General features: G+C 42.9%; 5 protein-coding genes and 1 long non-coding RNA gene across 9 annotated transcripts; 2 read left to right on the forward strand and 4 right to left on the reverse strand.

Moving 5' to 3' along the window:
- Positions 1-2,120: 2,120 nt before the first annotated feature.
- Positions 2,121-72,437, reverse strand: LOC110507083 (sortilin-related receptor). Of its 2 annotated transcripts, XM_036965740.1 has the most exons (48): positions 72,059-72,431; positions 65,804-65,920; positions 64,217-64,351; positions 55,621-55,782; positions 54,931-54,998; positions 51,340-51,520; positions 39,236-39,337; positions 38,481-38,650; positions 36,809-37,001; positions 31,778-31,895; positions 29,667-29,740; positions 28,948-29,036; positions 27,883-28,061; positions 27,439-27,625; positions 26,921-27,049; positions 24,699-24,784; positions 21,405-21,577; positions 21,067-21,198; positions 19,019-19,110; positions 18,542-18,788; positions 17,552-17,690; positions 17,167-17,340; positions 16,236-16,349; positions 15,782-15,904; positions 15,473-15,592; positions 15,255-15,380; positions 14,959-15,069; positions 14,542-14,673; positions 14,079-14,210; positions 13,838-13,972; positions 13,580-13,732; positions 12,790-12,978; positions 12,293-12,421; positions 11,804-11,930; positions 11,092-11,261; positions 10,140-10,252; positions 9,809-9,910; positions 9,615-9,681; positions 8,762-8,844; positions 8,576-8,666; positions 8,214-8,404; positions 7,646-7,765; positions 7,250-7,414; positions 6,566-6,740; positions 6,221-6,327; positions 5,896-6,088; positions 5,384-5,596; positions 2,121-4,907 (listed from the first exon to the last, which is right to left on the reverse strand). In XM_036965740.1, the coding sequence occupies exons 1-48, from the start codon at positions 72,359-72,361 to the stop codon at positions 4,840-4,842; spliced, it is 6,699 nt and encodes a 2,232-aa protein (XP_036821635.1). In that variant the 5' UTR covers positions 72,362-72,431; the 3' UTR covers positions 2,121-4,839. The 2 variants fall into 2 exon arrangements, 1 of the variants encoding a protein (XP_036821635.1); XR_005040090.1 differs by lacking the exons at positions 2,121-4,907; positions 5,384-5,596; positions 5,896-6,088; ... (3 more) ...; positions 7,646-7,765; positions 8,214-8,404 and adding an exon at positions 9,476-9,527 and having other exon boundaries at positions 72,059-72,437.
- A 5,832-nt stretch (positions 72,438-78,269) lies between these two features.
- Positions 78,270-80,224, forward strand: LOC110507185. The gene is made up of 5 exons (XR_002471090.2): positions 78,270-78,458; positions 78,821-78,929; positions 79,141-79,252; positions 79,549-79,600; positions 79,848-80,224. It is a non-coding gene; the product is annotated as an uncharacterized LOC110507185 (long non-coding RNA).
- A 470-nt stretch (positions 80,225-80,694) lies between these two features.
- On the reverse strand, positions 80,695-86,487 carry LOC110507165 (beta,beta-carotene 9',10'-oxygenase). Its single transcript, XM_021587046.2, has 12 exons — positions 85,416-86,487; positions 84,961-85,150; positions 84,610-84,821; positions 84,378-84,493; positions 84,091-84,193; positions 83,813-83,950; positions 83,410-83,570; positions 83,070-83,237; positions 81,670-81,807; positions 81,329-81,511; positions 81,058-81,168; positions 80,695-80,952 (listed from the first exon to the last, which is right to left on the reverse strand). The coding sequence occupies exons 1-12, from the start codon at positions 85,435-85,437 to the stop codon at positions 80,788-80,790; spliced, it is 1,707 nt and encodes a 568-aa protein (XP_021442721.2). The 5' UTR covers positions 85,438-86,487; the 3' UTR covers positions 80,695-80,787.
- Positions 86,488-95,104: 8,617 nt separating this feature from the next.
- Positions 95,105-98,933, forward strand: il-18 (interleukin 18). 3 transcript variants are annotated; one of them, XM_021586899.2, is made up of 6 exons: positions 95,105-95,298; positions 96,307-96,351; positions 96,590-96,601; positions 97,412-97,549; positions 97,969-98,123; positions 98,468-98,932. In XM_021586899.2, exons 2-6 carry the CDS (start codon positions 96,333-96,335, stop codon positions 98,690-98,692), a joined length of 549 nt encoding a protein of 182 aa, XP_021442574.1. In that variant the 5' UTR covers positions 95,105-95,298; positions 96,307-96,332; the 3' UTR covers positions 98,693-98,932.
- A 127-nt stretch (positions 98,934-99,060) lies between these two features.
- LOC110507178 (succinate dehydrogenase [ubiquinone] cytochrome b small subunit B, mitochondrial) lies at positions 99,061-107,204 on the reverse strand. The gene is made up of 4 exons (XM_021587076.2): positions 107,086-107,204; positions 106,039-106,149; positions 103,889-104,039; positions 99,061-100,736 (listed from the first exon to the last, which is right to left on the reverse strand). Exons 1-4 carry the CDS (start codon positions 107,132-107,134, stop codon positions 100,571-100,573), a joined length of 477 nt encoding a protein of 158 aa, XP_021442751.1. The 5' UTR covers positions 107,135-107,204; the 3' UTR covers positions 99,061-100,570.
- Positions 107,205-109,865: 2,661 nt separating this feature from the next.
- On the reverse strand, positions 109,866-114,142 carry LOC110507168 (L-amino-acid oxidase). The gene is made up of 7 exons (XM_021587058.2): positions 113,759-114,142; positions 113,025-113,239; positions 112,721-112,833; positions 112,308-112,509; positions 111,665-111,733; positions 111,364-111,500; positions 109,866-111,261 (listed from the first exon to the last, which is right to left on the reverse strand). The coding sequence occupies exons 1-7, from the start codon at positions 113,787-113,789 to the stop codon at positions 110,496-110,498; spliced, it is 1,533 nt and encodes a 510-aa protein (XP_021442733.2). The 5' UTR covers positions 113,790-114,142; the 3' UTR covers positions 109,866-110,495.
- Between the last annotated feature and the right edge of the window lie 5,476 nt (positions 114,143-119,618).

Here is a 119,618-nt window from a genome sequence, read left to right on the forward strand (position 1 = left end):
AGCCTTGAGCATGACAAAGGAAGAAGAGCTTGTCTGGATTCCAAATGGTGCCCTATACTCTAAAAAGGCAAACAAAAAAAGCCAAGGGCACTGGCATGGTGGCACAGTTACTGTGAACAGTTAAGTGAGCCGCAGAGGGAGCCTTTCTGACTGCAGAAAACATGACACTCCGTGGTGTCACTGCTCTGTCTGAGCTGCCCTCAGAATTTGACGGACAGATGAGAATGGAGAGGTGTATGGCAGCTCACTTTAGAACGTCTTAGCTACTTATGAGAGGAGCAGACTTTCTTTTTAGAGCAGAGCGAGTGAAAGAGCGCGAGAGAAAGAAAGAGAGCAGTCTGTTACAGTGCATCGTCACTGGGCGCTGTTTTAAAATAGCTTTTAAAAGCATCTGTAGCCTACGCAACAAATATACTTGGATTCATCCAAGCACAGCATGTCTGGGTCCGCTGTCTGTGGTTGACCAGGACGAGTCAGATCTGAAAATAAACACAACCAGACGAGTTTAGTCAGAGAAATAAGAGACAGGAGACAGAGCAAACACTTCTAACAGCGCTTCCCGACAGGGTATTTTTGTTGAGGGAGACAGGCCTGTTGGTTACTCTTTGGGCAATATATGATAATGTCCCTGTCAGGATTTAATGCCCTGTACTATATATCAGTGTTGTTTGAAGTCCCAAGATTATTAACTGTTTTGGGGCATTTATTTTGGCAAGGTCAGAGGGTTCTTTTCAGGTGAAACACACAAAAAAGATCTGGTGCAAAGGAATGAAAGAGATTAAAGATGAGGCCAGAACTTTTGCCTCTGGGGGCGCTCTTGAGCCAAAAGGGGTCGCCTAAGTGGACAAAATCATTTCTCTAGAAATACCTCATTGGACAGAAAGGAGCACACCTTCTTATGATATAAATATTATGTATGTGATAATGTGCTGTATATGAACCATACAGCCAACAGTCAAGTCAACATTTAACAAACAATTAGGGAAAAGGAATACCTAGTCAGTTGCACAACTGAATGCATTCAACCGAAATGTGTCTCCTGCATTTAACCCAACCCCTCGTAATCAGAGAGGAATTCAACTTCCAGTGTCTTTAAGTCTTAAAATATTTCTGAAGTTTGACCTGCTGTTGATATACTGAAAGCATGACATATAGAAGTGTCAAGAGCCTCTTGCTAATGACCTTGTTAAAATAAACTTAGTAAAATCATGAACAGCACTATTTAAGTATACAATTACTTTCCCCCCCTAAATCAATCTGTACACTTGATTAAGGTGGCACTTAAACTTGGATTAAAAACACAAAGACATTACTCTCTTTCGCTCTGCTTATCGTGTTGTTGTTTTATATTTCATGGACATCTATTCCATTGATTACTGTACTTAGTACCTTCAAAACGTCCAGCTTGACAGGCTACTCTTCTGAGAAGCACACCTGCCTCTACTTAATCATAGAGCTGTCTGGGGAATTCTGCAGCCTGCATAAAAGTTGCAATGACCTCACTGATTGTTTCTCCCCCTCTGTCTCTTTCCCAGAAGTTCCCCTAAGAGTGTGGACAATGCCCTTCACTCAACAGTGATAAAACCCTATGAGCGTCAGTGGAGCTGTGGTCGTTCTGCATGACTGGAGGAAGGAGGGAGGATGAAAAGGCCAGGAGATTTTGGCCGGCCCCAGAATGTTTTGGGTGCAAAGAGGAGACGCGAGTCAAAAACCACAGTGAGAGTGGCCTGATTAAAGACTGATCCCAGTTCATCTCCAGGACATCCGTACTCTAAAGCCTCTACAGACACACCCTTCACCTCACTGTTTACATGCACTCCTTCCTGTCTCGCGCTGCCAAATACTGTAGGACTTACTCATAGCATTATGTGGTTAACCAAGGCCATGAGTTTGCCTTCACTTTGTTAAGGGCCTTTGAGGAGACTCTGTGCCACTGTGTGTGATCGATGGGAGATTTGTTTATTTCTATCAAAAACATTTGTAAGTTGGAAGGACATTGACTAAAGACAGCAAAGTAAACTACAAATAATTCAATAAACATTTTAGAAAGCAGAGATCTTCAGTGTTGTTGCTTTTGTCTATCCATCCTCTCTGTGAAAGAAGAGAAAAATGAGGCTTTGCCATTTCCAGTGAGTTTATTTCAGTAGAAGTGGTTTTAAAAACACTTCACACTGTACCTCAAACATCTCACGTCCTTGAGACCCCCATAAGCAAGATCAACATTTTCAAATATGGCGGTGTCCAACATTATATTCTGTGCAAAAACTTTAAGCATACTATTTTACAGAAGAAAACAAACAAAAAAGTCTACATTGGGAGGGGGTAGGGGTTGAAACGGTCACACAATAATCAAGAATTATATTTTGCACAATTGTCAAAAGTTGGGACTACATGAGATAAAGTCCATCAGGTGGCTTTAGATATGTGCCTTGTTTAAACAGCCAATGCAGACAGGAGTAGTGACCTGTATAGAAAAACAACAAACGACTTCTACTGCGCTCTCTTCAGCACAGATCATTCTCTTTAGCATTGTGTAAGGGTATTGTGAGTGTGTGTGTGCACTTGTGTCGTCATAAATACAGTACATACATACAAACTCAACGTGTTTTCTAATAAGGCATATGTGGCAAATCGAAGTCCACCGAAAAGAAACAGTATCAACACTATTTAAGGCCTGGAAAGCAGAAAAGGGGGAGATAGAATCACAAGTACCTTACGGAGAAGAACGTCAAAACAATGGAGTGAAAGCAGCCTTACAGTGACTGGGAAGGAAGTGGGGGGGGGGGGCTGCTGTGACATCACCCCCACAGTGGGCCAGGGGAATGGAGGTGGGAACGTGGTCCTGGTGCCTGGGGGCACGATGTCTGCCCTGAACCAGTCTACAGTCAGACACTATCAAAAACCCATTTTATAGGGTATAGGGGTAAACCACAGTTTTTGGCTTTACAAAGTGAGAGGACTGTGAATGTATCCATTTCACACGAGGGGTGGGAGGTATAAGGGGGGGAGGGACTAGTAACGTGACCGGTTTCCACATCGCCTCAAAGCCATAAAATCACAGATATAAAATACATTCATGAACAAATGTACAAATAAACCAAAAAACAGGTCAATGAATACAAGCATCATACCTTACATCAACTTGAAATGGCTCTTTAGCAGAGACGAAAATACATGTTTCATGACTACACAATAGGATGGGAAAGGGAAAAATAAAATAACATATTCTTAAGCTTGTCACATCCTATTGACGTGAAGCATTTGGCTACACAGTGAGACAGAGCTGGACACAGTCCCCCTCACTGTGACCTAAACATCATACTGCTATCCCAGCAAGCAAAAGTAGTTTCCATTACATCATTATAATGTCTTTAAATGACATTATCACCAGGTTGTAGATTAGAAGTATACATTTTTTGTTAAAGAATTACAGCAACCACAACAACCAAAATGTGACGTCTTTCCCATGACATCTTGCTCTCGTCATGAAAAATACATTGTTTTCTTGTTGTAACAGAGATAAATCTGGTTTTGTAACTTCTTCTCAACCAGAAAACCAGTTTACAACCATAAAATGACATCATTACAACATCATGCTCATCATTGCCCCTAGGGTTACTATAGTACCTCAGTGAGGGTTCCCGAGTGTTGGAGAAAGACTCAGATGGTACCACGCCAGTGTCAGACCAGACAAAGACCCAGTTCCCTGAGAACATCAGAGACAAACGTTCCAAACACAAACTAATGGCAGCTAATTGGGCGTAATAATATTTTAATAACAATAATATTTACAACGTGGTGGTCCTGATAAAACCAATTCAAATCAAACTATATTCCTATAGATCCACCTACAGCATTATCGATGCAGCATTGCAAGTAGAGAAACAACAGAATGATCGAGCTGACGTTTTGGAGTTAATAGCATGGTAAACGGGAATAACTTTTCGGTTCTATTGTCACTGCTGAGTTGACTACAGCCACTCCTGTGCTGGTGATAGGAGGAACATGGATCTATAAGACACAGCATGGTGCCATCGATTGCATCTAATCGCTACTCGTTGGATGGCTACTCGTTGTGCCAATTGTTGTGTTTCGGCTAATGGACAGTTTCAAACCAAATATCAACAGATTCAAGTGATCTCATTCCAACAGAGAGCAACATATTCAGATCGATTTCAGTACGGACACTGAACAACGTACCATGAATAAATACCATGAAGAATAAGTTCATTCATGCTGTATGGAGAGCTTGAGTTCCTAACTCTTTTTATGAAGGATTTCTTTGTAAAACATATATATATATTTTTTTGTCTTATACAGTATTAGGTGTATATTTTCTTTCTTTACGTGTGTTTATTCTGCATTGGATGTTTTTTGCCAGGTGCTTATTTTGGCTTCAAGCAATGAACAGTTCTTTATGGAGTGAGTTTGTAATTCAAAAGGGGATTTTCTCGAACACGCGACTCGCCTGACAAACTCACAATCCTTCACAGTTAGCATCAGTTCCCGCTCAACAAAGTCCTTTGAATGATATATATATATATATTATGTATAAAAAAATAAGTTATTGCGCATCCAAAAAAAAGTGCATCGTATTTTTCTTTTTAAAAATATCTCTCGTTGCGCTTCACTTTTTCTTCCTTTGATCCTGAATTCAACATTACTTTTTTTCTCGGAGTGGGATGGTTGACGAAAGTGTTGGCGCACCTTCTTTCTTGACCTTTTGTCATATACCACGTGGGCACCGGCGTGTAGGTGACGGGTTGGGACAGGCAGGGCAGAGTGTGTAGTAGAGTGATAGGGAGGAAAAGAAGAAGACGACGTGAAGGGGTGGTCCCACTACGCAATCACCATGGGAACGTCGTCTGAGAAGCCGCTGATCATGGGGGCGTCTTCATCATCGTCACCTTTAAGGAGGACGGGGAAAGGAGAGATGAACGGAGGAGGGAAGAAGGACATGATAGTTGCATCAGAAGGGATCATGCAAAAATGTGGTTTGTGAGTGGGGCCAGGAGTTTCTCCGGACGATGGGACCTGACAAGGACAAAATATGGTCCCTAGTAGCACAGCCTTTAACTGGGGCCCAGAGCTTTTATGGTCAGGTCACACGGTCAGGAGAAACTCCAGGCCCTAGAAATGTTTGATCAAAAGCTGTGCCAATCAGTTGGACATAGAGAGGGATGATCTATGGGTGTCAGATCAACAAATAAAGACAGCGTGGTTCAAGTTCAACACAGTGTAGACTGATAACATCAACCTCCATTACAACCGTCACAGTCAACAGTAACAACAAGCGCCCTGCACAGGAGCACAAAACAAGGGAGCAACGCAACTACGGACGTGTGGGGCTACTTCGATATAGAACTTAACCAAAGACTCTTACCCAGCTCGTCCCCAGAGGAGAAGATGGCCGAGCCCAGGCGGGAGTTGTAGTGGCTGTTGGCAAAGGCGGTGAAGTTGTTCTGCAGGCGGCGGTGCCTCAGGTACAGGACCACCAGGCCCCCACACAGCCCCAGCAGCAGCAGGAACAGCACCGGCACCACCACTACCGCCATGTCCCCTGACTGACCCGAGCTCCGCACTGCCTCGCTGGGACCTGCAGGGAGAGGGGGGGGTATACCTGGTGAGTGACATTCACTGACTGACATTGTGCATACAGTACATGAGGGAGCCATTATGAGAGATTCTTTATATACTTTTATCTCACAAAGTTGATTAATGAAGTAAGATTCACCCGGAAAACTATCACCATATTGAGAGTGATAACTCATATCCTTCTGTTGTATGAATGTCACCACACATTGTTACTGAAACCGACATTTACGATTTATGCATAATCTTAGTAAATCTGTCCCGTAACTTCCTATCCTCCCCAGTGCTTCCTCCCCCTCTCACCTTGTCCCAGCTGGTCGTAGAGCAGCAGGGCGGACTTGCCACACAGCTGTCCGTTGAGCAGGCAGCGGGCCTGGACAGAGAAGGTGTAGTTGTGGCCCGCCAGCAGGCTGCTGATCCGGAAGAAGGTCTCCGTGGTGTTTCCCAGGAGCACGGAGGAGTTGGACAGGCTGTCGTACACGTGCACCTCGTAGCCCTGCGGAGAGACACCGAGCACGGACGTACAGACAGACAGACATACATACATTGATGGTGAATATCAGAGGAACTAAAAGACAGTGGGGTTGATCTGTCATCACAGGGAGAGACAGCTGTGTGTGTCCCTCACCCTGCTCTCATTGAAGCTCCTCTCCTTCACGGCCAAACTCTTCCAGAAGAGGAACACGTGGTCTTTCTCCGTCAGGATCTTCAGAGCCTCTGGAGCAGGCAAGGGCACTATGTCCACGCAAAGAAGAAGGAAACAACTTTGACATCATACATTCATACAATTATGTTCATGTTAAAACAATCCCCATTGGGTTTTGAATGTGGTCTCCCCAGATCTGTTGGCGCTCTACCTTTAACTCCTTTAATATACAAGAAGCCCTGACTAGTCCCCAGCCACCATATAACAGATGGTTATTGTGGGAAAGAAAACTGATCGTCGACTACAATAAAGAGGACCTGGCCGTACTTGTGTTGAGCGTGTAGCTGGCCTCCTTGCTCATGTTGCGCAGGCGGACGGAGACGCTGTAGTGTCCGCCGGGCTCCAGGCCCTTGAGGCAGTACTCCACCGTGTTGTTCTGGGTGGTCAGCTTGTAGCTGCTCTCGGTCTTACGCACCACGTCCTTCAGGTGCACCGCGTACGTCTGCACGGGACGGACACATCCAAATCAAACTTTATTGACAGTGCATTTAACAATCTCAACACAGTTTACAGTAAAATAACACAACAAAAGAACAATAAACGACAGCCGTGTTGGCATCCAAAATGGCACCCTAATGACCAGAGCCCTGGTCAAAAGTAGTGCACTTAGAAGGGAATAGGGTGTCATTTGAGATCCAGACATGGACACACATGTTCATGGTTTGTGTGGGACAACTGTTCATGTTACTATATCAGGTGTACTGTATATTACCTGGTCAGTCAGGTTTTTAGAGGCTTTATTTAAGAGATAGTTCACTCAATTTTCAAACAAAGTTTCCTTACACTGAAAGAAGTCTATGGACAAGGAGAGAGTGCAATCCACACTGGGTCTGTTTTGAAGTTTAAGCTTCAACTCGCTTTTAAAAAAAGGTAACTATCACTTTAACCCAGGAACCAGACAAAATGCATCGGGAAGGGCTGACGCTCGAGGGTGTGTGAGGATGACCTTACCAGAGGGGCGCTGGGGGAGTCGTAGGGAGGCTGCCACTTCAACATCGCCTGGGTCTTCTCAACGCGCACCTTGTGCAGGTTACGAGGAGGAAGCCGCTCGTTGGGAATCATCTTAACCACCGCATACTCCGAGGGAGGGCCCAGGTAGGGAGAGATGGCCCGCACCTGTCACACACAAGTGAACACACGCACACACAGAGATATTATTCTTTAGAAACCAAAAATGCACACATGGGTTAACTGTGAGCAGATTTTCTGAAGTCGATCATTTTACAGTTCAGTACAGTTTAAAACCAAAATGGAATCTTGGGTAAGATGTCAATAAAGTTTTCTGATTCTGTATCTGAGGCACTGAGAGAGGAATCAGGGTGAAGAGGAATAAGGGTGTGAACTCACGAGGAACAGGTACTGCTCATCACTGTCCACAGTGACGGTCCGGCTGCTATCGCTGGTGTTCACACTGTGAGGGCTGCGGTACAGGTCCAAGAAGGAGGTGGCAAAGAAGATGCCATACACCTGTACAGACAGACAACAACCACACAGTACATCACTAGCTGCACAGGGAGCTGTCCTACTCCAGCCGCGCGCTTCACAGTAGCAATGGAAAGAGCTTTGAGCATCTGGACAATCGCTTTATACATCCCATCAATTATGACTCATCTATGAAATTCCTTATTATATTTTGCTTGTGGGGACTCGCTTAATTGATCTTGCCTGGAACCAATGGAAGAGCGCAAACCCCACCCATCAGGCACTCAAGACAGGCTCAATCAAATGCCTGAAGCATTTGAAAGTATACAACAGATACTACTTAAACCATTAGGCACCAAATAGAAGAAAACGGATAGGATAGACTACCTGAAATTTTCGGTCCCAAAAAGTTGAATGATGTTTTCTGTTGTGTGCCCTAATGAACATGAGTCATGTCTGTAATACAGTAGCTGTCATGCTGTGCCGGTGTTACCTGTGCAGGGGATCCGGTTACAGTCCAGCTGCAGTCCACAGAGCTCTGGTTAAGGGCCCGGGCCTTGAGGAGGGGAGGCTCCGGTTGGGTGCCTTTGGTCTGCTGGCGGGACAGGGCTGTGGGGCTGTCTCCTACACCGGTCTGGGCCCACACAGCCACCTCGTAGATGGTCCCTGTGGTCAGGTTGGCAGCTGCAAGTGTACAGGCAGATACAGAGACAGACAGACCGACCGACAGAGTTGGGCTAGGATATTGAAAACACAGAAGTGTGTGTATGTGATGCATATGACAAAGTTATGTGTTTGAAAAACACTTGCTGTTTAATTGTCCGAAAATGTGTGAACACTAGAGGCAGACAATACCTTTCAGTATGCTACCTCGCACAGTGTAGTTCCTGCTCTCCTTCACGTGAGCATCAAACACCCAGGACAGCACCACCACATACTGCCTCACCTGCACACACCCACGGAACAAAGGCAGAATTATAGGGCAAGTTAGAACACATAAGCACCAACTCACACATACACACACACACGCCACCAACTGACCTCATATTGGGAGTTAAAGCTGAAAGATAGGCTCATCGAGTCTTCTGTGATGCTATCGGTGATAACTGAGGGGGGTGGTAGAGCTGAGAGAGAGAGACACAATAAGCATCAGCTCCAATACATAAGACAACTACATAATGACGGCCAGCAGAGGGCGATAGAACACTGTAAATCTCCACAATGCAAACAGTAGAGGAAGCGCAATGAAGGATTAGGGAAAGGGAAAGGGGGATACCTAGTCAGTTGTACAACTGAATGCTTTCAAATTAAAATGTGTCTTCCGCATTTAACCCAACTCCTCTGATTCAGAAAGGTGTGTCTTCCTCATTTAACCCAACCCCTCTGATTCAGAAAGGTGTGTCTTCCTCATTTAACCCAACCCCTCTGATTCAGAAAGGTGTGTCTTCCTCATTTAACCCAACTCCTCTGAATCAGAGAGGTGCGGGGGGGCTGCTTTCAATGACATCCACGTCTTCAGCGCCAGGGGAACAGTGGGTTAACTGCCTTGCTCAGGGTCAGAACGACAGATTTTTATCTTGTCAGCAGCTTGTCACCTTTCGGTTACTGGCCCAACGCTCTAACCACTAAGCTTCCTGCCGCAGCTCGAGACCAAAATAAGAAATCTACCATCCTCCGGTGACCCAAATCTCTACAACCCAAACGAAAAAGAAATAGCGTGTGATTTTAGAAGAATTCTTATAACTTGCGACCCACCTCTCACATGCCCAGGGCCCACTTTTGGTCTTGACCCATAGTTTAAGAAACCCTGGATTAGAGAATTTGTCAAATGTATCAAACTATCATCATGCCATATTATAAATTGTCAGGCAATGATCATGAGAGACTGTCATACCTTTCTTGGGGATGATGGATTTAACCTCAGTCCAGTTCCCCATACCTCGACCCGTCACTGCTGCCACCTGAAAACACACAGGTTTACAACTCATCAGCCAGGCTCACGACTCAACAATTCTAAGAGCTCACGTTACCTTCATGTCATGAGGTCAAATGTCACTATGAAGCTGCTCTGAAAGACAGGTCTCTTACTCTAAACTTGTACAGAGTGCTGGGCTGTAGGTTCTTGACCTCCACACCGTTGCCGGTGCTTCGCTGAGAGAACCACTCCACACCTTTTTCACTGTACTCCACCTGTCACACACACACACACACACACACATAGAGAGAAACAAAACAGGTTTCTTTCATATTTTGCTGATGAACATTAACTTTGATATCCAGCACCCGCTCAAAGCCATTGGATGGTCATATGTTTCCATCTCTTCTTACAGCCCTACTGCTCAGGACATGACACTAAGAATGCAGAGGCGGTTATTAAGTTTACCAGAGGAAACAACAGTGTCTGGGCAGGCTAACTCACAATGTACTCCCGGATCAGTCCGTGGGCTTTGTCCGGAGCGCTCCACGAGGCCTCCACCATGCCGTCCTCTCCGTTGTCACATGACAGCTGCAGGTTTCTGGGGGGGTCGGGCACTGCAACAACCATTACATTACCGAACTGTCAATCCACCATAATATTCAATTCATAGCTTAAAACACTATTGCAGGCAGGCCACAAACTTCAAGAGTGAGATAAAAGTGACAATGGGTATTTCCAAGACCCTCTCGATAGAGATCCTCCATTGAGCATGCCTTTCAGTCCAGGGGTAGGCTTCATCTGGGTACTGGATAATTATCCTAAATCTACATCATTCCTTTTGTTACTCCTTTTGCCCGTCAGTTAGCCGAGCAACTAACAGGCAGTGCATTCAACTCGGGTGTGAAAAACAACCACACTAAAACACATGGATAATGTGTGAAATCACGCCTTCGACAAGTCCTCTGCTGTGAACAGACACAGTGAAACGATGGTGTGTCTTGCTCCCTCTACCTTTCCCTCGCTCTCTCCCTTCTCTTTCTCCCCTCCCCAACACCCACCCCCCTCTCATCTCTCCCCTCCTCCTCCATTTAAAGAACGGTGATCAGCGATAGCCAATGAGAGCTTGCCACAAGCAACGTTGTTCAATTCAAAATGTATCGAGTCGGTATTTCAACTCTGTGTGGCAAGCACGAATGTCTGACTGAAAATGGTACTTGAGGCTGCTTTGCGCCACAGCTTGTTCTAGCTACATTAACAATCTAACCACATCATTGTTTTCGCGAGACAGCGTGGTACCGAGAATCATCGCGACCAAGAGAAGAATCTCGTAGTGTGTGATCCTCCGTCTGTGTCAGCAAGACAAGAAACTACAGGACAAACGGCTGTTTGACTTGAGAGGCTCAGTGGTGTTGGGATTTGGAAAGTCGTGTGGTGTACACAGGACAGTACTCACGTCCCTCGGGCGTTCGCAGGGTCAACACATCGTTGGTCTTGTGCTGCTTGCTGAGACACTGGGTCAGAACCTTCACCTGGTAGGTGGTGTCTGGCTTCAGCACCGACAGGGTGTAGCTGCTCTTGTTGCTGTGTGTGTCCATAGAGGTCCACTGTTGGGTGCCCACCAGCCTAGCACACAGAGACAGATAAACACACACACACAGTCAGACATGCAGACAGTCACACAATTAGACACATAGGTGCATAAGCGACATAAGCGGTCGCTTAGGGGCCACCGGCCAAACTTGTAGTAATCCTGGCCTAATATTGACAGGGCACGTGCCCAGGGCCCTGACCTCCAGGGGGCCCCCATTGATTTTGTTAGTCATTCTGACGCAGATATCATATTAATGTCAAAGTCATGGTGAAATGTGTAATATAGCGGGGAATTAGCTTTAAAACTGCATCTCCGCCTCATGGAAAACTGAGTAGAATTGCAATACAATTACAGAAAACTTGATTTAAAACTGCAACATTTTCTCTATGCCCCATGGCACTGCAGGAAATTAACTTTAAAACTTAAATTCTTTTCTGCCGTCAAGAGGGGGGGACCTTAAAATGTTTTGCCGCAATGTTGGGGGGGGGGGGGCAACCAAATCTTACTTAGGGCCCCTAAAAGGCTAGAGCTGGCCCTGGACACACACACAAAACACACAGACTGACTGGCTGACCTGTAGTAGATGAGGAAGTAGCAGGAAGCCAGGGGCAGGTTCTTAGGCCTGGACCAGGTGAGGGTGATGGCGCCAGAGAAGTCTGCCGTCCACCGCAGGTTCTGGATCTTGTAGACCAGAGAGTCGGCTACAGAGAGACAGGTCAGAAACACACCCCCAGTACAAACGTTAGAGAGGAGATATACAAGCGAAAAGATGAGTGAAGACTTCGCTTATGTAAATTGAATTGGGGGCGTGACATAATTTTCATTAAAAGTATATGACATCGTAATACACAGCAGAGCCACTTCCTGCTTACAGAAATAAAAAACAATAACATTGTAATTGGCCAGGACTGCCACTATACTAGCTCTGTTTCAAGAGCCAATAGAGGCAGTCTTCCTTGGGCAGATTTGAAGTCTGTTTTTGTTGACGTCTGTAAAGCAGGATGATGTCATATTCCCGAGTCTCCCTTTAAGTGCGGAAGAAGCCTGGCTACTGAAGACTCACAGGTGCAGTTGTCCTCGTCACTGTGGTCGGAGCAGTCCATGAAGCCGTCACACTTCTCACCGTCCAGCAGACAGGCTTCCCCGTCAGCGCAGTGCGTGCCGTTAACACATGTCAGAGGCCCTCGTGTAGCTATCAGAGAGAGAGTGTGAGGGGGTGGGGGGGGGGGTGGGGGGGGGGGGGGGGTTGGGTTGGAAAGACGGGGAGGAAGGGAAAGAGAGAAAAGGGGAAGAGAAACAAGTGTGAGAACCACATCTCCTTTTCGAAGGTTTCCTTTGCACGCCGAGTGGAACGTCAACGTTCAAGTGTCTTAGTCTTGCTGTGGATCTGTGTTTCTTACAACATTTTGTGCATTTTATGAATAACCACCGTTACTGGGTTGGCTACGTGTTTCACCCTTTTGGCCAGTTTGAAAGTCCCCACTCACGTCTGTGTATTGACTGACTGACATAGGCCCCATGAGGAGCATAGGTCATCCACACACTGTGTGTAACACTTACGACAGTGGGCTTCGTCCGAACCGTCCAGGCAGTGCTGGTGGCCGTCGCAGAGCTGCCAGTCAGGGATGCATGTGGGGGGCTTCCGGCAGAGGAACTGGCTCTTACTGCAGCGTCCAGGGGGCAGGGGAGGGGCGTGGGTGGGCCACGGGGCCTGTGTCGCAGTGCCGTTGGCTGTGCCGTTGGCTGTGCCTAGGAAACAAAACATAACCACAGGGCCAGTGCCAGAACAAATCAGTTGGACGGGCATCTGAATTTTTTGATAAGGGGGCACGCTTTTATTTTTTTTCATGGGACTTCCTACGTCTATTTTTTTAAATAGATTTTAAAGTAAAGACATGTAATTTAACTGCAAAAAATGTATTACATTTTTATGTCGCACGAACACAACCAGTTCAACAAGATATTTTCATTGGATTATCAAAAGAATCCCTTCACGTTCGTCCAAACTAATTCCAGCATCCGAACAGTGCACTGTGCACCCGTCAACTTTCCTTCAATTCGTGTCTGAAACTCTCTCACCGGAGAAAGCATCCGAGCGAGCCAATCAGCGCCCCTCTGTCTTACTAGTCTAATGACGAATTTCCACCATATTGTTTTCACCTGTCAAGTATTTTCCAATCACTGCAGATGAATGAAAGGAGACAAAAAGCTCCAAAGTGTTTTCTAGTCAAGTCACATGGTCAGTAATAACCACCCTGGCCCTACCTAGCTACATACAGCTGTATAACTAGTCTTGAGCTGTGTAGCCAAGGTGGCAAGCCCTTTGGTGTAGATGGAGACGGTGGTTCACCTGTGGGACAGCCCAATTCATCACTGCCATCGGGACAGTCAGCGTAGCCGTCACACACCCAGGAGTTGACTATACAGGCTCCCGAGCCACAGTGGAAGCGGTTAGGGGCGCAGGACGACGGGCCTGGGGCAGGGGTGTGGGGCGTGACTCCTCCTAAGAAAACAAGAGAGAGGAAGAGGTTCAAATACACATAACACTTCAAATGGTTTGGTCATAGAGATCTGGCAGGAATAACAGAGTGAGTGAGTGAGTGTTTACCAGTGCACTGAGCCTCATCAGACCAGTCTCCGCAGTCATTCTCTCCGTCACACTTCCACCAGGAGGGCACACAGCGCCCGTTACGACACTCATACTGGAAGTCCCGTGTGCAGCCTGGCCCCTCAGTGGGGGAGCCTGAAACATATACACACTCAGGAATAATCTCATTTCTAGATACATTCATTTATAAAGTGCTGCAGTGTACATAGCTGACACGTGCACACACATTGTGTGTACTCACCACAGTTGGCCTCATCAGAGTAGTCCCCGCAGTCGTTCATACCGTCACACTTCCACCCCAGGCTCACACACACTCCGTTGGCACACTGGAAGTTGTAGGCGTCACACGTCTTCTCAAACTCAGGGTGAGTGGCTAGAGAGACGGGTGGCAATCAGTACAACAAACGACAACAACTTACTTCAATGCCTTTCTAGTATCGATGCATTCATTTTGTTTTTCCTGAGCCAACCAAACATGTTCCTGGGTCATGGAGAAAACAGGGAGTGAAAGCAGATAAGGAATGCGTGTTCCTTTTCCGTTGCACAGTGTTTTGAAACGGATTTCATGTGAACACGACCCAGGTCCGGTCACATGCACAGGAAGAAAAACCCTGGGCTTTGTAACAGCAAAATGTATTTAGTGACTGTTGCAGCTGTAGTGTTCTCTGCGATAGTAGTGGTGGGGTTAGTGGAGAAGGACTCACAGCAGCCGGCGTAGGCCACGTCCTCATCGGATCCGTCCTCGCAGTGTTTGGTGCCGTCACACACCAGAGACTGGAACAGGCACTGGGCTCGGTTCTGACACACAAAATCCATGTAGCGCGTACACAGGGGATCTGCAAGGAGGACACACACACACACACACACACACAGCACTACTATATTACAATGGGATATACGGCTGAGATATTCTCAACCAACCTCAGGTGAACGTATTGATGACAAAAACCAGTCCATGACAAAAGCCCTCAAAACGTTTCCGTGTTTCGAAAGACCAAAGTGCATCTGGGGGCGAAAAACAAACTGTCTGCAGCATAGAAAGAGATCCTATTCCCCCGGAGATACGATGTCTATAGTTTGCAGTCTAGTTTCAGGGTTAAGACTTTCCGTTGGTCACTCACCACAGTGTTGCTCGTCGGCGCCCCCTGGGCAGTCCTGTACTCCGTTGCAGTGTGCGCTGGCAGGCAGACAGGTGCCGTTGGAACACAGGAAGCCATTACAGCGATCCCCCACTGTCAACAACAACACAGCCATTCTAGCGAAGACCGTGCAACAGAAATCTGGGTAACACTTTGCTTGAACTGTCCATAAAAGGCGACCGAACACTGTCGTAACAATGACATAGCATCATGGGTGTCAAGCAGAGAGAGAGCTGTGTCTATGCGCGTGCGCGCGTGTTGGGTGTGTGTGTCCTCACCGCAATGCGCTTGCTCCTCGTCAGAGCTGTCCTGACAGTCGTCATCACCGTCACACACCCAGCGCTTAGGGATACAGTGGCCCGTGAGACACTGGAACCTACTGGCCTCACAGGTGTGGTGACCCACTGAGACCAGGAGGGAGGGAGAGAGATGGAGAGACTAAGAGAGAGACGGAGGTTGTGCAACGTTCTCCTTTTGAACATGGCCCTGATCTCACCTGTACAGTTGGCTTCATCCGACCAGTCCCTGCAGTCGTTGTCTCCGTCACATCGCCAGGCCTCGCGGATACACACGCCCCGCGCACACGTGAACTCCCCTGGTCCACACTGGTGACTCTCTGGGATACACACACACACACACACACACACACAGTCAGTAATCAGAGGCAGCATCACATAGGCTATATACAATCTCAAAAGTTATACAGGACAGAGCACACTGTCAGGAAAAAAACATGCTTGGAAGTGTGTGCACACACGCACATAGACACACGCATGCGTGCACGCACACACACTCTTCCTCGTACCACAGTGTTCCTCGTCACTGTTGTCCCCACAGTCGTCCTCGTGGTCACACTTGAAGGCCAGCGGGATGCAGGAGCCGGACACCACACAACGGAACTGGATGGACGGGTCACAGGAGGTGGTGGCTGGAGGGGGAGGGACAGACAGAATGACAGGGTGTTGACACTGAGCCCAGAAGGACAGAGAGAAAGAACAGCAGCAGAGACCCAAAGCAGAGTGTATTGTGACAGTAACAAACTCAAGTCTGGCTCTATTGAACATTATCTGTTGGATCCATTTTAGTCACTATTTACCTTCCCAACCAGGATTCCACACCCAACCATTTTATATTATAATAATAAAACAGAATCATCTGTGAGTGAGTGAGTTGTCCATTGTCTAGCTGTGCGTCTGAAATGGCCTGCCCAAAAGTAGTGCACTATATAGGGAATAGGGTGTAATTTCGCCTCCACTCACGGCACTCCTGCTCGTCGCTCATGTCGCCACAGTCGTTGTCGCTGTCGCACTTCCAGATGCTGCTGATACACTTGCCGTTGGAGCAGCGGTACTGGTTGGGCAGGCACGTGTGTTCTGGGGGAGTTGAATTTCATTCCATTTTGGGTTACAAATAAAACACACATCATCAAGAAGTGTATCTGAATCCTAAAGGATCTCCTCTAGTGGTCCAAGGAGAACAACAAACAGAGTCAGACGGACAGTCAGGGAGAGAGGGAGAGGAGGACAGTGGTTCTCTACATTCACCGAGGCAGGGATCTTCAATACCGATTCCTGCCGATGGACCCAACGCAGGCTGTGCAGGGTTTTGTTTCAGCCTAGTACGAACACGCCTGATTCAACTCATCGCTTGGTGATTAGTTGAACTAGGTGACACGGGTGTTAGTGCTAGGATGGAACAAAAGCCTGCACCATTGTGGATCTGTTGTAGTGTGATAGGGTCGTCTGAAGGACTACGTTGAGAACCTCAATACATTATCATGCATCTGTTTATCATCTATGCATAGTCACTTTACCCCTCCCTACATGTACATATTACCTCAATTACCTCGACTACCCCGTACCCCTGCACATTGACTCGGTACCGGTACCCCCTGTATATAGCCTCATTATTGATATTTTATTGTGTTACTATTTTTCCTTTAGTTTATTTAACACCTTCGTCCTACTTTTTCAAACTCTGAATTGTTGGTTAAGGGCTTGTAAGTAAGAATTTCACTGTAAGGTCTACCTACGCCTGTTGTTTTCGGTGCATGTGACAAATATCATTTGATTTGATCAGTAGTATTTTGTACCCGGCGAGACCATTGGGTGTGTGTGTGTGTGTGTGTTTGTGTGCACGTGGGTCTGTCAGAGAGAGTGTGAACACGTATGTGAGTGTGCCAGGTCTCACCTGTCTTGACGCAGGTGCTGTTGTGGAGCTGGTAGCCGGTGGGACACTGGCACTGGAGCTGTCCGTCGGGTCGGGTGGTGGTGGGCGTGCCGTCGGGGCAGACACAGGTGTGGCGGTGCCCGGGCTGGGGCAGACACAGTAGGCTGCAGGGTTGGTCTGCACAGGCATTATGGCCTGGAGGAGAGTGGACACACACACACAAAGGTTTGTCATGAGCTCTGCTGACGTAGTGGGGGTGTCCAAAAAAAGCTTCCACTATTGTCGCTTCCAGAGTAACATTCTGCCTACACATAATAACTCTTTAACGCTGACCGTCAAAGTTCATGGAAGGCTTACTTAGAATGGGCATTGATTCTTAAATATGGTTTCGCTGCTTGTCTCTCACCTCTGGTCTTGCCCTTGTAGAAGATTTTGAGGTCCATGACCCCGGTCAGTCTACCCACTATCAGCTCATTGTCCTTGGAACCTGCCTTGGAAGCCTTGAAGATGCCTCTCCTTGACCAGTCATCCCAGTACAGGTCATTCTGAAAAACACACACAAGCCAATGAGGATTTGCCCAGTAACTGGGAGATTATATGAAAACAAACAGAGATATACTTCTACAATGGGACTGTGCTCCCCAGTGTTGCACACTCAATAACCTTAAAAAGGTAGAATCTCTGCGATATGACATCATCATACACAGAGGGCCGACTTTTTGCTTCCAGACATCAGTAACATTCTTATTGGACAAGACTGCCTCTATTGGATAACTCCAAAGACACATTAGTACTGACTCTACACACACGCCCACTCACTCTGTTTATCTTATATCCTGTTGCCTAGTCCCCTTACCCCAAACATATCTACCTCCATCACTCCAGTACCCCTCCATGCACATTGTAAATATGATGTTGAAACTGACCAAGTATATAGTATGCTTACTTAATGTGCTATTCATATTTATTCTTATTTCCCATGTGTTTGTTATAGTATTACATTGTAATTAATAACTGCATTGTTGGGTTTTGAGTTTGAAAGAAAGGCATTTCACTGTACTTGTGCACGCGACATTAAATACTTTAACAATGTGGACATGCCTCAAGGGAGGAGACAAATTTGGAAGAGCCAATAGTGACAGTCCTAGGCCATTTTGAGTTCTGCTGTTGATGACATCAGCAAGCAGGAAGTTGATCGGCTGTGCATGAAGAGGTCATATTGCAGAGTCTACCTTTAAAGACGTTAGACAAACAAACTAAGCTTGTAGGCATTTATAAGTGATATTCTTCAAGAATCAATGGGTATACATCATTCATTTAAATGATCGAAAACAGATGTAAATATCACAGAGTGGGCCTTAATACTCCATAAGTGCATCAGCCGTTCTAAAATAACCTTGAAAACAGCAATGGCATAGGGGTGAGGCAGGCCCTCCATGACCACGCTGCGCTGCCCGCCGGCGAAGTCGGCCCGCTCGATGCGATCGCCGTAGGCCTCGGTCCAGTACAGCCATTGGTCGTCTGCCGTGATGCCGTTGGGCCAGCGGACGCCCTCGGACACGATGCATGACACGTTGGAGCCGTCCATGTAGCCGCGGTACACGCCGGCGGCGCGGTCGCCCCAGTCCGTCCAGAACATCAGGCTGGTAGGAGACGAGTCACAGATTAGGCAAGTATATCTGACAGATATTAACACTGATGTTATTTATGTTAAAGGTGCAATCCGCAGTTCAAACAAAGAGCTAAAGTCTAAAATGGCTGTAGCAATCACAGATCGCCCCTTTAACAGTCGGTCATCTGGGAGCCCCTTTTTGTGATTTAAAAGCTTCATAAATGCATTTGGCAGATATTCAAGGTAATTAGACTGTGCTACCTCTCTCCTGGCATGAGGACCAGAGCTCTGGGATGCTCCAGCACTGAGGAGTTGAGCAGAGTGTGACGTAGGTCCCCATCAGGGTTAGACACCTACACAACACAACACGTAGAGTGGGTCTCCATCATCACACACTGTATTGCCTGATACTATACAGTAGCATGTCATCTACCAGGTGAGGATATAAATAGAAATCAAACAAGGCTTCAATAAGATGGAGAAATAAAGATACAGTGCATTCCAAAAGTATTCAGAGCCCTTGACATTTCCCACATTTTGTTAGGTTACAGCCTTATTCTAAAAAATGTATTAAAAATGGTGTTTGTTCCTCATCGAAGAAAACAAATCTACAGACAATAACCCATAATGACAAAGAAATTAGGTTTTTAAATTTTGTTGCCAATGTATAAAAAATTAAAAAATGAAATATCACATTTACACACAGTGGGGCAAAAAAAGTATTTAGTCAGCCACCAATTGGGCAAGTTCTCCCACTTAAAAAGATGAGAGGCCTGTAATTTTAATCATAGGTCCACTAAAATCCAGAAAATCACATTGTAGGATTTTTAATGATTTTATTTGCAAATGATGGTGGAAAATAAGTATTTGGTCAATAACAAAAGTTTCTCAATACTTTTGTTATATACCCTTTGTTGGCAATGACAGAGGTCAAATGCAAATTAATTACTTAAAAATCATACAGTGTGATTTTCTGGATTTTTGTTTTAGATTCAGTCTCTCACAGTTGAAGTGTACCTATGATAAAAAATTACAGACCTCTACATGCTTAGTAAGTAGGAAAACCTGCAAAATCGGCAGTGTATCAAATACTTGTTCTCCCCACTGTAAAAGATCCCAGAAATGTTCCATACACACAAAAAGTTTTATTACTCTAACATTTAGTGCACAAATGTGTTTACATCCCTGTTAAATCAAATCAAATTGTATGTCACATGCACGGAGTACAATGTGTAGACGTTACCATGAAATGCTTACTTATAAGCCCTTAACCAACAATGCAGTTCAAGAAATAGAGTTAAGAAAATATTGACTAAATACACTAAAGTAAAAAACACAATAAAAAGTATCACAAAATTACGTAACAATACCAAGGCTATATACAGGGAGTAATGGGTAATCAAGGTACTTTGTACATGTAGGGAAACCTAGTCAGTTGTCCAACAATGTATTCAACTGAAATGTGTCTTCCCGCATTTAACACTGCCACTCTGAATCAGAGAGGTGTGGGGAGCTGCCTTAATCGACATCCACGTCTTCAGCGCCCGGGGAACAGTTGGTTAACGGTCTTGCTCAGGTGCAGAACGACAGATTTTTACCTTGTCAGCTCAGGGATTTGATCCAGTTACCGGCCCAACGCTCTAACCACTAGGCTACGGGTAAAGTTACTAAAGTGACTACCGGTATGCATAGATAATAAACAGTGAGTAGCAGCAGTTTAAAGACTAAGAGTTGAGGTCAATGTAAATAGTTTGATTAATTGTTCAGCAGTCTTATGGCTTGGGGGCAGAAGCTGTTAAGGCGCCTTTTGGACCTAGACTTGACGCTCCGGTACAGCTTGCCGTGCAGTAGCTGAGAGAACAGTCTACGACTTGGGTGACTGGAGTATTTGACAATATTTTGGGCCTTCATCTGACACCGCCTTTTAAATAGGTCCTGGATGGCAGGAAGCTTTACCTGCGGGATCATCTTAGACCAGCCACCTGGACAGTTGATGAAACTGAGGTGTATTTCTGTCTGTAATAAAGCCCTTTTTGTGGGGAACAACTAATTCTGATTGGCTGTGCCTGCCTTCCTAATGGGTGCAGCCTGGAAGGGCATAGGCCCACCCATTTGGGAGCCAGGCCCACCCATGGCTGCACCCCTGCCCAGTCATGTGAAATCCATAGATTTGGGCCTAATGAATGTGTTAGCTGATTTCCTTATATGAACTGTAACTCAGTAAAATTGTTGAAATTGTTGCATGCTGCATTTATATTTTTGTTCAGTATCTATCAAATATTGGACAAATCCCTGATCCTCATTTTTACCTCAATCCTCTGCGCTCCGGCATCCACCCAGTAAAGCAGCCTGCTGATGGGGTCAAAGGTGAGGGCCTCCACATTCTGCAGGTCTTTCCTCACAATCACTTCCTGTCCCGTACTGCCATTCAGACAAAGCCTCTGGAGGGGGAGGACAGGGAGGGAGTGTGTACATACTTTTCACTAATCACGATACACAATGTACTTTTGGTCTCAGAAGTGTGAACAGGATAGATTTTGTGTCTTAAATGGTACTTTATTCCCTATATAGTATAAAAGCAATATACTTATATAGGGAATAGGGTAAGTCATGGCTACATCGGAGTGCCTTCTGTGAAGGCCCTGACCTGTATGGTGTCCAGCGAGATGTCGGCCCAGTAGAGGCAGTTCCTTTCGTAGTCAAAGTCCAGGGCCACAGCCTCGCGGAGACCAGAGAGGGGCAGGACCTGGTCGGTCCCTGTGGCCAGGTCATAGCGATGGATGGAGTTCCTCACAGCGTACAGGATGAACTCATTACTCTCTGGAGAAGACCAGAGAGGAAAAAAAACACTTAATACAATTCATTCTAATCTATAGCCATGTGAAGAGTAACAACTGGTAAGAAAAACGCAACAAATTGCATTTGATTTTGCATCCAGCTGTGTATACGACAGTATTTATTTTGTATCCAGCTGTGTATACGACAGTATTTATTTTGTATCCAGCTGTGTATACGACAGTATTCATTTTGCATCCAGCTGTGTATACGACAGTATTTATTTTGCATCCAGCTGTGTATACGACAGTATTTATTTTGCATCCAGCTGTGTATACGACAGTATTTATTTTGCATCCAGCTGTGTATACGACAGTATTGATTTTGTATCCAGCTGTGTATACGACAGTATTTATTTTGTATCCAGCTGTGTATACGACAGTATTTATTTTGTATCCAGCTGTGTATACGACAGTATTGATTTTGCATCCAGCTGTGTATACGACAGTATTTATTTTGTATCCAGCTGTGTATACGACAGTATTTATTTTGCATCCAGCTGTGTATACGACAGTATTTATTTTGTATCCAGCTGTGTATACGACAGTATTTATTTTGCATCCAGCTGTGTATACGACAGTATTTATTTTGCATCCAGCTGTGTATACGGCAGTATTGATTTTGTATCCAGCTGTGTATACGACAGTATTTATTTTGTATCCAGCTGTGTATACGACAGTATTTATTTTGTATCCAGCTGTGTATACGACAGTATTGATTTTGCATCCAGCTGTGTATACGACAGTATTTATTTTGCATCCAGCTGTGTATACGACAGTATTGATTTTGTATCCAGCTGTGTATACGACAGTATTGATTTTGTATCCAGCTGTGTATACGACAGTATTGATTTTGTATCCAGCTGTGTATACGACAGTATTGATTTTGTATCCAGCTGTGTATACGACAGTATTGATTTTGCATCCAGCTGTGTATACGACAGTATTTATTTTGTATCCAGCTGTGTATACGACAGTATTGATTTTGCATCCAGCTGTGTATACGACAGTATTTATTTTGCATCCAGCTGTGTATACGGCAGTATTGATTTTGTATCCAGCTGTGTATACGACAGTATTTATTTTGTATCCAGCTGTGTATACGACAGTATTTATTTTGTATCCAGCTGTGTATACGACAGTATTGATTTTGCATCCAGCTGTGTATACGACAGTATTTATTTTGCATCCAGCTGTGTATACGACAGTATTTATTTTGCATCCAGCTGTGTATACGGCAGTATTGATTTTGTATCCAGCTGTGTATACGACAGTATTGATTTTGTATCCAGCTGTGTATACGACAGTATTGATTTTGTATCCAGCTGTGTATACGACAGTATTGATTTTGTATCCAGCTGTGTATACGACAGTATTTATTTTGCATCCAGCTGTGTATACGACAGTATTTATTTTGCATCCAGCTGTGTATACAACAGTATTTATTTTGCATCCAGCTGTGTATACAGCAGTATTTATTTTGCATCCAGCTGTGTATACGGCAGTATTGATTTTGCATCCAGCTGTGTATACGACAGTATTTATTTTGCATCCAGCTGTGTATACGACAGTATTTATTTTGCATCCAGCTGTGTATACGGCAGTATTGATTTTGTATCCAGCTGTGTATACGACAGTATTGATTTTGTATCCAGCTGTGTATACGACAGTATTGATTTTGTATCCAGCTGTGTATACGACAGTATTGATTTTGTATCCAGCTGTGTATACGACAGTATTTATTTTGCATCCAGCTGTGTATACGACAGTATTTATTTTGCATCCAGCTGTGTATACGACAGTATTTATTTTGCATCCAGCTGTGTATACGGCAGTATTTATTTTGCATACAGCAGTAATGCATGTCTAAAACAATTTCCCTTCAGGGAAATTAAAGTTCTTCCAACCATATGCTTTTATGTATAAAATGTGAGTAATTTCACTTTTCATGAATTCAAAATACTTATTTGTTTATTTGCTTTTTGGATCCCTACAACCAATCACAGCAGCTATTGTCCCCGAGGTCTAACCTACGTGTGTTGTTGCTGTAGCCAATGATCTACTGCTGGGACTAACCTTTCTATCTTTAACTAAATTCACCCCATAATATGTAACTAAAAGTATCTTTTGCCTCAAATAAGGTCTAGCAAAAAAGTTAAAACTGTATGGCCCATACCAAATAAAACCGTCATGACCCACGACCCAAAGGTAACATATGGAATTGTTTTAAAATAGTAATTCAATGGATCATTTAGCTATTTGATTATGATTTTTAGGCCATTTAGGTATCCCTCCCCCAAATATTTCAAAATAATTTGATAAAATACTGAATTTGGCCTTTACTACTATAGCCCATAGAAATGCATTGAATAACACATCCATAAAAAGGCAAAAAATAAATCCTAAGGAATAATACTGTTTTGAAGTGTCTGTCCTATATCTAAGAGATATAAGAAATATACATATTTTTTGGACACATTTAACCCCTTGTTTTTGTTGCCACAAAAGGACCTCCATATTTCTATGGGTTACCGTCAGACGAGTCTCATGATACTCGTGGGGGCCGTAGAGCAAAACAGAGAACATCCTCTTGAGAGTCTCCCCTTTCCATAATGGCATTTACAAGGTAAAGTATTTGTGAACCCAGTATATCAAGAATCTCAGAGTATCTCTCATTCATTCAATCATTTAGGTGTCTCTTATTCATTCATTCAGGGGTCTCTTATTCATTCATTAATTCAGGGGTCTCTTATTCATTCATTCATTCATTCAGGGGTCTCTCATTCATTTATTCAGGGGTCTCTTATTCATTTATTCGGAGGTCTCTTATTCATTTATTCGGAGGTCTCTTATTCATTTATTCATTCAGGGGTCTCTTATTCATTCATTCATGGTTCTCTTATTTATTCAGGGGTCTCATTAATTTATTCATTCAGGGGTCTCTTATTCATTAATTCAGGGGTCTCTTATTCATTCATTCAGGGGTCTCTTATTCATTCATTCAGGGGTCGCTTATTCATTCATTCAGGGGTCTCTTATTCATTGTGATCTAAAAGGCTAAATGTTTCTAATAATGGTTTCTTAATTGAAGGAGAGGGGAGGCTTACCTCCTACAGGACAGGGGAGCATCTCTCCATCCAGTCTGGCTTCTACATCGCCTCCACTACAGCTGTCCCCAGACACCTTCCTGTACCTGAGAGAGAGAGACACACACGAACTGGTTAACAACATGGACAGACAAACACCCACCACCCAATATCACAACAAGAGTATGTGTACAACAAATGGTGTAATACAGTGTATCTTATGCATAGTTGTGTAAACGAGGAGAACAAAATGTTTACATGTTGCCCATTACATATACACTGAGTGTACAAAACATTAAGAACACCTGCTCTGACCATGACATAGACTGACCAGTGGAAAGCTATGATCCCTTATTGATGTCCCTTGTTAAATCCACTTCAGAGTAGATGAAGAGGAGGAGACGGGTTAAAGAAGGATTGTTAAGCCTTGAGACATGGATTGTGTCTGTGTGCCAGAGGGTGAGTGGGAAAGACAAAAGATGTAAGGGCCTTTGAAGGGGGTATGGTAGTAGGGGCCTTGAACGGTGTATGGTAGTAGGGGCCTTGAACGGTGTATGGTAGTAGGGGCCTTGAACGGTGTATGGTAGTAGGGGCTTTTGAAGGGGGTATGGTAGTAGGGGCCTTTGAAGGGGGTATGGTAGTAGGGGCCTTTGAAGGGGGTATGGTAGTAGGGGCCTTTGAAGGGGGTATGGTAGTAGGGGCCTTTGAAGGGGGTATGGTAGTAGGGGCCTTTGAAGGGGGTATGGTAGTAGGGGCCTTTGAAGGGGGTATGGTAGTAGGGGCCTTTGAAGGGGGTATGGTAGTAGGGGCCTTTGAAGGGGGTATGGTAGTAGGGACCTTTGAAGGGGGTATGGTAGTAGGGGCCTTTGAAGGGGGTATGGTAGTAGGGGCCTTTGAAGGGGGTATGGTAGTAGGGGCCTTTGAAGGGGGTATGGTAGTAGGAGCTTTTGAAGGGGGTATGGTAGTAGGGGCCTTTGAAGGGGGTATGGTAGTAGGGGCTTTTGAAGGGGGTATGGTAGTAGGGGCCTTTGAAGGGGGTATGGTAGTAGGGGCCTTTGAAGGGGGTATGGTAGTAGGGGCTTTTGAAGGGGGTATGGTAGTAGGGGCCTTTGAAGGGGGTATGGTAGTAGGGGCTTTTGAAGGGGGTATGGTAGTAGGAGCTTTTGAAGGGGGTATGGTAGTAGGGGCTTTTGAAGGGGGTAGTAGGGGCGAAGTAGGGGGTATGGTAGTAGGAGCTTTTGAAGGGGGTATGGTAGTAGGGGCTTTTGAAGGGGGTAGTAGGGGCGAAGTAGGGGGTATGGTAGTAGGAGCTTTTGAAGGGGGTATGGTAGTAGGGGCCTTTGAAGGGGGTATGGTAGTAGGGGCTTTTGAAGGGGGTAGTAGGGGCGAAGTAGGGGGTATGGTAGTAGGGGCGAAGCGCAGCAGTTTGTGTCAAGAACTGCAACGCTACTGGGTTTTTCACGCTCAACAGTTTCCTGTGTGTATCAAAAATGGTCCACCACCCAAAGGACATTCAGCCAACTTTTGACACCTTGTAGAGTCCATGCCCCGACGAATTGAGGCTGTTCTGAGGGCAAAAGGATGGTTGCAACTCAATATCAGGAAGGTGTTCTAAATGATTTGTACACTCAGTGTTTGTCAAGATTTTGCTGGGACATTTCTCTCCTTATGACAATAGGTGGGGCTGTTCTCCATGATAAGCGAGGGCTATATAATAGAATGACGCCACTCCTTTCTCTTCCCAATAGCACAAAAGAAGAACAAAGACAGTTCCCCCTCATGACCACAAAGGATGCCATTTGCATAGTGTGCATATCCTATTCACCATTAATCATGCTGATATTTAATGGTCGTCTCCTTGCGGCAGTAAAAAAAAATAATATAAGATTGAGGTGAAGACTGACACACTAGGTAATGCCATTTCTTTTTATAGGCCATATGTGACTGTCAGTCAAGGACAAGTGTATCTCAACCTTTATGGTTGCGTCCCAAATGGTACCCTGTTCCCTTTGAAGTGCACTAATGTTGACCAGGGCCCATTTGGGACACTATGAAGTCAGCCCGAAACCCCAAAATCCTTCAGCTCAGCTAGGTCATATAATCCTGACCCATCCACATTGCAAGGCCTTGACCCTCAATGTGTGTCACCTTAACAAAAGGAAAAAGCCTACCATTATGAGAAGGGCAAAGCCTGGTTTCTGATGAAGTGACAATATGTTAATACCAAAGGGATATTGACTTACCCCGTACTGCGACGGTAGGTAGTTCCAACGGGGCAGGGCACGGGAGGGGCGTAGAGGTTCCCCGAGAACTCGGGGTCGGGCAGGCACACCTGGAGGGACAGGTCCTCGCTCAGCTTGAAGCCATAGTCACTGAGAGAGATAAAAGGAGAGAGAGGAGGGTGATAGAGAGCGAGGCGGAGAGAGAGCGAGAGAGAGATTAGATGGGGAGAGAGAGAGAGAGACCCAATGTTAGCCTACCTGACTATTAAACTATGAACAGCTAGAGATGACTGGAAAAAGACTGTTGCCTAATTCCAATCAACCCCTAGCCCCTACTCTGAAAGGATAGCAGAGGTGTAAGTAAGGGAGAAACATTCCACCTATTCCTAGCTCAACAGAAGGTGGAGCTGTTACCTTTCAGGATAGCAGCTATCCAATCCTTTCAGATCGATATGAGGTGCTTAGGGGTAGATGGTTTTAGGGGTAGAGGCAAAGGGCGGATATGGGATTGGACACGGGCTTGGAAAGGAGAGTCTCACCACTCGTAGTCCTGGCGTGTGCAGGAGCAGTTGGACACGGTGACGGGCCGGTCGAAGTCTTCCCCGTTGAAGCAGGTGGCGTGGGGCGTGCGTCGCTTGTACACCATCTCACTACCCAGAAGGCAGTCGTTTCCCCGCTCGTCTGACGGGGACCAGCGCTTGTAGTCTCCCTCGGTGCACGGCACGCCTGAAGAGACAAATACACTTTAAATACTTCATTTGGAATTGGATCATATTCTATTACAGTAGCATGGGGACATAAGCAGACACACACACACAAATACACAAACACACACACTCAGTGAGACTCTGGCCTAATAGATGGTGCTTCTTATTGGCATTGTGAAAATGGACGACAGACAAACAGATGTAAAAGCACCCGGGCTGAGGATAATTCAGTCATGACTTCTGCCCAGTGTAGTAATATCGTGAGAGTCCCCTCACCGAGCACGTCGCTGGCGTTGACCTGCAGGATGAGCCAGCTGTGTCTCTGGTCGGCGTAGGAGCCGAAGATGGTAAAGATGGTGCTCTTCTCCCCCGGCTCCGTCAGCAGCTGGTAGACATACACCTCCCTGTCAGAGAAACGGAAGTCTGTCCACGTCTCCCCCTCATTGGTACTGAACCTGAGACACAGAGAGACAGAAGGTAAGTTGCCTTTCATTGTATTTATTTTTTTTAAATTTTTTAATTTTTTGTAACTTTATTTAACTAGGCAAGTCAGTTAAGAACACATTCTTATTTTCAATGACGGCCTAGGAACAATGGATTAACTGCCTGTTCAGGGGCAGAACGACAGATTTGTACCTTGTCAGCTCGGGGGTTTGAAATTTCCGGTTACTAGTCCAACGCTCTAACCACTAGGCTACCCTGCCGCCCCATGACCCTTTATTTAACTAGGCAAGTCAGTTGAGAACAAATTCTTATTTACAATGACGGCCTACCGGGGAACAGTGGGTTAACTGCCTTGTTCAGGGGCAGAATGGCATATTTTTACCTTGTCAGCTCAGGGATTTGATTCAACCTTTCGGTTACTGGCCCAACACTAACCACTAGGCTTTCTGCCGCCTTGTCCGAGTCAGAATGGCAAATCTACTGATTCTGTAGCGTGAGGCAGCAAGTACACAACCTGAACAGGATGCTAGTCTATAGCAGGGCCAACAGAGACAGTATGGAGATCAACATGAGCATGGTTACAATATTTATATGCTTTTTACACAACTGAGCCAAGCCAAGCTGCAGTACATTGGCCTGGTTACATATCCCACTGTACTGTAGTAGCTGGAACCGAGCTGGAAAGGACAAATGTGAAAATAATATTTCTGAGCCAGCACAGTACTGATTGGTTTGGCAGTGACACCGTGGGTTGAAGGTAAGCAGACTGAAAGTCAACGACTCAGGGCAGAGCTGCAGTGGGGGGTAGAGGGGTGTAATGAGGGGGTGATACACAGCACACTGTGTTGTTCTAACATGGGAGATATGGGTGTTATTTAGGACAGTTGTGAGACTCACTTGAGGTGTGTGGTGGAGCCCCCCTGGGCGATGGCCATGAGGATACCGCCGTGGTCACCCCACGTGTAGAAGTGAGGACCGGCCAGCGCCTTGAGAAGGGGAAATGTGAAGAACACTCATTAAAGCCGCAGTCTGTAAGATTGCTGGTCAATTTATATAGCTACCATAATAGACTAGTACAACTGTCAGGCCATATTATTACCAAAAATATTTTGCTCGTCAAGACACTTAAATGAGGTAATAAATACTATGTTCAGATTAAAAGTATGTTTAAAAAAAAGAATCATTAAAAGTCTAATACTGCTCTCGTGGAATGTCACACCATAGGCATCAAGAGCATGTGAAAATGTTCCGGGTGCTTCTGCTCCATTGTTTATGTCTTAGAGGGCTCCCCAGTCTTGGAATTGTACTCACGTCTTACAGACTGTGGCTTTAAATAACTGCAGCACCATGTTTGTGGTTGATGAGTAATATACTGTGGAGGAAAGTGTCCTACGCTGGGCATTCAGCATTGTGGCTAAGATCTCCACAGAAACCCTCTGGTATGAGTGGGTAGCAGAGGCAGGAAACATCCAACAATAACCAATGTCATGATTTATAGCTCATCATGTGCATAGTTACATTTATGGCGCACACACACACACACACACACACACACACATACATACATACACATACACACACACACATACACAAAAACAAAGCACACACACACTGACCTCTCTCCATCTGGCCCCAGCACTGCTGGACACATACACGTTGGGCTTGTTGGCCAGGTTCTTGCCCACAGAACCTGCAGAGGAGACAGACACGGGATGATCAGTGGAACGGCTGTGTGAGAGGAGGTGATGAATTAAACTATTCACACAGAGGGGGATCCAGTAGGAACACTACTGCAGCTTCAGGTGGAATCCAGTCCCAGCAGTATCCCAGGCTTTGTTCCAAATAGCACCCTATTCACTACATAGGGCACTGATTTTGACCAAAAGCCCTATGGGCCTTGGTCAAAAGTAGTGCAGTAGATGCATAGGGAATAAGGTACCGTGCAATGTGGGACACAACCAAGCACAGTGGCCAGCCCAGAGCACACAAAGCCGACAACAGAGCAAAAGTAGCTCACTATACAGGGAACAGGGTGCCATTTGAGGCACAGCCATAGAGAAAGGGGCGACTGTAGCATATAGCTGGGCGGCTCTATATAGGAAGAGAGTCCATCCAGGGTTGTGAAGCAGATGCTTGAGATCAGAAAAGTTCAAACAAACTCTGCCTGCCGCAGCCTACGCTCCAGTATGCTTTAATGTCAACATCAATACTCCTTACCATGTGATGAACCTATAAGAATGGTTCAAATCAAATCATTCTGTAGTCATTCTAGGGGGAAGGCCCCAAGGAGTGTAACGTCACATATCTATTCATCCTATGTGGATGTAGACGGCCATGTTGCACCGAACGGTGTGGCGTTAGGTGTTTTATGTAGTTGTGTACGGCTCTCTCAGTGTGTCTGACACTCATCCTGAGCGCTGGTTAATGAAGCCGCCGCTCTCCTCCCCGGCACCATCACTAACGACTGTTGTTCTTGGAGGCCATATCAACGGTGCTTTTTACAAATGAAGAAATGTCACAGGAACAAGTCACAAAACAAACGCTTCCCCCTGACAGGCCGCGAGGGAATGTTCCCCCTGACAGGCCGCGTGGGAATGTTCCCCCTGACAGGCCGCGTGGGAATGTTCCCCCTGACAGGCCGCGTGGGAATGTTCCCCCTGACAGGCCGCGTGGGAATGTTCCCCCTGACAGGCCGCGTGGGAATGTTCCCCCTGACAGGCCGCGTGGGAATGTTCCCCCTGACAGGCCATGTGGGAATGTTCCCCCAGACAGGCCATGTGGGAATGTTGGTTGTGTGTGGCTGGCTGGGTCCACACAAAGAGAAAGACGGTCTGTGTGTCTGTGTGTGTGTATCCGCTGGGTGAGGCAGTAGTAATTAGCGAATCCGTGTGTAAGCGATAACACGGACGTGAAGGGCACAGTGTCTCCTCAGCTCACCTCTCTCCCTGCACTTCTCCCCGTGGGAGTTATCTCCTAACCATTTCATTAGGTTTAGTCGCTCGCAGGGTGTAGAGGCTTCTTTCTCCTTCCAGACACCGCACAGCTACAAAGAAAATCTATGTACTCCGCGAAGCAGGCAGAGGCGGTAGAGACAGAGAGACACTTTCAGTGGATTAAACACAATGATGTGTCCAACTGGTACTAGTTTAGCCCGGTCAAAAGCTATTGCTCTGACTTGAGTACATGCAGTTACTAACACGCATGCACACATTCCCAAACCATGAACACACGGACTCAGGAAAATTTAAACACGAACGTGCACACACACGCTGTAAATAAGAATTTGCTCTCAACTGAATTGCCTGAATGAATAATGGTTCAAAAAAGAAATAAAACAGACGCCGACAAACGAGCAGGAAGGAGAGACTCTGCAGCTTCTCTAGGCACTCTAATTTCCTGTGTGATTGATTGATGGAGGAAGTGGTCCTCTCCATCAGATGAGGCAATAGCAGACGTTGCACCACCATAAGGGAAGTCATGTGTTCACCACAGAAATAGTAATTCTGTCGCCTGGCGAGTGGTAATGCTGAAGCCCTCTGGCACACGTCCTCAGTACCGGTATGAGTTCCCTTTGATACAACCTTTCTCTTTCTTTCCCCACTGTCATCCTCTCTCTCTCTCCATTCAAAGAAATCAGAAAATATCGGAGAAAAAATATAAAAAATCTATATACTGTTTTTATTTTAAATAAATAGTCGTTGTAGTTGTATGATGCTAGCCTCCCCACCTGTGGCCATGATGAGCCCTGGAGCTGACTCCTTGGACAGTACGGGCATCCTGCGCAGCTGAATGTTGAGAAGCTGGCTCCAGCGCTGGGCCAGGTGGAGGGAGCAGCCCTTGGAAAGCTACAGAGAGAGGGAGAGGATGGGGAAAGAGGGAGAGGATGAGAGGGAGAGGATGAGGGATAGAGGGAGAGGATGAGGGGGAGGGGGAGAGGATGAGGGGGAGGGGGAGAGGATGAGGGACAGAGGGAGAGGATGAGGGATAGAGGGAGAGGATGAGGGATAGAGGGAGAGGATGAAGGAGAGAGGGGGAGAGGATGAGGGATAGAGGGGGAGAGGATGAGGGGGAGAGCGGGAGAGGATGAGGGAGAGGGGGAGAGGATGAGGGAGAGAGGGGGAGAGGATGAGGGAGAGAGGGGGAGAGGATGAGGGAGAGAGGGGGAGAGGATGAGGGAGAGAGGGGGAGAGGATGAGGGAGAGAGGGGGAGAGGATGAGGGAAAGAGAGAGGATGAGGGATAGAGGGAGAGGATGGGGGATAGAGGGAGAGGATGGGGGAGAGAGGGAGAAGATGAGGGATAGAGGGAAAGGATGAGGGATAGAGGGAAAGGATGAGGGATAGAGGGAGAGGATGAGGGACAGAGGGAGAGGATGAGGAATATAGGGAGAGGATGAGGGAGAGAGGGAGGGAGAGGACGAGGGATATAGGGAGAGGATGAGGGATAGAGGGGGAGAGGATGAGGGATAGAGGGGGAGAGGATGAGGGATAGAGGGGGAGAGGATGAGGGATAGAGGGGGAGAGGATGAGGGAGAGGGGGAGAGGATGAGGGAGAGGGGGAGAGGATGAGGGAGAGAGGGGGAGAGGATGAGGGAGAGAGGGGGAGAGGATGAGGGAGAGAGGATGAGGGAGAGGGGGAGAGGATGAGGGAGAGGGGGAGAGGATGAGGGAGAGAGGGGGAGAGGATGAGGGAGAGAGGATGAGGGAGAGAGGGGGAGAGGATGAGGGAGAGAGGGGGAGAGGATGAGGGAGAGAGGGGGAGAGGATGAGGGAAAGAGAGAGAGGATGAGGGAAAGAGAGAGAGGATGGGGGATAGAGGGAGAGGATGAGGGAGAGAGGGAGAGGATGAGGGATAGAGGGAAAGGATGAGGGATAGAGGGAAAGGATGAGGGATAGAGGGAGAGGATGAGGGACAGAGGGAGAGGACGAGGGATATAGGGAGAGGATGAGGGATAGAGGGGGAGAGGATGAGGGATAGAGGGGGAGAGGATGAGGGATAGAGGGGGAGAGGATGAGGGAGAGAGGGGGAGAGGATGAGGGAGAGAGGGGGAGAGGATGAGGGAGAGAGGATGAGGGAGAGGGGGAGAGGATGAGAGAGAGAGGGGGAGAGGATGAGGGAGAGAGGGGGAGAGGATGAGGGAGAGAGGGGGAGAGGATTAAGGAGAGAGGGGGAGAGGATGAAGGAGAGAGGGGGAGAGGATGAGGGAGAAGATGAGGGAGAAAGGGAGAGGATGAGGGATAGAGGGAGAGGATGAGGGAGAGGATGGAGGAGAGAGGGAGAGGATGGAGGGATAGAGGGAGAGGATGGGGGAGAGGGAGAGGATGGGGGAGAGGATGAGGGAGAGAGGGGGAGAGGATGAGGGAGAGAGGGGGAGAGGATGAGGGAGAGAGGGGGAGAGGATGAGGGAGAGAGGATGAGAGAGAGAGGGGGAGAGGATGAGGGAGAGGGGGAGAGGATGAGGGAGAGGGGGAGAGGATGAGGGAGAGAGGATGAGGGAGAGAGGGGGAGAGGATGAGGGAGAGAGGGGGAGAGGATGAGGGAGAGAGGGGGAGAGGATGAGGGAGAGAGGGGGAGAGGATGAGGGAGAGAGGGGGAGAGGATGAGGGAGAGAGGGGGAGAGGATGAGGGAGAGAAGGGGAGAGGATGAGGGAGAGAGGGGGAGAGGATGAGGGAGAGAGGGGGAGAGGATGAGGGAGAGGATGGAGGGATAGAGGGAGAGGATGGAGGGATAAAGGGAGAGGATGGAGGGGGATAGAGAGAGGATGGAGGGGGATAGAGGGAGAGGATGGAGGGGGATAGAGGGAGAGGATGGGGATAGAGGGAGAGGATGGGGATAGAGGGAGAGGATGGGGATAGAGGGAGAGGATGGGGATAGAGGGAGAGGATGGGGATAGAGGGAGAGGATGGGGATAGAGGGAGAGGATGGGGATAGAGGGAGAGGATGGGGATAGAGGGAGAGGATGGGGATAGAGGGAGAGGATGGGGATAGAGGGAGAGGATGGGGATAGAGGGAGAGGATGGGGATAGAGGGAGAGGATGAGGGAGAGGATGAGGGAGAGGATGAGGGAGAGGATGAGGGATAGAGGGAGAGGATGAGGGATAGAGGGAGAGGATGGAGGGAGAGGGGGAGAGGATGAGGGATAGAGGGAGAGGATGAGGGATAGAGGGAGAGGATGAGGGAGAGGGTGAGGGAGAGGATGAGGGAGAGGATGAGGGAGAGGATGGGGGAGAGGATGGGGGAGAGGATGGGGGAGAGAGGGAGAGGATGGGGAGAGAGGGAGAGGATGGGGGAGAGAGGGAGAGGATGGAGGGATAGAGGGAGAGGATGAGGGATAGAGGGAGAGGATGAGGGAGAGGATGAGGGAGAGAGGGAGGGAGAGGATGGGGAAAGAGGGGGGACGAGGACGAGAGGGATATGGGGAGAGGATGAGGGAGAGGGGGAGAGGATGAGGGAGATGGGGAGAGGATGAGGGAGAGGGGGAGAGGATGAGGGAGAGAGGGAGAGAGGATGAGGGAGAGAGGGAGAGAGGATGAGGGAGAGAGGGAGAGAGGGAGAGAGGTTGAGGGAGAGAGGGGGAGAGGATGAGGGATAGAGGGAGAGGATGAGGGATAGAGGGAGAGGATGAGGGATAGAGGGAGAGGATGAGGGATAGAGGGAGAGGATGAAGGAGAGGATGAGGGAGAGAGGACAAGGGATAGAGGGAGAGGATGAGGGGGAGAGGATGCGGGAGAGAGGGGGAGAGGATGAGGGAGAGAGGGGGAGAGGATGAGGGAGAGAGGGGGAGAGGATGAGGGAGAGAGGGGGAGAGGATGAGGGAGAGAGGGGGAGAGGATGAGGGAGAGGATGAGGGAGAGAGGGGGAGAGGATGAGGGAAAGAGGATGAGGGAGAGGATGAGGGAGAGAGGGGGAGAGGATGAGGGAAAGAGGATGAGGGAGAGGATGAGGGAGAGAGGGGGAGAGGATGAGGGAAAGAGGATGAGGGAGAGGATGGAGGGATAGAGGGAGAGGATGGAGGGAGAGAGGGAGAGGATGGGGATAGAGGGACAGGGATAGAGGGAGAGGATGGGGATATAGGGAGAGGACGGGGATATAGGGAGAGGATGAGGGATCGAGGGAGAGGATTGAGGGATAGAGGGAGAGGATGAGGGATAGAGGGAGAGGATGAGGGATAGAGGGAGAGGATGAGGGATAGAGGGAGAGGATGGGGATAGAGGGAGAGGATGGGGATAGAGGGAGAGGATGGGGATAGAGGGAGAGGATGAGGGATAGAGGGAGAGGATGGGGGATAGAGGGAGAGTATGAGGGATAGAGGGAGAGGATGAGGGATATAGGGAGAGGATGGGGATGGGGATAGAGGGAGAGGATGGGGATATAGGGAGAGGATGAGGGATAGAGGGAGAGGATGGGGATAGAGGGAGAGGATGAGGATAGAGGGAGAGGATGGGGATAGAGGGAGAGGATGAGGGATAGAGGGAGAGGATGAGGGATAGAGGGAGAGGATGAGGGATAGAGGGAGAGGATGAGGGATAGAGGGAGAGGATGGGTATAGAGGGAGAGGATGGGTATAGAGGGAGAGTATGAGGGATAGAGGGAGAGTATGAGGGATAGAGGGAGAGGATGAGGGATATAGGGAGAGGATGGGGATATAGGGAGAGCGAGAGAGGCAAAGAAGGAGAGGATGGGGGATAGAGAAATACCCAGGGGGTATATAAGAGCGATGGATGGAGGGAGGATTAGAGAGGAGAGGGGGGATGGAGGGAGGATTAGAGAGGAGAGGGGGGATGGAGGGAGGGAGGGATGGAGAGGCGTTGTGGAGGGAGAGATGGAGTGAGAGAGAGAAGTGTTAGATCAATGGAGACAGCAATCACTCTGACAAAACACTCAATAAATAAATAAAAAATATAATACTATTTTCTAAGAAGTGAAGCTACATTTAAAATATAGTAATTTAGACCTTCTTATCCAGAGCGAATTACAGTCGTGAGTGCATACATTTTCGTGCAAGGGACACGGCCACTTTCTAAAACCAAACAAAACAACTGTTTACACCCAAACCCACTTCCCCTTTAGAATGCAAACACACACTGTGTGGCTGTTGTTCCTAAACCCTAATGTAGGTTCATATTACGCAGCCGCCAATCCCTTCCTCAAAGGAATCAGAGCCTCAGAGACTCAATGACGGCATAAAACACAAAAGGGCAACTTCCTGCTTACAGACATCAACAACAACAGAATTTAATTATGCTAAGACTTCTGCTTTATTGGCTCTTCCCCTCCCTTCAGACATGCCTAAATTAACAAGAGCGAACAGTGGGAATCTTGGGCAGATCTTAATTAGGGCCATGACGATGCCAATATCACGAAACTCGCTAGTACCGCGGAAAGGAAACAAAACACAAAGCACATTTAAATTATTTAGGAAAACAGCCCTAATGTTGGAAACAAACATCATTATGTTGTCATCCAGAGTCACCTGGATTTATTTTCTAAGCTACAGCACCCAATATTTTACATCCAGCAGGTTTTTAAAGGACCAAAGAGTTTGGTCTGCCTCGTGTTTTCATTTTTGCCATGGAACAGCCCTAATCTTAATCCTGTTGTTGATGTCCGTAAGCAGGATGTCACCCCAATGTGTATGATGTCATATTGCTAAAGCTGACAGCAGTATCCTGTATCAGTGTTTAGGAGAAACCCAGGTGGACGTTTTCTCTAACCACTGACACCGGGTCAGATGTTATTGTAACAGCTAGCTAGCTACCTGGCAGTCCAGTGTTCCTCCCAGGCTGTCGGCGGAGGGGGCCTGCAGCAGTTCCCAGGTGCCCCCCTTGTCGAAGGTGATTACAGAGCGCATGTTGTCCTCGCTGAGCGAGCCGTTGATGAGCGTGGCCACGAAGACGCCGCGCAGACCCTCCACGCGGTGCAGGTCAGCAAAGGGCTCGCTGGCAAAGTACCTGGGATGAAAGACACACACAGGTACACACACACAGACAGGCGGAGGTACACACACAGACAGGTGGAGGTACACACACACAGACAGGCGGAGGTACACACACACAGACAGGTGGAGGTACACACACACACAGACAGGCGGAGGTACACACACACACAGACAGGCGGAGGTACACACACACACAGACAGGCGGAGGTACACACACACACAGACAGGCGGAGGTACACACACACACAGACAGGCGGAGGTACACACACACACAGACAGGCGGAGGTACACACACAGACAGGCGGAGGTACACACACACACACACAGACAGGCGGAGGTACACACAGACAGGCGGAGGTACACACACACACAGGCGGAGGTACACACACACACAGACAGGCGGAGGTACACACACACAGACAGGCGGAGGTACACACACACAGACAGATGCGTGCGCGCACACACACAGACACACGATTAGCATAAAAAACAACACAGTATCATGTTCAGTGTCGTGGCTATGTTGGCCAAAGGAAACACGTGATCAGCTTGTGTCGTGAGGTCGCCTCACTATCAAGCTGCTCTCATCACATCTCCTGGCAGCTCGAGACGTGTTGGGAACGCCGTCATTTGAATAATTACAGGCCCTGGATGCACTACGCTACACTGCAGCGCCATGACAACAGGGACTCAAACATCCAGGATCCAGGTCACTGGGATGTAAACACACGCAAAGGCCCTGCTGTTGTTTACCAACACGGAGGAGAAGACAGCCACTCGAGCGGACTCAGCGTGGTCACGAGGAATGCACACCAGGAGGTCCCCCAGCTCTGGAATGATCAGATGTAGCTCTGGTCGAACAGCCTCCTCTCATCTCTCCTTCAAAATGGGTGGGTGCGCTTGATCAAAGTGGCTATACTTGATCAAAGGGCGTGTGTATTTGATCAAGGAAGGTTTGGTTGATCAAAGTGAGTTGTGTTACGTTTGTTCCAAGCAAGACACTACATATCTCTGAAGGCAGCCTACTAATTAGGCTGCCTTAACTGTGAGTCACGTCAACATATTTTAGACTTGGGTTCAAATAGTAAAACAATTTTGTAGACATTTTAAATGCTTTGGCCGATTGATTGTGCCTGCCTGGAGTGTCACATGGGCAGGGTTTGCACTTTTGGGACTTTTATTTTGATTGTGTTGTATTGGTATCTTTCAAATACTATCTGAACCCAGATCTCGCATCCAGAACACTGCCGTTTCCAAATCTATTCCTGGGGGACACACCTAAGGGGTGCACATTTTGGTTCTAGCCCAGCACTAACACGCCACTAACCATGGTGATAAGTCGATTAGAAGAATCTAATGGCTTAGCGCTGGGCTGAAACAAAAATGTGCAACCCATGATTAGTTAATAGATCAAGCAGGTGGGTTAGCGCTGGGCCGGCCTGACACAAAGTTGTGCAATCGAAGATTGGTTGACTAGGAACACCGTGCCAACCTGATCAGGGTGTGGCTGCCCGAACCCTCTGGGCTGTAGTATAACACATTCTCCAGGGACAGGGAGAAGGACAGGCCCTGGGTGTCTGAGATGTACAGGTGGGTGACGTTGTTGACGTGGTTGACGCAAACAAACACCTGGTCCTCCGAAGCGTCAGCGATGTAGTACTCCTGCAGGAGAAGAAGAGAGGCGCAGTTTTCCTTATTTGTGTAGGGCATTATTAAGAACAATAGGGGTGATTCTCTCACAACTAAAAGCTGATGATTAGAATTCAACTTTTATTAGACAAAAACATGTACATTTGTAAGATAAATAGTGTAATGGAATTGACAGTTTTTTACTGTGAGTGGAGTAGCCTAGTGAGGGCGGCAGGGTAGCCTAGTGGTTAGAGCGTTGGACTAGCTGACAAGGTACAAATCTGTCGTTCTGCCCCTGAACAGGCAGTTAACCCACTGTTCCTAGGCCGTCATTGAAAATAAGAATTTGTTCTTAACTGACTTTCCTAGTTAAATAAAGGTAAAATTTTTAAAAATTAAAAAATCTAGGCTTACAGTATTTTCTGTGATTGGTCTTGTGATTTCTGACTCATGTTAAGCTGTCAACGACATATTAGCTACATAGCATAGCATTTCCTTACAAATACATTTCCCCAGTTTCATCAACGATACAGTGACAGGTTTGTTCTCTGGACTAGGAGTCTACTGGGAGCCACAGAGAGGATGTTCTGGTGTGGCGAAGCAGGCCTGGAGACTCACTGTGATTGGGTGGCGGGTCATGAACTGTGCGGCTTTCATTGGCTGACGGTTGTAGGATACCCACAGCTGGACGGACGACGGCTCATGGCTCCCCAACAAAGTCTGGAACCAACAGATGTACAATTAATAAATCAATCAATCAATCAATCAATCAATCAATAAGAGACACAGAGCCATGGAGACGGCTTAATGCCTACCTCATAATTACGAATAATGTGACTCAGTTATTATAGAATTTGCATGTTTAGGTTACACCTTTGTAACCTATTCACGAAGTGGATGTGGGAATTTCCACGTGAAGTTGATAAACATTAGCAAAAAGGGCACTGACCACTGTCAGCGAAGCTAGCTAGCATGCTAACCTTATCTGGCTAGCTAATGTTCTGTTGCCTATTTTCTTTTACGAGGCCTATTCCATATCCAAAAGATTAGCCAGGGGGCGGAGCTAGCATGCTAACCTTATCTGGCTAGCTAATGTTCTGTTGCCTATTTTCTTTTACGAGGCCTATTCCATATTCAAAAGATTAGCCAGGGGGCGGAGCTAGCATGCTAACCTTATCTGGCTAGCTAATGTTCTGTTGCCTATTTTCTTTTAAGAGGCCTATTCCATATTCAAAAGATTAGCCAGGGGGCGGAGCTAGCATGCTAACCTTATCTGGCTAGCTAATGTTCTGTTGCCTATTTTCTTTTACGAGGCCTATTCCATATCCAAAAGATTAGCCGGCTATGGCTGGTTTGGAGCTGGATTTGTCATACGGTGCATTCGGAAAGTATTCCGACCCTTTGACTTTTTCCACATTCTGTTACGTTACAGCCTTATTCTAAATTTGATTAAATAGTTTTTCCCCCCTCATCAATCTACACACAAGATTTGATTTTGAGATTTGATTTGATTTGAATACCCCATAATGACAAAGCAAAAACTTTTTTTTGTTGTAATTTTTTGCAATTTCACAATTTCATAAGTATTCAGACCCTTTACTCAGTACTTTGTTGAAGCACATTTGCCAGTGAAAACAGCCTCGAGTCTTCTTGGCTATGACGCTACAAGATTGGCACACCTGTATTTGAAGATGTTATCCCATTCTTCTCTCCAGATCCTCTCAAGCTCTGTCAGGTTGGACGGGGAGCGTCGCTGCACAGCTATTTTCAGGTCTCTACAGAGATGTTTGATGTCTGGAGGAAATCTGGCACCATCCCTACGATGAAGCATGGTGGTGGCAGCATCATGCTGTGGGGATATTTTTCAGCGGCAGGGACTGGGAGACAAGTCAGGATCGAGGGAAAGAAGAATGGCGCAAAGTAAAGAGAGCTCCTCGATGAAAACCTGCTCCTGTGCGCTCAGAATCTCAGATGGGGGCGAAGGGTTCGCCTTCCAACAGGACAACGACCCTAAGCACACAACCAAGACAACGCAGGAGTGGCTTTGGGACAAATCTCTGAATGTCCTTGAGTGGCCCAGCCAGAGCCCGGACTTGAACCCGATCTAACATTTCTGGAGAGACATGAAAATAGCAGTGCAGCGACGCGCCACATCCAACCTGACAGAGCTTGAGAGGAAGAATGGAAAAAAAATATATATATATAGGTGTGCCAAGCTTGTAAATCCCAAAATCTAATCAAATTTATTTTATTGTCACATACACATGGTTAGCAGATGTTAATGCGGGTGTAGCGAAATGCGTCATACACAAGAAGACTCAAGGCTTTAATCGCTGCCAAAGGTGCTTCAACAAAGTACTGAGTAAAGGGTCTGAATACTTATGTAAATGTTATATTTAATTTTTTTAATTATTACTATAGATTTGCAACAAAAAAATGTTTTACCGGTTTTTGCTTTGTCATTATGGGGTTGTGTGTGTAGATTGATTACAAAAAAAAAGGATGTAATCAAATTTAGGATAAGGCTGTAACGTAACAAAATGTGGAAAATGTCAAGGGGTCTGAATACTTTCTGAATGCACTGTATAAGGGTATACTCTGTATACTCTGACTAACACTATGATTTATTAACTTAAATCGTTATGCAACATTATGGGTGATATTTGGCCATCGCCTTTCAGCTCAAAAAAAGTGGATTTCTTCTGATGTGGACTGTGGGTGTTTAAAGACTCAATGAATTAATCTATATGTACTGTCGGGCAGATTGTAAACTCAGTGGGCCAATGAGAACAATCAATGGCCAAATCTCATTGTTATGACAGAGAGACCACTTTGTTCAAGGAAGGAGAAGAAGGGGGTGTAATCTTTAATGAATTACAAGCAGGAAGACCAAAGTGCCGGGACTCGCCGCCCGTCGTCCTCCGGAACCCCAGAGAGACCTGAGACACTGGCTGCCTCCCAAATGGCTCCCTATTCTCTAGAAACCATTGGAGCCTGGTCAAATGTAGTGCACTATATAGGGAATAGGGTTCCATTTGAGCCGCTGTTGTGATGCGTCTCCTCTTACATGTCAGTCTGGCAACATAGGCACCCTGTGATCTGCCTCCCAGGGATTGGCTAGGCTCACATCAGCAGAATTGGGACGACTGACTGACTGTCTGGCCTTCTCATAACAACTATAATATGAATATTCTCTTCATTAAAAGCTGCAGGCAATAAATGTCAAGCATGTACACTCTTTACTAGATAGGCTGAATACACAGCCTAATATGATTCTATTTGCACACACACACACACACACACACACACACACACACCTTTACCGAGCTGGGGCAAAACAATATCATAGAATATGAGTAAAGGACAGCGTGTACATCAAAGAGCAGCCAACAGTTTTGCGGCAAAAAAGAGATGTGTCACACAGACATGGAAATCCCACAACGATGCTAACAATGAAGAGGACAGATGGCTTCGGTAATGCACTGAAATAATGCTGCTGGGCCACACAGATAACCACCACAGGCACACTAGCGGTGCACAGTTGGAAAGCAGGCAGCCAATAAGAGTGCTAGATCACTACAGGCAGACTCATTCACTTCATAGGATGGCAATCAGGTTTATGGCTTCATCTTGGATTAACTGAGAGCGTCCTCAAGGCAGCCAAGATAATAAATAAAAACAAACAAAACATGCGCACACACACAGCTTGCACAGTTCCCCCACTGATGAATCTAGGCAAGCATTCCTGTCCAGTAGTCTGTCTTTTTCCTGATGACCCAGCAGGCGCAAAACAGTGACTCCCTGTTCCCTGAGACACAATGTGTCTGCCTGCATGTGTGAGTCCGTATGTCCGTCTGCCTCACCTCCCCTGTGAACGCCTGGGTCCTCACAGCACTATTCAACCTATTGATTTATCTAATGCTGCTGTTAACGTTCCGTCTCCGTGACCCAGCGTGCCGTGTTCTGAAAGCCAAGCAGCCACAACAACACAATGTGGGCATGGAGAATACCAAGGGGAGAGAAACTTAGTCTCGGAAAAGACAACTGCTTCAATGCTTCAATGACAGCAGGCCGGGGGGGGTGGTTTCAACCACAGTAGCTTGGCTGGCTTCCATGGCTGAAAAGTAGTCTGATTATCTGTGGAAAGTGGATTCAAAATGAAACTAAACTATCATGAAATGATTATTCATTCATTTTGAAGTGTCATTCCATTCATATAAATACCAGGAACAGCTACTGAGCATCATGAGTAGCATTCTTATTGAATTGATTCACCTGTACATATTCATAGCAAGTATATACCTTCAGCAGTCTAGCTGCTCAGAACAGAGGCACTGTGCTTCCAATGCAAATGATGATATGTGAATACCCCCCCCCCCCCTTTCCATGCTCTATATCTAAACCAATAAACTAGAAGAACAGTTGTGGGGAGCACATGAAACCCTGTCGTCTCCAGTCCCCCTGCAGAGCCTGTGGGAGCTGTCGATGTGGTTCTAATGTTTGTTTATCCAGCCAGAAGGTAGCTGTTAATCTGAGAGACGGAGCCATTTCCCAGACCTCCCATTGCTTTTAAGCGGCACATTTATCTCCTCCTTCCCCCTCTCCCACTGGACACGGGCGAAGTGCCATTTTGTTTGTGTGTGTGTGTGTGTGTGATGCATCACATATTGCAGTGGGAGCTTGGGAAATGTGGGGTTTGGAGTCACACGTTAAGGAAGAGAGTAAAGGACCACTACAGCGTGGAGGGCGTCACAACCAATATGGCTGCTGAGGTGTTGCAACACTTAAATCTCCTTTTATGGGGAAAACAGAGGTCCAAACAGCAGCTTAACTACGCATTGCAATTTCACATTCACTGTTGTTGGTTTGCTCTATGCCGTTACGGTACATGAAACACGTTGGGGGTATTGACGCATCAGGGAAAGCACAGGCAGCCATTCGATAAGGAAGTCCTTGATCTTGTTACCCTCCCCCTCATCTCGTCTCCACTGAGACACCATGCAAATAAGAAGGAAATGTGTCAAAAAGCTCTCTGTTAAGAAACCTCTTATTGACATCCATTTATATTAAGCCAGTTCTTCCGGAGGACTTTGGAGTTAAGAGAAGGAGTAGAGGTCCTCAGTTCTGATTATCAATCATTACCCAGGGATCTATATTGTCAGGCCTGGGATAAAACTTGGTGTTTCTGGGGCTTTAATTAGCCTAAGCAGCTCGGTGCTGTCAAAAGCTTGTGATATTCATTACGGTAATCCTATTAGCTCCAGCCGAAGATATTAGTAGGGGCTGGGTAGTGGGTATGACTAGAGAGAAGGGTGAGAGTGAGTGAGTGACGAGTAAGCGTTGACTGGGCTGCTAATGGTCTGGAGAACTGGGCTGCGTCTTTGAGATCTTCACATGCTCACTGCTCAACCGTATCCCGGGAGGGTGGGCTGCTCTGTGGGTTGGGTCAGGCTGTGGGGGTCACAGACAGGGCAACTGTAGTCGTTTAACAAAATAAACTGAGCATCTCAAGCTAATGCTGCAAGGATATGACAACAGAGGCTCTTAGATAGCCTTATATTTACTATGTTAGTTCCTATTTATTAAATGTAAGGCTCTGGTGACTAATTTAACCACATTTACTGAGTGTACAAAATATTAGGAACACCTGCTCTTTCCATGACAGACTGACCAGGTGAATCCAGGTGAAACTATAAGGGATTATTGATGTCCCTTGTTAAATCCACTTCAAACCATTTAGATGAATGGGAGGAAATAGGTTAAATAATTTTAAAGCCTTGAGACAATTGAGACATGGATTGTGTCTGTGTGCCAGAGGGTGGGTGGGCAAGACAAAATATGTAAGTGCCTTTGAAGGGGGTATGGTAGTAGGGGCCTTTGAAGGGGGTATGGTAGTAGGTGTCAGGTGCACCAGTCTGAGTGCATCAAGAACTGCAACTCTGCTGGGTTTTTCACGCTCAACAGTTTCCTGTGTGTATCAATAATGATCCACCACCCGAAGGACATCCAGCCAACTTGACACAACAAATCATTGGAGTCAACATTGTCAATGTTGTCAACATTGACAATGTTGACTCCAATGGGGCGGTTCCAATGGGGGGGTTCCTCCTGCAGGCAGAGGAGGAGCCATGACAACATGTACCAGCATCCCTGTGGAATGCTTTTGACACCTTGTAGAGTCCATACCCCAACAAATTGAGGCTGTTCTGAGGGCAAAAGGGGGTGCAAGTCAATATTAGGAAGGTGCTCCTAATGTTTTGTACACTCAGTGTAGATTATCCATATCGTTTTTTAAATTAGCCTATTTTTGATTCATGTGAATGGTGTTGATTAACATAAACTACAGTCCAACCATTTGTTTGCGTTTAGCCTCAATACCATTTATAGAAACAATCCAAATCTACAATGAAAGTGGGAATATCACTTTCTACGAGTGGAAGTGTGAAATGATATAGCTTGGAGTAACAATACTAGCCAGAAAGAAAACACACACCGTTCTATCCTTTGGCAATGGAACAGATCAGCCCATTGGGAATAGCAACAGTACTTGAGACGGCTGCACTCGGCAACAGAGTCCTGATGAATGTGTGCCTGAGCGGTTATTGACACCCCTGGGACACCAAGCCACAACTTCATTAACAGCACATAGATCGGTCATTTCTGACCAGCTGCACTCTCTGGCCCTGACCAACAGGTTGGTTGGGTCACCCAGCAGACGATAAAACATAAACCATGTCGCTGTTCTGACAATCTGAGCGACCCACCTCAGGATGGGGCGGCAGCGTAGCCTAGTGGTTACAGTGTTGGACTGAAAGGTTGCAAGATCGAATCCCCGAGCTGACACGGAACAAATCTGTCGTTCTGCCCCTGAACAAGGCAGTTAACACACTGTTCCTAGGCTGTCATTGAAAATAAGAATGTGTTCTTAACTGACTTGCCTATTAAAATATATATTTTGTGGAGACCTTCATAGTGTTGTTCGCCTTGCCCAGAGAGAGTAGGGATGACTTTATGAAGTACGCATGTAGCTGTGAATGTTGAGTCAATTGATTTGTAAGAGACTGATATGAATAAAGATATGGTAGTTACAATGTAGAAACATATTCACAATACACAATGGGCATATTTACAGGGGTTTAAGAATGCATATTTACAGGGGTTTAAGAATGCATATTTACAGGGGTTTAAGAATGCATATTTACAGGGGTTTAAGAATGCATATTTACAGGGGTTTAAGAATGCATATTTACAGGGGTTTAAGAATGCATATTTACAGGGGTTTAAGAATGCATATTTACAGGGGTTTAAGAATGCATATTTACAGGGGTTTAAGAATGCATATTTACAGGGGTTTAAGAATGCATATTTACAGGGGTTTAAGAATGCATATTTACAGGGGTTTAAGAATGCATATTTACAGGGGTTTAAGAATGCATATTTACAGGGGTTTAAGAATGCATATTTACAGGGGTTTAAGAATGCATATTTACAGGGGTTTAAGAATGCATATTTACAGGGGTTTAAGAATGCATATTTACAGGGGTTTAAGAATGCATATTTACAGGGGTTTAAGAATGCATATTTACAGGGGTTTAAGAATGCATATTTACAGGGGTTTAAGAATGCATATTTACAGGGGTTTAAGAATGCATATTTACAGGGGTTTAAGAATGCATATTTACAGGGGTTTAAGAATGCATATTTACAGGGGTTTAAGAATCCATATTTCGTCAACGTTGGACAAGCTAAGCCGTAGCTCAAATTGTTAGAACCTTGCCTCTCCACTGCCCCAACCAGCCCTCTGCCATTTTATTTTCAGTCTCTCCCTTTCCCCATTCCGCTACCATTATTCCATGCTCACTCAAAAGGCAGTCGTGTGTTTGTGTGTGTGTGAGATTGGGCAATAATGCCAGGAATCAGATACGGAAGCATGTGTGTTTGGCCATGCCTGTTTAACAACACAGGGCTGACTGCAGCGAGTCTGTGTGGTCCTTCAGTGAAAAGCCCGAGTTTGCATAAACATAAATCATTAACCGTAATTGGCTCAGAATAGACTAATATTTCAGCCATGTTTTGATGGGATTGGGTGTGTCAGACCACATTAACCCAGTGTTCCACAGTACATGACATGTGGTCTTCAGTCTCCACATTCCTTACACAAAAAAAAGAGATCCCATCTTATCAAGGAGGGGTCAATGGTTTAGTTCCTCTTTCATTGCATAATGCTTTATTGGGCCGCATGTGGCCACGCAAAGCATGCTGGATATTTGTGACACAGATTCACAGCCAAGGAAGGACCGTCCCCATCCGTTTTAAAGCGCAGCAGTTGTACACCTGTGGCTTCCATATGACAAACAATGTGTACGACTGTATCACAACCAGACACTGCTGGGGTCATCTGAGGCCAAACCTTCAGATAGGGATAAGAGATACTCCCTTTAGAACGATTCACCCTCTATGCATGTGGTGGACTTATCCGGTATTTAAGCCAACCACTTGAATATGATGGGTTTGACTAATGACTTATAGTGCCTTCAGAAAGAATTCATACACTTTTTTAAATGGATTTAAAATATATATATATTTAACTAGACAAGTCAGTTAGGAACAAATTCTTATTTACAATGATGGCCTACCAGGGAACAGTGAGTTAACTGCCTTGTTCAGGGCAGTTCAGTTGTTTACTGGCCCAACACTCTAACCACTGCAGCCCCATTAACTAACTCCACATTTTGCTATTACAGCCTGACTTTTTATTTGTTTTCTTTTTTTACACACACAATACCCCATGACAAAGTGAAAACATGTACTTAGAAACTTTTGCAAATGTATTGAAAATGAAATACTGAAATATCTGATTTACATGAGTATTCACACCCCTGAATCAACGTTAGAAGCACCTTTGGCAGTGATTACAGCTGTGAGTCTTTCTGGGTAAGTCTCCAAGAGCTTTGCACACCTGGATTGTACAATATTTTCACATCATTTTTTTTTATTATTCAAGCTCTGTCAAGTTGGTTGTTGATCAATGCTAGACAGACTATTTTCAAACCTTGCCATATATTTTCAAGACAATTTAAGTCAGAACTGTAACTAGGCCACTCAGGAACATTCAGTATTGTCTTGGTAAAGGTTATTTTTTTTAGGTTATTGTCCTGCTGAAAGGTGAATTTGTCTCCCAGAGTCTGTTGGAAAGCAGACGGAACCAGGTTTTCCTCTAGGATTTTGCTTGTGCTTAGCTCTACTCCGTTTCTTTCTATCCTAAAAACATCCCTAGTCCTTGCCGATGACAAGCATACCCGTAACATGATGCAGCCACCATGATGCTTGAAAATATGAAGAGTGGTACTCAGTGATGTGTCGGATTCGCCCCAAATATAACATTTTGTTTTCAGCACAAAGTTAATTTCTTGGTAAATTGTTGGCAGTTTTACTGTAGTGCCTTATTGCATACAGGATGCATGTTTTGATTTTTTAAAATTCTGTACAGGCTTCCCTTTTTTCACTCTGTCAATTAGGTTAGTATAGTGGAGTAACTGCAATGTCGTTGATCCATCCTCAGTTTTCTTCTATCACAGCCATTAAACTCTAACTGTTTGTTTTAAAGTCACCATTGGCCTCATGGTGAAATACCTGAGTGGTTTCCTTCCTCTCCGGCAACTGAGTTAGGAAGGACGCCTGTATCTTTGTAGTGCCTCCGTGTATTGATACACCATCCAAAAGTATAATGAATAACTTCACCATGCTCAAACCTCAAACCCACCATGCTCAAACCTGTTAGATCTCTAGGGGCGCTATTTCATTTTTGGATAAAAAACGTTCCCGTTTTAAGCGCGATATTTTGTCACAAAAAGATGCTCGACTATGCATATTCTTGACAGTTTTGGAAAGAAAACACTCTGAAGTTTCAGAATCTGCAAAGATTTTGTCTGTAAGTGCCCCAGAACTCATTCTACAGGCGAAACCAAGATGATGCATCAACCAGGAATTAGCAGAATTTCTGAAGCTCTGTTTTCCATTGTCTCCTTATATGGCTGTGATTGCGCAAGGAATGAGCCTACACTTTCTGTCGTTCGCCCAAGGTCTTAGCAGCATTGTGACGTATTTGTAGGCATATCATTGGAAGATTGACCATAAGAGACTACATTTTCCAAGTGTCCGCCTGGTGTCCTGCGTGGAATTCGGTGCGCAATTGCCAGCTGCTTGTACTTTACCATTTGATTCAGGGGAGAAACCATGTGTCCAAGAACGATGTATCAATGAAGAGATATGTGAAAAACACCTTGATGATTGATTCTAAACAACGTTTGCCATGTTTTCAGTCGATATTATGGAGTTAATTTGGAAAAAAGTTCGCGTTTTGAGGACTGAATTTTCGGGTTTTTTTTGGTAGCCAAATGTGATGTATAAAACGGAGCTATTTCTAATACACAAATAATCTTTTTGGAAAAACTGAGCATCTGCTATCTAACTGAGAGTATCCTCATTGAAAACATCAGAAGTTCTTCAAAGGTAAATGATTTTATTTGAAGGCTTTTATGTTTTTGTTGAAATGTTGCGTGCTGGATGCTAACGCTAATGCTAACGCTAAATGCTTTGCTAGCTAGCTACTTTTACACAAATTATTGTTTTCCTATGGTTGAGAAGCATATTTTGAAAATCTGAGATGACAGTGTTGTTCATAAAAGGCTAAGCTTGCGAGATGGCATATTTATTTCATTTCATTTGCGATTTTCATGAATAGTTAACGTTGCGTTATGGTAATGAGCTTGAGGCTGTAGTCACGATACCGGATCCGGGTTTGGGAGATCAGAGAGGTTAAATGTCTGCTTTTTTATTTATTTTTACCCATCTACCAATAGGTGCCCTTCGTTGCAAGATTGGAAAACCTACCGGGTCTTTGTGGTTGAATCTGTGGTTGAAATTCACTGCTCAACTGAGGAACCTTTCGGATAATTGTATGCGTGGGGTACAGAAATAAGGTAGTCATTCAAAAAATCAAGTTAAAACACTATTATTACACCCTTTAACCTTTCTGATCTCCCCATCCCGGATCCGGGTTCGTGAATACAGACTCAAGCTCATTACCATAACGCAACGTTAACTATTCATGAAAATCGCAAATGAAATGAAATAAATATGCTAGCTCTCAAGCTTAGCCTTTTGTTAACAACACTGTCATCTCAGATTTTCAAAATATGCTTCTCAACCATTGCAAAACAATCATTTGTGTAACAGTATTGATGGCTAACGTAGCATTTAGCATTAGCATTCAGCTGGCAACATTTACACAAAAAAACAGAAAAGCATTCAAAAAAATCATTTACCTTTGAAGAACTTCAGATGTTTTCATTGAGGAGACTCTCAGATAGCAAATGTTCAGTTTTTCCTGAAAGATTATTTGTTTAGGACAAATCGCTCCGTTTTCTGCGTCACGTTTAGCTATGAAAAAACCCCTGTATCCAGGATTGTGTAAATCTATCAGCAAGCTCATTAGCATAACACAACGTTAACTATTTATGAAAATCGCAAATGAAATGAAATAAATATGCCATCTCTCAAGCTTAGCCTTTTGTAAACAACACTGTCATCTCAGATTTTCAAAATATGCTTCTCAACCATAGGAAAACAATCATTTGTGTAAAAGTAGCTAGCTAGAGTTAGCATTTCGCGTTAGCATTTAGCGTTAGCATTAGCGTTAGCATCCAGCACGCAACATTAACAAAAACATAAAAGCCTTCAAATAAAATCATTTACCTTTGAAGAACTTCTGATGTTTTCAATGAGGATACTCTCAGTTAGATAGCAGATGCTCAGTTTTTCCAAAAAGATTCCTTGTGTATTAGAAATAGCTCCGTTTTATACATCACATTTGGCTACCAAAAAAAATCCATAAATTCAGTCCTCAAAACGCAAACTTTTTTCCAAATTAACTCCATAATATCGACTGAAAACATGGCAAACGTTGTTTAGAATCAATCCTCAAGGTGTTTTTCACATATCTCTTCATTGATACATCGTTCTTGGAAACATGCTTTCTCTCCTGAATCCCAGGAGAAAATGCCTGCACCTGAAGATTACGCACAAATTTAGACAAAGGACACCGGGCGGACCTCTGGAAAATGTAGTCTCTTATGGCCAATCTTCCAATGATATGCCTACAAATACGTCACAATGCTGCTAAGACCTTGGGCGAACGACAGAAAGTGTAGGCTCATTCCTTGCGCAATCACAGCCATATAAGGAGAGAATGGAAAACAGAGCTTCAGAAATTCTGCTAATTCCTGGGTGATGCATCATCTTGGTTTCGCCTGTAGAATGAGTTCTGGGGCACTTACAGACAAAATCTTTGCAGATTCTGAAACTTCAGAGTGTTTTCTTTCCAAAACTGTCAAGAATATGCATAGTCGAGCATCTTTTCGTGACAAAATATCGCGCTTAAAACGGGAACGTTTTTTATCCAAAAATGAAATAGCGCCCCTAGAGCTCTAACTGGTTTTAATCCATTTTCAATTCAGGTTTTAACAACAAAATGTGGGAAAAGTGGGGGTGAATACTTTCTGAAGGCACTGTATTAGAAGATAGTTATGGCTGGATCACCCAATTCGTGTTCAAACAATCAATGTGGGTATCCCTCTCCATAAAACATGAGCATTCTCAACACTGCAAGAGCAACAGATTACCTGACATGTATAATCCCCTTGCAGGTCAACCTCACTTACTGTGGAAGTGGTGGCGAACATGTACTTGTCCCGGAGCTGGAAGTTGTCCACTCTCTCCAGGATGACTCGGCGGTTCTGCCCGCTTTGGAAGAAATCGGTGCTGCTGAGGATGCTGGACACCCCCTGGGGCTCGTGCCTCTGGACCAGCACCGTGGTGGGGGAATCGTACGGCTCCACACCCCTAGAAAGATGCAGAAATTAGCGCCCGTCTGTCAGACATAGGTAGGGCCAAGAGTTTCTCTCTGACCATGTGGCCCGACCAAGACAAACTCCAGGCCCTTGACCGTGAGTTTATATTTATTGACCATGTGAACTGAACAGGAAGGACTTAAGGGCCTTGGAGGTCTTCCCGTTCAGATAACATGGTCTGGGAAAACTCTGGGCCCAACTTAGTCATACCATACAGATGGACATAGAGTTATGGTTACACACACACACTCACTGACAGACTCTGAAAACCCGAGAAATGTTTCACGGATTACTGACAATCCTAGTATCGTGGAACGGCCTACGTGTTCCTGTGAACACATTCGAAACTCAGAATCCATTTACCACACACATTGATGTATTTATAGTTTCCCAACTGCACATTTCCAGTAGAAGTTCTGTGTGTGGCCATTTTAAGCTGTGAACTTACGGTAAGCTCCAGCAGAACTGAAAGAGGTTTACAGTAGTTTATGATCATCTCCCATAAGACATTCCAGATTCACACGGAGTGTTCTCACTAACAATGGAGTCTAGTGTCTAGACTGGCCTATAGCGTGACATTTTAGAGGGGGTCGTGTTTTTATGGGAGCAGGCTGTCCATGTAGAGAGGATAAGAAAGACCCCAGTCAGACAAACTTGGGACCTTGCCTGTCTAACGTTAGTTTGGGGACTTTGCATACAGCCGGGAAACTGCCAATATTAGAGTTTGGGGCAGAGTTTCAGGCCTTGCCGAAATTAGAGTTTGTTGCATTGCTTTTGGGACTTGTCTATATCAACGTTTGGGGACCTTGTCCATCTAGCAGAGTTTGGGGGCCTTGTCCATAGCAGACTTTGAGGGCAGATCTAAGTAGCAGAGTTTGGGGGCCTTGTCCATAGCAGACTTTGAGGGCAGATCTAAGTAGCAGAGTTTGGGGGCCTTGTCCATAGCAGACTTTGAGGGCAGATCTAAGTAGCAGAGTTTGGGGGCCTTGTCCATAGCAGACTTTGAGGGCAGATCTAAGTAGCAGAGTTTGGGGGCCTTGTCCATAGCAGACTTTGAGGGCAGGTCTAAGTAGCAGTTTGGGGTCTGTCTATCTAGCAGAATTTGGGGCCGTTTGGAACTTAGCCCATATAGGCAATCCTTTCAATGTAGCGCTGGCAGGGCAGTGGGATAAAGCTAGCCTATCTAATCCAGTGCGAAACAAGGGCCTCTTTATTCTTTTTATTTATTCTCTCGATCCTCCTACCAAACAGGATCAAATGTTTAGGACAAAGGGGAACAAATACATACAATTTGCTGGTTCGAAATATTTTGACAAATGCTGGTTAAACACGTCCAACAGTGGGATGTGAACCAGACAAAACCCCAGGGTTTACAGCCTTCTTAGCCTGATCTGCAGTGCAGGCCCTTTTCTCTGTGGCCTCCACAAACAGATTAGACATGGAAAGCCCATAATCGGCAAAGAACTGGACACACATGGTTAAAAAGGAAAACTGGCCATAGAGGCCGAGGAGGAAGAAGCACCAGACAAAGATCTCAATGCAGCTGGTGATGCGGAGGCAGTTAGACACAGCGGAGTCAGTAGCTACGTCCAGATTTAAAAAGGAAAATGACTGGTGGAAAAAACATAGCGGAGAAAAAGAAAAAAAAAACTATTTCTAGCCAATGCTTACGCCAATCCAATGCTTACGCCAATCCAATGCTTACGCCAATCCAATGCTTACACCAATCCAATGCTTACACCAATCCAATGCTTACACCAATCCAATGCTTTGAAATATTTGGGGAGGAGTGCAGCAGTACACACTTCTGGAGCTGCTTTCTTCTTCAGAAGTCCGCAAAGACTTTCAAGCTTTGTGCGTATAGTTACTGCTTTGGGATGAAATGGTTTGTTCATGTTCGTTGTTGGGTTGTATGGGTATTTGTAGTCAAAATCTCTGAGGCTCAGAAGTGTGATCTAAGAGGATCTCCAACATCACACTTGGTGGGGGGGAGGGGCGTCATCTCCCAAACACAAGAAAGAGCCCGGGGGGGGGGAGACTGCAGCGGTAGCTGCGATGTTATCTGCAGCGCTGCCTGGTATTACTGACTACATTATGCCACTTGGACAGGCAGAGTTAAGTGGGGCCCTGGCAGACAATCACTTATTCATCAGAAAGAAGGCAGTCTGTTCGACGCCCCTCAAAGTCGCCACATATACGACCACCTCCACCGTCAGAGAACGCAGGAGGGTGAGAAAAATCAAAGGGAGAAGGGCTGTGTGTCTCTCTCTGACACCAGAAGATGTGAGTACAAATAGTCTGGGGAGACTAAAATGTTGTCAATAAGGTGAAAATGTTCCGAACGATACAGATAGAAATACACTGAAAAGAACGGACGTGATTCCTAATACTACTTGACAGGCAAGCTTAACGTTCTACACAATACATTTCAAATCGGAACGCTCTGAAATGTTGCACCCTCCTGAACAGACCCCTGCTGTAGCTGACAAGGAGCTTTACATATTTGCAGTGGAGAATGAGAGCCTCTTGTTGTCACCTATTAAAACGGCAGAGATCCTGCGAGGGAATGAAAGTGATGTCTAACCCGAACTAACCCTCCGCATCCACGCCTTTAAATCATTAACAGATCGGTCAAATCCTTTTATGGATAGGATTTGAAAGTAAAACATATTTTTTTAAGTTTGACTGCGCCACTCTCCTGCCTAGGTCTACATTACGTGGTGAGAGACACATGGCTGATCTCTTTCACAAGGCACTGAATGTGTCGCAATCATCATTAGCGGTATCAGATTGTTTTTGTTATTTTGATCAACTTTGTCTGTGCAAACTCTGCTCATCTGGCACTCCAGCCAGGCTCAAGCAAACGTTCAAAAGTATTTGAAAGATCTCAAACACTATTTGAACCAAGATCTGGTTGATAGGAGGGTTCAAAAATCATTCACACATAGTGAGCCCCAAATAACAATCAGGTAATCAGTGTCTCTCTCCCTCGGGGACCGTAGTGGCATTTTCTTTGCATTGTCATTCAATTACAAGGGCCAATCTAATCTATGTATTTCACTTGGAGAGGCAGGGTCAGGGCAGGGTTAGCTCGCAAGCTGCATGCTTGGTAAGCATACAGCGATCAGAAGACATGTTTAACTCTCCACTGTCTGAGGTCTAGTGAGGGACAGATTGAGGAGGCAAGCAGTCACAGAACACAGAAAAACAGGAAGTAAACAGGAAAAGGACACACACACACACACACACACACACAACCCACCCATCCCTCTCACAGATCGTTGCTTTAATGTTTTGCAGACAGTCTGGCACTCAACAGCGACAATTAATTATACTGATGACTGTACATTCTGCCTCTCCTCACACAATCATCACCTTTGTATACAGAGGCATTGATCTTACCAGAAATATGCCTTCACGTGCTCTTGGATCAACACCCATGTCTCTCCAAAATCGTCAGATTTCCATAGCTGCAAAAATAACAGAGGCGGGGGGTGGGGAGTAAATTAAGGTCACATGTTATCTCCAGGCTGTATATAAAACTGCCAGAATGTTTGAGAGTCGACCATTTTCCATCATTTCAGTTGAGCTGAAATGTGAATAATTAGTCAGGGGAAAATTCCACAAAATGTCCTCCGTATTGTATTTTTCAGAGAGACAGTTCAGTAAACGCAGCTGTGACATTTAACCAGTATTTAAATATGCACCATTCTATTTGCAATTATGCAACTGTCCTACATTCAGAAATATCAGCTTTGTTTCTCTAGAACAGTCACGCTGTAATATATATCAAATGCTGTGGGGCTATGGTACGGTAATCCAGCATATGGAGTAGAGCCATTTGTACACATAGGCATCTAACCCCAAACTGGCAAAGGAGGAGCCTGATGTACTATAGCCCTGATCATTATAATAGACTCCTCCTACACAAAGATCTCCATCATGAAAAGACAGTTGATCTCAAGGGACTTCCCGGTTAAACATTTTTTATTAAAACATGCTTACCTCTGCATGTTGTTAATTGTCTACGTTTCTGTCCGAGACCTTTTTCAAGACAGTGAAGCAGCATTTCTATAGCAATCAGTTGACTACCTGTTTGTTGGGGTGGGAGCCATCATAGCCCAGGACCAGGTTGGCTCTCTTGCTGTGCAGCAGCAGATCTGTGGGCTTGAAGGGGATGGAGAACCCCTGGATGGTCTTGCAGAAGTCAAATGAGTTCCAGAGGTAGCTGTTGGTGCTGTCTGCAAAGAGGTACTGGAACGAGAGAAGGACAAAACAAGCCAAGGTTAGGCTAAATACCCACTGGGGTCTGTTCATGAGTGTTACAGAATGTTAAGCTAGAAATACACTGCTCAAAAAAATAAAGGGAACACTAAAATAACACATCCTAGATCTGAATAAATGAAATATTCTTATTAAATACTTTTTTATTTACATAGTTGAATGTGCTGACAACAAAATCACACAAAAATTATCAATGGAAATCAAATTTATCAACCCATGGAGGTCTGGATTTGGAGTCACACTCCAAATTAAAGTGGAAAACCACACTACAAGTTGATCCAACTTTGATGTAATGTCCTTAAAACAAGCCAAAATGAGGCTCAGTAGTGTGTGTGGCCTCCACGTGCATGTATGACCTCCCTACAACGCCTGGGCATGCTCCTGATGAGGTGGCAGATGGTCTCCTGAGGGATCTCCTCCCAGACCTGGACTAAAGCATCCGCCAACTCCTGGACAGTCTGTGGTGCAACGTGGCGTTGGTGGATGGAGCGAGACATCAAATCAAATCAATTTTATTTATATAGCCCTTCGTACATCAGCTGATATCTCAAAGTGCTGTACAGAAACCCAGCCTAAAACCCCAAACAGCAAGCAATGCAGGTGTAGAAGCACGGTGATGATGTCCCAGATGTGCTCAATTGGATTCAGGTCTGGGGAACGGGCAGGCCAGTCCATAGCATCAATGCCTTCCTCTTGCAGGAACTGCTGACACACTCCAGCCACATGAGGTCTAGCATTGTCTTGCATTAGGAGGAACCCAGGGTCAACAGCACCAGCATATGGTCTCACAAGGGGTCTGAGGATCTCATCTCGGTACCTAATGGCAGTCAGGCTACCTCTGGCGAGCAAAAGGAGGGCTGTGCGGCCCCCCAAAGAAATGCCACCCCACACCATGACTGACCCACCGCCAAACCGGTCATGCTGAAGGATTTTTCAGGCAGCAGAGCGTTCTCCACGGCGTCTCCAGACTGTCACGTCTGTCACATGTGCTCAGTTTGAACCTGCTTTCATCTGTGAAGAGCACAGGGCGCCAGTGGCGAATTTGCCAATCTTGGTGTTCTCTGGAAAATGCCCAAACGTCCTGCACGGTGTTGGGCTGTAAGCACAACCCCCGCCTGTGGACGTTGGGCCCTCATACCACCCTCATTGAGTCTGTTTCTGACCGTTTGAGCAGACACATGCACATTTGTGGCCTGCTGAAGGTCATTTTGCAGGGCTCTGGCAGTGCTCCTCCTGCTCCTCCTTGCGCAAAGGCAGAGGTAGCGGTCCTGCTGCTGGGTTGTTGCCCTCCTACGGCCTCCTCCACATCTCCTGATGTACTGGCCTGTCTCCTGGTAGCGCCTCCATGCTCTGGACACTACGCTGACAGACACAGCAAACCTTCTTGCCACAGCTCGCATTGATGTGCCATCCTCGATGAGCTGCACTACCTGAGCCACTTGTGTGGGTTGTAGACTCCGTCTCATGCTACCACTAGAGTGAAAGCACCGCCAGCATTCAAAAGTGACCAAAACATCAGCCAGGAAGCATAGGAACTGAGAAGTGGTCTGTGGTCACCACCTGCAAAACCACTCCTTTATTGGGGGTGTCTTGCTAATTGCCTATAATTTCAACCTGTTGTCTATACCATTTGCACAACAGCATGTGAAATGTATTGTCAATCAGTGTTGCTTTCTAAGTGGACAGTTTGATTTCACAGAAGTGTGATTGACTTGGGAGTTACATTGTGTTGTTTAAGTGTTCCCTTTATTTTTTTGAGCAGTGTATATTTTGTAGAATAGATAGTAGAACAGGGATTCATTATTGCTCTATACATAACATTTCTATTTGCACCTGCATCTTTCCGAAGTGAATAAACGTCAAGCCTGACTGATTTCAACAAACTAGAATAGCAAGAACTGGCCTAATATCTCAATTCCAGATATCTCTAGTCTCGCTAATTCAAAAGAGTTTGCAAACATCCCTACCCCCAAAATCTAAAAATATTCACAGAACTAGTCAAGAGATATTTAATTTGAAATGCCTAATTAGAAATTCAGATTACGCAATTATACAGAGCTATAAACCCATTTTATCACTCCTTCCTTTCATCTATTTTTTAGCTGCCTTCCCAATAACTCCTCTATTCTCAATGGCTTCCATTTGGAAATGGGACAGAGCCCCTGTGAGAACAAAAGCTCTGTAGCGCAAGGCACCGAGCGGGAGGTAGTGAAATAGATGGACGCTATGAGATGACGATCAAAAGCTGAAATGATATCTCATACTGTAGATGAGTCCCGACTAGGACATAGTAGGTCCCACATGTACAGCACATCACAGAGAGAAACATCAGGGACTTACTCCACTGTTATATCACCAGATCCAGTGCCTTCAGAAAGTATCCACACCTCTTGACATTCTACACATTTTTTGTTGTGTTACAGCCTGAATTTCATATTCACTAAATTGAGATTTTGTGTCACTGCCTACACACAATACAGCATAATGTCAAAGTGGGGGAGGGGGGGGGGGGGGGGGGGGGAGTAGAAACCTGACAAATTAATATTACAAATATATATAATTATTCAACCCCTTTGTTATTGCAAGCCTAAATAAGTTCAGGAGTAAAAATGTGCTTAACAAGTCACATAATAAGTTGCAGGGACTCATTCTGTGTGCAATAATAGTGTTTAACATGATTTTTGAATGACTACCTCATCTCTGTACCTCACACATACAGATAATTGTAAGGTCCCTCAGTCGATTAGCGAATTTCAAACACAGATTTAAACAAAAAGACCAGGGAGGTTTTCCAATGCCTTGCAAAGAAGGACACTTATTGGTAGATGGGTAAAATAAAAGCAGACATTGAATATCCCTTTGAGAATGGTGAAGTTATGAATTGCACTTTGGATGGTGTATCAATACACTCAGTCCCTACAAAGATACAGACATCCTTACTAACTCAGTTGCCAGAGATGAAGGAAACCACTCAGGGATTTCACCATGAGGCCACGGTGACTTTAAACAACAAGAGTTTAATGGCTGTGATAGGAGAAAACTGAGGAAAGATCAACAACATTGTAGCTACTCCACAATACTAACCTAAAAGACAAAGAAGGAAGTCTGTACAGAATAAATGATTCCAAAACATGCATTCTGTTTGCAACAAAGCACTAAAGTAAAACTGCAAAACATGTGGCCTGAATACAACGCGTTTTGTTTGGGGAAAATCTAACACAACACATCACTGAGTACCACTCTTCATATTTTAAGCATGGTGGTGGCTGCATCATGTTACGTGTATGCTTGTCATCAGCAAGGACTAGGGAGTTTTTAGGATAAAAATAAACTGAATAGAGCTAAGCACAGGCAAAATTCTAGAGAAAAACCTGGGAGACAAATTCACCTTTCAGCAGGACAATAACCTGAAAGACAAGGCCAAATATACACTGGAGTTGCTTACCAAGATGAAATTGAATGGTCACGAGTGGCCTAGTTGAAAAAGATATGGCAAGACATGAAAATGTGTTACGTTCGTTGAATGGAGGAGACCAAGGCGCAGCGTGATGTGAATACATTGTTTAGTGTTTCTTCGTTAATAAACAGAACAAACTATACAAAACGAACGTGACGCTATATACAAACAAGTGCAGACACAGGCAACTAACCATAGACAATAACCCACGAAATACCCAAGGAATATGGCTGCCTAAATATGGTTCCCAATCAGAGACAACGATAAACAGCTGCCTCTAATCGAGAACAAATCTAGGCAACCATAGACATACATAACACCTAGACAAGTAAAACACCCATAGACATACAAAACCCCTAGACAGGGACAAAAACACATACATCACCCATGTCACACCCTGACCTAACCAAAATAATAAAGAAAACAAAGAATAATAAGGTCAGGGCGTGACAAAATGGCTGTCTAGCGAAGATCAACAACCAACTTGACAGAGAATAATATTGTGCAAATATTGAACAATCCAGGTGTGCAAAGCTCTTAGAAACTTACACAGAAAGACTCACAGCTGCAATTGCTGCCAGAGGTGATTGTAACATGTATTGACTCAGGGGGTTGAGTACTTGAGTACTATACACATGAAAACATGAAATGACCCCGGGAATAGATAGAACATCGCTCAGACATGCACAACAATTATGTAACATCAAAACGGGTGAATGTTTCTATGAAGATAATGTTATAAATAGGCAGATCCATAACCAGTCAGACTTGGTGTATAAGGATAGGGCCTACATGTAATGTTAGACAGCGGGTTATGCTATAGGCTAACCATTCATTATCTCAGATCCCGCTTCATTCATAAATCACTACCTAAAGTGATCACTGCAATTTAGCTCTCAGACACTTCATCATATGCTTTCTATAAAGGGGAGGCTAGACGGACCCATATTTATCAAGTGTCTAGAGAAGGAGATTTAGGATCAGTTTTTACCTTTTAAATCATAATGAATCCGCTTATTATGGACAGAGATTAATTGATCCTAGATCTGTACTCATACTCTGAAGAGGCTTGCTAAATACGGGCCCGGAATTCACAGCTCAGCGTGCACATGAGAAGAAACCACTAATTTCCCATGGTAATCATCTCCATGATGTTGGGAGCATGTTGCAGACTGAGACGGTGACATCCTCCTGCTGTTATACCAGGCAGCCCTGCCTCTCTCTCTTATCTGCAGACGGATGGCCCCAGCCTGCAGCCCCTACAGAGACTGACAAACTGCGTTTCCCATGCACCTGGAAATAACCTCCACTGGGCTGAGTGCCAGGTGGAATGGGGGCGGGGCCAGGGCTATGACTCACCGGCACACAGTGAGACATAATCGAACACGTCACCGCACCAAACCTCACGGCACTGCATCGAACAATCTCGAGCTCAAGAGTGATAACTACGCATGTACACAAGCACACACCCACAGACACTATATACACCTAAATCAACCCTTAGAAACCACAAGCTCAATAACGTTATGTGCCTTACGCTGGTTTTGAGGAGGTGGGAGAACATATGAAAAAGAGCTATACACTCATACTTTGAAAACATAATAAAACCCCTCTGTAACAGGGCAGTTTGCAATATAGAGACAGGCCTTTTATCATCATACTGCACAGTGGGTGTACAAAACATTAGGAACACCTGCCCTTTCCGTGACATAGACTACCCAGGTGAATCCAGGTGAAAGATAAGATCCATTATTGATCAACATGGCAGCAACACAACATGACAACAACATGGTAGCAACACAACATAGCAGCAGAACAACATGGTAGCAGCACAAAATGGTAACAGCACAAAACAGGTTACAAACATTATTGGGCACAGACAACACCAGAAAGGGCAAGAAGGTAGAGACAACAATACACACAAGTGTCAGTAAGAGTGCCCATGATTGAGTCTTTGAATGAAGAGATTGAGATAAAACTGTCCAGTTTGAGTGTTTGTTGCAGCTCGTTCCAGTCGCTAGCTGCAGCGAACTGAAAAGAAGAGCGACCCAGGGATGTGTGTGCTTTGGGGACCTTTAACAGAATGTGAATGGCAGAACGGGTGTTTGTGGAGGATAACACAAAATCCGGGGAGGTGCCAGCTGAGTAGAAGACTGTATCATCTGCATATACAGTTGAAGTCGGAAGATTACATACACCTTAGCCAAATACATTTAAACTCAGTTTTTCACAATTCCTGACATTTAATCCTAGTAAATATTCCCTGTCTTAGGTCAGTTAGGAACCACTTTATTTTAAGAATGTGAAATGTCAGAATAATAGTAGACAAAATTATTTATTTCAGCTTTTATTTATTCCATCACATTCCCAGTGGGTCAGAAGTTTACAAACACTCAATTAGTATTTGGTAGCATTGCCTTTAAATTGTTTAACTTGGGTCAAACGTTTTAGGTAGCCTTCCACAAGCTTCTCACAAGAAGTTGGGTGAATTTTGGCCCATTCCTCCTGACAGAGCTGGTGTAACTGAGTCAGGTTTCTAGGCCTCCTTGCTCGTATATGCTTTTTCAGTTGTGCCCACAAATGTTCTATAGGATTGAGGTCGGGGCTTTGTGATGGCCACTCCAATACCTTGACTTTGTTGTCCTTAAGCCATTTTGCCACAACTTTGGAAGTATGTTTGGGCTCGTTGTCCATTTGGAAGACCCATTTGCGACAAAGCTTTACCTTCCTGACTGATGTCTTGAGATGTTGCTTCAACATATCCACATATTTTTCTGCCTCATGATGCCATCTATTTTGTGAAGTGCACCAGTCCCTCCTGCAGCAAAGCACCCCCACAACATGATGCTGCCACCCCCGTGCTTCACGGTTGGGTCATTATGGCCAAACAGTTATATTTTTGTTTCATCAGACTAGAGGACATTTCTCCAAAAAGTACAATCTTTGTCCCCATGTGCAGTTGCAAACCGTAGTCTTGCTTTTTTTATGGCGGTTTTAACGTGCAGAAAACCCAGGCTTTTACTAGAGCAGAAATCAGTGCAACAGATAGAGCACAAGTCAGAATTGGGGCTAGCAACAGTAGATGGGCCAGGGTGTACATGCACATTTCCAGATATCATCAACAGTAATACAATCAAGGCACAGCAGAGGACAGGGAGAGCTCTGCAGTGTTGATTTATGACATTTGAATGTGCATTAGATGGCAACAAGATCACATTATACAGCAATTTCATCAGGTAACATGAATACAAAGCCGGAGGGAGGTCAAAAGTCTGTGTAACCAATAGAGTCAGAATCCCGAATGTGGGAACAAGCATAGTCTCCCCCACGGTTGGGTAAACAAGAAAGTTCATAGTCAACAAAGCATGCAGACGTCATGAGGGAAATAGCAAAATGCACAAGAAAAAAATATATAACAACTTGGGGCTAGCCATTGTAAGTTCAGAGTCACTCGCTCCAACAGTGCCTGTATGCTGGAGGTGAGTGAAAGCTCTGGAGAGAGGGGGGAGTGTGGTGGGGGTAACAGTACCCGTGGATGGTCTCTGAACAGCAGGAGTTGGCTTCAAGGCCTCTGGATTTGGGTGGGGTAGCCTGCCATTTGTTGGGCTCAAAGGCTTCGACACCTCTCACTTCACACCTCAGTGCTAAATGAAGTTGTATTCCAGGTTGGATGGTGTATTAATCCTTCCAGGTAATCTTGTCCACAATCAGGTTGTAGATTTTGAGTTTTGATCTGGAGTGAGGGTATCATCCTGTATATGTCCCTGACTAAATCAATTTTTTTGTAAAAACATGCTGAAAAATGCAGGAGCTCATCTGCTCATGACCTCTCTCTCCAGCAGCCAGGGAACATTACCGTATATAAACATTGGGTTGTTATTTTACCTGAAATGCACAAGGTCCTTTACTCCAACAATTAATCCACAGATAAAACGGTAAACCGAATTAGTTTCTCGTCATCTCTCCTCCTTCCTTAAGGCTTATTTTTCTTCTTTGGACTTTATATGGCGGATGGAAACCAACTTCACAGCATTACTACAACCTACCGGAGTGTGGACCTACGTTCATCTTTCAATCACCCACGTGGGTATATGCTTCTTAAAACCAATGAGGAGATTTGAGAGGCAGGACTTGCAACGGGTTGAGCGTCACAAATAGAACCAACTTCTATTTTAGCGCCTGGCCAGGCAGACGCTCGCTGTCATGCGCAAGCAGTGTGGGTGCAATGATGAATAACATGTATTTGTACATTTATTTTGGACGCGAGCAGTTTGGTCAGCATGTAAAGCACTGCATCATAGTGCTACAGGCGTTACTATAGACCCGGGTTCATTCCCGGGCTGTGCCACAACCGGCCGTGGCCGGGAGTCCCGTAGGACAGCGCACAATTGGCCCAGCGTTGTCCGGGTTTGGCCGGGTGGGCTTTACTTGGCTCAGTCGCGCCCTAGCAACTCCTTGTGGCGGGCTGGGTGCCTGCGGGCTGACCTCGGTTGCCAGTTGAATGGTGTTTCCTCCAACATATTGGTGCGGCTGGCTTCCGGGTTAAGCTGACGGGTGTTAAGGAGCGCGGTTAGGCAAGTCATGTTTTGGAGGAAGCATGACTACACCTTTCACCTCTCCCGAGCCCTTTGGGGAGTTTCAACGATGTAACAAGTTCAAAATTGGGGAGAAAAGGGGGGAAAAATATTTTTTTAAATGTGTAATGGTCTATCACCAAAATAATGGTCCATCACCAAAATGACATCCAGCCACCTTGACACAACTGTGGGAAGCATTGGAGTCAACATGGGCCAACATCCCTGCAGAACACTTTAAACACCTTGTAAAGTCCATGCCAAGACAAATTGAGGCTATTCTGAGGGCAAAAGAAGATGCAACTCAATATTAGGAAGGTGTTCCTAATGCTTTGTACACTCTATGGTACCTATATGGTCTTCAGCCACTTACCCTCTTATTGTCAGCGGGGCTGTGGTAGAACTGGGAGATGACCTGCTTGTTCCCCTCTTTCTCCTTCTCCCCACTCAGCTGAAACCTCTCTGAGATGGGGGAGAAGCTGGTTCCATAGTCGGAAGACACGTACACCTACCATGTGACAGAGGAGAGAGGAACGAGGTGAGAACATGGAAGTGATGGCACACGGTAACAAGTGAAATCTGCTATCATAGTACTTTTGGATGTGATGCTTTATGGACAGGAAAAATTAGGCGTTGTCAAGTTCGATTTATTTTATTTCTAGTAGAGGACAAAATGATTTTAGAATGGTGTATTGGGAGGGAGGCCATTAACTGACTCTGTAAAAGGAATCAAAGCATTTAGGCAGTAGCTAGACTTTCCATCTACGGAGAGAAACACAATACTTAGGAAAAAGCTTTGTCTATGCTAACTGACTACAGAGTGGAACTGTAGTTCCTTTAAGAGAGAACTCCAATCCAGAATGTTAAGAGGTGTTCAGTGTTCCATGCTGTTCTGTTCTGTCCTGTAGACTCTACCCGAGACAATACATGAGTGAGGTCAGAGCTCTCAGATTCCCATCAGAGTGCCAGAGACCAAGGAGCTCAGACCACAGAGAACAGCACACAAAGCCCACAACGCCGACTGGAAGTTATGTCGAGGAACGTACTGAACTGGGAGTGAAGAGAGACACAAAACTAACAATTCTTGTTCAAACAAACTGTCCTTCACCAGTGGTATCTCTGCGGTTTAGTATAAACAACTTGTTTTTCAAAGGGCATCACATCTCAAGTTAATTAATAACCCCTTGAGGACAGGAGGTCTTTCATACACTGTGCACAAAAGCAGTGGGGGTTGGGTTACTGTAGGCTGAGCATCAGTATCAGACAGCATAGGGAGCTGATATCATCAAAAGCAGAAAGAGTAGAGAGAGATAGATGTAACAGATGGAGGGATTCATCCATGGCTCAGTGAATCTGATCGAGGAGAGGAGTGGAAGCGCACGGCTGGCAGGCAGGCCATCTCATTAGCACAGTGGAACAGGTCTGGGCCTCGCAGCACTGACATCATGTGGCCTGTCACTGACCAATGGGCTCCCATGTGCACACACAATAACATGCACGCACACAAACACACATGGATACACAAACACTACATTACACAACCAAACTGTGGGTAAACCAGTATTGTCATTTCTGCCATGGTACCTTGAACAAAGGAGTCTTCATTTGAATGGGGGGGGGGGGGGGATCTGAAATGTACAGTCCATAGTAAGATTGAAAAGAGGGCAGTGTGAACTGAGAGGGAAGAAGAAGATTCAAAGCGTCCGAAAACAGCACGGCTGTAAAGCAACATGCAGGCGTTATGCTATGTAGTGGTGGATAGGTTCATGGATATGTTTGTTTCGCGTGATTGTGGATCCCCATCCCGCACACAAGGTGTGTTAATGTACTTACAGGAAATGTAGGCTTCTACATTAGTATACTCACAGGAAGTGTACCCCTGTATTCGCAGGAAGTGTACTACTGTATTCGCAGGAAGTGTACTACTGTATTCGCAGGAAGTGTACTACTGTGTACTCACCGAGCTAGTCTTGGGACCTGTGGCTCCGACACTGTCTCTGGCCAGCGCCACGATGACATTGCTCTTCTCCCCGGCCCAGTGCACCACCATCTGGTTGTGGGAATCGTTCAGGTTGGCCTGCAAAGAAAAGAACAGTCACTCAACTGACCGAATGCATTTTTGTTCTGCTTCATCAAAATGCAGCTCAACACGAGGCCAATGAATTAGGCAACTATCTGATAGATTACAGTCACTTTTATCTCCGATAAACGTCCTTGGACCATAATGGCATTTCATAACAAATTTGATATCAGCTAGACATTGTAATGATTTTGCTGGGTTTCCGGCATCTTCTTAGCTGGTAGAAATCCCTCCGTGAAAGGTTGCGGTACCTTGCCTGGCTGTGTCTGGTGTATTGAACAGAGCTGTCGTGCTTTTCTTTATTCATGATTTTATCTGGGTAAGCTTACTGATGCACGTTACTATGGCAATGCACTTCGTGGCGTTATTGTTATGACCTTGCGAGGAGCACCTTGCTAAAGGCTCCTCTCCCGCTCTTTGTGTGAGTGTGAGTGTGTGTGTGTGTGAGAGAGAGAGAGACAGTGAAAACAAGCAGTGACCAGCTTTACATCACATTGCCCACCGTCAGAGGCCTACACTGTGTCCATTGAAACAACACAATGCTCCTATACTAAGTGCTTGTGGTAGATGTAGTAGTGTAAAAGCAGAAGGCACAGGTCAATTAAAACGCCAACGCTCCATTGGTGCAGCTCTGAAAATAAGTCTGTGAAGTGTGAATCCCCAAAAAGTATGTCATTTTAAATCCCACTGCCTTTACCTCTCATCCAAGCGCTCCCCTCTCTCATACTTCATTTATCATTCTGCAGGGGGCTGTGAGTCTTTAAAAAGCTCAGTTTTCTCCCTATACTACAGTATTTCTTCAGACTTGGACAACACAAAGACTGTCATTTCTGTATAAATGATAAACAAACGTTCCTCTTCTTTCAGTGGTAACTTTACACCAACTATTGGTACTATGGCTAATAGACTTAGTAATGGAATGTGATTTCTGCTGCAAATTGCTACAAAATAGCCTACAAGAATTTGTTGTGTGTATAAGCATGATTTCAGCATGAACATTGTAATAAGGTAACTCATTCCATGTCATTTAACATTCTCATTGCCTGAGAAACAGAGTTGAACACTTCTACTAACTGGACTTGTCTAATACGAAACGCTCATTCAGAAGGTTTTAAAACATTTCGCTATGGTGGGCCCTACTGAACACGTCCCAGGAGGTCAGCTGAGTCAAAGGCAAGGCCGTCTTCGAGGCTGAGATGACTCTGCGGTAAATCTCAGAGCCGTTTAAGCCTCGTTGCCGGCGGACCATGTAAAAGGGTGCCGGTGTGGTCCTCCTGACACCGCTGAATCAGGAGAGTGATGGCACTGGTAAACTGCTGCAAATGGCAGCATGAGACACAATCTATTCCTCCGGCCGAGCTCGACAACAAAATCGGCCATTAACATCAGGTAATGACATGAGCCTCACTCCAACTAGCTCCAGTTCCGTGAAGTTGGCTAGCTAAGCTCATGCGTAGAAACACGTCGTGGGGTCTAACGGTCGTCTCGCGCCGAACTGCGCATGTGCAGGCCGTCAAATCAAAGGCCCTCCTTCGACATAAAGTTATTTTCGTTCCCAGAAGTCTTGCGACGTTGCACCTCTAAGTTAAGAAACTCTGTGATAGAACTGCTCCAATTGAGGCCTTGAAAATGTAAATGCTGGGCCTGAAAATGTGCCTAACGTTGATAATAGCGATAAAGAGTCCTGTTTAGCTCTACCAAACGGTTTTTAGCATAGATAGTCAAGATTCCAGATGTTGAGTCTGCTAGTGTGATAGTTAAAAGTGTCAAAGAAAGAAGTGACTCAGTACATCGGTTTCTTAGGCAGCATGTTGGTCACTGGGGCATTAGGACGGGTGGTCATACAATAGCAACCATCAGTCTTTACCAAGCAAGTGCCAGGGATTCTAACACTACTCATTCCTTTGCACTAGTGCATTGACATAAGCTCTGGAAGCATCTAACAAGCCCCAAATTATTCAACATTATTATCTCTGACAAACCTTGAAACTCACCAGAGAGGAACAGTAAATTAATCTGTCCATAGCTCACGGCTCATGATCCTTTTGCACTATCTGGACAAAGCTAGATTGATGTCAGTTGAAAAACCCTATCAGAATGGAAAAGGAAGCACACAAACCATGCCTTACAAAAAAGCCATTGCCGAGTGTCTGAAGGAGACTGGTCAATGCTGATTCCATCAGTGCAAACTGAAAAGCACACAACTGGGCATATCAGTCACATCAATCTGGACTCTCCTCAAAATTGTTTTCATTGGTAATCCAGGAGACGCTTTTGTGGTGCCCCAAAAATATTTTTTTCTCTTTTTCTCCCCTCGTGTACCCTCCCTTCTTTGAGAAGCATGGGTGTGTTCAGTAGAGAAATTGTTTTGAAACGAGTGAAACAGGGAGGTAGGCTAATACCTGAACTTGTCCAAGAAACACTCATTTTCGTTTCCAGTGGCAAAATGGTTTTGTGTACAACTAAACACAACCTTGGTGCTTCTACGTCAATCTGTTTCCTCAACAACAAGCAAAGAAAAACTCCTGTGAAATAGGGAGAGTATTTACATCTCCCCACCATGTTCTCCTTCATTATTCAAGAGAGCAGAATGAACCACTGCTGAAAGAGTGTCACCGTTGGAGCGGAGCTGAACCGACGATGACATCATCCGCCTGCTGCAGAACTGGCATTCATTACATTTGCATTTTCAATCTACCAGTGTGTATTTTTGGTTGGATTGCAGCCCAATTGCACCACTGTCTGTGATAGTCATGCTGCACAATAGTTATTTTTTCTGTTATATACACTGAATGATGACCAACTAGCTGCGACAGGCCCTGATATCAATGTGTTATAGGCTAGTTTATCTCCCCATGGTGAAGTCTGGGCTCGGCTATGTTATGTAAAGGTCTGCTCTGCTCTGTGGAATCTCTGAAGTAGCCTCCTTGACAGAGACTAGAGTCCTTCTTCACAAGGCTGAATGATAAGTGGGTTAACATGGCAGATCATGCTGAATGTCTCGATGCTGTTGCCAGCTGAAGAGTAGCTAGACAGCAAAACATTAGTGAGTGCCTGGCACATTCTTTTGGGGTCAAATGTGAGAAACAAGCTTGAAGAGAGACTTCAGGTGAGCTTTGTGTGTGTGTGTGTGTGTGTGTACACATTTTACTATACTTGTGAGTACCAGAAGTCCTCACAAGAATAGCAAACCAACAAAAATTCAGAGAAGTGAGGACATTTTGCCAGTCCACAATTTTAGGCTTAGGTTTAAGGTTGGAATAGGGTTAAGGAAAGGTCAGGGAAAATACGATTTTGAACGCAAATCAATTGTCGGTCCCCAAAAAGGCCTAACAAGCATAGTTAGACATACCTCTGTGTGTGTGTGTGTGTGTTCTTCGGGAGGTTAAGTTAGTGCTGCACAAACACATTCATTCATTCAGGTGATTTAGTACGTCTATCATCTGGCCTTGAGAGACGAGTCAGCTGAAATGCAACTCACAAACACACGCACAGCAGTGAAAATACCCGTTTGGACATACCTTTTCCATATCTGCATTGTTCACCTTAGTTACTGCAACTTGCAGTAAATTCAATGCGAAAGAGTAAGTGTGTGTTTGAAGGGTCAAAGACTAGTCTGTAATTGTAGTCCTGAAAGGATCTGTCATAGACTGTGACAGACTGTAGTAAATTATATACAAACACAAAATAAAACAAATTAAATGTTTGAAGGGGACCAAGCTGGTATAACTTGCCAATGCTTGTTCTATCGCTCGCCAGCTCACTCACTCACACACTCACACACCGAAATAAAGATGATCAGGATTCTCATTGATTACCATAGCACCTATTTTTACCCAGCACTCGCTTTGCTGCAGTTAGCAAACAGTATCAGTTGTCCTACTACATTAGGCCTAATATATCGAAACTCAACACAAAACTGTAAACATATGTATCCTTCTTGCTCACACAGGCTCATAGAATTAGGCATCAGAACAAGTCCAGGCACCATAGTAGTATAGTCAAATATATTCATCAAGGCTCCTTACGTGTGACATAATGACAACTATGAACACGAATGAGGAAAATGAGTACAGCCAAGAATTCCCCAAGCCAAACATCACCATGGCACATGACACTTGTATTGTGGTCTTATGCACAAACCCTGTTGGATCTGTTTACATTGGGTCATGTGGCAGGGAACCAGATCCTGCTTGCTACACACCTTTAGAGTGTGCCATGTTATTTCCCTGGATATGTTTGTGAACTGTGGGAAACGGTTGACGGGATAGATTGAGCGACATCAGGGGTGTTTTGAGTAGGGCACGCACTAGCAAAACAATTTGCAAAGCAACACAAAACCACCATTGGACAAGTTCAGGTATGACCTCTGCGTTTCAAGATGTTCTGGTTCTGTCTCTGCTGAACAGGACTGAGGCCTGGCTCTCTTGTTTGTTTTGAGTGAGAATCTCGACTGGCAGATGCTCAAGGCAGGTTTCAGTCACACTCCCTGCTTGAATTTCACAATACAGCCCCCTCCGTGACTGCCTCCACCGAATGACTCAGGGTTTTACAGGAAGTCATGTCTCAGAGTTTGTTTTTTCTACTTATCAGGAAAGATGGCTATATTTTTGGTCAATTAGCTGGAACTCTAAAGCCACATTCCTAGTTCTTAAACTAAGAAATTGATTAACTGTAATCCAGATTTCACACACACTGACAACATCCAATACAGATTTGTACAACAATTCAATTTAAAAAGGGAGAAATATATCTGGATCTATATAGCTCAGTATGGTTAGGGAAAGGGGACTGGAAGCTTACTTGAACTTAAATGCCAAAATAACAGCCCTACAGTTGCTACAAAAAGCCTACCTTATTTATAAACAAAGTATGTACCTTTCTGTGAACTTTCGCTGGAGCACCTTTAGAAACTTCTAGGCTAAATCCCATGGGTGCCCTATCTAATGAAAAAAAAGCCATTTAATCCCTGAAGAAATTGGCTTTCATAGTTAGGGGAATGGGTGTGTGAGGAGACACTGTCAGTGTTTATTTTCTGTTCTGTGCAAAAAATTGCGTGCTATTTGGGGATATTTCTGAAGGGGGGGGGGGGGGGGGGGCTAAACAACAGCTTACTCTCATTCCAAGAAGACATAACCTTGCCTACAGTTAACCTAAATACACATCCGATTCAATGAACACCCTCCAGAACAAAACATGACACCTGACCAGCAGAGGAATTCCAAACTTGATCACATAAGCAACCATTTCTGTTCCAATTTGAGGATGTTTGGAATGCAGTGAATACTGAAGAGCAGACTACCGTGATGAATAAGAAATCACATTATAGAGAAACTCAGCAAGGAGCCTTCGATGTCTTACAAAAATCAACCATGTCACAAATCAAATTTGCAAAGACTGCCACTATTGGCTCTTCACAACATTTGCAGCCTCCACTAAGGCATGCATCTCCACATTGGGAAGACTCGATTGTGTCAGTCTTGGCTAATTAGAATTATATTGTTGTTGATGTCTGTCACCCAGCGATGATGATGTGTGTTACTGCTAAATTTATGTATACTGTCATTTGTATTTTCCAGACAAAACTGTGTGATTGTGGTGACATGCTATGATCACCAGGTTTCAGGAAAAACTGGTCAGATAAAATAAATTACTGGATTGGGTTGGTCAAGAAGATAATTCAAAGACTTCGTGCAATACATGTGTGTCGGTCTGTAGGTAGACTTTAAAACGGAGGGTTTGTTTACTAGATAGAGTAACGTAATTGAATAGGTTATGCCATTGAATAGGTTACATTGGGAAGAAAGAGCTCGCCATGGCATCGTATGCTGAAAGGGGACAGTCTGTTCTAAAAAAGTATAGTATCTACCTAGCTACAGTGGTACTGATAATCACACACTTGGCAAGAAGCTAGACTGACTTCAACAGCTTGACTTTGGTTATTTGCGCTTCGCCTCTCCTCGTCAAGGGTCGCATGAAATGAGAAAGCCATATAGGCTGCTGAGGTCCGTTACTAAACTAGCTAGCTGCTAAACCTAACTAGCTACTGTAGCTAACTTAGGATAGCCTTCCGATCGTGACGTGAGACCTGCTTTCAGTAGAAGTGTAGTTACTACTGGAGAAGTAATGCTTTACCTGTCCATACACCTTTGGCACGGGTGGTTGAACTGCACTCCGCCGATTGCGATGCTGATACATGCCCGAAGCCATGTCTTCCCTTGCACTACGTGCCGCTCGTCGCTTCGCATCCGCGCCTATTCCATGGATAAATTCTTCCTTTGCGTTAACCGTAGAAAAACCCCTGTCCTGCGGTAGCAAGAAACGCTGGTCTCGATGCAGACGAAGGGTGGAAGAAAATGTCCCGGGAGAAAATAAAAATAACAAATATATTGTAAACCTAAGAGGAGACAGCATCTTGAGTGTCTGTCTTGTCGCCATGTTTGTGTATGTTTCGTTTAGGTAACGAGAAGAGCTTATTCGAGTGGCGATTGGAGTAAGCGTAGGAGGCACGTCCCCCATCACCCACCTCCCTAAGCAAATTCTGCTCGTGGCATTGGTCGAGTTCGTTTTGCATGGCCCAGAGCCTCGGGTTGGTGGAGATTTTGGTTAAGGACCAATGGAATGTATAAATAACATTTAACTCCGCTCACACCCGGCACCAGGCAATGGAAAATGAATTTGCCCATTGTTAGCGACTTCTTTGTATCTTGAATGAGTGGATGTACTTGAAAAATATCCAACATGATATACAACCAATGCTGTTTATCTAAATTATGAAAAATAAGTGGGATGCATGCCAGCAAAGCCACTACACAACACTAAACAATACATTAACTGCACAATTCCACTGCTACAAATGGCTATCAGACAGAGTATTGTCTGGCAGCGAAACAGTTAATTCAGCCTCATTTACTGCCTTTAAAAAAACAGCTTATATGGCCGACTTGCTATAACAAAAGTGGTTTCTAATGACAATTGAGATGTACAAACTATGGCATGAGGGGACGACGAGCAGATAAAATGCAATTTCGATTAAGACATTAATGAGCGAGCTAGGATGGACGTAGTCAATATAGCTATTTGTTGAGCACTTTTGAAATGTACCGTTCTTAGATTTTTTTTATAAAGGCACACATAGCTTACATGTCAATGCTTACACAGAAACTATTTAGGTCAAATAGGGGAGAGGCGTTGCGCCGCGAGGTGTTGCTTTATCTGTTATTTGATACCAGATTTGGTGTTTATTTGAGCAATATGAGATAGAAGGAAGTTCCATGCAATAAGGGCTCTATATAATACTGTACGCTTTCTTGAATTTGTTCTGGATTTGGGGACTGTGAAAAGACCCCTGGTGGCATGTCTGGTGGGATAAGTGTGTGTGTCAGAGCTGTGTGTGTGTAAGTTGACTATGCAACAATTCATTTTAATGTTTCTTATAAAAAGAAGAGGTGATGTCAGTCTCTCCTCAACTCTTAGCCAAGATAGACTGGCATGCATAGTATTTATATCAGCCCTCTGATTACAATTAAGAGCAAAACGTTCCGCTCTGTTTTAGGCCAGCTGTAGATTAACTAGGTCTTTCCTTGCAGCACTGGACAACACGACCGGACAATAATCAAGATTAGTCAAAACTAGAGCCTGCAGAATTAGCTTTTTGAGTATGGTGTGAAAAAAGCAGAGCATCTCTTTATTACGGCTAGACATATAGATTCAATGGTTGTAAAGATGGGATCTTTACAACCATTGAATCTATATGTTTTGACCATGACAGTTTACAATCTAAGGTAACTCCAAGTAATTTAGTCTCCTCAACTTGTTCAACAGCCACACCATTCATTACCAGATTCAGCTGAGGTCTAGCACTTAAGGAATGATTTTAACCAAATACAAAGCTCTTAGTTTTAGAGATGTTCAGGACCAGTTTATTACTGGCCTTTGTTATTACTGGCCCTTAACTCGTTGTTAAGGGTTTCAGAGACTTCCTTAGCTGTGGTTGCTGATGCGTATATGGTTGAATCATCAGCATACATATACACACATGCTTTGTTTAATGCCAGTTGCAGGTCATTGGTAATAATAGAAAAGAGTAGAGGGCCTAGAGAGTTGCCCTGCGGTACACCACACTTTACATGTTTGACATTAGAGAAGCGCCCATTAAAGAAAACCCTTTGAGTTCTATTAGATAGATAGCTCTGAATCCACATTATGGCAGAGGTTGAAAAGGCATAGCACATAAGTTGTTTCTATAACAGGTTATGGTCAATAATATCAAAGGCTGCACTGAAATCTAAAAGTACAGCTCCCACAATCTTCTTATTATCTTCTTATTATAATCTTCTTATTATAATAATATCTTATTATTATTTCTTTCAACCAATCATCAGTCATTTGTGTCAGTGCAGTACATGTTGAGTGCCCTTCTCTATAAACATGCTGGAAGTCTATTGTTCATTTGTTTACAGAAAATAGCATTGTATTTGGTCAAACACAATGTTTTCCAACAGTTTGCTAAGAGCTGGCAGCAAACTTATCGGTCTGCTGTTAGAACCAGTAAAGGTTGCTTAACCACTCGTGGGTGGCGGAATTACTTTGGCTTCCCTCCAGGCCTGAGGACAAAGACTTTCCTCTAGGCTCAGATTAAAAATATGGCAAATATAAGTGGCTATGGAGTCAGCTACCATCCTCAGTAGCTTTCCATCTAAATAGTCAACGGCAGGAGGTTTGTCATTAGTGATCGATAACAATGATTTTTCCACCTCTCACACACTAACTTTACAAAATTTGAACTTGCAATGCTTTTCTTTCATTATTTGTTTTTTTATGCATGAATACAATTGCTCACTGTTCATTGTTGGCATTTCCTGCCTAAGTTTGCCCATTTTGCCAATGAAATAATCATTCAAATAATTGGCAACATCAAATGGTTTTGTGATGAGTAAGCCATCTTGATTTGATGAAAGATGGAGTTGAATTTGTCTTTATGCCCATAATATCATTTAAAGTGCTCCAAAGGTTTTTTCCATCATTCTTTATATCATTGATTTTGGCTTCATGATAAAGTTTCTTCTTTTTGTTGAGTTTAGTCACATAATTTCTCAATTTGCAGTAAGTCAGCCAGTCAGATGTGCAGCCAGACTTATTAGGCACTCCTTTTGCCCCATCTCTTTCAACCATACAGTTTTACAATTCCTCATCAATCCATGGAGCCTTGACAGTTCTAACAGTCAGTTTCTTAACAGTTGCATTAATAGTTGCATAAATTCATCAAGTGCAGCGTCTGGATGCTCCTCATTAATCACATCCGACCAACAAATATTTTTAACATCATCCACATAAGAGTCACAGCAAAATCTTTTGTATGATCTCTTATACACTATTTTAAGCCCAGCTGTTGGAACTTTGGCTTTCCTGGATATAGCCACTATATTGTGATCACTGCATCCAATGGGTACAGATACAGCTTTAGAACAAAGTTCTACAGTATTAGTAAAAATGGGATCGATACATGTGGATGATCTTGTTCCTGTCGTGTTTGTAAACACCCTGGTAGGTTGATTAATAACCTGAACCAGATTACAGGCACTGGTTAGAGTAAGAAGCTTCCTCTTGAGCGGACAGCTTGAAGAAAACCAGTCAATATTCAGGTCGCCAAGAAAGTAGATCTCTCTGTTTATATCACATACACTATCAAGCATTTCACACATATTATTTAGATTCTGACTGTTAGCACCTGGTGGCCTATAGATACGCCCCAAAAGAAAAGGCTTTAGATGTGCCAAGTGAACCTGCAACCACAACACTTCAATAACACTTGACATAAGATCTTCTCTAAGCATTACAGGGATATGGCTCTGAATATATACAGCAACACCTCCCCCATAAGCATGTATGTATCGTCTATAATGTTATATCCTTGTATTGCTACTGATGTATCATCAAATGAATTATCTGAGTCTCAGAAATGTCTAATATCTGAATGTTATCTTAGGTTAGAGCAAGTTATTGATTTCATGAACATTATTTCTCAGGCTACATATATTAATATGGGCTACTTTCAGCCCTTTCCTGGGTAGCTTATCAGAGATAGACATAATACTGAAAAGAGCAAACAAAGCAAGATAAAAAAAATATGTATACATTCAGCAGACCATTAATCAATTGGTGTGTGTGTGTGTGCTGCGGGGTTAAAGCTACAAACCCATAGGCTTGGCTCTCTTATCCCTTCCAAGCTTCTGGGAGGGAGGGTGAACAATGAGCGTGTCATAGCGGATGTAAGCAATGTCCCCACGAGCTCTGGCAGTTTTCATGGCTGGGATCAGTTCTTTCCTCTTCTGGCGTACAGCTTCAGGATAGTCCTCGTTGAAGAAGATATACATTCCTCTCAAGTTCTTGGCTCTTTCCAGAACAGCTACCTTGTCCTTGAACCTCAGGAACTTGACCACTATCAACTTGAGCCTATTACCTGGTCCGGCGTTGGGTTTACCAGTCCTGTGGGCGCTCTCCACCTCAATCTTCCTGTGGTCCATCTTCAATTTCTCAGAGATCATTTCCCTCACTTTGTCCTCAGTCTCTGTCCACATCTCATGTGGAGATTATGCAATTCCGCAATGTTGTTCCGCCTTGATTGTCCCTCTAGATAGTCTGATTTATCTGTCATTGTTATCATAGATTCACACACAGAACTGATGTCCTCTCTTAAAGAAAGTAGAATTGTTTCAACTAACGTTACTTGGTAATCTATTTTATTCCTTATACGGTTTCCTCCCTATTGATGAGATGTATTTGAGATGAATTTGGTTTTCATGTTATAATCTTGTGTATATTTTGTTTTTATGTATTTTCAAGACAACCAGAATGGAAATACGTTTTACACGTTTTTGTGTTATCCTCTATGCTTTTAATGGCATTGTACTGTATCCACATGTGTGGTGTTTTGTGTTTAAAGTTGTCAACAAATATAAGCTAAGCAAAGAACATGGGAAATTGCATTCAATTCACAACTGTCTGATTTAATTAGTTTATGGGCAAATAGTTTATGGGCAAAATGCTTAAAAACTACATAGGCTTAAAACAGTGGCTTAGATTATCATGTCCCCAGAAAGCTCAGCTTTTCCTTGTATATGATTCACCATTATCATCATTATCTACAAGGGGAATAGAATAGATCAGAATGGAATAGAGCAGCTATGTTCACACAAACAAGTATCTTAGGTCTCACTCCTACCACTGGACAATAGGCAGACATGACAAATCACACAACATAACCTACTGTACTGAAAATGCACAAAAACACAACCTGCGCTTATATCACATGCAGAGTTAACATGACAGTTGTCTCCAACCGAGTATATTAACAACATAATTTGCTTACTGTTTTTTAGGTATTTTCTTAAGAGCAGTTGGAGGCCACGGAAGGAGTGTTGTATGGCACTGAAGCTTGTTTGTAGGTTTGTTAACACAGTGTCCAAAAAGGGCCAGATGTATACAAAATGGTGTCGTCTGCGAAGAGGTGGATCAAGGAATCACCCGCAGCAAGAGCTATATCATTGATATATACAGAGAAAATAGTCGGCCCGAGAATTGAACCCTGTGGTACCTCCATAGAGACATCCAGAGGTCTGGACAACAGACCCTCCGATTTGACACACTGACCTTGTCTGCGAAGTTGTTGGTGAACCAGGCTTGCACATAAACCTTGCAAGGGGAGGAAATCTTCAGTAGTTATGTCAAATATTGTTATAACTAGCTCTGGCTGGGTTGGTCTTTAACAGCTCATTGTTCTATCTGTGGTTCTGTGCCATTGAGGATGAAGGGAGTTGCAGCTACCCTATACCAATTGTGCTAACCAGGCACAGGTTTTTCAGAAACAGCCATATCAGGAGGGTCGTTGTTGTGTTCATACAGCAGACACACATTTTAAAGGCAATTCATTTTCTCATATAAACACACTTATCTTCAAATACAGATGTAGTCAAATACATTAACAGGTAACATGGGGGAATTCAGACTGCCTTTATTATAGACAAGACAGCCAGGCAGCACCTGTATTGAAAACGCACAAGGATAAACATCAACCAAATCAGTACTTACTGTATATAAAGTACCAGAGGTTCGTTGCATAGTCAGAGCTATCATTAGGATATTTGAATATTTGGAGTATAGGATTTAGGATTTGTCTGTAATATTCTTCACTGTCTAGACAGTAGGTGGCGGTAGATCATAATAGTCATTTTTTGTATTTTAGTCATTTATTTTTTTATTCAACAATAATAATGAAAACAATAAAACACCAAGCGACCCCCCCCCCCCAAAAAAATAAATAAATAAATAAATAAATAATCCAGGACGTTATTTTTTAACAGACATTCAGAGACACACGACTTCTAATATGTTTTCCAACTTTTTAAGTTTCACAAGTTTGAGGGATTTATAAAATAATAAGGAACAGTAGGTTCGTAAAATGTATGAAACTTTCGGATTGGCTCGCGCAAAACAATCGGAATTCGAATTTGGCAAACCAAACGGATAAGTAAAAGTAAGTCTACTTTTCTAATGTTTTAGATCGCTAGCTACTCAATTTTACATAACGCATTTTTGTAAATGACCTTGACATCAATTAAGGATGTGTTTAAGCAAAACATTGTAGTTAACTAACGATAAGACCCTGCCAGCTACCGTTGGCTAACCAAACGTTAGCTAGTTTAGATAGCAGGGTTTGTTAGTTGAGGGCAGCTGCGCTGATTCTGCAGCTGATAGCTTGTTGTTCGCTAGCTGGAATTGTTCCGTTAGACATGCGAAGAAACATTAGCTAACGTTAGTATGTTACACGGTGTTAAAATGCAGTCTCTCATCAGCCATTGTAGCTAACCGCAGATATCTCTACACGTAACTTTTTAGCAAGCAGTGAGTGTGAAAAACGTTTAAGTGACCAATGCCAGGCAGAGTGATGCCACCGACAGGGAGGGGAATGGACAACAAAGGCCCAAAACAAAAATTGTCACAAGAGGTCAGGAAATGCTGCAGTTTTTATGCTATCTGCCGGAAAAGTACATAAACTTCTCAGGGCCATTAGAAAAACAAGTATTCCATACCTTTGGGATAGCCTAGCTAACTTACGTATTTACATCTATTCTCAACTCAACCATATCAATGTCCATTTCTTATTAGTTAACGTGTGTTGTAGTATTTGAGTTGTCCTTTCTCTTTCATTGCAATAGGTTGAACAAACATCTGCATATTGTGACAATTCTCCAGCAAAAAAGAAAAAAGCACACAGTAGTAAACCACCAGCGTCATACTCTTCAGATTTGTTTGAGGCTGAACTTGCAGGTACGCACATATTTGGTTTGGAATCATTTGTATCTCTATGTTTCATAGATTAGAATGATAAATGTTTAGCTCAATTGATACCATTTACAAGAAAAAATATTTATCTAACAATAGAATGTAACTCATGTGGTAGAGCATGGAGCTTGCAACGCAAGGATAGTGGGTTCAATTCCCGAGACCCACCAGTACGTAAAATGAATGTGCTTATGACTAAGTTGCTTTTGATAAAAGTGTCTGGTAAATGGCTGGTATTGATATGTACATTACGGCTCTATTTATTTTCCTTCAAATGATAGGTGCAAATAGAGAGGTCAACATGCTATTTTCCAAATACTCTGAAGTGTTGAGGTAGGTACAACAAAGGTAATGTGACAAATGTGTTGAACAGGTTTTCATTCCATTCTTTGTCATGTTTTGGTGTTTAAATGTCAGAACTTAACCCACATCACATATTATGTTAAGGACGCAGGCAAGCATACTGCATACACACACAGTTTTTTATTATGATAAACAAGCATTAGGTGAATATGCTTCTCTTGAAATAATCTGTACACACTGTCATGTCCATCCTACGTAGTGCCTTTGTTTCCTACAGTGAGAGGGCTGCAATAGATGCCTCACAAGTTAGGGAGTTGGAAGACATATTGATGGAGGCCAGAAACTTGGAGTCACACCTGAAAGAGAAGAAAGAACACTTGAGGCGTACCTTGGCTCTTATTTCTGACAAACTACAGGGATAGACTAGCTACACAGGCCTGCATGCTACAGACATTTGTAAATATTTCCTCACAGATCTCAATCAGTAACATGTCAGTACTTTTATTTTTACCTGTATGTATGCTTTTTATGTTGACTGTCTTCACTCTTAATCCCACACTGGCAAACAAAATGTGAGTGCCATTGTGGTTAATATCTTTATATATGAGCTATTTATTTGTAGCCTACTGTAAACAATAAATAGGGTTAAAAGGTTGACGTTTCAGTGTGTGCAATATCCAAAGTTAAGCACTCGTCTTTGAAAATGTATATAATCAGTTAACCTTTTTACTTGAGACAGTGAAATATAGCCTAGCCATTACCAATCAGGAAACTAACTTTTAGGAAGTAACTGTGTCGTGTGAGTGACCACACGTGTCAATGGATTCCATTCAGACTAGGACTAATTCATCTGTGTATCACATGGAATATTGGGTGGTGTTATCATAGCCTATATTTAACTTTTTCTAATAATATTTTTGAAAGATTTATTAAGACCTTTTTGGTGGTGAGTGAAAAAAATGATAAAACAGTTGCCCATGACTTTTCTTAATACATATTTTTATTCTAAGTTGTTTATGTAGAGGGTTGATATATTCACAAAACAGGAGTGGACACACATTTTCTTTGTTTGCATGGAACTAACAAGGGTTTCACAGTGCTTTAAAGTAAACTTCACATTAAGGTGCTTTGATGGCTATCTAGTCAATCATCAGAAAGGATATACTTTATAAGAAATGAAAAATGGAGAACACAGTACAATTCACACCTTTGTGTTGTTACTCTGATGGGCCTCCTAATTTTTTTTCTGATAGAAGTCTTCTATGAGTCATAGTGGAATTGAATGTCCCATGGAAACCATAGGGAATGTTCACAGGCACCTCAGCTCTGCCCAACTCTTTGAATGTCTTGGCATCCAAAACCAACAGGAACGTGCTTTTGTCCTTGAGAAGGAGAACATGTTTACATTAAGTTAAGAGGCTAACATTGGGAGTTAGGAGTGCAACAATTGTTTACCAACATTCATAGGTGTTTAAAGGGGAACTGACCTTATTTGGAGTGATGACCACAGACATAATGACACCTTCATCCTCTTCTGTAGCGCCAGGCAAGGGTATAAAGACAGGCTCTGAAGGGTACAGTCCAGGATGCTCCCACACCTTAAAGCGCAGTGTGAAGGTCAGCATTGAACGTCCTAACATCAAACTGCAAAATATTACCTAGGCCTAACATCACTCATCGCAATAGAGTACTGTTACTGATGCAGATATTCTACAGTGTGTTTAAAAGGGAAGGAAGAATCAATATAACTGAATCAACCTTCATTCTTTTGCCTTGGAGGTCCATCTTGATGAGAGTGTCTCCTACTAGATGTCTGAAACCGCAACCGTAGAAGTAGCGATATGGTTTGGTGTTGTACTTGGCATAGTTGATTTGTGGGAACTCGAGACCTCCGTACTTATGGAGTTCCTCATCGTGCAGATCCTCATGTGTACAAAACACCTGCAGAGAGAGTGTTTAGTGAGGCTCTGATGCTGAATATTCACATAATGTGGAGGCTAAACACATAACCTTTTGTTTAATGAACTTGATTGGAAAATGAGTGTTGTATTTCAGCAGTGCTGTATAACAGGACTTTTGCATGATTATTGTACACACACCTTGTCCTTAGCAGTCTTGGTGGCAGTGGCGGTACTGTCGGGGCGTGTGTTCAGATTTTGCCCACAGGGTGTCTCCATGTCGACGTTGAGAGGCAAGACAAATCGCCGGGGGAACACTCTGCACATAGTGTTGTACACCTAATTTAAACAAAAAAAAATCAACCTCAACCAGTTCACACGTAGGATAACTGATCCTAGTGACTTCAGCTGGTTACACTTACAGTTGAAGTCAGAAGTTTACATACACCTTAGCCAAATACATTTAAACTCAGTTTTTCACAATTCCTGACATTTAATCCTAGTAAAAATCCCCTGTCTTAGGTCAGTTAGGATCACCACTTTATTTTAAGAATGTGAAATGTCAGAATAATAGAAGAGAGAATGATTTATTTCAGCTTTATTTTTTTCATAACAGTCCAAGTGGGTAAGAAGTTTACAGACACTCAATTAGTATTTGGTAGCATTGCCTTAAACAATTTAAACTTGGGTCAAATGTTTCGGGTAGCCTTCCACAAGCTTCCCACAATAAGTTGGGTGAATTTTGGCCCATTCCTCCTGACAGCTGGTGTGAATGAGTCAGCTTTCTAGGCCTCCTTGCTCGCACATGCTTTTTCAGTTGTGCCCACAAATCTTCTATACGATTGAGGTCAGGGCTTGGTGATGGCCACTCCAATACCTTGGCTTTGTTGTCCTGAAGCCATTTTGCCACAACTAACTTTGGAAGTATGCTTGGGGTTATTGTCCATTTGGAAGACACATTTGTGACCAAGCTTTACCTTCCTGACTGATGTCTTGAGATTTTGCATACTATTGTTTGTACAGATGAACGTGGTACCTTCAGGCATTTGGAAATTGCTCCCAAGGATGAACCAGGCTTATGGAGGTCTACAATTTGTTTTCTGAGGTCTTGGCTGATTTCTTTTGATTTTCCCATGATGTCAAGCAAAGAGGCACTGAGTTTGAAGCTATGCCTTGAAATAATACATCCACAGGTTCACCTATTGACTCAAAGTATGTCAATCAGAATCTTCTAAAGCCATGACATCATTTACTGGAATTTTCCAAGCTGTTTAAAGGCACAGTCAACTTAGTGCATGTAAACTTCTGACCCACTGGAATTGTGATACAGTGAATTATAAGTGAAATAATCTAAGTAATTGTTGGAAAAATTACTTGTGTCATGCACAAAGTAGATGTCCCAACTGACTTGCCAAAACTATAGTATACTGTATAGCTTTAATGAATCGGCCATTATAAATGCTTTATAAAAATAAAAAAATTAAATGATAAATGTTTACAAATAATGAAATACGTATTTGTAGTTAGGATTAGTCTTTTTTTGTGTGCTTATTCATTAAAGTTATGAAGTGTTATACTCTTCAGTTTAGATCGATACTAACCTCGTCGAGAGCCTCTCCTGACTTGCGCATGTTCTGAACCATGTAGTTGTTGATGGCTTTGCCATCGTCTGCGGCACAGAGGTCCATAACCAGGAAGCCATTCTCCTCCCAGGCATTGATCTGGTGGAACGTGGATAGGGCTTTGGCGTGATACTTGACTGAGTAGAGCTGGAAGAGAATAATGGAAGTCAGTCATCAGAAATGAAGCGTGTAACTTACAAGTAATTACTGTTGGCTTAGTATCCTTTGTTGTCTCGTTCCTGGCTTGTGTCTTACCAAAACTTTCTAAACTAATTGAGAGACTCCAAGAGTTCCAGGGATTTCTATACCAAGGTCTTACCTTGCCTGCTTGCTTGTTAATCAAATGAAAGATGGTCTCAAGTTTAGGGTCCCAGTAGACCCCATCGCTGATACCCTTTCCTCTCAGCTTGCCTGTAACAATCTTCAAGAGGTCCATTTTTATAGGCTGCTCAATAAACACCACGTAATTCTCCGACATTGCTGAAATCGAATGAGCAGTATATCAATTGCCACTCTTTTGGAGTTGAGTCAGATCAAATCAGTATTGATAGATCATTGCTGTGCATTCTGATTAACAAAAGGATGAAACATGACCATTTTGGTTTGAACATGGTTGTGTGAGTGAGCAATCTACTCGTGAGGGTTTACATGAAAGGCTGTTTACATTTAAATGTGTCATTAGCTCCACATTAGCCTGTGGAGGCTTTGTGTGGTCTGCTCACCAAAGCTGTGGTAGTATGAAGGTCTTGCCTTGTCCACTGAGGGAATAGAACAGACCACAGTAGCTCCCTCCAGGGTTTCCTCTGGGTTTTCTGGCGTTGTCTTTGTCGGAGGCACGCGGATTATATTGTAAATTGCACCTGATAAAAATACAGGTTTTATTTGGAACGTGGAAAGCTTAACCTTTGGCCATTTTTTTTGCAGGCAAATTTCAGGTTTGTGTTTTGTCATTCTTAATGAAGGTGGTTAATGAATGGGCAGGGGCTTGTTCCTTACTTACCTTTAGCAGAGTAAGAATTCCCCATGTTGTATGTTGTACCATCAGGGTCTGTGTGGGGGTGGGCAGTGGCTCCATTGACAGCGATGAATTTGCTCCAGTCCACCTGTTGAGAGCAGCAACAACAATGAAATGTCTTAATAGCCCTTCAGTCATGCTGTCCTATAATGCAATAGGTATCTTTTTTAATATTTCAACCAAAACATTTGGCTATTTGTTTAGACTGAATGAAACCCTTTGTGTATAAAGGCTACTGTTGGTAGTATGTAGGAAAAGAAAAAGCGGCCTACCTTTTCCTTTGTTTCAAGTGTCTCAGGGTCCACCTTGTGCATGAAGTTAGTCTCCGTGCTCACGTAGTAATTACCTTTGTACGTCACAAAGCTCACATTGTCATTATCTGACGCTTCTGTGGACCAAAGACAGTTTTCATTTGATTAGTACCATGCAAATCAATTCTCTGTCATATATTTAACACTCTTTTACCTCAAACTCTTGAACTGCAGACTTGAACTGTAAACTCACTTGGCAGTTCGAACCGGGACAGAAAGCGCTGGAAGAAGTTCTTGCAGGGGTCTGGCATGGCCACAGTCCCGAATTCAGACACAACAATACGGCTGTTCTCACTGTTAGCCGTGTAGCAGTCACTGCCCAGGAAGCGGCTCTTGTAGGTCACCTGACCCCCTGCGATTTTGAACTGATGCAGGAGGGCCATTCCATCAAACCAGTGGTTGAATCTGAGAAGCAGAAGAAATAGTTAATGTAGTACTTTGACTTGGTGAGACTTACAGTAAATCATTCCTTATATGTAGAAATAGTCATTTACACCTCATCTGATTCTGGTCAAACATATATAGCTTGTTAAAATATACTCACTTATTATTACCAATCTCAAACTTTCCTGGTCCGTTTCTGAGGAAATTGCCACTAATCCACTCTGGGATAGTTCCACTGATCTTAGTGCTGATGGCCTCTGGGGTCTCATCCACAGACGCCACGATCTTCTCAATGCATGGCAGGCCGTGCACGTCTGTGTAATGATGATCCTTATTCTTCTTTTTCAGGTCTGCAAGGACAAAGTCCAGACAATATTATTACCCCAAAACATCTGAAGACCTACAAAGCAAAAACAGCAGATAGATATTAAAGCAGAACTAGAAATTGTATTAAAGGAGCTTGTGAGGATTAATAAGCCTAAAATAAATGACTCTTTTAGATTTTTTTATTTTACAAAGTGAATAGTCAATAGTCAAGATGAGATGAAAATAAATTACGCAATATACAGTCTGGCTACAAAACGTTTTAACCCTCATTGGAGAACATCAACTTACCTGTATTTCTTGGAGGTGACATGGTTGTCAGGATTGAGAATGTCTGTGGCGGTCTTGCTTGATGGGAGGGCAAGTGATAGGACTCTTCTCATGTGAAGCTCCTGTGTGCTGCTTAGTGTAACAGGCTGAGCTTTTATACTATCACTGGAGCGCAACCCTTTAGACCACGTGGTGGTTCTTACATAAGTCTCTGCAGAACAGGTCTGTAAGCATAGGCGTGAGAAGTAGGGGTGCTGCCACACGCCCTGAAAAGTCTAAACAAAAAAATATTTAGGAATAAGAAATGTAATTTAAAAAATCTCACAAAGTGGCGCACTGGGCGTTTACTAGTCCTATATTTCCCTGTCAGTGAAAAAACTGCAGCACTCCCAATCCCAAACATCTTCGGCTGCGGTCAAAAAATAACTCTGATAACCCAATCAGGGGGGTGATCTCTGGATCGGCTCCAGAAGTTGTAAACTAACACAGCAGGAGCTACACTGTATAAAACATGATATTTTGGAATGTGTTCATTAGCTGTGTGTATATTTAAGAGATCTGTGTACATTATTTGTTATTTAACCTTTTACTGCAGTGGGCTAAATCAAGGTCACACAGTGTTTCTTGGTAGTCTTAAACAAATCTACTTTGAAACAAAAGTATACACCCCACACACATGGTTATGGGCTTAAAAATAAAATACACCTGTACCATGTCAGATATAGAGTTGAATGTATTTTGAGTTTGCATCCCAATATTAAACTTTATATACACACAGAAGACTGAAATATTACAAAACCATTTGAGCTATACCCCTTTCAGACATGGAATGTGGCTCCTTGAAAGCGCCTCGGCTATGGTATGTTTGTTTTGTCTGAAAGGGTACATACACTACAGCTTTTTAAATGCCGACACACAACTTTCTCGGGAGATAGCCAATCAAATGATCTCGAGCTGCCTGCCTGCTTGCAGACCACTCTCTCCTAAGCAAAGTACTTTGAAGTTTGTAAATACAATGACGTACCAATACATTTAGTAGAAAGAAAACACATCAATCTACCTTACCATAAAAAAAAACAGCAGAAAAACATCACCGCACATCAATCACCACTGTTTACTGAACTACTGAACATTCTGTACAGGAGCAGAGTTCTACTGTCTGAAAAGGTACAGATGCTTCTGATGTGGCACTTTGTTAACTGTCTGAAAGGTTATCAATTGTCGCTATTGACCTTAGCGGCTGCCTATGTATGAAAAAGGTCAAAGAAACACTGGATTTCGACAGGTTTTTGAAACAATGTTTATTAATTATGAAATTGTGAAAACTCTTAACCTTCCACCATGAGGCCACTAGGCCATTTGACTGCAGGAAAGGGCTACGATAAAGCAGCAGACCTCATTATTACAGTTTTGTTTCTAGGCCAGGAAAGTCCAACAGAACAAACCGTCCAGTCATAATATTTGACACACTCCAGCTCTGTATCCTTAGGCTGTTTTATTAATAAAACAACAACAGCTATTTGTGTCAGAGTATTTTCAGAAGCATTGCTTGTAATTTCCAGACAATGAATATGGAGCTTTTTTAAATGTATTATTATGCATGCTTTTATGTGACCTGAAATCCATCTTGGAGATCATGTTCCTCACTTTTTTAAGAGTTCCAAGATGCCTCAGGGACATTAAAGTTGATCCTATCCTTATTCTATTAAATAATTTGTATCTTTATTATAATACACTTTTATAATATTTTTCAGTATAGTGTTATTAAATATTGTAGTGACCATATTTGGCAGAACAATTGCTGTATGTAACCCTTTAAAACATTGCCACGGCAAGAGTAATACCAAAGACTTTGGTGTAATACGTGCCTGGGTGTTTTAAGAGTTGACCTCAATTGCACAGTGCTGAAGTTTGAGATGAGGGTACGTTTACGGTCACGAACCGTAAATGTTAACTTACAAAAACAAGACCTACGATTGTATGATAACTGACCCCTGAACGTGTCCCTCCGTTAACCCCATGAAGCATGTCGCACAGCTGCTGTTAAACTCAATATTATAGCGTCAATATTACATGTCATGCTACAGCTCAAACACATCCTCACTGGACAGATGTATGAAAAGATGGAGATTAACAAAAGACTTGTGGTTTCACTTTATTTGGTAATACTAACTAAAAGTAATTCAGTCATTTCAAAAAATCACATTATGGGATGCTTGGAACCTTATCAGACTCCAACCGGGCAAAAGTCATCAACATAAAGGAATTTAGTGAATTTCTGTCTTTTTCCCCGCCTTTTTTTTTTTTTTTTTCCCCCGCCTTTTAACGTAAATCCATTGACATGGTAAAAATGTTTGATTATTTCACTTTGAATTCACCTTAGTTGACAAAAATTGATGTTGAACTGACGTCTGTTCCCATTGAGTGGCTTCTCTGGCATTATCACTTAAATGTAGGTTTAGTGTTATTTTCCCTGCAGTACGCTGAACTGTGAATTTACTGTGTTATATTACCCCCCATTTGAATGTTATTACAATCTGGAAGTTGTTAGCCAACCCAGTCAATAAAGCATGTGTTTTTAGAGTGGGTTTATGATTTTTTTTGATTCTCTAGCTGTCCCTACATTTGAAAGTAAGTAATTGGTTAAATTAGCTCATTTCAGTACAGGACATTCCCATGACAAAAAAAATCTTCCATGCACTCATAATATTGAACATACCCTCCAGCTCTAAACACTGAACATGTGGAATGAGGCTGTTTAAAAGGGGAACTGCAGCTGTTTTTGACAGTATTATAGGGAATTTCCTGAGATATTTGTATTTCTCCGTGTATCCATAATTATGTGTGTTTATGATGTTTTATCTTGAGAGATCATGGTCTTCATCTTCCCTTTTGAGCCAGGTCAGTGGTGGTCACCTTCTATGAACCTATCAGTTTAGAATGTTTAGTCTAACTCTCGAGAATTTCCTCATTTAGCCAATAAAACTATTATTTCGGTCTGTTAATCCTTGTTAATTGTATCATCCTTGATACATGTCATTTATTGCAGTGTAGAGAAGTAAAATGTCTGGAGATAACACACCACAGATTTCTAATGACCTGTTCATGACGGAAAAGCCTAAACCAACGGGACGATAGCACCTATCATATCTCTTGTTATGTGCGGGTGAAACTGTCTGAATTGAAACGGTCCCTCTGACGTACAGTGGCAAGAAAAAGTATGTGAACCCTTTGGAATTACCTGGATTTCTGCATAAATTGGTCATCAAATTGGATCTGAATCTAAGTCACAACAATAGACAAACATAGTGTGCTTAAACTGATAAAACACAAATTATTGTATTTTTCTTGTCTATATTGAATACATAATTTAAACATTCACAGTATAGGTTGGAAAAAGTATGTGAACCCCTAGGCTAATGACTTCTTCAAAAGCTAATTGGACTCAGGAGTCAGCTAACCTGGAGTCCAATCAATGAGACAAGATTGGAGATGTTGGTTAGAGCTGCCTTGCCCTATAAAAAACACTCACAAAATTTAATTTTGCTATTCACAAGAAGCATTGCCTGATGTGAACCATTCCTCGAACAAAAGAGATCTCAGAATACCAAAGATGAAGAATTGTTGACTTGCATAAAGCTGGAAAGGGTTAAAAAAGTATCTCTAAAAGCCTTTATGTTCATCAGTCCACAAAAAGACAAATTGTCTATAAATGGAGAAAGTTCAGCACTGTTGCTACTCTCCCTAGGAGTGGCCGTCCTGCAAAGATGACTGCAAGAGCACAGCGCAGAATGCTCAATGAGGTTAAGAAGAATCCTAGAGTGTCAGCTAAAGATCTATCTATGGAACGTGAAACACTAAACAAGAATGGCGTTCATGGGAGGACACCACAGAAAGATGCCACTGCTGTCCAAAAAAAACATTGCTGCACGTCTGAAGTTCGCAAATGAGCATCTGGATGTTCCACAGTGCTACTGGAAAAATATTCTGTGGACAGATGAAACTACAGTTGAGTTGTTTGGAAGGAATACAAAACACCTTGTGGAGAAAAAAAGGCACAGCACACAAACATCAAAACCTCATCCCAACTGTAAAGTATGGTGGAGGGAGCATCATGGTTTGTGGCTGCTTTGCTGCCTCAGCAAGCTGTCCAGGCCCTATCATTGACAGAAAAATGAATTCCCAAGTGTATCAAGACATTTTAGGCTATCTGTCCGCCAATTGAAGCTCAACAGAAGTTGGGTGATGCAACAGGACAACGACCCAAAACACAGAAGTAAATAAACAACAGAATGGCTTCAACAGAAGAAAATACGCCTTCTGGAGTGGCCCAGTCAGAGTCCTGACCTCAACCCGATTTGAGATGCTGTGGCATGACCTCGAGAGATCAGACAAAGAATATTGCTGAACTGAAACAGTTTGTAAAGAGGAATGGTCCAAAATTCCTCCTGACCGGTGTGCAGGCCTGATCCGCAACTACAGAACATGTTTGGTTGAGGTTATTGCTGCCAAAGGAGGGTCAACCAGTTATTAAATCCAAGGGTTCACATACTTTTCCCACCCTGCATTGTGAATGTTTACATGGGGTGTTCAATAAAGACATGAAACCATATAATTGTTTGTGTTTTATTAGTTTAAGCAGACTGTTTGTCTATTGCTGTGACCAAGATGAAGATCAGATTAAATTTTATGACCAGAAATCCAGGTATTTCCAAAGGGTTCACATAACTTTTTTAGCCAGTAGCCTATAGCTGGAATGATAAACCGAACATTACAATCACTTATCACAGGCATTTTGCTGTTATCATTCATTATGATAATTTGCCTATTCTTCAGAAATGTGAAATTAAAAAGTTAGCTGATATGGGTGGTTGTTAATGGGACAATTGATGACTACAACCATCAAATTAGTAGTATTCGTTTAAATTATAATTTTAAACTGTGGTCATATTATTTATAAACTTATGGTTCTAGTTATCATTATCGCATGATATGGATGGGTCACCAATTACATTCAGCCGTGGGCCGATGGGGCGGAACATACAGTGCCTTGCGAAAGTATTCGGCCCCCTTGAACTTTGCGACATTTTGCCACATTTCAGGCTTCAAACATAAAGATATAAAACTGTATTTTTTTGTGAAGAATCAACAACAAGTGGGACACAATCATGAAGTGGAACGACATTTATTGGATATTTCAAACTTTTTTAACAAATCAAAAACTGAAAAATTGGGCGTGCAAAATTATTCTGCCCCTTTACTTTCAGTGCAGCAAACTCTCTCCAGAAGTTCAGTGAGGATCTCTGAATGATCCAATGTTGACCTAAATGACTAATGATGATAAATACAATCCACCTGTGTGTAATCAAGTCTCCGTATAAATGCACCTGCACTGTGATAGTCTCAGAGGTCCGTCAAAAGCGCAGCGAGCATCATGAAGAACAAGGAACACACCAGGCAGGTCCGAGATACTGTTGTGAAGAAGTTTAAAGCCGGATTTGGATACAAAAAGATTTCCCAAGCTTTAAACATCCCAAGGAGCACTGTGCAAGCGATAATATTGAAATGGAAGGAGTATCAGACCACTGCAAATCTACCAAGACCTGGCCGTCCCTCTAAACTTTCAGCTCATACAAGGAGAAGACTGATCAGAGATGCAGCCAAGAGGCCCATGATCACTCTGGATGAACTGCAGAGATCTACTGCTGAGGTGGGAGACTCTGTCCATAGGACAACAATCAGTCGTATATTGCACAAATCTGGCCTTTATGGAAGAGTGGCAAGAAGAAAGCCATTTCTTAAAGATATCCATAAAAAGTGTTGTTTAAAGTTTGCCACAAGCCACCTGGGAGACAGACCAAACATGTGGAAGAAGGTGCTCTGGTCAGATGAAACCAAAATTGAACTTTTTGGCAACAATGCAAAACGTTATGTTTGGTGTAAAAGCAACACAGCTGAACACACCATCCCCACTGTCAAACACGGTGGTGGCAGCATCATGGTTTGGGCCTGCTTTTCTTCAGCAGGGACAGGGAAGATGGTTAAAATTGATGGGAAGATGGATGGAGCCAAATACAGGACCATTCTGGAAGAAAACCTGATGGAGTCTGCAAAAGACCTGAGACTGGGACAGAGATTTGTCTTCCAACAAGACAATGATCCAAAACATAAAGCAAAATCTACAATGGAATGGTTCAAAAATAAACATATCCAGGTGTTAGAATGGCCAAGTCAAAGTCTAGACCTGAATCCAATCGAGAATCTGTGGAAAGAACTGAAAACTGCTGTTCACAAATGCTCTCCATCCAACCTCACTGAGCTCGAGCTGTTTTGCAAGGAGGAATGGGAAAAAAATTCAGTCTCTCGATGTGCAAAACTGATAGAGACATACCCCAAGCGACTTACAGCTGTAATCGCAGCAAAAGGTGGCGCTACAAAGTATTAACTTAAGGGGGCTGAATAATTTTGCACGCCCAATTTTTCAGTTTTTGATTTGTTAAAAAAGTTTGAAATATCCAATAAATGTCGTTCCACTTCATGATTGTGTCCCACTTGTTGTTGATTCTTCACAAAAAAATACAGTTTTATATCTTTATGTTTGAAGCCTGAAATGTGGCAAAAGGTCGCAAAGTTCAAGGGGGCCGAATACTTTCGCAAGGCACTGTAGTTATAAATAATTTGTACACTGCAAATTGACTGCGAGAATCCCAAACAGATATATTTGACAAAAACAGAACACTTCAAACCTTGATTACATTGGGAAACGATCACATATGCCTCCATGTATGCGTGGGAATACTTGAGAACAGATTTCCTAAAGTAAAATCATTTTGAGCTGATTTCCTGGTGATATTAGTTAAGGGAGATTTTTTCTTCTTAATTTGGCATATTGGGGAACCCTGACCTACAGTATTCCAAATACTTTCAGATACTTGAGCTGTGCTTGATTAATTTTAGCCAGTACAATGGAACCAATAGTATAGTCCCCAAAGTGCAAACGGTTAAATCAAGCACACATTTGACATGTGTATTTGACCCAGGTCTGAATTTAAATGCTCTGCATTTCCGATCATCTAACATCCAAAATTGTTATTTTTGTACAATAAGTACAGTGTCCTTTCAGCAATGTGTGGTCTAAAGCTGAGAGCTATTTCCTAATCCTTTCAGTTACTGTACATTTTCTTATGTCCATTGGCGTCACTCTTGTCCCCATGGACATTCATCAAAAACACTAAACATGCAATGCTGCAGATGCAGAGCTCAGTCATTTCAGCATGTTTTCTTTCTGACTTTACTCACATCCTCTCACAGTGAGGCCAAACTATACCATAGCCTGCCTGTGTCATCAGTTACTGCGATGTCCCACTTAAATTGAACCAAACTGTCTGTTTGACAAAACGAGCACGAATGCTTTGACAAACTTGACAGGGAAATAATTAGTAGGCGAGCATGTTAAAGTGGTTAATGCAATAACTGGTGTAGGTAGATAAACCATTTCCCCTCGTGTCAACCCATCAGACTTTATGAGCGCTGATTTATACAGTGTAGGCACAGATGAAAAGGGAAACCATATATGGGACATGAATGTGAAACCGCTCAATGTTATATCATCATCATAAATGCAAAGATACACCAGGGGTTTTTGACAAACTTGAAGTGATGTTGAATTCCTGACCATAGGTTGAATGCAAGTTATTGGAATATTGCAATGTGAGTTAACCCTCTTTTCCCTGGATTTAGGATAAGCTGTGCTATTTCAATCAACTAACTATCATGGTTTCCTACTGTTATAATGACTTTTTTATGAAGTATTAGTTCTCAAACAAACATCTTTTCATATCTTCTCAATTTCACCTTGAAGTCGGTACACTTGTTTGATGATAAATCATATGATGAGTGTACTGTGCAGTGAGTTTTGATAATACATGTTCACAAGACAGCAAACCTTCTACAGTATTTAGCATGTAAGAAATATTTAATAGTTTCAAAATAACTATAACTGGCATTTTGGTCAATACCACAGACATGTCTGTTAGAGATCAATTATGTAAATGTAATAGTATGGTGTTTATGCCATACTAAATTGACAGCCTTGGGACTACAGATTTGAGTTGATCAGTTATGCTAATTATGTTCCTCACTAAAAAACTAAACATTGAATGAAGTTTCCTTTTGTATCCATGGCCATTATCCTAACAGGAAACAACTTGATCATAACCTCAATCTGTTTCGTTTCAAATTGGGTACAAATTACACCATGCTTTCAAAACAAATGTGCCTTGTTTAGAAAACATACTTGATTTTATATACAGTGCCAGTCAAAAGTTTGGACACACCTCAAGGGTTTTTCTTTATTTTCAACTATTTTCTACTTTGTAGAATAATAATGAGGACCGCAAAACTATGAAATAACACATATGGAATCACATAAAGTGTTAAACAAACAACTTTTTAACTAAACAAATCAAAATATATTTGAGATTCTGTGTGCAAAGCTGTCATCAAGACAAAGGGTGGCTACTTTGAAGAATCTCAAATATAAAATATTTTATTTAACACTTTTTTTGGTTACTACATGATTCCATCTGTGTTATCTCATAGTAGTTTTGATGTCTTCACTAGTACAAATAATGAAAAACCTTTGAATGAATAGGTGTCTTCAAGAATATAACTTTTATAAATGCCTCATGAGTTTAGTTCAATTGTCACACTCCATGAGAACCAATAATATAAGCTTGTTTTCCCCCAATGTTTGTAAACATATCATGGATCATCAGTCCTTGCATTCATAGCTATGTCTATTGTCTGAAAACAGAGGTGGGGGGGTGACTGTTTACTTATTATTTCATCTGATGATTTGCCCTTCAAACAGTTACATATTATCAAGATATCAATGTGTCACCAACAAAAAGGTAAACAATGAGACCTATAGCAAATGCTGCATATGGCATTAATTTTTCACATGTAAATAGCACTTTTCAGTAGTGCTCAAAGCATGCCATTCCATTGAGCGCAGCATCGAATCAATGAGCCCAATCAGTCCTCCATGACAACAAAATCATAAACAACAGAGTAGGGCTGGCTAATAAATCCTTAGATTTGGGGTCATGCTCAGGTAAAACAATTTGGCTAATCTATACTTGCATATTTCCAAGTCCTATTCTTGAAGATCAAGGGGTGTAACATTTATTGGAATGACTGGAATTCTGATAGACTTTGGTTTTTAATGTAAAGATATCATTTAATCATATTTTTATTATTATATGTAGTAGAAAGCGATGGGTTAGAAGAAGCCTACATAACCAACTCTTAAAGTCAAATTTAACATCCGTATATGGACAGCTATATAAACTTGAACATTGATTTATCCGGGAATATGTTGTTAAATTGGTAACGTACATTTCTAAAAGTTACTGAATGTAATTAGATTACGTTACTGAGTTTGGGTCATCCAAAAGTCCCGTTACTGATTAGTTACTAGTTACTTGTCCAAAATTGTAAAGGATTACATTTAGAAAGTGACGTACCCAACCCTGCGGATTGACCGTGCAATTTGATATGTGCACTAATTTAGCGATGTCATCATATTCGCAAAAGTTTATAGTTTACGGTAGAGAAACAGTCATTAGCACCCTTTCTACGTTTTGCGTTACAAAATTTGGGAGGCGCATGGCGTTGTGGTGCTCGATTTGGCCTCTGCAAGCCTCCGGAGGCGCCACAATTACATCACACCCTCCATTTGCAGTCTCCGGATCTTTATTGTTTAAAGCATAAATTGGGTTTAGCAGCAATGCGACCGAGTGTCGGAGGTGCCACACATGAATAGGCTACATCTGTCGGTACAAAGTATCTATTCTAAGTTCAAGTCATGACTGAATAGCCTACAGAAGGCGACATTTCCGAGGTAAGATATAGCCACACTTCATCTTTAAGAATACTGTCGAGTTGACAAGTTAAATCTAAATGGTTTATGATTGAAACCACTTCCTGGTTGTGCCCTAACTGACGGGCATTTATGCCGCAGTCAAACAACTGAGAACTGAGAAAACAACTGAGAACTGAGAAAATACGAGGTCAAATAATGACTTTAGTGAGCTTCAGGTCTGAGTTCCCGAGTAGGAATTTCGAGTTGGATGACTGTTTCAAATCGATTTCAGAGTTTTGAGCTCCCAGTTGTTTTGAACACGGCATTAAACACGTGTGGAACTAAACACACATGTAGGCCAATTGGGTAGTTTTATTAAAACAATGTACATTGCTTCAATGATAATGACAATAATATGAGTGTATGATAAACATGTTGGGTTCTGTTTACTGAGTTGGCAGCGTTTCCTATCACTAAAAGTAGGGCTATGTGTATGATCGGATGACTATCTGCCAATGGATCTTAATGATGGATCAAAGATGATAGCTCTATGGTCCTTGCAATATAGGATCATCGGGACATCCCATTTTAATTATAAACTTCAAATGTGGTAAGGTAAATGTAGGGGTTAGGGTAGGGACGTCCCAATGATCCCGGATAGCGCAAACTGTAGTCCTGGAATGGCGATTACAGTGCACAAAACATTAGGAACACCTTCCTGATATTGAGTTGCACCCCTCACCCCTTCCTCAGTGCAGCTCGATTCATGGCATAATCAAGTGAAATGTCTCCCCCTGGTGTTTGAAAGAAAATCCTACATCTGCATTGGTATGAGTAGAGGCTATTCTAATTAGTAGTGTTTTATTAAATGTAAATTATATAAGCTATATTATAGTATTTTAAAGGCTACTTGAGTAGGCTTTTTAACTAGCCTACTTATAGATCTATATATATATATATGAAGGGCACATGGCCAGTGAGTGAAAAAATTAATGTATGACAATATTTGTCATAAATTTAGGCCTCATAACATATTTTTGCCTCTAGTGACGTTCAAGCTTGATCCGGAGAAGATGGCAAGCAGCTCCGAATGTAAGTGTGTTGAGTTTGCGGTAGTAGACAAGGAGGACATCTTTTTTCAAGGTAAAGTGGTGCTTTAAAAGGTTGACTGAACTTTGTTTTTTATGTCCACACGTGTAAACTACCGATTTGAAATTATTATTATTTTTTTTATGTGAATAATGTTCAAAGCTTTGTCAGAGATGTCACCCTCTGCTCCTTGTCTTTGTGTTGTCTTCATGTTATCTGTGTGGACTGATTCCCTGTAAAGTCGAACATGACGGTAATATACATTTCTAACAATTACTATTACAAGTTATGTAGATGTGGCTCGTCTTACCTAGACCATGTGCTATTTAGTTCCAGCTGAAAACATAGACTGTTAAAGTAACTGTCCAGTGAAAATCTCACATTCTGTTAGCTCATACCCAAATAATGTTGTTGACTTATGCTATACTCATGTTTGTGGCCAAAGCATAAATTGGAGAAAAAACACTTAAAAACCCACACATCAAACTCATCAATCTCAAACAGAACATTTAAAAAATACCTTCTATTTCCTCATAGAGAATGATGCCATCAGAGATGCTGTATATAATGATGAGATGGTCTTGTCTCCACCCTAACAATGGGAGTCATTGTCCTAAAGGCGGGAAGGCAGCCTCAATTTGTCGGGTCATGGACTCTACAAGGTGTCGAAAGCGTTCCACAGGGATGCTGACTCCAATGCTTCCCACAGTTGTCGAGTCGGCTGGATGTCTTTTGCAGTTCTTGACACAAACCGGTGCGCCTGGCACCTACTACCATACCCCGTTCAAAGCCACTTAAATCGTTTGTCTTGCCCATTCACCCACTGAATGGCACACATACACAATCCATGTCTCAATTGTCTTAAGGCATAAAAATCATTTTTTAACCTGTCTCCTCCCCTTCATCTACACTGATTTTGAAGTTGATTTAACAAGTGACATCAATAAGGGGTCATAGCTTTCACCTGGATTCACCTGGTTAGTATGTTTTGTATACTCTGTGTATATCACACTGTCAAATGTTTTTTGTTTGTTGGGTTCACACATTCCCTCCTCGTCTGCAGATTTAGAGTCGGATGATTTTCAAAAGGAGACTAGAAAATGCTTCCAAAAAATGATCCAAATCAAGAACAATCGATTCCTGGTTGTAGATGAAGACGTTCTCAAGTTTAAAGAGCGGAATAAGGAGCAATGCAAAGCAGGTAAATGTACCTAGTGAACCCAATTTGCCGGGGTTAAAGTTATCCATCACCGTGAAGGATTTCTGTCATATGGAATTGGCCACTCACGGTTTAATACATGTACAAAATGATGAGAGTGAAGTCTTGAATCTCGCTCCTTTCAAAATCTGCGTCTCCTTTCGTTGAGTCTACCTCTAAGTTTAAGTCATGGGATTTTTGGGGGGGCTTTAACCCCTGAATCTGTGTCCAGTAAACTGGCCCTCAAAGTATAATACAGAGATTAGGCTACTGATGCGCTTGCTGCATATCACAACCCCGTGCATCAGGGAAGATCAGGTGACATCCATATGACTAAAACGTGCAAAAGTACTTTACGCATATTTGCTGCAAGACATATTTCCCTCTGTTGGATGCATATTTTTTTCTTATCTGGTTTCTAGATGATTGCCGGTTCAATATCCAACAATATAAAAACAATGACATTGCCAAGGCCAATGGAATTGCTGTTATTCTCTCTGTGACATCACCTTGTAAGCAAACTTACATGGTGTGCTGCAAGAATGGGGACCAAGAAGGAGTTTCTGCTAAACCACTGGTAAGCATACATTTTGAAATTAAGTGCTTACATCTACGTTACATTTAACGTATGGCTTAATTTCACATTTTACAGCTGAACTTTCCACAAAGCAATAGACACCCTCTGTAGTCTCTTTAGCCTTAGTTTGGGGTTGGGTTCAGCAGTCGTTCAAGAAAAACAAAAATCGGTGTTCTCCTTATGAGATAAGATCAGGAAGTACATTCCCACTTAATAGTTTCTCCCTGCTGAATTACAACCCAGGTGTGATTATTACTGTACCTTCATACCAGCTGTTCGCACAAACAAACTTCACACTGACAAGACAAAGGTAACCCACTCCACTCCCTCTTATTTCCCCCCAGGAGCAACCTTTGCCTGACTACATTGGCTGCTCAAAACATGAGGCTGTGTTCTTCATGGAAGTAATTCCTGGTACATCTCAGTACAGATTTCAGTCATCGCTGCGGACTAGTTCATACTTGAGCTTTGAGGCTGGACCAGATGCAGAGCTCATAAAGTTAGTTCTCAGGCAGGTGCCTAAGGATGTTGTGGATGAGAACTCTAAAATGCGCTTACTGACATGTTGAGTTTATGGTTCTTTTGTTAAATCACTGTAAATACTCAGTGTTTATAGAATAGAAAGTTATTGGTCCAGTGGGATGGTTTATATATTTTTTTTAATGCTTAAATACCCATTATAGAGTAGTAGTATACACAAGTTCGATTGCTTAGTCATTCTGAACAGTTACCAGACGCTGTTTCTACCTGTGTGTAGTCTACCGTCCTCTGTATACGCTCTGTATTAAACTGATTTAATACATAATCAAATCCGTATCCACATTAATTCTGAAGAGGCTTAAGGTGCATTTTTCTTCCCAAAGCTAATTTGTGATTAACAATCTGAACGGATTGGTGATGTATAAATCGACGACAACTAATAAACAGACAACACAGCTGAATTTCCAAAGCCATTTAAGCTTTTAGACATTTGAGTAATATGAGAACAAAGACATACCTTCATCTTTCTTTGATATTTAACAAGGACAACTCTTCCTTGTTTCTGCCAACACTCCCAACAGAACAAAAACAAGGCTCTGCCATTTTGACCAAGTGCATGCGCCCGCTGTTGACTTCACTTAATATTTGATGCTAGCTGTACTCAACTTGACGCTTAGCAGCTGTTCATACATAAACACACTTGATCAGATAAATGGAAAGTGAAATTCCTGCCAACAAGATTGCTAAATACTCAGGCAAGAGTATGATGCCAGGCACAGCTGAGAAAGTAAATTATGCACATTATTACAAAACCAGGATACTGTCATAGGATAATTATTGACTGACTAATTTAAAACACGGCCTGGTACAGGAGGAAGTGCAATGGTGTACAGATCAGTATGGCTACTCTTCTACATGCTCCTGGGATGTGATCAGTGAGGTGAAACATTCAGAACATTGCAGTTAGACATTTAATGAATAGAGCTGTGGTGATGCCCAATTCCACATGACAAATCATATCAATTACACAAAATGCATCTCTCAATGTTCTATAATGTTGCACCCTTTCTGAACAGACCCCTGAAGTCCAGAACAGTATGGCTATGGAGTTTAAATACTGCCAGTGGTCACATCCATTTGCTCATGTCAATCAAACCAGACCAGCAAGGTCGAACAGACTAAATGTGTGGCACTAAGCTGACTGCAATGGTCTTGAAGGGCACTAGCTGGTATTTACAGACTGGTGACAGACACAAAACATACCACAAATAAGAATGCAACGTCTACATAATAAATTAAGTTAGTACAGAAGAGATGAGAAGTCATTTGCCATACTGGATCTTAAATTCAGGTCAAATATGTAAATCACTGTGGCTACTTCCCCAGATAATAAGCAACGCACAAGTGTTTGGAATATTAGCAGTTGATAACAGGCGTGCACTCAGTGAGAGGAAGCTAGAAATGCATTGAATAAACCTGACAATTCCCTATTCTATCTACATAAGATCATCACATCTGTTCTACAAAATGCATTTCTATCTAAGTGTTCTGTAAAATTGCACCCTCCTTAACAGGCACCAGGTAAAAGTTAACCGTATAACATTTAACCAACTGCAGCATGTGTATGCGTGTTTGGTAGGGGTCAGGGGGACTACTTATTTAGTTTAGTCCACATAAATCAATAGGAGCCGATTATTAACATGCCCAAAACAGATCTGTTGATGCCCAACACAAAACCTCCAGAACTTACAAACAAGCAAAAAAAAGTTAACCCCCCCCTCCCCCCCCAAAAAAAATCCTGACTCAACATGATTTATGACACTTGTGAATCACTGGTAATATTGTGAAATTATATATTTATAGAAATGTACATATAATCCCTTGAATGTTCACAATCATACCAGAACAAGACGGCTGATATCCCAGTGCCCACGCCACCCATCCCAAACCTCCAAGCCTCAATCCATTCATTTGCTCCATAAGAGGGCCACCGCTTTGCAAATGCCTACATCGTTGTAGTTGAAGTAGCAGAGACCGGCAAAGGTGACAGTCGACAACAGGAAGAGGCCTGCGTTGACCATCTTGATCTTCGGTTCTCCGTGAACGTAGTCCGTTAAGACTTGTCCAATCCCCCTGGAGAGAGAAGACAATACAAGAAATGTATGAAACTGCTTAAAACCACAATATTACGTAATAGCCAGTGATGTATGGCCAAAATAAAAATGAATAATAGATGGGTAAACTATAATCGTGGTGAGCAAAGTAACGCTCCATATACCTTCAATGTTGCACAAAAGGTGGGTAAATGCTTGTGCAAAATAGAAGTGGCTAAATAGCGTTAACCAATGTTCCCTCTAATTTTTTGGGGCACTGAGCAAATTTCAGGTCTGTTGATTGCAAACTTGAACGTGTTTACTGTGAACACAGAGACTGTAGCTGCTTTAATTTACATTTAGCGGTGGCCAAGTAGGCTACTGTGTCTATTTGATCATAATATAGTCCTACCAGCGTGGCCTACCATCAAAAACAATGGATGAAACAACATTTTAACATTGAAATAGAACCGCTATCACTCAGCCTACAGTAGCAGACAATGTGTGATGTTCAATGTAGACCTACATTCCATGAGACTGTTGAAAAAAAACATGCAGGGCTTGACATGAACCTTTTTTATCCACTTGTCCGTCAGACAAGGAAGTGACTGAAAATGTTGTTTGATGCAAGAAACCACTAAAAAGATAAAAAGCATTATTATTCCTATACCATTATTTTAGAGAATCAGACAAATTATGCTATCCTCTGCCTACTTAGCTTATTCAAGCCGGTTTTCAAATACAACACTGCCCCTTTAAGACAAAAAAGCTCCTTATCTGACTCGTTTTTCAAATATGTCTAGAAATGTACAAGTTTGGTGCTCTTGTAGAAAGCAATCAATCCCCTATTGCTGACTACAAATGATCTATAACTGGGATAACTCACTAACTAGCAAAGGATATGAACAAAATGTGCATATGTGGCTACATGCAGCTCTCGCTCTGATCTCAAAACAAGCACATCTAGTCACGACCGCTCATGCTATAAACAAAGTCCAGTTCAAAGTAAATGGCACAGATCCATATATGGCAATGGGCTACTTGCATATAGGCCTACTGCAGCTCCAATTGTTTATGCCGCACAGGTCTGTGTAGAGTACGGGCTGAGTAGTGCGTGTCAATGCAATAGAATCTTACTCCGATATGTTCTGTATACAACAATCTCTTGCATAGTTGATTTTGTTTTGGTATGTTGCATTGAAAGTGGCTAATATTGCATTGATTCTATCACAGTTGCCACAGTAAAAGGAAACATTGATCGTGTTAACAGGGAAAACTCTAGAACAGTGGTCACCAACCTTTGAGTCAAGATCACTTTGAGTCAAACTGCAAGACGAGATCTACCGCAGAGATTTAAAAAAAAAAAAAAAAATTAAAAAAATGACTTAAACTTAAGCCTATGCAACATTAACCAATTCAAAACAGTACTGTGGCAATGAGGTTTGTGCAGTAAGCCATCACCACTTATAGGCTTTTCTTGAATTGCTCTGCCAATGCATTGTTCTTCTGTCATTTAATGTATTATTATATACAAACATTTGAGGTAGGCAATATGATCACACAGGTAATTGATCAATTGTTGTATTACTTGAGGCACAGCTGAGTGAGAATACATTTGAAATGTTTTGCTTATTTTTATTTTCCTGGGCTGATGGTACCTGCATCTGATGGTCAGTCTCGGTGGAGGAAAAGAGCAGCAGACTGAAGGTCCGCCTCAACATCCCTTCGCTCTCCCTTTCCTCCACTGACCAAAGGTATGTCTTCCAGCTGAGTTGAGTGAAGTTTAATCTCGTGCTTCTCTCTGTGGGCTGATATTTCTTCTGCATGCACTCTCGGGGCTACTGAGCGTAGCTTAGAGGGAACATTGGCGTTAACCCTCCACTACACCACTGGTTATAGCCATCCTAACTTCAGTCATGATGGGACATAGTCCTGACTTCATAATCATTGGCTTCCCCAGGGTAATGTTTTGCAGAGGGAAGTGGACAAATGCATAATTAGAATGACTGAAGACCCACCAAGGAGCCACCAAGTCCTTGAGGAACACACCAATAGCTCAAGGAACCATCATGCGACCTTAGTTAGGCTATTCTTTGTTTAGACTACAGAGTGGGGTGTCTTGTCCTGTTTATGTAGCCCATGTGAAATGGCAAGCGAGTTAGCAGCGTTCAATCAATGACGCCGCTCTGAGACATAGAAGTAGTCGTTTCCCCTGCTCTGTAAGGGCTGCGGCTTTTGTGGAGCGACAGGTAACGATGCTTTGTGGGTGACTGTTGTAAATGTATTCAGAGGGTCCCAGGTTTGAGGGTCCCAGGTTCCCAAGCTCTGTCCTCCCAGTGGCCTTGGAGGACAGAGCTTCGTAGGCGTACTCATAGTGTTCCTCAGTTAACTGGACAATGGTGCCATTTGATGACTCCAGTTCAAATAGTGGCACTCAAACATTAGCAAGTAAGGCAAAGTTCAATAGTACTGAGCTCAGTTTAAAAAATGGCTTCATTATAGTCCAAGGCACTTAACAAAAGTAGCACAAATGGAAAAGCCACTGTGTATTACACATGACCAGCATTCTTATGTGTAATCCTGATGTTTAAAAAAATTATCATATGAGTGTGCATTTCAACTCCTCAGCGACAAGTTGGCAACAAGTTTGACAACTGGGAATTAGCTGGTTTTCATTAGAGGGGCATGCCTTGAGGATATCCAAGTATCCAAAGTGAAAAACTAAGGGGTATTAACACCACACATGACTAGGATTTGTACTTTAAACCTGCCACTTATTTAGTCAGTGGTCTAGCAATGGCATAGTGCTCCAGGGAGACATTTAGCCCACCTCTTCAAAAATCTAAAAGCTCTCGTAAATGAAATTAAAATAAATGCTAAGAACAAAACTGTTTTTGCATGAGCAGAAATGTAGTGGACATAGACTTGGTTGGTTATCCCAACCACTTGCCTACTCTATTCTATTCACCATTGTCCTTCATAAAAGCTTCCGACTGTAGTCACAACCCAAGTCATTTTCTCAAGCTGAAAAACTATGGTCTGAGCTCATTCGGAACACGTACAACAATTTTAGTCCGGAAAGGATATTTTGTGGAAATATGAAAGTAAAAATGTTTAAGCAGAATAAGGAAGTGAGACCGCTGGCCAGTGCTCTTTAAACCAACAAACAATTTGAGGGGAAACTCGTCTTACCAGTGGCCATGCAGGGTGAGGGCGGCAGCCAGCGAGTAGTCAACAGCAGGTCCGGGGAAGTAGTAGGCAGCAGGCCCCAAGGCCAGCAGCAGTACGCTCACCACACGCTCTCCTGTCCAATGCAGAGAGGCAGCTTTGGACACAGAGCCGGCTGCAAAAGGGCAAATAACAAAACATCCAATCATACATCCACATGCAGAACTAACCTCTTGTGGAGAGAGGGGGTCATCATTTAAACACTCATCATTGAAAACAGTGTATTTACATGTATTTTATAACCCTTTAGCCAGATAGAGATTTATAGTTGGCCTGACATGTTTTTAGCACATAGAAGCAATTACGTTTGTCTATTAGCCTACGGATTTTTGTTGTTGCGTTTAACAATTATCCCAGTTAGTTTGTAACGGAGGTTTATATCTTTGAGGTTTTAATATATAAACATGCTCCAGTGGAGGCTGCTGAGGGGAGGACGGCTCATAATAATGACCGCAACGGAGCAAATGGAATGGCATGAAACATGGTTGTATGATGTATTTGATACCATTCCACTGATTCCGCTCCAGCCATTACCGCGAGCCTGTCCTCCCCAATTAAGATGCCACCAACCTCCTGTGGCCCGCTATCATAAGTTGTTGCTTAGGTTCTCAAGTTTCATGGTTCACTAGATATCACAGTTCAAACATCATGCCACATGTTGGCTAACCTTGTTCTGAGAAAATAATCCAAATTGATTATCCTTGATGTTTCTACAACTTGATTGGAGTCCACCTGTGGTAAATTCAATTGATTGGACCTGATTTGGAAAGGCACACATCTGTCTATATAAGGTCCCACAGTTTACTGTGCGTGTCAGAACAAAAACCAAGCCATGAGGTCGAAGGAATTGTCCGTAGAGCTCTGAGACAGGATTGTGTCGAGGCACAGATCTGGGGAAGGGTACCAAAACAATTCTGCTGCATTGCAGGTCTCCAAGAACACGGAGGCCTCCATCATTCTTAAATGGAAGAAGTTTGGAACCACCAAGACTCTTCCTAGAGCTGGCCTTTCGGCCAAACTGAGCAATCCGGGGAGAAGAAGAACATAAGAATTTGTTCTTGACTGACTTGCCTAGGGAGGTGACCAAGAACCCAATGGTCACTTTGACAGAGCTCCAGAGTTCCTCAGTCGAGATGGGAGAACCTTCCAGAAAGACACCCATCTCTGCAGAACTCCACCAATCAGGTGGACAGCCAGCTTGGAGTTTGACAAAAAGCACCTTAAGGACTCTGACCATAAGCAACAACATTCTCTGAACGAGATTCTCTTTGGCCTGAATGCCAAGCGTCACGTCTGGAGGAAACCAGGCACCACTCATCACCTGGCCAATACCATCCCTACGGTGAAGCATGGTGGTGGCAGCATCATGCTGTGGGGATGCTTTTCAACTGCAGGGACTGGGAGACTAGTCAGGATCGAGGGAAAAATGAACAGAGAATAGTACACAGAGATCCTTGATGAAAACCTGCTCCAGAGAGCTCAGGACCTCAGACTGGGGAACTCCCCAAATAAAGGTGTGCCAAGCTTTTAGCGTCATTCCCAAGAAGACTTGAAGCTGGAATCACAGTCAAAGGTGCCTCAACAAAGTGCTGAGTAAAGGGTCTGAATACTTATGGAAATGTTTTATCAATTTGCAAAAATATGTTAGCCTGTTTTTGCTTTGCCATTATGGGGAGGGGGGGGGACTATTTCATACATTTTAGAATAAGGCTATAACGTAACAAATGTGGAAAAAGTAAAGGGGTCTGAATACTTAACGAATGGACTGTATGTACCAAATACACAAACAACATGTCAGTGGGGACATCACTAACCGGCTCCCTGCCAATAAATGACTTAACCCCCTCTCTCAAATCCTTCTCGCATGAGACAGCATACAAGAGCTCAGCATACAAGAGAGAGCAAAAAAAATACTTGAATCGCCTTAGTTGTAAGGCTGTAGGCTCTTATAATATAATAATACCACTATCACCTTACATAAGTATCCTAGCCTGAACATTGATTACTTTAAGAAGTCACAAAAATCACAAACATACAATTATTATTATTAATCTTTTGAGTGCTACAGGCAAAATTTAGGCTATCGGCAAAGCTCTTATATTGTGGAAACAAACCATAGAGAGATGAGGATCCATGAATCCTAGCAGTCAACGGGTAGGGACAGTCCTGGTCCTTTTGCTGTGCAACCAGGGTTCGAGAGAGGAGAGAGCTACGATAAAACAGAGCTGTGGGGAGAAGACGAGAAATCAGTGTCATGAACAATATTTAAACTAAATCACAATATTTACTTTTCAATTATAAGTATGGTTTTAAATTATGGCAAAGCAACATAAACCAATACAGCTTAGGCTATACTTTAATGTAGACAGTTGTTCACACGTCTCGGTTCCAAAATGTGAATATTATTACACACAGGCCTTTATAAATCAGAGGAGGTGTCTTTCTTTCCTCAAACTGTAAGGAGTATCATGAATAAACCATTCCATTATTGTGGTTGTCAGCAATCACAGGTAGCCTATCTGGTTTATACGTTTTTTAGGGTAACTTGTTTGTGTGAATTGTGTGTCTTGGGAGTTGTTAAAAGTAGTATAAGTACAACTAGAGGTCAAATATGGTAATGTCAGATATTCGACGAACTGAAGTATAGGCAGCCAAACACCATATACTGTAGGAGTATGGATGAATTGGATTCATGCCACAGTGTGTGGGTTTGATAGGGGAAGAATAGCCTAACATGTATATATAATATTTTGAAAAGTGATAGATTATGTTGAGATGGCCTTAATTCCTAACAAGCATGAGGCCTAAAACTGATACGAAGAGTTTAGAATCGATCATTTTAGCTGCTTCAGGCTATTTTACGGAATGCGGAAACAGATCCGATTCAATGCAGTGACGCCAATAATTGACTCCAGTGACAGCTCGCCCAGGAAGCCTAGCGGTTAAGATCGTTGGGCCAGTGACCAAAAGATCCCCGAGCCGACTAGGTGAATTTGAAAAGTCGTACCTTGCTCATCCATCAGCTTAAACATTACGTTAGCTGGCTAGCTACTAGCACATTACAATGTGTAACGTCACTTTTGGCAACAATCTGTAAGAACAACAATATGAAATACACACAAATGTGGAATTAGCATACAATTACACACAAAGACACTTACGTTTGACACCTCTGTGACAGACAGAACTTATCCTGACGATGGCCGCCATGACAATTAACCAACCAAGGTCACACAACTTACCCGGATGTAGTTGCTGTTTTGTCCACTGCTGATCAGGAGTATATGAGCACAGGGTGATAGTCGACTGTGGATGCTTTTTCGTGTTATTCTCATGTGCCACATAAACTGCATTTTAATGCAAACAATGATGCAATGTTTGATTGATCTTGGTTTATTAGGCTATTTCCAATAATAAAGTATAAGAAACATACATCAATTTTGAGCAAACGTTAGGGGCAATGTTGATCTGCAAAAATAGAAGACTGCACATTGCTATATGTTACCAAATGTATTATAACAATTTCGGTAAATGGGATGGGGCTAGAGAAATTTAACCACTCTCAAATTCATAGACAGAGATATGGTAGCAAGGACTGACCATTCATGATTTCAAAGGTATAGTTTTAACTATGTTTTGAAGCTATAGTGTCTGATTACATTTACTTCGTTTACAAACATTGGAGTAAAACAAGTTCATATTTTGGGTTCTGATGGGGTAAAACAGTTGAACTAAGCTAATGAGGTATTTATAAATTACATTCTTAAAAAATCTATTGGTACACCGCAGTACATCATTAAATTATAAATCAAAAAATGGATATAGCAACTGCAGATTACCCTTTTAATCTGAATAGATAGCAGTGATTATATTAAAGGGATAGTTTAAACAAATTAAACAATGGCATATTGGTTTCCTTCGAATTTAAGCAGTCTATGGACAAGGTACGACGGCAATCAATGCTTTGGTTTTCTTTACCTGGCTACTGTTTCAATAAAAAATAAAAAAATAAAGCATTTGTGGCACAAATCCAAAGGAAGTCAATGGTACCTATTTTTGCATTTCCGTCCTTCATTTCCATCCTTCATAAATCATCTGTAAGTGACTTCATTGAGTTACACAATCCATTTTGAGATACTTTAGGTTGGTGCGTGAAAATTCAGTGGTGTAAATACTTAAGTAAAAATACTTTAAAGTAAAAAAATTTTTTTGGTATCTGTATTTTACTTTATTATTTATATTTTTGACTACTTTTACTTCACTACATTCATAAAGGAAATAATGTACTTTTTACACCCATACATTTTCCCTGACACCCAAAAGTATGTAGCAGGACAGGAAACTGGTCCAATTCATGCACTTATCAAGAGAACATCCCTGGTCATCCCTACCGCCTCTGATCTGGCGGACTCACTAAACACACATGCTTCGTTTGTAAAATGAGATCTGAGTGTTGTAGTGTGTCCCTGGCTTATGTAAATACATTTTTAAAAAACAAGACAATTGTGCGATTTTGGTTTGCTTAACATAAGGAATTTGATACTTAAGTATATTTAGAACTAAATACTTTTAGACTTTTACTCAAGTAGTATTTTAATGGGTGACTTTCACTTTTACTTGAGTAATTTTCTATGAAGGTATCTTTACTTTTACTCAAGAATGACAATTGGGTACTTTTTTCCACCACTGTGAAAATGCTAATATATTCTAGGTTCCATTGACTTGCATTGAATTTGTACCTCAAATGCCATATCTTGTCCAAATAAAGCTTACAGTGTAAGAAAACCAATATATAATTTAGGTGAACTATCCCCTGAACAGAATCTATCCATTAGATTGCATGTGTGTATCCTATTATTAAAACGTTCACATTGTTTTATTAATGGTGCAATATGCAGAAAATGCTCCGCCATTTCCTGTTTGAATAGTTCCCCTAATTTCATGTGACAAAACAAGCAAGTATAGTGTAGAGAATCATTGTACCATCTAAACAGCTGTGAAATATATTTTCCATATCCAAAAATATTGTATTTTCAGCTGGTTGAAGCTGGTGTATAAAACCAAAAGTATAATAGCAAAAACAAAACTTTAGAAGGGGAAGCATAGGAATATCGCACACAGAACAGATATACCGCTTCTTAGACTTGCGTTCAATGAGAATTATATATCTATAACTCACAATTCTATGTGAATTTGGTCAAGTAGCCCAAAAAGTTAGATATTGTGGCTTTAGAAAAAATGGGTTGGCCTTACATAAAATAGAGGCTGAACATTGAAAATATTGGAGTGTCATGACTCATGTGTTAGTCAATTATCTTCGTAATAGAGCAAACCCACAACAAACCACTGAGCAGCAAACGCACAAGCCTACAGAGAAGGTCATTATCAGCTCTACCGGTTGAATTAACCCGACTGTAACCAATCATAGGTACTGTAATGGACGGCTTTGATTTAAATTCGTCAGAAAAGGCTGATGCTTCAGAGCTCCAAAGGATGATCGAACAACAGAAAGCGCAGTTTCAGGCCCAGGTAGATAGCTTAGCTCCATACATCAGAAGTTATGCTACGAAGTTAGCTAGCCAACTAAAGCTAGGTACATTAACTATTCTGAACTGTATCTTGCATTTGATTTTTTATTATACAATCAAATGTGTTCTCAGAATGGACAAACCGAATTGCGAATTGATTACGGAATCTTCTATTTATGTTTTGAGATCTCTACATGGAAGTTGACTTAGCTGATTCATTGCTTCTTTTGAAGGTGCATAACTTCACAGATGTTTGTCTCGACAAGTGCATGGAGGGGAGCCCGAGTTCAAAAATTGATTCACGGACAGAGGCTTGCCTCGTGAGCTGTGTTGACCGCTTCATTGACACTACCTTGTCTATAACCAACCGGTTCACGCAGATGGTGCAGAAGGGTGCCCATTGATGGGAGCTGGACAATGAGAAATAGGCTATAATGTTTTTATTTTGTAAGAGAACTGTGCTATGTTTTCCCTTATGCATCGAACCCATAACAGCATTGCCTAAAATGATGATATGCCACAGTACAATTATTGGACATGCTAGAGAATCAAAGTATTTGGTTGCAATACAGCTTTATTACATTTAAAAAAATAAAAAATAGGCCCAAGAACTACACCTACACAGTGCTACTCATAACATCTCTATAACATCTGTGTGACAACATCATTTGACATAGTTATTTTGTACAATACTGTAGGCTATTTAACAAAGTTGCCATTTTAAAACAGTACACACACAAAAATAACAGGTTCGAAAGGGGAAAAAGTATGAACATTGTGCCCTGAAGAGGACTTGTAAATAGGCCAGTAAACATTTTCAGTTCTGCTGAACATTTCGTCAACACTCCTCTCATCATGTTGTGCCATTCATATTGAGTAGAGCAGAACACATGAATACTACCGAATGCATCAGACAGTACTAAAAATGTTTTATCAAAATAAATCGTTTTTGGTTTGGCCATTGGATTTCGTAATTTAGTTTGTTAACATTCAACCTCTCAAGCTATTCAAAATAAAAATGTATCTGCCCAGGCCCCAGATGTCTATCTTTCTAGGTTACTGATGTTCCTGGCTGCCCTTAGTGCAGATTTCATGGCAGTCTCAATCCAAGCATGAGGTAGTGCCGTGTGCTCCCCAGCAAAGTGGACCCTGCTCTCATTCCTGAACAGATTTGAGGCGTAGTCCGTCTGCTGGTAAGGTGTGTAAATGGCAAAAGCCCCCAGGCTGAAGGGATCCAGCCCCCACTTCTTCACCAACCCTCCAGTGCAGAGAGGTCGTATAGCCTCCCCATGGATCTTAACCAGGTCATCCATCACCAAGGCCTTCAGTTCATACTCGCTGACCCCCTGGAACAGAGTGGAGTCATCGGAGCAGGTGTAGGACGCAAGGAGAGCCCCCCCAGCCGTGCCTGGGAAGCTGTGGCTAGGGTAGTAGATGAAACGAGAGGGGAGATCCGTGATGCTTTTCCCCCCTTTGATACCATCCTTTTCCCAGAATCTCTCGCTGAAGCTGAGGACCACCTTGGTGGAGCTGGCGTAGTGCACGGACCGCAGGGCCTCCATCTTCTGGGGTGACAGCGGGGGTTGGAAGTCCATGAAGAGGGTGGCCTTTGCTGTAGCTGTCACCAGGGCATAGTCGACTGTGAGGTTGGTCAGAGAGGATGGATCACGCCAGTCCTGGTAGGATATGGTCACATTGCTGCTGGTTTGACTGATGAGTCGGACCTTGGAGTTGAGAAGGATAGTGCAGTTGAGTGCCTGGTAAAATGCCCTTGGTAAATGGTCAAACCCATCAGTGATCTCGTAATAGCTGAAAAACAGAACATTCCACTTCTTTAATACACTACTTAACAAACACTAGATGTAGGACGGGGTGTCTAATTTGATTGTACATGCATAGTAGTGTTCTTACACAGTGTTGTCATTGATATCTGACTGAATATACAGCATCTCAGTAAGTGATGCGTAGAAGAGGCTGTTCTCATTCAGGATATCTCCAATCATGCGCAGGGCACCACGACTCAGGTTCCCCTCCTTCACTAGATACTCCTGTCAGAAAACAACACTCATTAAAATGGCTGAATAAATATATTTAAATACATTTGTTCCTGTTTCTAGTAAGGAAAGTGGCAAAGTGCCTACCAATTTAGAGTCTGACAATAATCCTGCATCTTGTCTAATGGTTACCTATAAGCAACCAAGTGTTTTCTTACCTTGACTGAGTACGAGTCATATTTTCTCAACATGGCCTTGCAGCCAGCTGTCTTCATATCATTCCTTATCTACAACAAATAATTTGTATAAATAATTTGTTATAACTGTTATGTGACACATACCTGTATATAACAACATTTAACATTACACAGTGTTCCACCACAGGAGTCTAAACATGCTGACCAGACCGCGTGCGTCCACGTGCGCCATCTAATTTAAACATTGGGTTGTTATTTTACCTGAAATGCACAAGGTCCTCTACTCCCGACAATTAATCCACAGATAAAAGGGTAAACAGAGTTCGTTTCTAGTAATCTCTCCTCCTTCCAGGCTTCTTCTTTGGACTTTATATTGCGGTTGGCAACCAACTTTATGGTGCATTACCACCACCGACTGGAGTGTGGACCTCAGTTCATCTTTCAATCACCCACGTGGGTATATGCTCCTAAAAACCAATGAGGAGATGGGAGAGGCGGAACTTGCAGGGCATCAAGCGCCAAAAATAGAACCAAGTTCTATTTTAGTGCCTGGCTACACAGATGTTCTTTGACGCGCGCAAGCTGTGTGGGTGCAATGATTGAATAATGTGTACATTTATTTTGCAACACGAATGGTGGGAGCCCCCCCTCTCTTTGCACACACCTTCCACAGGGCCAAGTCAAAGAGCTGACCAGCCGATTTTCCCCTTTCCTTGTCAGTCAAGGGATAGTTCAGCACGTCTGGGTTCTCTTTAACTCTGTATGTTTTCTGCAGCAACCCGTTCACATGGTAATATGTGTTGATGTCATCCTGGATAAATGGATTCAGTCCAAGGCCCATTTTTGATGAAAATGATAAAAGAATTCTGTTGAATTAAAAATGCCATAGTTAACATTGTATTGATGGTTAAAGTACACTTGCTATCATTCTTATGCAACTCTATAGGACATGCACCATTATCTGATAATTATTCATTTGAGATAGGATGCTTGACCTCTTTTGAACAATAACATATGAGGACAGGGGATAAGAGGTAGCTACTTATTTCATGTGATAGGACAACAGGCCTTACTCACTTGTGAAAGCTAGGGATCCTCATAGCACCCAGCTCTGCATACCATCCCTCTCTTCTATTTCTGTAGGTCTCCACCCGTCCTCCAATTCGATCACTTGCCTCTATTAAAGTCACCTTGTCCAAAAAAACAAAGGCTATCAGTTTCCCCCTTTTACACTGTAGGCCTATTATTAGTCATAACCAGATAATTACAATACTGACACTAAATTCCTTTCTCACTATGTCAATCATAAGTAAATTAGCATATGTCAATGATATTAATTGTGTTGACATTGATACAGTAAATTATACAAAAGATACCGTACCTTGTGCCCTGCGTCCTCCAGAAACTTTGCTGCAGTCAGTCCAGCAATACCACCACCGATGATGGCAATATGATGGGGTGTCTTTGTGAAGGGAAGACCTCTGTCCACAATTTCAAGGAGTTCGGCATAGTCTGAATCTTGCAGGCACTCAAAAAGAGGATCCTCAATGTATCCATTGACACTGAAAACTATGATCACAACTATAGCGACAGGAACTGGAAAAGAGCAAAAGTACATGTTAAATAGACCTTTAGGCTTACAATATAAAAAAAACATGTACAAATGTATTTTTAAAAGGGCTACAGAGGGATATGTTATTAAAGTAGATGCAACATACATGAAAGGCATACAGTCTGCTGGGCTATTCTTATTTCCACCCAAAATCACAAAACAAGATCGAGAATGACTTTTAGAATGTTCCTGAACATCCCCTTCACTACTTTCCAATGATTTGTAGGAATTCAACAACACATTTTTACAAAAGCAGAAGGTATTGTTTTGCAATTATACATAGATGATCACATGTTTATTTGTATTTGCGTTGCCCCATAAGGTGACGCAATACTTGTTATTTTGATTGTAGAGTCAGTGTATGTCTGGACTCCCTGAAACAATGCATTTTTACAAATTATTCAAATAAACCAAAATATAGGCTATGAACTTTGAACCCAAGTCAATTTGTCATTATATCTAAGCTAAAGGAAGATGTGTTTAATAAAAAGGAAAATACTTACAATATTTGCACAACGCCACATAGGGTATCATCTTGACTCCTAAGCCCAGAGTCCTTGCTTTCCCTTTTCTAGTGATGCTCACGCCCACCGGAGAAATAGAAACCTAAAACAAAACATGGAGGCACATACTGTAGTCTAGACAATGTGATTGACTTTGTTTTACTAATATTATATATGTTATATAATATTGAACCCCACCAATATTAAGTTACACATTTGTTTTCGTTGCTTATTAAATTAAATTAAGAACATTAACATTAATTTGCGAATCATGCATATCATAACGACTTACCTTAAAACACCTATGTATGAATAAATCATTAGGCCTACAGACAAACTGAGATATAGGTAGGTTATAGGCTACCTTCCCTGGAGACCACTCACCTTCATCAATAGAAACTTATCAAAAGCGATATGCATGAATGAAACAAATATCTGTGAGCTATATAGTTTAGCTATATTACTTAGCCTAAATATTTTCTAGGATTCTTACAAGTTGGCGTCTCACCATGAAAGACTGGAAATCACACATGGTATGTGTGAAATTGCACCCAACGTATGTTAATGAGTGACCTATGTGGGCTCCTGAGGTCGAAAATAAATATTTTCCGACACCGGCTCGAGATTCAACCACACTGAACAAATTAGATTAGTGAGGTTTACTATTCACCAGCATACCTAATTTCCCCCTTCCCACCAACATAATATATGTTTTATAGTGTTTTTAGTGTCACCTGAAGTGCACCTTGCCTTACCTAACCTGATATAGAGAAATTGTATTTTAAGATTCGAAGATAAGATTCTACAGTGAGTTATATTTAATTGGATACATACATTGACAATTAGGTTAAATCAATCAGAACGTCTACTCACCTTAGTGTGATGTCAAATGATAAGCCTGTCTTCGTTTATAGTGCAGGAGGAGTGCAATCGAAAGTAAACGTGAAGGTTTCAAAAGGGTTACATCATTGGAATTCCTTTGTTTCCGTTATTTGAGAATTGGATACATATCAAAAGCCGCTTGATAAGCCTTTTAATTCATGTGATGTAAACAGTCAGCAACACATTAACTGTGATAATGCAATGGATGTGCTCCACAATGCACCTTTCACCATGCATAATAACCTGATTGCTATATTACTCTTTATAAGAAAAATGATAAACAGAAAAAGAACAAGACGAAAGTAAATGTTTCGAACTTCCTTGACTGCATTAATGATGCATCCCAATGGCACCCTATTCTATACATTGCGCTGTGAGTCCTGGTCAAAAGTAGTGTACTACAAAAAAAAGTCATTTGGGATGGGTAAAAGTAGTGTACTACAAAGGGAAAAGGGTGTCATTTAGAATTGAACACTAAAACTTTGACGCTCACCTGGCTTTTATTATATTGGGTGTTGTAGACAGATTGGCATTTGAGCCTTATTAAAGCTAGGATACTTAATTGAAACAATAACAAAGCGAACCCCGCATCTGTTTTAGTAAAAAGCTAAGCGACGGCGAAATATAACCACTCTCAAATGTATTAAGATCACTTTATTGGTAAATTGCACACAAGTTCCAACCGAAATTTGACTTCCGCTTTTAACCCAACCCCTCCGAAAGACACACATACACGTTTTGGAGAGGTGCGGGGGGATGCTACGGTGGGCAACGGGAAGCTGTTGTTGCCTTGGTCAAGGGTACAACGGCAGGCAATGGCATCTAGGATTTGATACCAGCAACCCTCCAGTTGCCAACTCACTTCCCACAATATTTTTCCCGTAGGTATGGATGCAAAGACTGACCATCCATTATATCAAAATTATAGTTTTAATATGTTTTGAGGCTATACACGGTTTGTTTACATTTACATTGTTTATAAACATTTCAGTAAAACAAGCTTATATTTGGGGTTTTGATAGGGTACAATAATTGAACTAAGTGCATTAGGCCTTTATAAGTTATATTCTTCAAGAATCAATGCGTTTATATCCAGTGGTGTAAAGTTAAGTAAAAATACTTTAAAGTACTACTTAAGTAGTTTTTGGTGGTATCTGTACTTTACTATTTATATTTTTGACTACTTTTACTTCACTACATTCCTATAAAAAATAATACACTTTTTACTCCATACATTTTCCATGACACCCAAAAGTACTTGTTACATTTTGAAAGGATCCAAGTCCACTTCCTACACGTATCAAGAGAAAATCCCTGGTCATCCCTACTGCCTCTGATCTGGTGGACTCACTAAACACAAATTAATGCTTAGTTTGTAAATTATATCTTAGTGTTGGAATGTACCCCTGGATATCCACCAATATATATACACATATTTATTTATTTTATGTTTTATTATTGTGCCATCAGGTTTGCTTAAAATAAGGAATTTGTAATTATTTATACTTTTACTGTTGATACTTAAGTATATTTTAGCAATTGCATTAACTTTTGAGACTTAAGTATATTTAAAACCAAATACTTTGACTTTTACTCAAGTAGTATATTACTAGGTGACTTCCACTTTTGCTTTAGTCATTTTCTATTAATGTATCTTTACTTTTACTCAAGTATGACAATTGAGTACTTTTCCCACCACTGTTTATATCATTCATTTCTAAGTTCACAAATTGATGTAGCCTTTAAGGATTCTAGATTTAAGCATTTCCCACGCTACATTGTGCCACATTGACGTTTGTGGCATATTTTTTCAGGTTATCTGAGCAGCCGCTGAACACTAGAATAGATTCTTTCAACAGCCAAAGTAGAGCCACATGAGTCAAATCAAATCCAATGTATTCGTCACATACACCGTTTACAGCAGGAATAAAAGGTGCAGCGAAACGCTTATGTGCTAGCTCCCTCAACAATGCAGTACATTAATCAATAATAATGATGAAAATAGTAAAGTAAAAAATAACATGTAGTGGAAGTAATAGAAGAGGTAGTGTGCTGTATTTACACTGTATTTCTAAATAGAAATTGGGTAGTGGAATCAATAGTATATATCAGAACAGCACTGTTGACCTACAGTTGAAGTCGGAAGTTTACATACAGTTAGGTTGGAGTCATTAAAACTCGTTTTTTAACCACTCCACATATTTCTTGTTAACAAACTATAGTTTTGACAAGTCGGTTAGGACAACTACTTTGTGCATGACACAAGTAATTTTTCCAACAATTGTTTATAGACAGATTATTTAACTTATAATTCACTGCATCACAATTCCAGTGGGTCAGAAGTTTGCATACACTAAGTCGACTGTGCCTTTATTAAACAGCTTGGAAAATTCCAGAAAATGATGTCATGGCTTTAGAAGCTTCCGAAAATTCCAGAAAATGATGTCATGGCTTTAGAAGCTTACATAATTTGAGTCAATTGGAGGTGTACATGTGGATGTAGTTCAAGGCCTACCTTCAAACTCAGTGCCTCTTTGCTTGACATTATGGGAAAATCTAAAGAAATCAGCCAAGACCTCAGAAAAAAAATTGTAGACCTCCACAAGTCTGGTTCATCCTTGGGAGCAATTTCCAAATGCCTGAAGGTACCATGTTCATCTGTACAAACAATAGGACGTAAGTATAAACACCATGGGACCACGCAGCCATCACACCACACAGAAAGGAGACTTGTTCTAAAAAATCCAGACTACGGTTTGCAACTGCACACGGAGACAAAGATCGTACTTTTTGGAGAAATGTCCTATGGTCTGATGAAACAAAAATAGAACTGTTTGGCCATAATGACCATCGTTATGTTTGGTGAAAAAGGGGGAAGCTTGCAAGCCGAAGGACACCATCCCAACCGTGAATCACGGGGGTGGCAGCATCATGTTGTGGGTGTGCTTTGCTGCAGGAGGGACTGGTGCGCTTCACAAAATAGATGGCATCATGACAATGGAAAATTATGGGGATATATTGAAGCAACATCTCAAGACATCAGTCAGGAAGTTAATCTTGGTCGCAAATGGGTCTTCCAAATGGACAATGACCCCAAGCACACTTCTAAAGTTGTGGCAAAATGGCTTAAGGACAACAAAGTCAAGGTATTGGAGTGGCCATCACAAAGCCCTGACCTCAATCCTACAGAAAATTTGTGGGCAGAACTGAAAAAGCGTGTGCGAGCAAGGAGGCCTACAAACCTGACCCAGTTACACCAGCTCTTTATTTATTTATTAATTTCACCTTTATTTAACCAGGTAATCTAGTTGAGAACAAGTTCTCATTTACAACTGCGACCTGGCCAAGATAAAGCAAAGCAGTGCGACATAAACAACAACACAGAGTTACACATGGAATAAACAAGCGTACAATCAATAACACAATAGAAAAAGAAAGAACGTCTAGTTACAGTGTGTGCAAGTGGCGTGAGGAGGTAGGCAATAAATAGGCCATAGTAGCGAAGTAATTACAATTTAGCAAATTAACACTGGAGTGATAAATGTGTGTCACGCCCTGGTCTTAGTATTTTGTGTTTTCTTTATTTATTTGGTCAGGCCAGGGTGTGACATGGGTTTTGTATGTGGTGTGTTTTGTCTTGGGGTTTTTGTTAGGTATTGGGTTTGTATTATAGTAGGGGTTTCAAGCATAGTCTATGGCTGTCTGGAGTGGTTCTCAATCAGAGGCAGGTGTTTATCGTTGTCTCTGATTGGGAACCATATTTAGGCAGCCATATTCTTTGAGTGTTTCGTGGGTGATTGTTCCTGTCTTTGTTTGTTGTCACCAGAAAGGCTGTTTAGGTTTTCGCACATTTATTGTTTTGTTCGTTTATTCATGTATAGTTTTTCTTCATTAAAAAACCATGAATAACCACCATGCTGCATTTTGGTCCGACTCTCCTAAACCGTTACAATGATGAATTGCAAGTAGAGATACTGGTGTGCAAATAAGCAGACAAGTAAATAAAAACAATATGGGGATCAGGTAGGTAGATAAACTATGTAGAGCTGCAGTGATCGTTTAGCTGCTCAGATAGCTGATTTTTAAAGTTAGTGAGGGAAATATAAGTCTCCAGCTTCAGAGATTTTTGCAATTCTTTCCAGTCACTGGCAGCAGAGAACTGGAAGGAAAGGCGGCCAAACGAGGTGTTGGCTTTGGGGATGACCAGTGAGATATACCTGCTACGGGTGGCTGTTGTTATCGTGACCAGTAAGCTGAGATAAGGCAGAGCTTTACCTAGCATAGACTTTTAGATGTCCTGGAGCCAGTGGGTCTGGCGACGAATATGTAGCGAGGGCCAGCCGACGAGCATACAGGTCGCAGTGGTGTTTGGTATAAGGGGCTTTGATAACAAAATGGATGGCACTGTGATAGACTGCATCCAGTTTGCTGAGTAGAGTGTTGGAGGCTATTTTGTAGATGACATCGCCGAAGTCGAGGATTGGTAGGATAGTCAGTTTTACTAGGGTAAGTTTGGCGGCGTGAGTGAAGGAGGCTTTGTTGCAAAATAGAAAGCCAATTCTAGATTTGATTTTGGATTGGAGATGTTTAATAGTCTGGAAGGAGAGTTTACAGTCTAGCCAGACACCTAGGTATTTGTAGTTGTCCACATATTCTAGGTCAGAACCGTCCAGGGTAGTGATGCTAGTCGGGCGGGCGGGTGCGGGCAGCAAACGTTTGAAAAGCATGCATTTGGCTTTACTAGCGTTTAAGAGCAGTTGGAGGCCACAGAAGGAGTGTTGTATGGCATTGAAGCTCGTTCGGAGGTTAGTTAACACAGTGTACAAAGAAGGGCCAGATGTATACAGAATGGTGTTGTCTGCGTAGAGGTGGATCAGGGAATCACCCGTAGCAAGAGCTATATCATTGATATATACAGAGAAAATAGTCGGCCCGAGAATTGAACCCTGTGGTACCCCCATAGAGACTGCCAGAGGTC

Source organism: Oncorhynchus mykiss, chromosome 27 (assembly GCF_013265735.2).
Source record: "Oncorhynchus mykiss isolate Arlee chromosome 27, USDA_OmykA_1.1, whole genome shotgun sequence".
Taxonomy (NCBI): domain Eukaryota; kingdom Metazoa; phylum Chordata; class Actinopteri; order Salmoniformes; family Salmonidae; genus Oncorhynchus; species Oncorhynchus mykiss.

Excerpts from the sequence above, each read along its gene's own strand:
- LOC110507083 (XM_036965740.1), bottom strand. The coding sequence starts at position 72,361 with ATGGCGACAAGACAGACACTCAAGATGCTGTCTCCTCTTAGGTTTACA. Across the intron at positions 29,037-29,666 it reads CTGGGGCCAGATGGAGAGAG|GCGCTGGCCGGTCCTCACTT; the intron begins GTCAGTGTGTGT and ends CCCCTTCTCAAG. Across the intron at positions 15,381-15,472 it reads GGATGAAGCCAACTGTACAG|TGGGTCACCACACCTGTGAG; the intron begins GTGAGATCAGGG and ends TCCTGGTCTCAG.
- LOC110507165 (XM_021587046.2), bottom strand. The coding sequence starts at position 85,437 with ATGTCACCTCCAAGAAATACAG. Across the intron at positions 83,951-84,090 it reads GAATTCTTACTCTGCTAAAG|GTGCAATTTACAATATAATC; the intron begins GTAAGTAAGGAA and ends TATTTTTATCAG. Across the intron at positions 80,953-81,057 it reads TGGTCATCACTCCAAATAAG|GACAAAAGCACGTTCCTGTT; the intron begins GTCAGTTCCCCT and ends CTCCTTCTCAAG.
- il-18 (XM_036964602.1), top strand. The coding sequence starts at position 96,333 with ATGGCAAGCAGCTCCGAATGTAAGTGTGTTGAGTTTGCGGTAGTAGAC. Across the intron at positions 97,550-97,968 it reads TAAGGAGCAATGCAAAGCAG|ATGATTGCCGGTTCAATATC; the intron begins GTAAATGTACCT and ends TCTGGTTTCTAG. Across the intron at positions 98,124-98,467 it reads GAGTTTCTGCTAAACCACTG|GAGCAACCTTTGCCTGACTA; the intron begins GTAAGCATACAT and ends ATTTCCCCCCAG.
- LOC110507178 (XM_021587076.2), bottom strand. The coding sequence starts at position 107,134 with ATGGCGGCCATCGTCAGGATAAGTTCTGTCTGTCACAGAGGTGTCAAA. Across the intron at positions 106,150-107,085 it reads CTGTCACAGAGGTGTCAAAC|CTCTGTTTTATCGTAGCTCT; the intron begins GTAAGTGTCTTT and ends TTCTCCCCACAG. Across the intron at positions 100,737-103,888 it reads CTCACCCTGCATGGCCACTG|GGGGATTGGACAAGTCTTAA; the intron begins GTAAGACGAGTT and ends TTCTCTCTCCAG.
- LOC110507168 (XM_021587058.2), bottom strand. The coding sequence starts at position 113,789 with ATGATACCCTATGTGGCGTTGTGCAAATATT. Across the intron at positions 113,240-113,758 it reads TGTGGCGTTGTGCAAATATT|TTCCTGTCGCTATAGTTGTG; the intron begins GTAAGTATTTTC and ends GCTCTTTTCCAG. Across the intron at positions 111,734-112,307 it reads TTGACTTGGCCCTGTGGAAG|ATAAGGAATGATATGAAGAC; the intron begins GTGTGTGCAAAG and ends TATTTGTTGTAG.